This window comes from Perissodus microlepis, chromosome 15, assembly GCF_051167445.1.
Source record: "Perissodus microlepis isolate ML-2025 ecotype Zambia chromosome 15, ASM5116744v1, whole genome shotgun sequence".
NCBI lineage: Eukaryota > Metazoa > Chordata > Actinopteri > Cichliformes > Cichlidae > Perissodus > Perissodus microlepis.
Genome location: NC_140475.1, coordinates 36,840,824 through 36,985,002, shown reverse-complemented (window position 1 = coordinate 36,985,002; position 144,179 = coordinate 36,840,824). Strand labels below are relative to the sequence as shown.

At 38.7% G+C, this 144,179-nt stretch overlaps 2 protein-coding genes and 1 long non-coding RNA gene across 4 annotated transcripts; 2 read left to right on the top strand and 1 right to left on the bottom strand.

Moving 5' to 3' along the window:
• Nucleotides 1-36,117: 36,117 nt before the first annotated feature.
• On the bottom strand, nucleotides 36,118-97,088 carry LOC146372623 (uncharacterized). Of its 2 annotated transcripts, XR_014802763.1 has the most exons (6): nucleotides 96,893-97,088; nucleotides 62,984-63,048; nucleotides 41,446-41,564; nucleotides 41,032-41,141; nucleotides 39,735-39,803; nucleotides 36,118-36,222 (listed from the first exon to the last, which is right to left on the bottom strand). It is a non-coding gene; the product is annotated as an uncharacterized LOC146372623 (long non-coding RNA). The 2 variants fall into 2 exon arrangements; XR_014802762.1 differs by having other exon boundaries at nucleotides 36,118-39,803; nucleotides 96,893-97,084.
• A 16,428-nt stretch (nucleotides 97,089-113,516) lies between these two features.
• Nucleotides 113,517-125,661, top strand: adgrl4 (adhesion G protein-coupled receptor L4). Its single transcript, XM_084953857.1, has 16 exons — nucleotides 113,517-113,804; nucleotides 114,171-114,320; nucleotides 116,747-116,896; nucleotides 117,198-117,347; nucleotides 117,667-117,737; nucleotides 118,453-118,632; nucleotides 119,042-119,225; nucleotides 120,042-120,155; nucleotides 120,243-120,442; nucleotides 121,926-122,105; nucleotides 122,779-122,982; nucleotides 123,260-123,480; nucleotides 123,977-124,043; nucleotides 124,144-124,235; nucleotides 124,440-124,608; nucleotides 125,120-125,661. Exons 1-16 carry the CDS (start codon nucleotides 113,693-113,695, stop codon nucleotides 125,180-125,182), a joined length of 2,307 nt encoding a protein of 768 aa, XP_084809983.1. The 5' UTR covers nucleotides 113,517-113,692; the 3' UTR covers nucleotides 125,183-125,661.
• Nucleotides 125,662-128,913: 3,252 nt separating this feature from the next.
• Nucleotides 128,914-139,088, top strand: vtg3 (vitellogenin 3, phosvitinless). The gene is made up of 28 exons (XM_084953664.1): nucleotides 128,914-129,019; nucleotides 129,457-129,477; nucleotides 129,587-129,738; nucleotides 130,842-131,093; nucleotides 131,173-131,334; nucleotides 131,431-131,579; nucleotides 131,663-131,813; nucleotides 131,958-132,115; nucleotides 133,002-133,167; nucleotides 133,258-133,383; nucleotides 133,674-133,892; nucleotides 134,176-134,393; nucleotides 134,495-134,589; nucleotides 134,692-134,816; nucleotides 134,894-134,995; nucleotides 135,088-135,207; nucleotides 135,303-135,492; nucleotides 135,592-135,679; nucleotides 135,794-135,979; nucleotides 136,249-136,339; nucleotides 136,432-136,600; nucleotides 136,783-136,892; nucleotides 136,981-137,055; nucleotides 137,264-137,464; nucleotides 137,968-138,113; nucleotides 138,267-138,405; nucleotides 138,511-138,603; nucleotides 138,799-139,088. Exons 1-27 carry the CDS (start codon nucleotides 128,914-128,916, stop codon nucleotides 138,595-138,597), a joined length of 3,804 nt encoding a protein of 1,267 aa, XP_084809790.1. The 3' UTR covers nucleotides 138,598-138,603; nucleotides 138,799-139,088.
• Nucleotides 139,089-144,179: the final 5,091 nt, after the last annotated feature.

Sequence of the window (144,179 nt, the reverse complement as noted above, 5' to 3'; positions counted from 1 at the left end):
TTTTGTTAAGATTCTTAACACTGTTAATCAACAATGATAGAACTATCTACATATAAATGCTACTATATTGTATATAAGGACTGAATAGTTTCAGTTTTTATCTGTTACAATGTATCTCATGGTACATATGTATCACTATTGTATTTAGCATGATGGAACAAATGTAAGTAATCGGGATATTTTGATAAATTGTGGTTTATTACTTTTTGTTCACTGATATGATAAAAAAGAGGACGCACAGCTAGTACAACTGTGAGGTTTTCGCTTCAGTGAAAATGACGTCAGACACTTCAGGCAGACCTAGGTTATCCATGTTGAGAGCAAACATGTCATCCCGTTTCCCATGTGGTTCTTCGATCGCTTCGTAACCTTCAGTTTTCACTTAACAAAGCTTATTGGTTCTTTCCCAAAATATTTGCACATGATTGGCACCTCAGGCACACATGACCAGTCACAAGACCGCTGCTGATTCCAACAAATCCGTGTCCTTTAATGATGATGGACAAAGACTTGGCCAAGCTACATGCTCCCGAACACGTCTACCCTTGATCATTTATGTTTTCGGTGTTCTTTTTATCTCATTTTATTAGATTTACTTGGGATGGACCCTGATTTACAGTCCTGTGCAAAACACTTTTAAGCATTTTGGATGTTTACATTTTTATTCAATCATGTAGGATCATCAAAGACGTCTCTGATCTGTTCCAAATTCATTCTGTGGCACGACAATGACCCCAAGCATACAGCCGCAGTCGTTAAGTGACAAGAATAATTAGAGGTCTTGCGACAGAGTCCTGATGTCAACATCATGGAGTTAGTCTGGGATTACACGAAGAGACAAAAGATGCTGAGGCAGCCTTAATCCACAGAAGAACTGAAGCGAGTTCTCCAAGACGCTCAGAACAGCCTACCTGCCAAGTGTGTCAGTGTGTGCCTACAGGAAAGGGAGCATGTGTTAAAGGCAGTGGGTGGTCAAAGCAAAATTTGACTTGATTTGATTTCTCTTCTTTTTAACTGCACATCAAGCATGAATTGATAAACACTAACACTCACTAACTGTGAGTGCATTACATCAGAAGTCTCTATCACAGCTTTGTGTCAAGACACTGGGATGTTGAGCTGACAAAAACAAGTTCCAATTAACTTCCTTCTGTAATTACAGCATCATTTAGACTTGCTCGTTTGCTTTTACCCAAATCGTTAGAATGCGGATAAAAGAATCAGCTTTAGTAAACCAAAAGCGGTTTCTTTCCAATATCCTTTTTCTCACATCTCTTCCAACCACTACAGATGAGAAGTTCAAAGCGAAATTTTGGATACGTGAAATGTGAACTAGTGATGTTTCTTAACCCGATTCGTTTGCATGAATCTGTTCCAAATCAAGTGAAACTCCTCCTGACTCTGTATTCTGTCATCAATTTTGTAAAGCTGGCTTCAGTGGTCTCACTGGATATCAAACTCTTGGAGTAGACTCGTAATCAAAGAAGGCCTCCCTCCACAGTGGAGCCTTGGTTAATATTTATGTAGCCACGGGCAACCGTGTAGCTTGGAGTTTTGACCTCACTTCTGCAGCACCTTGAGGTGTCTCCCTACATCTGCTTGAACTGAGAGCAGAAGTGGGACTAAGAGGGATTCTCAAAAAACTGAAGTTAGATTGTTTAGCAGCTTTTAAAAAGTGTGCGTTAGAATGTTGCAATATTAGACCTTTTCAAAGGCAGATTTTTAAATTGTCACAGAATGGAAAAGACTCCTGGGAATGAAAACAGGAATAAAGTAAACCAGAACACACAAGCATCCTTTGAATATAATACAGCAGCCTTCATTAACAGACCTTCTACTAGTGTGACAAATGATAATATCTCTCTTTGAAATGGTTAATTTCCAAAGAGTTTAAAGCTCTCCACTGAAATTTGGTCCTTGCATGTATGGATTCAGCATGACTTTTTTTATGAGGGTCAAAGTCACCTTTTAAGATTGCTAATGTGACCTCAGCAGGTGCCATGAAGTTTTAAACAGGGCAATAATATTACTCACCGTGATGTTCCTCAAACTAGAAAGTGCCGTGTGACACTCGGGCTTTATTTTGTTTTTACTTTGTGGTTTGGGTTAATTAAAAATGAATGGATTACCATACGTTAATGAAAGCTTGTTTTATGCCTTTTTAATTTGCCTGCTGACAGCTTTTGAGTGTTTTTCTCAAGGCTCATATTTTGTGTTAAGTACATTATCAGTGGGGTATTTACACCACCGTGCAACCGCGCCCGAGTCAATAATTAATAAAAGAGTATGACTGTTGTTTTAAATCAATACAGTTTTGTTTGTCTTTTGCGACTATTTTTTTCTTTTCATTAAACAAACCCAAGAAAGGCAGCTTGAGAAATCTCTTAATAGAAGTCAACATGTTTGTGCTGAGAGCTGGCACACCTAGGAGAAACTTATCAAGTCCCCATGAATGATCTCACCATTTTGCTCAAATTTCAGTTATTTAATTACTTTGTCTGTTCAAAAAAAGAAAGAAATGCTGCTGAAGTTGCCTCCCTCCCCCAGCTCCCCTTAAAGAGCCTAGGACTTATAATTGACCCAGCAGACAGGAAGCAATTAAAAAGAAGTCTAAAAAGAAGTCAAACACATGAGGGGCTTTGAGATCAAATTTTGACAAAGGGAAAAAGAAAATTCCTGTGCAAGCATGTTGGGGTCTGGCTTGCACAACTGTCACATGAGTTGACTTTTAAAAGACCACGTTACATAAACAAGTCATTTTAAAGCAAACTGTGTCACGGAGTAAACATTAAGGAATCGTAGCACCCCTTAAACTCTGTCCTGCTATCAAACCGTCTAAAAAAAATACACTTTTTTGATACAAAATAACCCTTTTGCTCTTTTTGAGGTTTGATATATGAGAGACACGCTGGTTTAAACAAGCACATGGGAGCAACAGATATAGGTGAACGATCTCTATTCAAATGTTTTATATGGAATCCTAGCCACGTGGAAACAGATGTGCTTCACTTGTGACCTATAAAAAATGATATATGGTCACCAGTAATATAGTTCAGCAGAGGCCAGCAGTTCCAATTTGCTTCACTTTGCTGCATGGTACTCTGCATTCTGTAAATGTGGACATATTTTTTAAACAAAAGTTGCAGGGTTTGAGTTGCGAACCTTAAAAAAAAGAAAAGAAATGACTCGGCTGAATGAAAAATTCATTTAATTGTGATTGCAAAGCCTTCGAAGCTAACGTTTGTTTTTTGCAATGCCCAATTTCTGTTTTCACAATCACAATTCATCAACTTTCATTATTATCATTTAAAAACATTTCTTTTTTCACCTTCGAAATTTTCAGGAAGGCTACAGTACTTTTTGTATTGTAGCCCAGCTATTCTTCAATTGTTTCCTGTAAAGTTTTTGAATATATGCAAAATTCTCACACAGCGATAGAGACTCCAAATGTGTTTTGAACAATACAAAAAACAAACCAATCTGGAAGAAAGTTTAGCACTAAATAAATAAGAGTTGTTCATTTTCAGGAGCCAGGAGCTACTTCGCTTAGTCTGGGTTCTGTTACCACTGGCTAAACAGCTGCACCGTGATCCACATACAGACACAACGATGATCTTCCTGTGGCTGCTGAGAGGACAACAAAGTCTAAAAAGTCCCGATGAAGAGGGACAGGTCAGTGTGAGAGGAGACAATGCTTCAAAATCTCCATTTACCTGGACAGACAATAATAGAAATCAACTTTATTAGTGAACTGTGCAGAGGATAATCTGTTGGCGTTAATACCCTCTAGCATGAGCAGGAAACGCCCGCAATTGTTCTCTCTAATTAAGATGAATACTACCCTACAAAGACAGAGGAAAATAAGTGACCTCACCAGTCCCTTTAGAGGTCAATAATCTTTCAGAATAATTGCCTGAAATTTTAATTGAAGCAAAATCTTACTTAAGCATTCATCATTGTGGACAGACATTCCTCCCTTCAATTTTGCGTTCTTATTAATTCAGCTAATTTAAAAGTAACTACTTTGTGCCACTATAAAGGAACACAATTATAAGTTTTAAATACATATAGCTTATTTCCATAAAACATTACTGTTCTAAATACAGAGGCTGCTCACCAAGGCGTAAAAAGATGGCCAAATTTATGCTGCCTATTGCCTCAGATGCTTAAACTTATTACTAAGTCAACAACCAGTGTCGAAGGTTTTTCAATTTGTCAAAACTTGCACATATGACTAAACAAATTGCTCTTGAGGGCTGATTACTTTTTAAAGGTGGGCTCCCAGTCACACGCTTCAAGAAACACATGCTGTGTGCAAATGCGCAAGGTCGTATGTAAATGTAACAAAATTGTATCCTTTAATACACGTCCCTAATAGGTCTGGAACGGCACCAGTCGCAGCCATTCGAACTGTTTATTAAGCCAAATTAGTCCGAATGAAATCTTTCCAAGCCGATCAAATAGTTTGCTTGATTAGTGGTGTGTTCATCCTGGCACACTGAAGAACAGATGAATCCAGTGGGGGGAAAAGACGAGGAAAGGCAACTCTAATTTCTGAGGACAATGAACTAAATTGTTCTGTCCCAATTTCTCAAGAGATACTTTGTAATCATGGTAAATTATTGTTGCATGGTAAAGTGGGAAAAGAACAATAGCGGTTGTTCCAGACTTTCCGCGTGTTTGCACAAATAAAGAGATATTTCAAAGATTTTAAAAATAAAAGTTCCATTACAGCACACATGAGACTGTTGGGAAATGACAGTCTGCATGGAAATGTTGGGTTTTTTCCTTTTATGCACTGGCAAACAACAACACATCATCATTATCATCACAGATCCACTAATGGCTGATTACAGTTGTAGTTGGTCAAGACTGCTCTTGTTTGTTTGTGTGTGTCATCTATCAAATTATTATATGCCTATAAAATGTTAATATATCAATATCAATGTAACATGTCAGTGTGGAATGCTAATATAAAGGATAGTGAAAGTTAAGCTCTGTGGCACATGAGATAAAATTAACCCCATTTTTTCATTTCAAAATTCTGAGTTTCTGTCTATCTGATGCAAAAGGAGAAGCTAAAGGTCTCAGCATCTGTGCAGCGTCTTACCTATTGTGCTTTGACCTGCCTCATGCATTGAATTTTCTCTTGTGAGCCAGTGTTACAAACTCTGTGTGGGTGTGTTTTTTCCACAACTGTTCTCAATAGCAAACCTCACAGAAGTAACCTTCAGAAAAATGCTACTTCATACCGCTTCCTTTTAAGCCACCTCGAATTTGTCTGCATTAGGGTTCGCCAAAGAGGAGAAATTAGTCAGTGATGTCAGGACTAACATAAATACTTCTCACGAAAGAAGCAGAATAAATAGGGGTCAGCATAATAAATACAATAAATGTTCCACAGGCAAGAGGAAATGGAAAAATGGAAATGTGCAATGGATCCCATTCATATTTCAGACGATGGGATAGGCTTGCCATGTTTAACCTAACGCTGGGATATTTGATTAACTGTGTTAATCATTTCCCATCTGCACTGGGCCCCTGTCTCTGCCTTTTGATTAAATTCCGACTAGTCTTGCATTGTTCATTATGTGTACTTGTCAAATAATTGACTGCTTGCAGGCAAAAAAGGAATGTACGGCTTTCAATCTTGATGAGGAAGTGCTTTAATATCATGTCATTCACTTTGCATGTCCAGGAGATGAGTGGAAGGCACAGGAACGAGTGCATCCCCAGTGGAACCTCAGGGGTAGAAAGGTTATCAGGAATTTGGTCCAGCTGCTTTTTGACAAGTTTTTTTGCCCCTAAGGGTCACATCCAGGGTCAAACACACACAGACTTTTCTGTGAGTTATCTGTCTCAGTATGTATGGAGAACACATGACAGGAATTCAGTTCTCTCCGATGACGGGGGTGTGATACGCAATGGGTAATGTTAATTAAAACATCTTTAAAAGGTAATTATGTGTGCTGGTTGGCATGCTGTTTGTGTAATATATTTGCTATTTTTCAGCCAATGCAGGCTGATTATTGACGTGCTCCATATAGATTTGCTGAATGGAGACATGAATAATGCCATTTCAGGTGTCGACTTTTTATATTCAAGACTTTCTAATGCAACCCTCCTTTTTAATTACTTCACAGCACTAGTGAATCAAATCATAAAGCTGTCAGCCTCCACTAAGAACGCAGACCTGCTGCGATAATGATACCTGACTCAAATGACAGCTCCGTGCTGTGTTATTCCTGGGGTTAAGGGTGTGTAACTCCAGGCTCTTCAGCATTGTCTTTGCTCCCAGTCTTAATACAGCCTTGTTTCTGTCGCCCTTAAGAACGAGGCGTTCCACTCTCTATGCATATGCAGCGAGCTGACAGCCGCTCTTTTTCCTCCTCAAGAATAAACTCGACCATTCGACACCATTAGCCTTGTAACATAAGTAAAACTCTGCTGAAGTGAATGGGAGGAATAAAAGACAGTGGGAAGGGTTTATGGTCATGTAAGGCCATTTTGCAATCCTGTTATGAGCCACATCTGTGTGAATAATTTATTCCTAAAACGCTTGTTTCCAGCAGTCTCAGTCAAATCACTTCATTGTGGAAGTGAAATGAATTTACTTGCATGGCTCCACAAGAAGTGTCTAATGATAGACTTTTAATATTATGCCCCTATTGTTGTCACACTATTCACTGTCAAATCTACAAAAGGGACGGGATTTAATTAAACAACTACTTGTGGATTTCATCTCCATAGCTATGGCAACATCCTAACATCCCTTGCCAGACTGCAGGTTTGTTCTGCATCACGTTTCATTCAGCTCCACTCAAACTGCTGCCGCAGAGATCACAGAGAAGCCGGTTTCAGTTAGAAGCTAGCGCATTTCTGTGGCTAATGATATGCTGTTGACAGGAAAACAGCTAAGAAGTTCATCCTCATTACTGTGTCCACGTTAAAGAAGCACTGGGCTTCAGATGCTGCTGTCTCTCAAAATGAAGCTAACACTTTCACAGCATTTGCGAATCTTCTGAGGATAAAGAGAAGATGAAAGATTAGTAAATATGTCTGTGTGTGCGGGAGGTTCTCCACAAATTACTAGAGTGAACCTATAGGTCACCGCTTTGCCATGGTAAACATAAGCCGCTAGAATTGAGCTCAGGAGCTTTCCCACCATCTCTCCGAGGTGGCAACGGCTCAGCCACCGCTGCATTCTTGTGTGTCTTACCATTAAAACCCAGTGAATACCCCGGCGACAATGGTCATGTGGTCAATGTGGAGGCGGCGGTGCAAGCGGCTCAGACTTGGGCAAAGGGTGATCACTGGAATGGACTCATTAAGTCACAGCTGTTGTGTTTTGAACAATGAGGCCAGGGTGCTTCTCAAACCTCTCCAGCACCCAAACATTGAAACCTCAGCTGAGGATGTTCTGCGGAGTGGGGGGAGAGTCGACAATAGAGGGAGGCCTGAGTAAAAGCAATTGCATCTTTGTCTCTGAGAGCTTAGTAAATATTTATGTGTTTTCTGTCCATTCTGTGTCTGGAAACAAGTGTGAGGACATAGGAAGGTCTTATTTGAATAGGCTTCCACTTGTGTGTCCTTGTTCACAGACACCAAAATAACACGACGACCATCAATGGAGGAAAGCCTGCTCAAACAAAATGAAATATTTTATTTATTTGTCCCATTCTCCGTGCAGATATCTCATCTGGCTCAAAGTAAGAGTTGCCTTTGAATACACAGGGACAGTTCATCTGATGCTGCATGTTGCCACAGTAAGAGGAAGCCAGAAAAGCAAAGCCAGTGACCTCTCTAAGGTTTGGGGGTCTCAAAACTATAACACCCTTCCTCTCCTAACAAAGCAGTCCCCTGCTGCTGCAGCCCTAGTAGTGAGGTGCCAGCACCATTGCAGTAGATTGGATTAGAAAGATGGCTAACTGTGAGATGGAGCCTAAGCTCACCACCAGTCCCATTTCTCATGTAAATGCCACAACAGTTCACGGCGCTCGATATAATAGAATGGATACAACACGGTTAAAAGTTCCTTTGTCTGAAAAATTACTAGCTGTGACATCGGTTGGCCAAGATCTTTTTCTTTTTTAAGTTCTCCACTCTGAAGCACTGGGAGTGCCTGGGAAACAACCAGAGAAATGAGTCCTCGACTCATGTCATAGTGTATTAATCTGCTAGCGTTTTCTTGGAGTAGAGAACTCTTGATTTGTTCTGTTTCCTTTTCCCTTTCGTTGGAGTCGGCAGTGTTTGTTTTGGAGCTGACAGCTGATGTTTTAGGATTCCGGAAGCGAGCCCACCAGCAGTCATGAAATCTTAACCTGTAACAACAAAGTTACTTCAACACAGCGTTTATACTACTGGCAACAATGACAGTTAAAAACACGCTGGCAAGTTTAAGTGTAAACTTCTGTTTTATTCTAGCCTCTCACGTACGGTTGAAAGGATGTGGAAAGCAAAGCGTGAAAAAGAGGCTACATAAACAGAGAGAGTGGGTGCTGGAAGAGCCAGAGAGGCTCAGGTTCAGGTCACCAAATCAAAGAATTCACACCTTGTCACCTCAGAAGCATGAGTAAAGAAACCGAGTCTCCAGATGACAGAGGAGCTAACTCCCACTTAAATATTTATTTGTGTTTAGCGGATACCCTCAGCTTCTTCCCAGGTGAGATCTGGCGTGTGAGATCCCCACTGCATGTCTTCACATGACCTCTCTTCACTCAAGATCTGTGTCATATTTTCCCGAGTTCGACCTGGATCCAATCACCAGAAGCCAGCAGAGCGGTTAGTCCTGTGAAAAAATAATTAAACTCAGGGGTTTCACATGTAATTGTCAAAACAAATTAAGGGGCCTTGTGCGTCTGACTATGTTATTTAAAAAAAGAGACAGAGAGCGAGACCATTGTGTGTGCTCTTTCTTTTCTAACTTACTTTAAAACAAAACTGGATCGCTCTTTTTGTTTTTTTTAAGTAATCGCAAATGTTCTCCACCACATGCCTCCGTGCTTCCTCATATTCCCATGCTGAAGCCTTTCTAAATCCCCTCAAACTTGTAGTTTGTTTAAAGTGAGGAGCAATGTGATAAGACCTCTCCTGAGAGGCGAGAGCCATTTCAGTCAGCTGCCGTTTCAGTTAGGTGCACTGGTGTGTATTGGTTAAGCTGGTATTGGACCATCTCAAATTTGCCCCTTGGTGTCAGATAAGCGCACGCCCCCTTCTACCCACTCTCTAGACTGATCCCCCCCTCTCAACCCCCTGCCAATCCAACCCTCGTACATAGACACAAAGGCACACATGCACACTCACACACACGCACTCCCCACACAGCTGTTTCCCTCCTCTGGGGGACTGTCAGGGCCAACTGTGCAGCCACTGAAATGAGCTGCTAATCCCTGTACAGACTCCCGAGCATATTACAATGCGCCAAGCCATCGGTCCATCCGCCACTGTGCGAGCACGAGCGATTAGTCGCTATGCATGCATGTATATGTTTAGGCGTGTGTCAGTCTGTTTGAGTGCCAGCTGCATAAAGCAGCGTTTCTTCACAAGAGGCTGAAAATTATTGTTGTTCTTCTCCTATGTGACCTTGGTAATAGCTATATATCTGCTTGCCGTAGTCTCTAAGAGCACAACCAATTGCCATTTCAGGAAGAAGATTCCACTTCTTCCCAACAAGTGTTTCAGCCTCCGCTCTTTCCCTTTCATTGGAGCAAAGTCATTATTGGTGCTTATGAAAGTGAAATGAATGCGAGCGTAAGGGGATGGATGTGAGGTCATGGCCTCAGGGTCTGTGGGGAGTGAGGATGCATAAACTCATCACCTCGCGCTGATGGAAGCCCGCTCACCTCAAACAACACGTTTGTTCCTCTCCGCTCATCGCTTCTTTTGGTTTTTGCCCTCACCGCACACCCGAGAGCAAAAGTATGAGCAATCTAGCCTCAAATGGGGTTCACAAAAAGCCATAAATAGAACATTTGAAGAAAATTCAGTGTGATTACCCGAAATCAATATTATAAGGAAGTGGAAACGCAGTCTGAATATCAAAGACCAGAACAGCATGCCTTCCCTTTAACATTTCTCGGGTTTAATTGCAAAGGTGAACATTTCTTTGAATCTGTTAACATTGTTATCGTGGAACTTTTGTGAAATCATGCATTTTTAAAAAGGAGCTGATTTAAATCCCCAAATAAGAACTGAAATATTCATCAGTTTGATTATGCTTGCCCTTCGATGAGCTAATCAAACTGATAGACTGAGGAGTCTAAGGAGCCTCTGCATTAACTCCATAGGTGCAGCAGTTTTACATCAAGTTGGCCAAGCTTCGTGGATCTTTGATTTACCACCCTGTACCAAAAATGATACAAGACAAATCTAAAAAAATATTACATACACGATTCTGTTAATCAATATCACTTATCGATTGATTCCCTATTGATTCTCTTACAGATTCTGACTGGCTCCACTTTGGCTTTGTGCAAATGAATCCCATGCTGTATGGTCAAATGTTTGTGCTAAGGTACTTATTATACATGCTACACACTTAAAAGTAATCCAGTACATTACTTCATTACTCCCAGGAGAAAGTAATTAGTTGCACTACTCGTTACATTACTGTCGTGACACAAAGCAAATTGTCTTATAATTAGCAGTTAATAATGTAAACCTGTAGGCTACAGCCCCACGCACCAACACAAATCCCTATCCTGATGAGGACACATATATGGTATTTCTATCTTTAGTAGTTGGGCATGAACACAAAGCTGAAGGCACAAAACTAGCACTAAGAGACTTTAAACCGATCGCCATGGTGATTCTACCGTAGAAACATGAACAGGTAGAGATGGAGGCTGCAGCCGACAGCTCATCAGTTTGTGATCTGTTGAAGTTCAGGTTCTGGCTGCTGGGCTGAGGTCAGCGTTAACTCAGGTTTCATGTCACTCTGGGTTCTTGATGAGCTGAGCATTAGCATGCTGTACAGCTTGCAAATGAGTTGTATTAGCAGTATAAAGACTGCACCATTATATTGTATATGACTGACATCATATCCAAACATCAGTGTTTCTTCAGTCTAAATGGATTTTCAGAATAATGGACATTTTTTAAAAACTATCTCCCAAACATCAGGTGCTACTTTTCTCACTCAAAAAACAAAACAAAAAAAATTGGTCTGCTAGTGGAGAGTAACACTAGAGTGCACTAGACTGGAGACTAGTATTACTAGTAGTGGATTAAATAAAAATAAATTGCTGTACACACAACTTTACCTGACACATTACACATTACATAATTTTCCAGTACACTGTTAAAAAAAAACAAATCCTAAAAAAACTAATATTCCGGCAGCTGGGGCGCCAAAATACTACCGTAAAATAACAGAAAATAACTTTCTCATGAAAATACAGTTATTTTCAGTAATGAAAATAGAGTTTGTTGGCTTATTTTACATGGGATTCTGCCTTTTCCAAGTGCTTTTAGACATTAAATTAGGAACATGTTAATGTGATCAAACAATGAAATTACCTATAAACAAGGTCAATGAATGAGGCAATATGAATCATAATACGTAAATGTACAGAAATATACAGTTAACAGTTGGTTTAAATAATAATGGATTGCATGCCCTGGGACAGACTGACAGAGGCTAGGCTGCCATATCGCACCATCGGCCCCTCTGGCCATCACCAGTAGGCGAAGAGTCTTGACCACGGACACAATACCGAGGGCGTCCGAGCCGGGGCTCGAACCGGCAACCTTCTGATCACAAGGCGAACTGCCAACTCTTGAGCCACGATCGCTCTAAATAGCAATGATAATAATACTTATGTGATGTAACACAAGCTTATAGGACTCATGTTATATACTTTTCCATAGCATTACATTTGAATTCAACAGCATTTAATAATCATGAAAATCATGTTTTATTAAATTACAGTGATTTAACGTTAATTTACATTTGAAATGTGAAATCAGTCTATTTACGTAACTTTAATGATGTTCTAGAAGAACAGAACAAAACTGTGAAATGCAGAAAAATACTTTTATATTAGGATTCTTTCCTACAGTGCAGCCATACCCCGACCTTGTGGTTGTTAGTTCACATTCATTGGCCGATGCTTAGCATCATGTTATTATGTGTCCCAACATCCAATGGCATGTCACATTGTTTTCTTGGCCACACCCTCACCCCAGGTGCAGAGGCCTATTTCTTTGTTGTGAATACTTTGAGATTTATATTAATTGCAAGTCCTGCCTCTACATTTATTTTTTAAAATATATAATTAGCACAGCGTGGCCATGCAATGTTTTATATGTTTTTTTCAGTTTTTATTCCTATTAATTATATTTTCACTTGTTACCTCTGAATTATTGAATCAGACCTAGATGACATGAAATTTTCAGCAAAATTATAATTCAAATACTCAAATACTTTAATTATTGATTATTCTCATTAATTTTTGATCATTTTATATATTTTTCCACAGTATTACATTTGAATTTAACAGATCATTCTCTCACATAACAGACAAATATTTGTGAAATTATGATACATTTCTGAATATATTTTTACAATCTAAATATGCATATGTACAAAAAAATATATTTAAAAAACAAGTAAATTGTGTTTTACTATATTTACAGTGATGTTATGTTATTTTACCTTTGACATGTAACATCACAGTCTACTTATGTAAATTTAATGATATTCTAGAAAGACAGTACAAAACTGTAAAATATACAGTAAGATACTTTGACGTTACTATTTTTTGGAACGGTGTATATTAACAGGACGTTGACCCTTTTCTTTCAGTCGTCTCCAAAACTTTCATCCTCTCACTGCTCACTCCAAGATTCAGACTGAGGCTGCTGGCTTGTGGTTGGCTCTGACTTTAATCACTTAACCTTTGTTAGCTTATTTCGATTATCTATATTCAGCAGGGTGATGGTCATTTAAGTGTCTGATTATGTATGTTAGGAACGTGTTTGATGTTGTGAACTTTGTGTCTTTGTTCTACACAAACACACTAGCATGTGTTTGTGTGTATTCTTTATTTTCTGTATTTCATGACGACCCCTCTGCATCCTATGGTGGTGTTTTCCTACATCCTGCAATGAAGAAACAAAAAAAAGAAAAGTAACAGAAAATTTAATAAGAAGCAAAAAAATAATACGGAAAACAACATTTCATAACATTTCTTTGCACTCATGATGAACTTAGATTAATTTTGTATTATTCAAATGTTGCATGAAAACACTGGGTAGTTTTGTCCAGTATAAGCAGGTTAGTTTGCACTAATGTGGAGAATTCCCAGTAAAGCGCTGTGTTGGTCCGGTGCACAGTGACCGTGGTGCTCACGGTCAGATTTAGGTTAGATTCAAATTGAGCACATTCATTAGAATTAGAATTTAGATTTGAATAGTATTTCTGTTAATATCATTTTATTATTATATTAATAAAGCAAAAGGTTCAATTATCTTTGTAATTTTTCAGTTTTACTTGAGTAAAAACGTTGCTTCAGCACTTCAACTTTTACTGGAGCATTTTTCTACCCTGGTATTTGTACTTTGACTTGAGTAAAGAAAGTTTTTAGCCACCTGTGGATTTGGTTTGTGTTCATCAGCAACGTGCACAAAATACATCCTTTCTTATTTAACATAAGGGTCTCTGCAGAGTCCTGCAAATCAAAATGACTCCATTATTTTAATTTCATTGGGCAGGAAATCTTCAGTTCTGACTTTTTTCCCAATAAACAAACTGTAAAACTCAATGAAAGCTTGGCTGTACACGTTTTAAAAATGTTTCAGGTAGAAAGCATTCAACTTAACATAGAAATAAAACCGTAACCAGGTGTTATTGTGCTAATTCCCTGACAGTTAAAATATTAACGCTTCAAACAGGAAAAATAAAGAATGAACCCAATACATGCTTTTGTTACTTCCACTGAGGACCGACTGTCAAACTACTTTAAAGGAATTTCAGTACTTTGAATTCCACAGATAGCAGACTGTCTACAGGCATAACAAGTGCAATTTTTCACAGCTACCTGTCTGTAACACATTGTCCACTTATCCATCGTCAGGCCTCAAAACAAAAGCATTGAAGTTTCCACCCTGCGCCTGTGACGTCCGGCCAGCCATGACTCATGTAATCCTTTCCTCTATAAGACAAGGAAGGGTGCAAATATTATAAATATTATACATTCGACTGCTTTAATCACAACATCTTCAATCCAAAAAAAGAGAGAAGAAAATCCACATGTCTTGACAAAGACATACTCTGTTAGAGAAGCAGAAAGTCAAGATTCCTCACAATTGTTACAAATTTAAGAAAACCTATTTGTCGATTGACATGAGTCTGGCAGACATAGGTGAGAAAATTGTGTGTGTAATCGGCAATTACTCTAATAACAGTGCTGACATGCACTGGAGGGTAGGGTTTGGGGGCTGTGTGTCAAGCAGTTGGTGAGGGGAGAAGAGCCAGTAAGGTCTGCTGAAAGCCCTGTCAGGGTTTCCAAGTGATGGTTTGTCAACGAAGCACTCCTGTTTCAGACAGCGTCAAGGCTCAGGTGGCTCCAGTGGGCCTTTCTACCTCCACATGGTGTGTCTCAGGTCACGCCTGTCCAGAGTGCTGGCCTTTTTCCACCCTTCCTCCATCTGCAGGACATTCCTTCTTTTCCCTGTGTTTACTAAGCTTTTTAGTCTGCTTACTTTACCACCTGAACTCCCGAGCTATATTATTTTCCTTGAAACATTCCTGAATAAATTTCAAATATGACTACCCAAGGCTTCCATTTAGCTTGTTGGTTACACTTCCTCCATTACACAGCTATGCTGGGTTATATTTAGTCGTGGATAAAGGACTCCAGCCCTTTACTGGAGGAGCAATAACAAAGGAAAAGTAAAAGGAAATCATTAGCAAATGTTTGCAAAGGTTCAAAAGCAACACAGACACTGAAAAATGGCGTCTGTGTCTTTTTTCCCCCATATGGAAAAATTTGGTGATATTTCCATATGAGATATTTACAGATGCATCAATTTGTATGTACCTCACTGTAGTGAGGCTTCAGCAATCCAACTGTATAGTTGGGATCAGTGGTTTCTCACGTAGGGGTCGTTCCCTCCTCAAGAGGTCATGAGAGATGTCTGTCATCTGAGTCATGAAGGGATTGATGGGGCGGGAGGAAAGAAAAACCAAGTTCTTGTGTACAAATCTGTGCCTGAGTTTTTTAATGTTTGCTTTTTGTGAGAAATGTTTAGCAGTTTGACCTCTTTGATCCTGAGGAATATTAGTTATATTTGAAGTTCAGATTAATGTAGTGGAATAAAACCTCCAATATTTTCTCATGAAAATGGAATAATAGTAGTTACTTTGAACCAGCAGATGTATTTACTTTTGGGTTTTTTCACCAGAGGTAGTTTGGGAGAAGTTTGCCTTCAGGGTTTACTGAGACACACTTAATACGAGATCCACAGTGATAAAAAAAAGTTAGCAGAACTGGTCTATCTCGAATTTGCCAGATTTCTCTCAGGGCATCTTTTCATGCACTCAAAGGACAAAGCTACTGGGTCCCCTGTATATTATAGTTGATGGACCTTTGTTCATGTGGATATTTTTTATGTAGGAACAAGGATCTAACAGGAAGTGTACCACACACCACAACCTTTATAGCCTAAGCTACTGTACACTAGATGGATAAAAGCATTGAGACACACCTCTTACTTTTTGAATTCAAGTCTTTCACTGCTATTGCCTCAGAGGTATAAAGCACCTAGCCGTACAGTCTGCCTTTACAAGCATTTGTAAAAGAATGAGTCGCTGTCAGTGAATCGGATTTCAACAAATCCGTTTGTGAAGTTTTTTTTTTCTAGATATTCCACAATCAACTGTAAGTTGTATTATTGGAAAGCGGAAGCATTTAGGAACCACAGTGTCTCACCCAGGAAGTGGCAGAGCACGTAATGTTGCAGAGCAGGGTCCCCGAGTGCCGAGGCGAACAGTCGCCAACACTCTGCTGAATCAATAACCGCAGATCTACAAACCTCCTCTGGCGTTAGCATCAGCACAAAAACCGTGCACTGTAAACTTTATGGCATGGGTCTCCACGGTTGAGCAGCTCCTCTAGGTGCAATGTGTAGATGGCCCAGTACTTTTTTCATGTTGTGGAATTTGCAATGTCAGTTTCAGCTAGTGAAAGAAAGGGACTTCCAATGAACAATTTAAAAATAGCAGCCACGGACACCGAAAAACAACCTTGAAGGAAAAACTTCAAAACAGGAAATTGTCTTTTTGAGTTTCTGAACCTTTTTGATCACAGCTCAGATTTTAGTACAAATAATCATCTTACCTCAAACCTAACACGCTATGCCCTAAAATACACCAAGATTTGTAGAAATTCCCACCCTCATCAATAAACTGACCTTCTGAGTCTATACTCACCTGACTTTGTTAAGCTTAATGCCAAAAAGTCATTTGTGGAAGACAAACTATGAAATATGTCACATAGACAAGAAGAAAAGAGGAAGACTTTAATGCCGATGAGTCACATCCTGAAGGATTTGGTTGCTGTAAGGTGACAAATGCACTTTGATCTATGTCTGGATTATGTTGATGATGTTTTTCTTTTTTTAAAATGGTAATAAAGTGCACGTTTTGCACTGTACTTGAAGCTGCTATTATTATTTTTCATATTTAATCAGGGTCACAGATTTTTCCAATCCTTAACCAAGTGCTGAGTACTGAAACATAACCATGAAAACATTTAATCAATCTTTGGCTGGAGGAAAAAAAGTTTAACCGTTCTCATTTGTTGTCTTTTTCTTTCACATAGAATGTAAAAGCTTGTTAAAATACATGTTTTACTGTTTTGCTACATTGTAATTTTTTAAAGCATTTTCTCACTTGAACTTCATCTACTGCTTACTTAACACACACTGAATTCAATCCATGTGAAATGTTGTGAAAGAAACAAAAACTGGAAAAAAACTCATTTATTGCTGATACTTGGCACGTGCTAATGTGACTCAAACGCTCTCCGCTAATCATATCGTTAAGCACATACATATAAAAACACAACATGCGAGAGCTCTGTTGGCCATTATATGCACTTGACAGCTTAAGCATAACTATTATTATATGGGCATGTACGAAGCAGTCGTTCCAATTAGGACATGTAAATGAAAGGGCCTAATAACCGCCTATGAATAATTCAGATGTAACACTGGTGTCACATTGATTTGCTTATACGAAGAGTTGTGTTAAAAACAGCCTCTTCATTATAAATGACCACTGAATTACTCATTTGTGTCATGGCCTGAAGAGTGATGTGGGTTTCAGCATAGTAAGTGCTCATCAAATTATATTCGGCAGGCCATAGCCTTCAAATTATATTCAGTAGGGCAGAGGCTGAAGTTTATTTACTACCTCACAAGAGAAATATTTGAATATCAAACAAAAAAATCCCTGACTGTATGCTTTCAGGTAGATGCAATGTGCTTTGTTAAACATACAAGCAATCTTTTGAGCTGTGCATACTCATAAGCTCTTCCTACTGTGCATGCATTCATGTCACCTTTGGAAAAATAAGAATAGGTTTGTGGTTGTTTGCCTAGCTTTATGCTCATTGCATTTCATATTGAATTTAACCTGCTGAGTTGGAGCCCATTCAAAAATGCAGTGTGCTGTGCTGCAACTGGAAAGAGGCGATATTGAACCAAGCTAATGTGCATTTCTATTGGCAAACCAATGCACTGTAGAAGTCTCTGACTTGATAACATCATTCTTCTTTCAGTGTTACACAAAAGAATCTGCATGCTTCAAGGTACCCAATCCAAGAAGATCATTCTTTAGAGATGGTGTTAGCCAGGCAGAACGGTCTGAAAAAACGGATGAGTTGTTTAACACAAAATGATGTCATCACCAAATTCCCCCTGTCACTTAAAAAAAGAAAAGAAATATTCAGCCGCTGCTTATTCTGCTGCCTCACAAAGATGTCTCTCTGTGCTGATGTGTGTAAGCAGTGCCTATGGGAGGGAAGCTGTCAAGCTTTGATTGTGACAGAATTTAAATAACAGTTGTTGCTGACCTAATTATGGTACTTCTGCATTTGAGGTAATGTGCCTGAACCAGTTGAGTGATAAATTAGGAGTCTGTGCATTGAAAATCTATCACGTCTGAAAGCAAACCAAGAAAGTGACGCTGGTCCAAACAGCGCCGGCTTTGTTAACTAGTCTGTGCATTTCAGTTAAAAGCAAAAAACACTTGTGGAGCGCTGTAACACGACAGGGCAATGTGTTTGACTGTGCAACTTTCAAACCTGAAAAAAAGAGGAAAATTGGAAATTGGAATAAAAACCAGCAAACACAGTGACCGACATGCGGAAATAAACAAAAACAAACATCAACATCAATTCAGCAAAAAAAAGAAGAAAGAGGCAGACCAGAGGTGAGAGCTGAAGAGAGAGGAATACAATGAGAAGGGGAGCAAGGTTCAGCAAAACCTTCCAGCATGAAAGACCCTAACCGCTATATCTCCTCCCTGATAAGACTCAAGAAGCTTATCAGCCAGTAGGTAATTTCAATTAAAAGGGGTTTTGCAAGACAAGTGGTTAAATACCTCAGAGGGAACCTGTCACCACAGGAGAGGTGGCAGGCTGCCTTCACTAGACAGTGAAAGAGTAGGAGAGGAAGAGGAACAGAGTGCTGCATGAATGGCTGGACTTGGCCCCGGTAGCGGCACGTGATGAGCGTTATTGCATTAGCTCCTCGCCAATCACATAATGAACTCTCTGTCAGACGAGACAAAAGTCCAGCCACACCCCTGCAGCACAGCAAAAAGCTAGAAGAATGCGATCGGTAGGATTAACAATGAAGGAACCCTGAAGGGAGGCAGAGAGAGGCCTTTTGCCAGGGAGAGATAGGAAGATTCAGGAGCTTAGTGTTGTCAAATGTTTTATTCAGCCATGACCGTGAGTGCTGCCAAACAGATTAGCCTGTTTACCAAAGGTTCTCATTTAAGAGATAAATCTTTAAATGTTGGATTTGGTAGTGGTGGTTGTGTGGGAGATGGGGAGGGGCAGCATCTATGTCACACTAAGTGGGGGTAGGTGGGCGGGTGGCTTGGGGTGGGGGAAGGACATCTAACGCCAGCGAGTAACAAAGCAACTGAGAGGTAGAAATAAAACTTCTCATTAAGCTCCGAGTTGTCTGAATTAATGACAGCTGTAAGGAGACTATGATCAATATGCCTCAGAATTTCTCTCTCCCCGGGTAAGATGAGGATCGAGCTATCTTCACACCAAGCAGGTTAAATGGCTGATGTAGATGGTGTGCTGGGATGGGTGGGGTGGGGGTGGTGGTGGTAAAGATTTGACTGTTTTCTTTGTTGTAGCTCAGTGGAATTCTTGCCTCTCTCCTCTCCTTCCCTCTTCACTCCTTTTGTTCTTGTCTATTACAGCGGGGGTGATGAGGCTCCCCTGGGTGTGTTCAGCTACAGAAGCCCAATCTCAGAGGATAATCATCTTCAAGATACATCAACAGGGCAGTTGTAATTTTGAACGACTGGGAAAAAGAGAAGCAGAAAAACGGCTATGACAAAGGAAAAGATCAGAAAGGAAAAAAACAACACGAGTCAGCTACCGTAGGTAGAATTAAAACACCTTTCCTATATAAAATGTTCCCCATTTTTTTATCTACATGGCACACTCCCATCACATTTGCTTTCCTCCCTACTGGTTGTGTGCTGAACGCACCCACAGTTTGGCTGCGAAAGCTTCAATTCTCAGTCAACTTGTTAGAAAAGGACCATGCCAAGCATTCCACTCCATTTCCAATTAATGATGCTGCTCTTGGCAGGAAAGTAGTAAATGACTACCAAGAGGGTTGTTTTATTTCCCAAGATGAAGCATACACAGCTTCCGTTTCTCAGTCAAGAATTGATAACTACCTAGATCCTATATGACCCACTTTCTTACTAATGAGAGGTCATCACACACTGGGTATAAATGTCAGGGGAAAATGCTGTCATTTCTGTTGGGCAGTTCTTTAGTGCTTTATTGACCTTAAGGGACAGGCCAGGTATTCCTGGCAAGTGGCAGGTGTGTGAGTTAGGGACCGAAAAGGACAAACTACTGTAGGGCAACTTTTAATGGAACCAATGGGACCTATGTGTGTTTTTGTGAATGTGAGAATGCCATGGCCCCTCCATGTGCACACACACACACACACACACACACGCATTACAATATAAGTGAGCTGGCATTTGGCTAACGATAACACTGTAATAGATTGCAGTGCTGAGGAGCTGCTGACCATTATATTTCAGAATATTCAAGTATCGTCTGTCATTTCTCCACTGACACACGAGAAATGGAGCCAACTCTATCTGCGTGCAATGTGACAGCTTTCTCTGCAAATCTCATTGGCCACCTGGCTATCTCGTTCAAATCAATAACAACTCAGCCTACCACAGCTGTAGAGTGAGCCACTTCCAAAATGGCAGCCATATGTCCAGTAAAAGCAAATAAATAACTTGCTTAAATCTACACCAAACCTGGATGTTATTCAATAAGTCTTGCACAGAACAATATTTTCTGTTCTGAAAGGCTACAGTTGTCAAACTGGCTCTAAGAGTGCTCAAAATTCGAGGTAGCGTAGTTACAGAGTTTCAAGTAGGTTCAAATGTGCAAATCTGCGAATTAACATAGGTCTTGACATGGAATAGTGGGGAGTTGTCATAGAGGATCATGAATATTCAAGCTTGTGACCTAGTTTGAAATGCTAGAGCAGGACAGTGGGGTGCAGGGTAAAAATCCATCTGAACTCAAATGTACCACAGCAATGTGGTAATAGGAATCAATGTGGGAGGGATTTAATCGTAATTACTCAATCAACTGTTGAGCTACCTTCTGCTTTGCAAAAAGAGAGGTTTACTCTCCTCTCACGTCTTTGTGATGCGAGCGTGCCGTAAAAAGCAGGAAAGTAACACGCTTAAAATAAATATTTCAATTCGACAATTGAGCCACAAGATGCTGAGCCTCTCACGCTGGTACCCCATCACAGATCCCTCCAAGACAAAGTGTGAACACCCTTCCTCTGAATCATGAAGCAACATACTGAAGTACACAAATGAAAAGTGTTTCATTCTTCCCAGACCATAAGTTAATAAAAAATCCACTCTGTTGGCACCAGACTGTCTGACACAAACTCAAATTGATTCATAATTGAGTTTGTATAGATTTTTATCCAGCTTTTGCTGGTTACATTAGGGCTTGACTAGTCTCATTTTGCAGTGGAGTGTAGAGCAAATGCAACCCATGCTCTGTGCTCACTGTGCACCGTGCATTGCAATAACTTGCTCAAATAATAACGGCCTTTGAAGGGCAATTTTGCTTCTTTCTACTCACCAGCGTGCAGCCACTGAAAGATGTATTTAGGGTCATCTTTTTCCCCTGACACAAGGCTGTTTTATTCCTATTAAGGATTACATTTTGCATTTTGTTAAATGGAGCGTATAACAACGTAAGGATTTTTACATCAAATCCAATTCTTGAAAACACAATTTTTATTCCTTTTAAATTAGTGCAGCTGTCAAAAGCACGTTTGCATCATCAAAGGTAGATGAGCCATCTGAATCGCTGACAGCTGTGAGGTCACAAATCAAACACGAGAGCCTACGGTCCTATCTGAACACCATCACGTGACATCCCACATTCGTCCTAAGATGACGATGACGCTGATGATTATGCTGAGCAAAAGGAGTGACAGGCTCCGCCCACTGATTGCTTAGCAACTGGGAGAGGACCTCAAAAATGGGAGCACTTCTGATCAGAGCGAGTTCAAACTTGACACTGACACTCAGGTCCCCAGCAATATACCCACCAAGTCTGAAGTAGATCAGATGATGCTGATGAGACAGATGAAGGAAACGTAGACAGACATAAAGAGGCTGCTGGTTTTATTAGTGACATGTTTATTATTGTCTAACACAAAACGAGCTTACAGAAAAGGTTTGAAGAGCATCCTTTTAGTTCTTTCAGGTTTAGATTTTTAGGTTTTTGCTTTTACTGGTTTGTGGGGTCGGTTCAAACTACAGAGGATACTGGCACAGAGGCTGAGCAATTACTGCTTTGCAGGAAAACATATTTTAACCATTTCCACCTACGAGTTTGCAGTATTACTTGCATACAAGTACTTTACCTCACTTTCCAATAGGGAGCGTACACATCTATGCGCTCCTGAAAACTGCTGCTCCTTTGATGAAAACAGTCATTTTACTTCACAGAACAAGGGAGCTGCTGGTCTGCCGCTGCCTCAAATGGTTAGTTTGTTTGTGTTATTGTGTAACTTTGGTGTTTAAAGGGTTAGCTTAGAACGTGTTAAAACACCAAAGGCGTCTGGTGGCTTTGAAGAGGGCAATATAATGGCTTCAGTTCCCTTTAGAAAAGAGCCAGTCTGACAGCAAGATAAATATTTTAAGTGTACGCTTGACTGACACAGATAAAATAAATGTTGCTGCTAACAGTGTCCACAGCAATACATTGCTTAGATCTGCGATCTATAGACTGTGACTAAGTGGCTCATACAAACCCACAGTAGGGACCCTGCTATAATCTGTAGCGATAAAGAGATTAATAATAATAAAAATGTCTTTTTTGGTTCTTTTGTACCTCCATCTGCTAAATTTCCCTTTCTCCCATCTTCTCCTCGAAGACCTCCTCGAGTGTTGTTATAGATTGCGAGAGGCAAGGCTGTTCCTGGTGCCACTAGCTTCTTTGATAATTCAGGATCTCTAGTGCCTGGATTACAAGCCCATTGACTAAGCAACACCACTCATTAAAGAAGTCTTACACAGATAAACCAAACAAAAGTAACCAAAGACACACTGAGATCCCTGAAATTGCCCAGTACAACCACACTTGCCTTTGTTGAAGTCTTACTTGTAGTGAGTGCTTTGTGATTAAGAAAGAGGCAGGCCATTCATCAGACACTGCTGTCCATTCAGTCCTCAGTGGGGCCTGTCATATAGGTCTCTATCCAGCCCTGAGACATGGTCAATCTTCAGCCAGACAGCCACCTCCCACTGCGATAAAAAAAGACTAAGTTTGGGATTTATGGCCGATCTGCCACAGGCCTCAACATCTCCTTAGGGAGGACATAAAACACTGAGGAAAACAGAATGTAAGCAGTAACACACACATTTGTCTTTTATGGCTCGATGTACTGATAATGATGTTTGAGTTTCCATTATGTTCCAATGAAAGGTGAGAGAAATCAAGCCCGGTACCTTGATCTCCTGACCCACGGCGGTAAAAGTTCACGTCTGTAATGTAAACCTTTCCCGCCGGTTCCGATGGGATTAGGCACCAAGGTGCTCATTACGTGCGCCTGCTGAACAATATCATGATAATAAAAAGCATGCCCCGAATCTCGCTTATACAGTGAGGTTGTTTTTCTCATAAGGAGGGACCCAAGGTGGCTCAAAGCAGCTCTTCGGTTGTAAAAGGAAAGTCAGCTACCATCACTTACCCATCCTTTGTATAATATGTCTTTGAAGGATCATGTGCATATTTAAATAAGGGTATATGTGGTGTGCATTGACAGTGCTTCATTAAAAGACTGAAATATTCCCATTTCATTTGGCAGAATCCCCAGTGCCGTATTTATTGGTTGTCCCTGGCAATACCGTGGAACATTAATAAAGCACACCAATATTATTCAGCTTGGGGGATAATTAGGCACCCCATCCAAGAAGATGGTATATGGCACATAAATTCTATTAATAAGCCATATATTGGTTTAAGATCTAGAGGTCCTGGATCTAAACTTGTCATGAGAATAGCAGAACATTATAGCACCTTGGTTCTGCCGGGACAAGGACTAATGGATTTTGTCCTCAATTAAAGCTGAGATAGGTAAACATTCCCCTCCTCGCTGCTTCGTTAGACCACTACTATTTGTTTATGAAGGAAAATAGACGACTTCTTTAATATTAATTAAACTTTGCAACGTTTAGCTAGATTTTCTTTAACTGCAACTAAATGCAAATAAGTCACAGATAGAAAATTCTTGGTGTGATTTGGTTAAATTTAAGAAAAGAAGGGTGCTTTTACTGACACTTTTCCCTCCCAGATATTTGCCTGTTTTGCACTTTTTTCAGTTATTTGCTGCTCTGCCTGCATGTCCACCACAAACCTCACCACCCACTTCTCACATAAAAATGCATAAACTCTAAATATTAATGTATGGATATAAATCACGACAAAACGTACATTTCCATAATACCCTCGGGCTAAATGCACAAATCATAATTTGTGACATTTTCAAGTCAGTTAATTTAGCTATGATTTATCCAAAGAAATACATGAACAACTTTACATTCGTGTTTCCAGTTAATGAAAAGTATCTCTTAGAATAACTGCTCAATGATGCGCTTGTTTCTTTTTACTAATTGTTTTCGCACTAGGCAAGGAAAATCTTTGCCTGCAAAAATAAATAAAAAATAAACAAATCCATACATACATGAAAATACAGAAAAAACACACCTCAAGCTTTAAGCATCACAAGTTTCATGAAATTCTAAATGTTTATTCTCAACATGTGTGTTTAAACGTGAAATTTTAGGGTGACAGCAAAGCTCATTTTTGGGCTGGTTCCATTGTTTGATCACGTGAAGATGAATGAATGAATGAATGAATGAATGAATGAACGAATGAATGAATGAATGAATGAATGAATGAATGAATGAATGACGTTTACCCCTGCAGTACAGACTCTCTCCAAACCTCTGCTTATTGAGGATGGCAGTAGAGCTGGAGCAGAGACACATGCAAGATCACACAATCCGAGTCAATGTCCGTTCTTTATTTGACCATTCGTGTTATGTTGCTTATTTGCTATGCAGACATTTGCATGTATTGTGTGGCTGTGATTGACTTTCTAAACATCGCTCCCTGGACCAATAATCCTCCAATCTGCAGCCTACACAGAACCAAACTAATCATAGTGGCAAACAGTACTGCTTTACTCACACCGTTGCTTATAAACAGGGGCTGCCCACAAATTGTTAAGCAAACACTGTGCTGATTTTCTGAATGCCTCAACTGCATCCTCAGAGGAAACTGCTGCCACTTCCAGGAAAAATTCAAAAAAGTCTATTGATTAGTGGTCACTGGTTGAAAATAAGTGGGAATTAAAATGAGATGTACTTTGCTAGATTGAGGGTGTAAACCAAGCGAGTAGTTCAGGACATTATTGTCTTCAAAATGCATCCATGTGAAATGCAGCCTTCACCAGAACCTTAATGCTCACCTTAATCTATCTGACACATTTTGATCATTTCATTATTTTTATCGTGGGACATACACATGTATGTTTTACAGCTTTTGTATTTTTCTATTATCCGTGTCATTATTTTCTCCAGCTAATTCCTGGTAAATGGAAAAACAAGTCATTCATGCTGCTCCGTCTGTGGAGTTGATCTGTTTATAGCAGATCTGATTATGTCACAAATAACAGCCTCTCAACACTGAAGGCAAGATGAGTGCACAGTAGCACATGTGCAGACTGGATCACCTCTGGAGAGCGAGCGGAGTTTCAAAAGTAACAGATATCACTGAAGATGCAGCAAACACAGCAGCAGGTCTGCTTTCATGAGCACGATCATGCTCAGTTTTCCAGTTTCCCTGAAAACAAATGCAGGAATAAATAGATAAATATAAGAGAAAAGAGACCATTTATTTCAGTTCAGTTCAGTTCAGTTCATTTTTATTTCAAACATTTCCAACATGTGCCTTCACAATCATTACAAAATATCATTCCATTATTTGTTTGAAAAGGAGTAGGCAGAAGTATTTACTTATTTGTCCCTACCCCCTCAAGTTTTACCTCTCATTCATTTAATTTTTTTTTTGTCTTAAATTAAACAAACAACATATGAAACAAAAGTAAAGCAAAACAAAACAAAACATACATAAATCAAAAACAAGAAATTAGCAAGCCCCACACAGTATAGTTTCTTTCATATGAAAAATACAGAATGTGTATATTTGCAGATACACAAGTTATGGAAAAACAAACAAACCAAAACAAAAAAACCAAAAAAGAACCACAACACCATTACCAGCAACATCACCGTCCTGGGTTAACCCCATTTTCTTCATTCTTATACTTATTTAAAATTAGGTTCTTATATTTTACTTTAAACTGTTTTATGTTTTTACTTTCTTTTATTTCTTCTGTTAGACTGTTCCATAATTTAACTCCTGCAATTGAGATAGACATCCTTTTTAAAGTTGTTCTAGCACGTTGTATTTTTAAATTCCATTTCCCTCTTAAGTTGTACCCACCTTCTCTTTCTATGAACAATTTACAGATTTCTTTGGGAAGCAATTTATTTCTTACTTTATACATTATTTGCGCTGTTTTAAGCTTCACCAAGTCTTGGAATTTAATAGCTTGCATTTTGACAAAGAGTCTATTTGTATGGTCCCTGTACCCCACATTATTTATTAATCTAATGGCCCTTTTCTGTATTATAGTTATTGTTTGTGTGTTACTTTTGTATGTGTTTCCCCAGACCTCTACACAGTAGCTCATATATGGCAGTAGTAAAGCACAGTATAAAATGTGCAGTGCTTTCTGATCCAACATATGCTTTGCTTTTCCCCCGAACATAAGTAATGTGTGGCTTCCAACAGAGCTTGTGGTCAATGATCACCCCAAGAAATTTTATTTCATTTACTCTTTCTAAATATACATTGTCAACACATATTTCTACTTTGATGTTTTTCTTTTGGTTTCCAAACAACATAAATTTGGTTTTATCTAGATTTGGTGACAGGATAAAGAAAAGGTATATTTAAAGGAAAGTTGGGCCTGAGCCCGTCTGTTATTCTAAACTTTGACAAGAAGACTTTATTTATTTTGTATAATTAGCAACATTTACTGTGAAAGATCAAAAGGACAAAACTAAAAGCATACAACTAATTTCCACGCTGTCGGATGAATACACTTTCATTCACTGAGATCTATAAAAATAAAATATGAATGATCTGAGTCATTCGTTACCTTTACAGTATTTGCTGGATGGATCTTTGATGCATGCGATTTGCATGATACAACTGCAGACATCACATCCAATTATTAACATTACATCTGTTTCTACTACTGTTTCACACTTTATTAAGTAACGCTGACTTTATTATAATGGGTTCAAAGAGAAAGTCTATTTTATATACTTGTCAGGTCCACCTAATCCTAAATAGCTAGGAGAAATTACAAATGCATCCCAAACACGAGCTCGGGTCTCAGGAGGTTAAATTGATTAACAACAATCGAGTGATATGTTACGCATACTGATAATCCTGTCAGAGAGTGAATGATATGCTTTATCTATGACCAAGTTGTACTTTAGAAAGCTATTCACATCTTGTCGGCTTGTTAGCCACAAACTGGCACATATCTGGGCAGAAATTACAAGTATGGTAGCAAAACTCATCCTTTTTGTGTCAGATTGAGAGATGATATATGCTGACTTATGTGATATCAATATGATCTGATTAACTGCTCTTCATTGTATACGTGAAAACACTGCTGGTGTGTATTCAGGTTTGGTGTAATGCTCGGGTATCTGAGAGAGCAGTACTTCTATTTAAATGTTTACTCTGGTTGCATTTAATATGTAGGAATTTTATCCATCAAAATTCAAAACTCTGCGCCTCATTACAGAGCACAGATTCTTTTAGCTATATTTGGTACAGTATATGCATTGCATTTTGCTCTTGCTAGATAAATAAAATAAAAAGTCGACTTTTCTTTCTATATTCTGCACTTTATGTTGTAGTGCATCCATTTATTTACAACTTTTAGAAATCTACACGCAGGATTTGAGCAAATACACGAGGGGAATCTGGGGGGGATTAGGCTGACAGTTTTGTTTTATGAAAGACTGTCTACAGTGACAGCGACAGCTCCCTGCAACAGCAAGAGAGCCCTGTTGCACTGTCCTTCACTGAAGCCTTTTATATTATGAGTATGCAGCGTTCCCAATAATCATAGCTTTTGATCCCTGTTTGAAAAGAATGGATGTAAGTGAGAGATGGGTTTTATCTCTTTGAAACTATACGGTGAATGAGGCACTCACATAACATTCCTAAAATGACTGCAATGAAGTTCACAATGACTGGATTTGCTTACTCCATCCACCTAAGCCCACCACCAGACAGCTGAGTCATGCCTGGCTGCCAAATGGGTTACTATCAGCAACAGTGAAGTGGCAGGACCCACTCAAACACAGGCTGAGCCAAGAAACCGATCTCCTGTGAGAAGAATGCCTGGCTGTCTTCCCGTGTCATGTCGTGGTGCTGATGGGCTGATAAAGGTTTTGCCAACTTGATTCTTCGCTTCCTGTGACACTTATGATCTGTCAAAGGTCTCGGAGATGCCGTTTTTTTTCCCAGTGTGGACCCAAAGGATCTAAAGGGTAATTGTGACAAGCTGCTGACCCCTGAGCTCGGGTCAAATTTCTTCAGAAAACAAACTATCCAGTGAGGAATCAAAACTATTTCAGCTCCTTAACACTATCTAAGGACTTGTTCCCATAAGACTTATTTTCTTATCCGTTTCCTCAGTCAGATAAATGACACACATATGTAAACTGTGATGGGTCTTACTGACAGCCAGTGATATGGCAGGATGTGCTCCTTGGAGATTTGTTTGCTGATCTTCATGTTGTTAAGACGTTTTTCATACTATTGGAAGACAGTTACTGCTCTAAATGAGAATTTTAACTATGGCTTTATGGCAATGTCAAGCTCAAACGGGTCCTATCAAATCAGGAAATGAGGAGGTAAATGAGAGATCATTTACTGCAAAACTATTTCCGCAGTCGTGCAGTAGATGAAGAATACAGGCATATTTGGCAGAGAACAAACTGCTTTCCTTAAACAGTTAAGAATAATGATGGTCACCGATTGATTTAACAGCAGAGTGCCCTCTGACACTAACTGCACAAATACATTCTTACCAAACGCATTAAGTTAACAGATGATTTCCCATGGAACTGTTTGTTTACGGGTCTAATTTATCTGAGATATGTCAACAGCTAGTTTCTCATGTCTGCAGCGTTGTATATTTAAACTTTTTCACACCTTTGATTGATATGAGTGATGAGTGAAATGCAAAGCTTTAATATATGCAGTCTTTATTTCAGATGTTAAAACACACAGATTTCCACAGTGCATGTGGAACATAAGATGGACTGTAGAAAAATATAAATTTATATATATATATCTATAGGAAAAAAAACTTTTTCCAGCATGAGTTGTTTGTACCATAATTAGTATTCGTTTTAGTCAGTCGTTCTGCTCTTCACACAAACGTAACCTTCCCACTCTCATTTTAAAGTTGATTTCCACAAAATATTCTCATGATGGAACTGCAGCGATGACCTGGCCTGCTGGTTGGCACAGAAGGGGTGAAAGCAATTTTACACTTGTCCCACAGTCTTGTCTTTTATTTAAAAAATATTCTTCTTGTGTCATTTATTATTGCTCCATTCATTTGAAAAAAGCACACATTGTTGATTGTGCCACAGATCGTGCATCTTAAGGTAGTTCCATTTTCAGGGAGTTAGTGTAAAATGACGTGCTAATGGGAGGATAGCACCAGCACTGTCCACAGCTGAATGTATAGTCTGTATGATGATGGGCATAGCCAGTGTGATGTAATCCAAGTCATGTGAGTTTATTTCTATAGCAGATTTAAACAGACGCTGACCAAATTAATTTAATAATTAATAAAGTGTTTTTGGGGACTGCACCACACAGCAGGCTGAATTATTTGTCAACAACACGTGTAACCAGATGTCCTTCTTTATGCAGGACTGCACAACATTTTTATCCCTCGTCCCGCCGTCCTGCATGCTGAGACAGTGCTCTACATTTTGATTGGCTCTGCAAGACAAAGACTTTTCTGAAGTTTGCCTTTTATTTAATACACGTGAAGTGAATGCTTTTTTATCCCATAAGTCACAAGATTTTGTTGAACATGATGATAACTACCACAAAGGGTGGGCTTATTTTTCAATTTCACACGGGAGAAAATATGGTGACACAGATAAGTGATCGGATATAGCTCAAGGAAGAGCACACATGTATAAAGACTATCACATGAGACCATTAGCACAAACTTCAGCTTCTTTTTAATTCCTACAATATTCACTTAGCAGTGAATAATGCTTGCTAAGTGATTGCTAATTAATCCCACTTAGTCCCATGGAAATATTGCCCCACATTTAGTTTGTCTGGACTTGGTCACCCTACCCACAGCACAAAGAGGTCCAGTTCAGTGACTCCACTTAGCAAAGGTGAGGTCTAGCAGACACTAATCAGCTACACATCTATTAATCAATGCAGGGTAAACCCTAACGTCACTGTCCAGATGGACGAGTAAGTCCTCCAGAGTTTTTATGAAGCAAAAATGATTCAGATAGATAGAAACCGTTTTTGCACACAAGCTTAATGCAGTGACGTTGGGCACATTATATGCTAAAAAACATTCTGCCCACATGTAAATGTGCTTTTTCATGCATTTTCTACACATAAATGACATTTTAGGTCACTGAAAAAAGAGCTCCTGAAAACCTCATTGCAGAATTAAGACCTTCCTTTTCATTTGGAAAAGAAAAACAAAGATTTTGTGTACCTTTATTCTCCTTTATTCTTTTTTGACATGAGGCTGTTGATTATTGTGTGCATTCGGCATTTTTCTGCAATATCAGATATAAACAAAATATTATTGCTGTTAATCTTACTATTTGGAATTTTTACACAATTACATGTACACAAACAGCTACTGGGTCTTTTCTACAGCTACTGGGGGAACATTTCCCCCCTTTTCTGATTGGCTAATATTTCAGTAAGGTTAGGCTTATATCACCACCTGTTACTTTACTCTTGACAGTATGGGCAGATATTTTTCAAAAATGATGCTCATGTGGATGTGGCTCTGTAAAAAAAAAGCCTATCCATCCATCCATCCATCCATCCATCCAACCAATTCAGGGTTGCAGTTAAGCTGGAGCCTATTCCAGCTATCATAGTGCAGGAGGCATGGTACACCCTGGGCACATCGCCAGTCTCAGGGCTGGCAAAACCCCCTCTTTAAAAAATGCCTGTGTATGTGTGGACACACAGAGGTTGTTGCTAGGTTAAAGCCCACGATAACTGATTACACCATAACCATGTGTAACTAGTTACCTAGCCATGCAACCTGCAAGAAGGTGTAGTTTGTTATGTCCACCTTGAATTAAGTCTGTAGCATATTAGGCATAAATGCCAAACACACAAAGCTTCTTACCTCCTTTCACTGATGAATAGCACTACAGGGCTGCACGGTCTCTCTCAGTGTTCTGGTGTTATGATTGTGAGTGTGGTGTAATTTAAATATTAAATTTGTTTCAGTAATGTTTCCAATTACTTTTGTATACAACATGTCATAAAAGAATTCCTCATGCTGGACGCAGGCTATGAGTGTTATGTGCAGCTAAGGTAGCCCTTTTTTAGATTTTGTGTATTTGTGCGGGTGACTAATTGTGGCAGATGGTAAAAAACATCTTTCCACTGCTGCAGTGGTGTCACTACAGCTTTGAAGGTCTTGGTTTTTTTTACAATTTCTCTGTTTGCCTCTATGCATTTAGATATTTTTACAGTACCAATGCTACCTTCTTTTATTTTAATCTTTGGATTTGTAGTTGTTTTATTGTCAGCTGCGTATTTTTAACAACACCTAGCATTTGTCAGTTCCATGCCTCTCTTTTAAGTGTCTTGGTTTTCTTTGCGGTTGCACTGATTCAATAAATAGAATCATTAACAAATTAGTTTAATTTGTTTTATTTACATATTGCCAAATCACAACAATCGTTACCTCAAGTCGCTTTATATTTTAAGGTAGAGGCGTTAAGACCTCCTATGAGCAAATTCTTTGGCAACAGTGGGAAGCAAAAACTCCCTTTTAACAGGAAGGAGTCTAGCAGAACCAGGCTCAGGGAGGGGCGGGGCCATCTGCTGAGAGCGGTGAAGAAAGGACAAAGACGCGGTGTGGAGGAGAGCCAGAGATGGAAGAGAGACGTGTATAAACGCATAGTGAGTGAAGATAATAATAATAGTGACTATTGCTGCAGTTTTTTAAAATTGTTCTTATTATTCTGAAGGTATTTTAGATAAAGTGATGCAATAATGTTTGTTCGACCAGGTTACTGATTTGCCTGCGCTAATGAAAAACTACAGATACACTCTGGTCTTGTCATTAACATAAAACATTTTTAAGATCATGCAGGCTCATTTCCTAGTCCAGCTATATAATACAGCACAGTCACCATAGACCTAATTATGATATGTATTGTATGTATAGGAGTGTAGTTGGATGGACGTTCACACGCACAGGCAGAAAACTAACAGGAAAGTCCTGTCTGAATTGTAGCTTGCTCAGGTGCCCAGTTGCTCCAGTGCATCACACTCTTGGGTCTTATCGTCGCTATTTTGTAGATTATTTAGAATGCGGTTAATCTTTAAAGTCTTTGAAGGATTACTAAATAATTCACAGACAGGCCTGCATAAATGTAACAACACAACAAATTTTAAAGTCACAGTAAAATAATAACTAGTGGAACAGAATATGTGGGTGAGAAATACAGTTGTTATAAATACAATGTTATGAATGTACAAAACATTTTTAAAAAACTCGCCAAGTGACTTGTAAAGTCAAATCATTTGCAATCTTCCAACTCTGTAGTTCCTCTCAGAGGTTTTTGGAGGAAGCTCGAGCTCTTCTTTGCCTTTTTACGCAACCTAATCACCTTAATACTTTCCTAGCAGCAGCAGCCTGATGGAGCGAAGATGAGCTGATGAACGTAATAAAGTTGACTCCAATTTTCAATCAGAAGTAAGTGGACACAGAATCTGTGATGAACGATTCTTGCCATAAATTTATTTACAACCCTAAAAAATGAGGACATGTTATAGAGAATTATCTTCATTAACAAGAGCAGCAAAGTATCCAACATACAACAGATGATCGGAGCGTGCGGTGTAGTTCTCAGACAGACCATGTAAGTACACATCTGAAGCAGATCTTTCAAGATGTTAAAAAATGTACGAGCAAATTGCTTTACATAAATTAATACCAAGATGTATATAAAATGAACAACAAGGACCTTTGAATTCAGAATTATTCTGGAACAAAAATACAGTGAAAAACAACTACACTGAAAATGATCAAATATTTAATCCAAGAAGGCAGAGCAAAATGAAATGTGATGAAAAATGAACATGTAGTACACCACAGTGTTCTTGGATTTACTGCTTGTTAAAGCTTCCACTGAGGATTAGATCTTTTCTTTTTTTAAAGATGGTTGTTTGTACATTTTCTAAAACTTGAGTCGGTGCAAACACAAAGCAATTCTCCTAAACATTTGAAGCAGAACAGATGGGCCTCAATCCAAAGGTCATGTTGTCATATCACAAATGGACTTATGATGCAGACATATGTGGCAGCTCTTTAGAGCTTATGAGTCATGTTGTCTGGGGTGGCAGCTAAACGCTAGCCTTGCTTGTAATCCAGAGTGCTCAGCCTCCTTTGGGAGAAACTGCAAACAGTACCTTGTCAGAGCACATAAGCAGTAACCTCAGCCACACACAGAGCTTGTTAACTGTAATCTAAAGGAAACATATTCATACAATATGTGATTTAGAAAGAGAATTTCTGCTGAGTGAAATCTATTCTTATGCTGAGCCACATTTGTAAAGCTAACAGACTTACACATTCAATATTCTTAAAGGAAAATTCCTGAGTAGGTACAGAGATTAACGTTAATATTCTGTGCTTAGTTTTCATGTTTGATTAGTATTTAGTAACTTTAACCTCAATAAGGAATGTTTAACACCCAGTATCAAAATGATCAAATACTGATTCATGTGAACTAATATTTCTGGCGGGGCGGGGTGCTTTCCTGTATTTACCACAAGTAGTTGTCACTTTTCCATATGTTATATATATGTTTTGCATGTAAAATTCACAAAGTGCCACAGAAGCTCTCTCTATAAAATGCACTGACTCCCAACACGAGCCTCTTTGGGCCCAACCTCCTTCTGAGCATCTAAAATTCAGGGTTTAATCATAGTCTACAAATATCCTTAATCCCTTCCACAAGATCATTCTATAATCTGCAAAAGAAGGACAAAAAGTCTACTTCAAGATGAATTCAGTTGTAATCCTAGCATATTGTGATGTATTAGAACATAGCATCAGACAAAATATTCCTCCCTTATTATGTAAAGCCCCCCTCTTCCCTTCTTATCAATAACACAATGCACCGTTAGAGTAAATATAACCGAAAGACACTTTTGGGGTTTTTTGATTTTAATGAATGAGCTCCACCCTGAATGTTTCCTTACACGTGGCCTCCTACTCGTCCTTTTCCATCTAACGGTTGCACCTGTTTTTAGGCAGGCATTAACAAATCCCATAATTTGTGCATAAGCACAGAATCTCAGTGCGCTCTGCGCAGCTGCTGCTGTAAAATATCAGCATTAGCCTGGATTTCACTGGGGAAGCCACAGGGTTTAGTACCACTGTCACTTTATAGCAGAGAGGTTCACATATTTGTCCCCATGTCTGTGCATATTTCCTCCAGGTGCTCCAGTTTCTCCCCACAGTCCAAAGACATGCAGCTCAGGTTAACTGGAGACAATAAACTGCCTGTGGCACAAATGTGGATCTGTCTACTGCAGGGTAGCACAGTGATGGATTGGCAGGTGCTTTTCTCCTTTCATCCAGGGACAGGCTTCAGCCTTTCCACAAAATAGGAATTAGGTACATGGTGGATGACTTTCAATAGAAAGTATTGTTTGACACATGATGGTATAATAGTGTAAGTCACGTTTAGTAAGAATTGGGCTCAGGACAGAACCTTTGCATGTTGTACTTTGTGTTTTTAATGTGGACACAAAAAAACTATAAAGATAAATGTTTAATGAGTTGAATAAATTAAAGGTTTGGTTAGAATCCTTGCTCCTATATTCTGAAGTAAAAGATCTGCTCATGTTGTGCAGCTACAAATGATTTTTTAAACAACACAAACAACACAAAGAAGAAAATATCTTCCTGCTTGTAATTGGACTGACTGTTTTGGAAACTTTCTGCTCCCAAGAGTAATGTCGATTTTATTTCAAACAATTTTTTGAGCACCCTAGATTCATGTTTTTCATAATAATGGATAGCATGTGTATTCCTCGTGTACATGTTTCAAACTATTTGGTTTGTTAATTTATGCTGATTAACTGATTCCTCTGTAATTATGCTCAAGTAATTACAACATAAATCTTTTGTGTGTGAATTCCCTGCACAAAACTTCAAGCGCAGATTCAGTGACAAAGATGACACATTAAAAAAACAGATGAATAATGTTTAATTTTGAGCAGTACATGTAAATCAGAAATGTTTCTGGGCAACAGAAACATGAGGGGTTGAAAAAAGGCCTCAGCCTCGCTTGAACCGTCCATGATGAGGAGCTCAGATGGTCATTTTTAGAGCAAGGATAAAGGGTCCCGCTGGGGGTCTGAGTGCACAAGAACCCATCTGCAGGTCTATCGGAAAAAAAAATGGCAAAAAAGAGTCTGCTGAGGTGGGCTCATCTACATTCCCCTGACACTGTGCAGGAGCCCTGGAGGACTGGCCAGGACATAGGAAGTCATAAATGATTTTCTTACCACCGCAGGTCCTTACTGTTTCAAGAAAATGACCAGAACGTATGAGATAAAAAGGAAACGTGTTTTGAAGCCCCAAGAGTCAGGAGAACGTGCACGACAATGGAGAGCACAAAGAAGCAAGAAGTTATAAGTGCAATTATTGTAGTTCTTATTATTCTTTCTCAGTGTCTGAAAGCTTATGTTAACCATGAAGCTATGCAGTTCTCTATTGAAAAATTACCAAACTGCTTTTTGTAATTTTGGTGTTAATTATTAACCCAGGTCATCAACCTATTACTTTGCAAGGTATTGACAAAGCCTGCTGTGCGCCCCCTCCTCCTTCTATCCCAACAAACCCAAATTGAAGAATCATTGAACAAACTTTTTCATGTAATCATATGCATATTTTATTCATGTAATGATATGCAATAATAGCTAAATCTTTCCGTGTCAGCAGTTCCTGTATGCATGGCCCAAACAGAGTTTCCTGTAACAGAATAGACAAACAGCGTTTGCCAATAAATATCAGAATAAGTGGCTTAATTTAGGACGCTCAAAAATGCACATTTTCCCTTCGTTACAGCCACGGTGCATTTCCACCAACTTAATTACACAGAATCCTGTGCCCTACTTATATCTACACACTATGGTTTCTTCTCACAGGGGGGTCTCAAGCAGGCAGTTGTAATAAATATCAGACTCCCCGTGAAAAACAGCTTACCCAACTATGAAGGCAGTAGCTCCAAGATGGCTAAGCTGCTCCCCAAACAGTAAAAGCTGTCACGTATGACTTGTGTGTGGTGATGAATCAGCTGGAAACTAAATCAGAACTGCTAAAAAAGAGAAATTCACATCCACTGTATCATATTCTAATAAACCACATTCCCTACCAGTTGGGGGGGATTATGACTGTCCATTTGTCTAGGCCAGGCCACCACTGTTAGGAGGAATTCTCTCTTTGTGTCTGCACCATGCAAAGTTAAAAGCAATGGTGGTGACTGCTGTAAGTCATTTGTCTCTGGTAACACTGGTTTGTAGGAAGCTGGGACCTCAGCTCTAGTGGATGATACATTATTGCTATCACTTGGCCTTGTTTAATTACATCCATGTATGGGGTCTGGTATCATATTCTTCAAAGCATATCAATCATGGGAAACTTTAACCAAGGTCCAAGTTATTGTGTCATATAATCCGGTGTTTGACAGAATATGTGAAAGAATATTTCAGCAATAACTTAAGAAACAGTATGGTATCTCGACAGCTAATCCATTAATACGGTTTATCGCAGCCGCAGAATATAAAATGAATTCTCTGGCTTTTTCTTGAACTGCAAATGAATAATGAACAGCACATGAATGTAGATATTCCTTGAAGCTTTTGAAGAACATCTACTTTTTCTTCGAGTGTGCGGTTTAATTTTAGCCTCATGTTGTTTATTAATCACACTTCCTTTCACAGTTATCACCGTTAATTTCGCCGCACAGCATTTATGTAAAAAACAAAAATGCATTGAAGCACCTATAGATAATCCCAAAGACATCTTTGGGCTCACAGAAATTGTTACAGCCATATATGTTTATTTAGGACAGTAACTTCAAATAGATGTATGTGGATTCATGAGCTTGATAGATTTAAGTGCATTATTAACTTTAACACACACACACAGACATATTTACATACCTAAACCTTGTGATAGATGCAAAGAAAAAATTATCCTTGTACCTAACAATTAATACTTAATTAGTACTTTTACATTTTATTTATAGTGATTTTTATTGTGCAATGAACATAAATTCCCTGCTATGCTTTACGTGCACAGAGTGTGGCTTATTACATTGCTAGCTATGTAATTATTTTGCATTTACTCAACTTTGTGCCTTTATATTTATATATATAATATTTACAGGTTAAGTGCATTATAATTGCTGTGGTGTCATCCAAATATGACTTTACTGGGATCAGATGACAAGATCAAAGCAATTCTTCAAACTGAATTTGTCAAACTGTGTTGTACAGCCATTTGTGTTTGTGCTTATTTTGCCCCCTGTAGCCAATCCAGAAACACATAAACAAACTGAAATGAGCTCTGCATGGAGGCTGATACGTCTCGCTATAACCCAACGCTACACAACAACTTAATGGGTATTTGATAGACTTAATAGACTCATATCTGGTCTGAATTTATGACTAATGTGTTGTAGCTTCATTACTAAGTTTGCTGAAGAAAAGCTGAAACTCGGATCAAACCAAATATTTTTCTGATATGGCAGCACTCTGGGGAACAGCCGGTGTGTGATTGTTGGCTTCTCTGTAGTTTACATATTGTAAATCTAAGAAATTCAAGCATCTCCCTCTGTTAACACAGTGTGCAGTTATGTTGGGAGAGTTGTCCTGCAAATGTTTCCTTCTATTCGCGCGGGCCATTTTTCACACGCAACGAGATCCTTGTGTATTTGTGCAACAGTTCTCTTGTCTACATTCGGCAGCTGCAATCTTAAGTCAATGATTTTTTCTCTTCCTTTCCCCAGTTGATGAATTGAATAGGAAAATCCCTCTATGTTTATCCAGGGAGAATATCTCTCAGAGTGGCAAAAATGCAACAAATCCACAATGAAAAGTAAACCGAACCAATCTTTCCCTAATCTCTGCTTGAGAGTAAAATAAAAACTAGATTTTGAGTCTACCTCCTGAGTCAATCGCTCCCCGGATGACTAATGTGTTGCTGGGATAGAAGCTTTGCAATGTGCGATGAAATCTCGCAGGGCCTTTGTGGCTCTCACTTGCTGGACATCCCCATTGAGACAGTAAAGAATAGGTGGTCACAAGGTATGGGCACAATGAAACAGAACTCAGGGACTAGAACAATTGCTTAAGCTGTCAGAGGGTGACAGAAACTGTAATTAATGATATTTTCTATTTTCACGGAAGAGAATGAGCAGCTGACAGAAGCATTATTAATGAGAGCTGCCTTGTTGAAGGGAATAATGGCAGTTTATTAGAAGCAAGACAGATTTAACGGATCTCTCTCAAACAAAGGGTTTAGACACATTGAAAAATGGAGACAATCTGCCTTAAAGATCTAATGGGAGAAAATGTTCAATACAACAGAAATGTCTGTATTGTGATCATATTCTTTTTCCCCTCGAAACCATCTGTTAGGCACGTCAAGAATAAAAGAATTCATTTTTGTTTTTTTTCCTTGATTTTAAAAGAAGTCGCTTATAGCAAAGTCTAACAAAAGTATTTTATTTTTACTATCGCTGCAATTAATCTACAGAAACAATAGCTTGACAGGTACATAGATGGATATTCTTAGCGTTAAATGCAAAACTATAGCTCAATGTCTAGTGAAACTGTAACCTATTAAATCAGAATTATGCTGTTAGAGTGGTTTCCACTCTATATCGAGGATTTCCAACATGATTTAGTATCAACAACTTTGTAAAAGTATACTGCAGAATTTATACATGTGACACAAAGGTATCGCACTTTTGGAAGATTTATTGCGTTCTACTGAATAACATTAGCTTTCTGTTTTTTCTATTTAGACAGATGTTGTTTAATAGACTGACACAAGTAGGGCAATAGTTTCTATTCACCAATCCAACCAATCACTTTGAGAAAGCACGATGATCCCATTATTTCTCACAGTGTCTCGCGGATTTAGGCAAGATATAAGTATTTTTGAAGTAAAGCAGATAATGGCAATATTACCACGGGGTGAAAAAGATTTGTGTAACATATTCTGGCAGTGTTTCAACAGATACTCCACTGCTTCATTCATTTCACTGGACTGAAATATGGCTTCGATGTGATACTACAGGCATATTCCACTGAATAGACGTATTAGATGATTTCCAGAAATGAAATGATATCTCCCCCCCGAACCTATATTCAGTTCATGTAATTGATTCTCATCCAGCAAGTTTGACTGTATTATGTTTGTTTGAAAAGTTAAAAGAATTCGGCTAATTTCTCCCCAACCAGGCAATACTTAACCAGATTAGAGTGGCCACTTCAAGCTTTGTTGATGCATCCAAGTGAGGCAGGGCAGCCCAGCTGCAAAAGCTGATCAAAAGAGAGAGGGGGAATGTGATATTAGCATCAAGTGCTTCAGCGAGTGACTCAGACAAAAACATTGAAAAAAACATCATTATTAGACACTTCCTTTACCCATGTTTGGAAGTGAATATATCTGTTTGTCAAGCAGCTGTGTGCATCCATACATGGCATTGATTCGTACTTTAACCAGCATTATAAGGCAATTCCTCTTTTCCTTTTTGCAACCCCTTATTGGTAATATGCTAATGACATCCGCTGTGATTAGTGATTTTCTTCTAATCTTTATTCCACGGTGGCCTGAGCAATCACAGAGGTAGAGCTTCGAGATTTCGAGCAGTGAGCTTCTTCTGACTGCTCTTCCCGTCTGCCCCGACTTGATTTAATCTGAATAATAACTAAAAATTTGGATTCAAAGGCCACTGTGGTGCACCGATGCGCTTTTGCGGATTCAGGAAACACACTCAGAGGGAGACACTTTTTGGCTGTCTTAACCCAACCTGCTCTGATTAAAAGGTGTTTAAAAGAGGAAATCCTGATATATTGCTACAATAATGCTTAAAAGGCAATTTGTGGCATTTAAAAAAAAATCATTTGGGAAACATTTATTGGACCATCTTTTCATCCTACAGCCCATGTGTCAAAGTATCTTTGGGCAAAATACTGAATGCCGAGCTGCCCAAGGAGTCCGTCAGAGAGTGTGAATGTTAGATAAAAGGGCTTAGGTACAGATAAAAGCGTTGCACGAGTGATATGGTGAAGGGGACTTTTAGTAGAATGCACTAGTTAATTTTACACCAAGCACTAAATAGGAAACAAAAATAAACACTGCCTGGTAAGACATGTAACCACTGTAAACTTTGGTTATTTAAACTCAGAGACATCTGTACAGAGACATCGTGAACGCAAGAAAAAACGTCCTGTGGGGATTGTGGGGGTACTCTAAATATTTCTGTGGTCTCACACTGTTTCAGGCGTTTCAAGCCTTGTCCATCAAGAACACAGAAAAAAGGATTATATGAATTTTCCAGTTAACTCACCAAAGAGAAAGTCCGTTTAAACTCCAGCTTAGAACATTTAGGAAGACATCATTACAAAGTTCACCCCTTCCCCAAAGCCAAGTATTGAAATGAGGTCTGTCATTTATTCTAGTAATTGAAATACTTTCAGAAGTTTCTGTTGAAGTCTACCTGTAATAAAGTGTCTTTGAATGGAAAAGACTACAGGGTGCACTTACCAGTGCGCGTTTGCATTGAAATGCACTTGGAAGCCCTCCCTAATTGGCAGCCATCTCATTTGGCTTTGATATTGCACACCATCATCTGCATGAGCAGAACAGGCCATTGTCTGGGGGATGAAGTACAGGTGAGTAACAGGCTAATCGTCAAAGACAGCGCAGGCAATGCTGGGTTCAACATGAAGCCATAAAGTAACTCCAAAGTAGTGTCAATTACAGCTTATATTCATAATAAACTGTTCATCCCGGCGATGTTTCGACTCAGCTCGGAATGAACTGTGTTATATAAAGTGGTAATGTGGGCAGTAAAATGTGACTTTAGACAGCGAGATCCAAGGACCTTCTAATTAAGAGCGCCATCTTCGAGACATCATGTGGAGTGATCTAATGGTGAGTGGCCATGCATGCTTTTACCTGGAGTGTGCTTTATCTACCAGTGCCTCGCAACGGGACCTTAGACCAACCCGTCTCCTGCTTTAGTGTTGAGGTATGAACTGCACGGGTCCTAGCAGCCATTCAAGGATCATTACAACCTGAGTGAAACGAATGGGCAAAGTGTTTATGCCATGCAGTACAAACAGCATCGCCAGTGTGAGCTATCATAGGTGTATCTCAGCTGTGGATACAGCCATGCTGCTCCAGAAGGTGTGGCGATAGAATTCACACCACCTGCAGGAGTGAAAAAGACCTCCTGCATCGTTTCGTGATAGGGTGAAAAGAAGCATTCATGCTATTACAGTCATGCAGGTTTCATCCTCTCTTTAGCAGTCAACTATAACCCATCTCAGAGACGCTAGGTGCTAATTACAAAAGGATGAACTTGGAAAGAGAAAGCAAACAACAGAATCCAAGATAAAGGATTAAGACAGGTGCCTAATCTTCTGTTTTGGATGTTTTGGGCTTGACAGGGTCAGAGCTGCACATCTTCCTACTTGTAGGTTTATACATTTCACTCTGAACCTGTTGCTAAAAGCAGTGATTAATCATTTAACTTTCCCACAGTCATCCTCGGAGCTTCACAGTGTATGAAAAGCATTAAAAAAGAGTCGCTGCTGGTGGGACGTGACAAAGCAACGACCCACTGACTTAACTAAAATTAAATGGACAATTTAAAGCGAGCAGAAACAGAGGAGGAGACCGTGGATTGCTATTTTCATATTTTGATATAATTATTTTCAGTCCACTAGAGAATAAAAGCAGAGAAACCTAAATTAACTCCACGGTAAGCCCCTTTTCTATTCACCTTTAACCCCCTTCTATTCCATGCTCTAAAATATCTCTGTAAACAGCTTTAAATAAGCACTGCTTTATTATTTTCTTTGCAAAGGTTTGTCAGACATGTACACAACTATGTATTGGTGTGTCATAACTCTACTGAGGGTTGAAAAATGGATTTAGTTAAGTGCAGGAAGTATTATGTTTAGCTCAGGGCAAAGTGTTCTGTTGAGTTATAGCAGCCGATTACCCACAGCTCTGGTCCGAGGACTACATGGGGTATTTGTTTACACCAAAGGAAATGAAACTATTTCCATTTAACTGCCCTGATTATTGGCCTCCTTTGCTTCATTCCTCAATACATGTGAAATGTTTCCTACTGTTACAATGGGTATCTTTGCTCTGACCACAGCAAATAGAGGAAAAAAAAAAACCCTCTGAGCGAGGAAATAAAAAAGGTGTGTATTACGTGAAGCATTGCGGATGAATCCTGTTTTCCATTATGTCTTCATAACCGAATGAGTTTTTATGCAGAGGTGCTGATGCAATTAGCTGTTCCCCTCCTCACCGTGTGCCAGATCGTGCTTCGGTTTCAAAGAGTCAAAGAAACACTATCTTGCTCCAATTTCTGGAGACCTGTGCTTAATTTGGCCTCCTTTATCTAACTGAGTTTTTCTTTTTCAAACACCATGTGGTTTGCTTTTGGTTGAATCCAAATAATGGACCACAATGGCGAGCAACCGGGGGCTAAGAGACTGATGTTTTAACTGTGATACATCCACATTTTTATCTCCCACTTTAACAAGTATATCCTTAAGAAACCCCACTGCTGCAGAGACCATTATCTATGTTTCAGTTATGAATAGAAAAATATCAATGCTGGAAGCAGAGAGAAAAATAGAAATGTGGCCCTTGGTTTTTGAAAAGAGCCGAGCATTAGGTTGAGCTTCTGCGACGTGCATTGGAAACACATATTTTAGCCACGTTTATCTCCATTGCTTGACAAAAGTACTGACAAAAGCTCCATATCTTGATTTCCAAGTGCATATACAGTATTTCAGCATAATCCCTACCAGGAGTGAGTGCCGCGCAGAGAGATAGAGGGAAGGTTGTGGGCAGTGGAAAAAACGATGAGGTTGATCCCTCGTAAGCTGGCCCATGGCCTCAACCCTGCAGCATTTATCTGAGCAGCAATGGTAGTGAATCCATCACCAATCGCACAGATAAAAAGACACCCCTGCTGTCCCTGATTCTACTGCCCCCTTGAGGAAACAAAATGACAAAGGTAATAAATGCATCCAAATGCATCATTACACTCTGCGTTCAAGGTGGTTGTAGGTATCAGTCATTTTTATGAGGCTCTTGTAAAGCACACACTTCAGCTATAAGTGAAATGCTCTTCTCTGCTATTTTGCAACACAGATTATGTGACACAAGTAAAAAGGCAGGCACAGTTTATTCAAAGAAAACAGACCCTGTGCCTTTAATTTTACACACACAGTGAAGTAAAGGCAGAAAAAGTGTAAGAAATACACCCTCGAAATCGGTGTTTCGTTTTTTATTGCTGTGGCCATTGTCTTACAGCTTCGGAACAAATCTGCGGAGCAAATCTACAATCTACTGTCTCCTCAATATTAAATTGTTACCCACCAATTACGCGAAGCACAGATGCTTCATCCAATCGGCAGCTGGTGTGCTGTATATTTCCGTTAATATTTCACATTAGCCTGTAGCGCTACATAATACCAGATGATTGCTTGTCTGTTATGGTATACGATGAGAAGTGTTCGGGGCTGCTAATGTGAGACGTCTCTGTTTACCACTTTGATGGATGGCCTCCCTGATAGGACCTGAGTTACGTTCAGGGGTGTCACAGGAAAAAGATGACAGATGGGCCCAGCTGTTTAAGATATCGACACTTTGACCACACCATGAAGACATTAATCACAGCATGACTAAGCAGCACGGTGGGAGAACAGGTGACTTCTCTTATTAAGACACAAGTCGTGATGGTGGGAAAACCCTGCGTAACACACCGTTCAGTGATCAGAAGTTATAAATATTATGGTGAAGACAAAGCAGAAGCGACCCAAGGAACTTGTAACATGATTAACCGTCACCAGAGATTAGGGGCCAGTAATAAAGATAAACGGGGGGGCTGTTGATGCTGTAATATGATATCAGGGGATGGCAGCTATCCAAGAAGTCAGTGTCACAATGAAAAAGAGGGCACTAATGGCTCTTTGGGATCTGAAGACTCACTCGCATCACGTTGTCTCGTTGATAACACACAACTGGTACTAGTCTCGCCGGAAAAGATGCTGCCATGTTATTTCTATATTGTGCCTCTCGATTAAATATTTATCCACCTTGAGAGCATCACCTTGTAGTTTAGTTCAAAGACATTTATCCCTGCCACGGTGATTTCTATGATGATCCTCTTTGATACTGACAATTATTTGAGACGATAGTTTCTTTGTTGATATGTTTCTTATACATGTGATAATTACAAGACAGTGATTGGCTGTGTTTTAGCTTAATATTAAGATGCACAAGTCATATTTAAAGTTTATTTAAACTTAAAAATATTTTGGAATTATTTTACTGCAGATTGATTACAGTGCAAAACTGTTCTTCTCCTGTCATAATTGATGTTAATTTCAATGCCTCACAACCTGCACAAAAAAGTGACAGAAAAGACAACAGAAGTCTGGCTGACAAATTAGACTTGAAATCGTTCATTAACATAATGTCTAGAAGTTCATTAATAATGCTGTTTTAAATTATTCATGGTCTTGTTTCACTAGATACAGCATGTTTCCTCCTGCTGAGCTCCACATCTCAATTGGCTAAAAATGGTATAAAAAAAGAGATGTGAGAGAACGAGGGGATGAAAATAAAGGAAAAAATGAGAGAGAGAGAGAGAGAGAGAGAGAGATCACAATGCACACAAAGACGGGTCATTATTTCAGCACTGCGGGGAAGACAGTTAGACACTACTTTGTTCTGTTCAATTTGACTCTGTGCGACACAACATGCAACCACAAGCGTAAACCAGCTTATACCTTATTTCAAAAAAAAGAAAACAACTATGCATGTCATAAGTATGACTGTTTGACTACCCACGGAGCTGTGTATTTGCTGCACAGCTTGGTATACTATGGATATCCCACTGTTGTGATCAAATAGTTACTTGGCCAGCATTCGTGAAAATATGGTTTCACACCAGCTGTACCGCCGTTTCAGACATTACAAACTTTGAAGCAGCTCCTGGCTGTTTGTGCTAGCCTACTTTGCCTTTCACCTTTTTTCTCACAGTGATTTTTACATGAAATAAACATCCTCACTGGTGCACGTTTCACTTACCCAGAAAAGCACAACCCCCCCAGAGTGATCAGTTTGCTCGGATCTTACAAATGCTTCATTCTATAGAGAAGCACTTTGATGCTACAGAACCCAGTGTCATCAAGGACGGCACTAACATAGTAAACAGCAAGAAACACAATGTTTCTTTCCTCTTCCTGAACTGGAATAAAAGGGGATCTCATTTTTCTTACCATAAATATTATCTCTGGTAAGTAATTTTGTGACTACAATTTGATCAGACATGCTTAATATTCTATTGAAATGCCACAGGCTTTGGCAAGCGCCCACTCAACATACCTGTGCAAAGGAAAGCCATCTTATATTTGAAATGCTGAATAGTGATGAATGAATGGAAAACATATCTGCATGATTTTTCTCTCAAACATAGTTTCATACCGGGTGCTTAGCAACATTGCAGCTGAGCAGATAAAGGAGGAGGCGAGAGAAATCCTCGCTGACAGCTGCTTTCTCCAAGCTTCTCCATGTTGTAAAGATGTACCCTCAGAACTGTATTGAAACAACTGACCCCATTGTTCCCAGTGTAATTAAAGAGACCACAGCTGAAAACGCTGGGCCACATGGCCAAAAGGAGCTTTCCACACTTTTTCAGCATGCTGTCCACTGTAACGTTATGAAGAGCGACGAACAAAAGCTTCTTAAAATCAAAGACTCCATAACATTTCAATTTATGCATATATGACCTTTTGTGTTGATTTCAAATTCTGCTGCATAAAGAAAAAGAGGTCCATCTTTCACGTTGAAACAATGTCTCAATAAATTTGCACTTGGGACACTAGGCAATTGAAAATGGCCCATTTTTCTAATCATAAGCACTGCATAAGACTACTTGGTTTTTGTGTTTAGATTTGGTTTTAAAAATGCTAAAGCAGATTACTTGTATTTTTCTCTTTTGTCAAGCTTAGGGAAATTTGGAAATTTGAATAAACAGTGAGCAACTCTTGCAACATACAAATTTGTGCTGCCATAAAGGCTCATTTTCAATTAAACTTCCAATCTCATTTATCATCGTGAAGGCATTTCTCCCTGATTTAACTGATAAATCTCAACAACTGTAACACAGCTGTGTTATGGTGCTGCACAAAATTTCAGTGCCTGCAATCACGTTCCACTCACTCGTCCATGAGCCTCTGTCTGCAGCAGCTGTAAATCGAGTAATTTCACAGTAGCATGAAAAGTTGAAGACAGGCTTAGCAACAATGTCAAGCGAGACACGGAATCACATTCATCTTCCGCTGTGACTACTTGATACATATCTGCTTATGCTTTGAAAACAGACACTATATTCCTTCTACAACCTGAAATACAGAATGTCCTCATTCTGTTAGCCAGATAATGACCCGTCCGACTTCAAAACAGTCTGTTCTAATTAAAGTCCTGGTCCAAAGCGACGCTACATTCCAGGGCCAGCAATCTGATGGAGCGCATGGATTCACATGAACCAGGCACCGTCACAGCAGTCTTTGATCTCCAAGGGATTCATTGGATGTCAATCATTCAGCTAAGCTGGTTTTGATTTTTGGTGCACATTTGTTTTTGGAAATTGTGAATGTTTTGTTATTTCCACTAAAGACAAACAGTATGGCATAAATTAGAATGATACAAATTGTGCATGTGTTTATTTGGAAAATTAAAATGAAACACTGAATATTTTGGCTTCACCAGTGGGAAGAATGGTTTATTGCAAAAAGTCACTGATGAGATGATTCACATTGTTTCTGTTCCCATAAGCTTATAATAGTCTTTATTGGAGCTTTTATTGTTCTAAGGCCATGCATGAGGCACCTAATACAAATAACAAGTCTATAATCCAATAGACATGTAATACATATTGTGAACAATACAAAGACAAATACGAGTTGGAGTGACAGCACTTACAAAGGGCATGTACGTCCTTCCAGCTGTGGCCTAGCTGCAGCTACTGTTAGCATCTATTAGTAGTGTTTCTGGAGCAGGAATGTAGCATCAAAAAGAGGCACTGCACACTTGTCTCTCACATACTGCAGTGGATTTGTCCTCCTGCTACCTTCAGTTTGAACTGACTTTTTACACTATTTGCAGGTCACAGTGGTTTGTTCACACTGGGACAATGGGGAAAAAAGATCAATTTCCATATAACTGGAATAACACCAGTGCCTTCAGTTATCATTGGCTGTTTCTCTCAAAGTGTGATTGACAGACAAAATAACACATGGGGCATCTTCAAGAAAACAGCAATAGCTTGCGTTACTGTTTTGACTCCAAAGAAGTATGCTAGCATCGGACTGTTTGAAAGACGTATCACAATTTAGCGACTGTGTTTTTTAACACTGTCAAAAAGAAGTTGACAGGTTTTTAGGATTCAGTTAAGGTTCTGCAAAGAAAGACATCAAAGCACAGAAAGTACAAACAACAAATCTACATACCAAAAGCCCAAAGCACATTTGCCAAAATGTTTGGACTTGGTTTTTGTTTGGGAATGTTTCACATGCCATTTTGCACATTATAAGAAGATTTGATGGAGGATTTGGTCATGAGTGAAAAGGTAATTGCACCATTTTTGGTAAGGATCCGACTTCAAGACCACCGCAGACATGGCAGTTTAATTTCAGAATGTTCCAAATTACATTTTGCACATTAAAAGAAAATATGATGGAGAGTTTGGTCATGAGTGAAAACAGGTGCATAGTTTCTTGGATTTGGCTTCACCTCCGATGTGGGAGTTTAAGAAAACTTTACGCTTGGGATTTTAACCGCCATGGTAGTTTCAAGAGTATAATTGCAAAATCTGATAGCATTTTGCCAACATGATGCTTCTGCAATATAATAAAACGGTGATCAGTCTGACTTGAAATTTGGCACAACTCATCCATGTGCTTTCCCAGGAAGGATAAAAGCAGCAATCAGCTGAGCAGGTGTGCGCTGATAAATATCTGGACCAGATGCAGTTTTCTAAATTTGTCCTGTTTAAATAAAATAATGAATTTAGAGGGCTGTGCTGTTTTGGTAGATGTATGTATTTTGGTTATTAAACTTGAGTTCATCTGCTGCTTTCGAACAAGTAAGGTGGTGCTGCTTAAAACCCATTATTGTCGCCCTGTATCTGCAGACACAGTGGTAAAAATGTTCTTTGTAAAGGCTGTTGCATACTCGAGCCCGTCATCTTTCACTTCAAGGCAAGGCTATGAAAACAGCTTCATAAATGAGCAGTTAAGGTTCTTAACAGCTTTAGAGCACACGTTAAGATGTTTGCCACATAATTACATACTGCGGTGATTTGAAAATAGTACACAGCAAAATTATAATTTTTATTGCCTGTCCCCTCCATTCCTCAGAGGGTTTGTCATTCCGTTAAAAGAAATGATACCAAATCCCTCCAGAAGAAAAACAACCGACTGTGAACCATTATCAGACAAAAGTGATGCCAGAATGGCTTTGACCGGTGCATGAAAGGCCACAAGTTTAGTTCTCCTGTCTTCTGCACACACAGACGTGCTGCTATGCAAACACCAGTTTGAAAACTAAAATCTATATATTCCATAAATTAATGGAATATATAGAGATGAATGCTTCTGAAATTCTAATGACCATTAAGAGTCCAAGAGGTGCTACTATTTTCTTTTGGGAGGTTTGAATCCCTGAAGCATAAAAAATGAACATAACTGCTTAAATGTGTTTTGTTGATTTTCAATGAATCAACCAGCTGTGCCTCTGTGCCCAACTCACCCAGATGCCAGAAACTGTTACGAGGTGGACAATACTTCACTGTTCTGTGATTAGCCAATACATCAAAGTTTATAACCTACCACATCAATTTTACTTGGGTAGATAAAAAAAAAGGAAACTGACAAAAGCACATAGTTGCCACGCATTTATCACATCTATTATAAATCAGCTACATTTTCATGTTCACTTATCTTTAGTGGAACATTTTAGTTTTCCAAACCATATATTTCCCATTCTGTTATAATCAAACCATTCCTGTTTAATCATAACTTACTTTAAGTTGGTGTTTTTTCGTTGTTGTGTTTCTTGGATGTGGACAGAATGCATGGTGGGCCTATGATGTTTGTGTTCACCTCCAGCACCAGGTTAAGGACTCAAATCATACCCATCACATTATGGAAAAGTGCTTTGAGCTAGTTTTGATCTTTCGATATTTAGCCAAGGTTATCTTTGGCCAAATGAGACTAATTCGGAGAAAACCAAATGCAGCATATCAGCACATCTCACAGTGGAGGGCCAATGATTTGGGCTTGTTTTGCACCCACAGGAGCTGCGTACTTTGCAGTCATTGATTTAACAGTCAACAGTCACTGCAATTGATTTGAAATAATGTTATCCATAATGTTACAGCAAGGATTGATAATTTCAGTAGGTAAGAGACCACTGCTACAACAACCCACACATTTCATTATTTTTAATTAGACCCACCTTTTTAGTCCATTAGCACCAGCTGCTACACCAGTGTGTTCAACTTGTGAACCTCTTTGCTGCTGATTAACATTAGCATCCTCAGACTAAAGGCCATCCTGTTTTTCAGCATTTTCCAAATCAGGAATAATAGAGAGATTTCAGCCTTTCTCCCCTTCACAGCATACTAGATGGGCTGCCAGTACACCAAGGGACTAATAGAGACACAATTCTGGGCAATTTGCGGTACCCCCTTACCTGAATCTTCGCAACAGGAAACAAAACTATAACTCCCAAGCAACTCCTAAACAGAGAACATTCATTGTCAACACAGTTGGGCTATGAGTCAACCAGGGACTATTTGCTGTAGGCCAGCTCTTGCCATCCAATAAGTGAGCATCGATAGCAAAATCACCTCTGCATTAAACAGTGCAAGGGGATCTGGTGATGTTTTTTTATTTATTTATTTTTTTCCCACACGGTGAGAAAGTTGCTGAAAGGCTGTAAGAACAGAGTGTACTTTCAGTTAAAGAAAAAAGATGGGAAGTACAGACAATTATTGTGAAAATTATGATAGTTTGTGATATAATCACAAAAAAGGAATGGTTCCTTTCAAGCTTTGGACACAAAATCCCACATTTAGGAAATATTTTTGAGTCCAAAGCATGTGCTTTGAAGCGAAAGCAGGTAGGTGTCACCATTGCAACCAGAAAAGCATAATTTTTAACAGACTGGCAAGCTCTGTATTTTATTCCAAACCATATTTTTTCTAAACTAAACCAAGTAGCTGTTGATGGTGAAACCAAGCCAAGCAATATCATAGAAATACGAAAATCATGTAAACGATGAGTATAAAATATTTGATGTGCATGAATAGGGCTTGGGTCTGATGACTTGCTCCTCCGCCATCGCTCCAACCTCAAAAAACTTTTTCCTCTCTCTTGTCAATACATATTAAAGCAAACTGATGGAAAGTTGTGTTCAGGTACATGAAATTCTATTGGGAATTTTATGCCCAGCAACACAAATCAATAGATTAAAGGTTGAGACTATTTCACAAACTACCCCGAGGTGGGGTTACATACACAATGGTAGCCTGGCCATCAACAGTTACTGATTCCCAAAACATTACAATGATTAGGCAGAAAAGCAAAATTCAACTACACAAAAAACTCTGTAACATGCCAAGACACCTGTGCTATGAAGCAGGGTTTAGGCTTAGTGGGGTAACTTTAGGGTTAACAGCCTATCCTGCTGTGGTGCAGGTTATGTTCGTGAATAGTGATCGACTGAAACAGGTATGACTCAACAGTTCTTTGGAAAACAGCTTCACTGATCCTGGAAGACTTCTTGGGCCGCAGTGTGCAGATAGGTGACGATTTTAAATAGTGATTAAATCTTTATCTTTCCCTGATTACATTCATTGATTTTTTTAATCATTTTTGTCCTTGGCTGACAACATGTTTATTGTTCTATAACCATTAATATGTGACTGTAAGAACAGGGCACCATCAGGCCTTAATATCAATAGACTCTCTTACCCACATCTAAACATCAATTTAACCTCCTAAGACCCGAACTCTTCCACGGCGTTTTTAATTTCTCTTTCATATTTGGGCTGATTGGGACCTGATGAATGTAAAAACAAAGAATTACCAGATTTTTTTTTTTTTACCTAATTTTTGTTTCTAAGAAAAATAAGAGCCACATATGACAATATTCGTTTAAAATTTCGATAGAACAGTAGCAGCAAAATGTCCTCGTAAGTGGATATCAGGCCCTTGTAGAGCAAAACTGAGTATTTTGGTCTAAATAACCCAAAATGTGATGTCCACATATGTGGACGCCAGGTCCTAGGAGGTTAATGGAATAACAGTATAATCCATCATATTCTTCTGTCTTAATGATAAACCTCTAATACTAATACTATCCTAGTTTTAAAAGGTTAACACTTTATTAATATACTAGGCCTTTTCTGGTCTCATTGACCAAAACACTTAAATTGCACACACATGCAGTACACAAACTCACACCGCTCCTTTGGCTTCAGCAGCAAATTAGCTTTCAGCCTTTACTATGTGTTTAACGTCTTCATATTTCTATAATTTTATAGTTTTGTCTTAATAAAATCAGTTGGTCAGCTGCCACTGTACTAATCAGCATTTCCAGTTAGGCACATGAATGCACATTTAGGTAGCTTTTATATATGTTTTATTTATTAAAAAATAAAACAGCCCTCCAAAAAAAAAAAAAAAATTAAAAACCCTGAATTTTACAGATTATATGTCATCTACTGGACAGCATCTTTAGTTCGTTATTTGTTTTGTTTTGTTTAGGTTTTGTTTTGTTTTTGTTTTTTTACAACATTTCATAAGCTGACAAATTATCCTGGTTATGGCATCGCATTTCCCCCTCACATCCATACTTCTTGTGTTCCAAAGAAAACAGACATACATTTCTGGTTTTAGTCTAAACAAACTGATTCAAGAAGAATGTAAGCATTCATTGTCAAAAGTGGCATCTGTTTGCTGTACGTAGGCTGTAAAAACCAATAGTGTGACTGCTGCTCTATGTCCGGGTGAGGTCAGTGGAACAATCAGCTTCACCTCAGGGAATGGCCTGCCATCACCTGTGTAGTTTCTGCAGCACTAAGAAGCAATGATGTTTTAACAGCAACTGCAGTGGGACGTATGGATCTGGCAGACAGCAGGTCACTGTGACTCTAAGGGAGGTGACGGACCGATTTCTGCCGTGGTGGATGGAGTATTTCCCCAAAACAAAAGCCACCACCGGAATGAGTCTTGTGGTAGCAACGTGTAATATCCTCAAGTTGTCTCTTTTTTAAGGCTTCCTCTGTTATATTGTTTATTGCATTATTTCCCAGACAGTGATGACATTAATTTGCTTTTCTACTTGGCCCTGTGAAGTTAAGCAGTTTAATTTCTTTCCATTTTTAGGTCTGACCCTTCTTTCATCTTTGGAAAGCCCCCCAGGGAGATGTCTCTCTGCTACTGACCTCTCTCCTGTCTTGAACATGAAAAATCTTTCTGCATACAGGCCTGATTATGCAAACACTGAGTCCGTTCCTCAAATGGGAGATGACTTGAACCTGCATAATTTCCTGAATATGTTTTTTTTTTTTTTTTTTTTTGGTTGGATGATGAATAGGGAAACATGTTGTTGCTCATACCTGCCCAACTGTAGCTCATCCTTCTTCCTGTTACCTTGGGCCTAATTTAATAACCAAAAACTCACTCAGCCAACTGTGATCCTACTGTGCACCCTGATGGCAGAAATATGTGTAAACACCTGCACTAATTACCTTCTCAGGCAGATTATTTATGAAATGCATTAAAGCATGTGTAAAACGATTCATTGGTCAGAATTCGGAGCAATTTTTCACTCGACCATCCAAATATCTTCCAGCCCAAGGGAGGCAGAGCACGTTTCCAATGAAACTAAACGGCATTATCGCTTCGTGACTGTTTATTTTCAGGATTGTTTGCGCTGTGGAGACTAAACACGATTATCAAATAGACAAAGATGAGGATTGCTGTGTGCTTTAAATCAGACCACACTGATTGTTTATGTTAGATGCAATCTCCTTAATGTGTTTATCATCCTGTGGACATTGGAGGTTTTTTCTTTTATGAATTTGACTAAATTCAGTTCAGACAATACCTATTTCTTAGGATCTGTATCTCACCTTAATAACCTTCACCTAGATATGCTTCTTAAATATTTTCTTTCATGAAGTTTGTCAGACTGTATTGACTGCACTGCAGGTGCTGGGTAGAGGACAAAATTAGCACGGCACTCAGCCTTGAGTGCTCAGGAGGACTAATTGAGCCAAAACTTCTCCGAGATAGACATCTCTGATTACATTACATCAGTGAAATATTCTTGTCTCACAAGTGTGCTGATACTGCAACGACAATGAACGAGACAAACCTCCATAATGATTAACAGTGGGTAATGATTTTACATATCTACTAATTTTCCATGTTTGGTTATCTTGTACCAGAAGTTACTGGGAGGCAGCCAAATTGATCGTGAAAATTTGTATTAATTTTCAACCGTAATGATGAATGAATCAAATTTGAAGAGTCTAGTCAAATCCATTACTATCTCATCAGTGAAAATGACAACAGATAATAGATTTCCAGACCCCGCCGTTCAATTGGTGAATCATTTAATATAGTTTATACAGTTTAATTAGATCCACTGATAGCCTTTCAACAGACACAGAACGGTAGCAAAATCTCGCATCATGCCCAGTTAAAAATGTAAAATCTCAAACGAGCGCTTCACTTAAGTTACTGAAGGTTTTGCTTTACTAGAAAAGGTTTAAAGACATTTAATGAAAAACAGACAAACCTCAGCACAGCTTCCTAAAAGGAAGGAGATTTAGCCACAATCTAAGCCTCTGACTGCGAAGATGGTGGCGAGACTCAAGTTTAATGCCACTGTGCGAGAAACACTTTTTATTTCTTCAATGAGATGAAAAGAGCTGGTTATCTCAAGCCGATCTACGGGAATGAGATCAGATCGATTCACATACTTTTTCTGGTGCATGATATCAGCACACTTCCAATCAGTTTATGATAGGCTACTTTGTTTGCCATGTGCACCAACCCACTGCCGTGCATCCCTAAATGCTGGAGCCACACTGCTAAGAACTGCTGAGCATTCAAAACAAATAAACAGCAGCCGGCAGTTTCGGTTAATGACAGCACGCTTTAGCAAACCTTGTGAGCAGAGTCGCGTTGAGTTGTTTTTTTTTAAAATTGTGCTTTATTTTTTTTCACATTTGAATATCGGGGCTGATTGAACAATAAACTGATGTTTCGCTCAACTGGTAAAATCAGAAAACTGCAAAATCAAAAAGTCCTGTGACAACTAAGCCGCTCTGATGTGTGCCAAATATATTTAAATTGCTCTACTTCTTTTAATGTTGGTCTACTTTATGCTAAGACCTCGGTGCTGTGTGTAGGGGGAAAAAAAGGAGGGATTTTAAAGTATTGGGTCAGCCTTGGTTGTGGTAGATACTCTGGTAGAGTGCTAATGGACTGTGATCGGGATTGCGGGCAAAAGTTGGGCTGGGAAATCCCTAAAATCAATTTTATACTCAAGGGCAATCCAAAAATGTATGCAGCACCCAATTATTTAATATCTGAATGTTGTAGAATCTTAAAGTCCCATTTCCTGCTAAGGGCAGCAGTTACTGTACTGCAAATCATGAAAATGTGTTTGCCTTGACTTTGCATTTATTAGCTGGGTTTATTCGTGCTCTAGCAGGTGACAGCTAGTCGGATGTGACAGAGTGCAATATTATCCCTCAGACACAATCTCCGCAATTTCAGACAGCTACATCATGAGAGGATGATGTGTTTGAATTATTGATGCATTGTCAAGGTTGAGTGCATCATGCTTTTTAAGGGACTGCGAATACAAGGAAAGGGTTTTTTTTTTAAGAAAAGGAATACTTCAAAGTCTAATATCACACAATTAGAGAGATATTAGTACACTAGAACTATATAATGATTACCCCCATCTGAGCACAGCAAGGCTAAGAGATGTAGCTTTTGATGACCACAGAGAGCCGAAGAAAGGGACGGATCCTTCTATCTTCGCCTTGCAGTTGTAGCATTTGATTCATGAACGCTGTGGCTCATGCACAGGAGAAGTGTTATAATTAACTATGAGGTATAAATGCATCACACGGCGATTATCCTAATTACTTGAGATATTCTGGAAGTTCACTATAGCATCAGAGCTCTTCTCAGTGTATTTGTTTCATATGGGTCCCTTGGAGACACTAAAACACAACCGCTGTTTTATTTAAATGCAGAGCACCTGAAGTTGAAGTAATTTATTGCATCCACAACTTCATTTACAAGAGGAAAACATCAGTTTCTGCTTGCACAGTTTAAAGAGTTGTGTCACTTAGTGGAGACTCTATTTATTTAAAAATCTATCTAATTGCTCTCACACAATTCGCCCTGTATTTTTAGCACTTGTAACCCAATCGTCACTCCCTGTTCACCTGGCCCATAGACGAGCCTGCAGGCAAGAAGTCATTTGAAATGTGATTTAAAAATCTGTGAACTTATCCTTCAAAGTGACTCTTTATATTGAACTCACAACAACTCAAAGTTGCGAGCATAATGTGTCTGTGTTGTCAGCCATATTAACAAAGTGAACACACCATTAAACAATGTCATTAACCACCGACTCATGCTAATGTCTTCGTTTAACTATCAATGACGCTTAGCTTACTGGTCTGAAAGGGAAATCTGTTTTCTGGATTATTAGTCCAAAATAGAAATTCAGTGAGCACTTCGAATGTTGTTGTGGTGCTTGAGAGGGTGGGACACTGCAGTTAAATTGAATTGAAATAATTCAAATGGCAAGGATGGGCAGTGTAGGACTACTTGTGATTGTGTTTATTGATGTATTTGTGAGTGGTTAGCACGGAGTCAATGAATTGGGTGTTGCTTTTATACTATGTCCTTTGCAATATCCCATTTAGCATGCCCATCTAAATGCTAATAAGAAAAAGGCTGTTGTGGAATTGCTCAGTATAACTGATGTGGTAATTCACTGATTGCTAACTAACTGTAACTTTGTGGCAATTTAAACTTAACACGACACCTGTAACGCTTTGTTTTTATGAAGATACTTTTGCAGCAACTATCATCACTGTATTTTGAGGCACATATCACGGCAACAAGCTCAGACCAAAACTTTGTCATTCATCTCTTTTGAAGCTTCTCCACACTTCTTTCTCACCACATCGCTCAGATACCTCCCCACAGAGGCGACAGGATGCTCAACAAATATGACCCTGAAAACACCCAAAGAATATTTTTAACACGTTTTTGTTGGCACTGTAGTGACACATGTCATTATGACCTCAGGTCACGCTGTTCTTGCGCGTTCTTGACTCTACCCAGGTGAAGGATCAAAATCATAATGCTTAGTCGGAGGCCTTAAATCCTTCAGCTAGTTTAAAAAACATTGTTGTCGGCTCCTGTGACTTTAGTTTCTTTGTGACATTCTCATTCAGTGGCTATATTAATCAGCCTCAGCCCGTAGGCCCAAACAGATGGCTTTGATAACTCGCTTAAAGCGGTCCAAAACTCTGCAGATAGCGCTACAGTAAACTAAACATCCATCTTTGGCTCTACGCGTTCCATTCCCCATGCAAACAGAGTCATTATACTCACGGCTTGGGGGAAAGATTCCCTGTCACACAGCCTAACCCTCTTCTCTCAAGGATTTGGATCCTTGTCAGCTGTATTTCTTAAACTAGTCAAGTGACACTAATGTTAAGTGAGCGTTACTGGCTCCAGCCACCTTGAATATACAGACATTTAACCCGACGTTTTTTGTCATCTGTTCAAAGTGACATTAAAGCAAACTTTCAAAATCTGTTTCATTTATTCATTTATATTTGAAATTGTTTATTTCCTTTAAAGCGTCGCCTATCGGACTTGAATAACGACACAGTGCTTTTTTACACCTCTGTCAGCCTATATTTATTTTAGACACGTTTGCTCAAGGTAAGAGGAAATACAATCACTGCATGGCACAAACTTTTTTTTCTTTTCCTTTAGTCACAGCCTGTTTTATCTTGAAGAATTAGAGTAAAAATAGATACACAAAGTGAGCTCCTAATTAATTTAGGGGCTTTTTGGCTGTGTACTCCTCGTTCGTTGGGTTTCCACTGATGACTTTAAAGTACAGTCAGTTTAATTTAATGCTTTGCTCATCCATTTATAAGAACAATTACACATCTATAGCACTTTTGATAGATAGCCATCTCATTTCAAGGTGACTCGAGTATTTGAGAAGTAATACTGTATTTAATGTAGCTTCACAAATGACACTTCCAAATTGCTAAAATGTATGCAGTGGCTTAAGACAGCCGGCAGTCCTTAGTCACCGTGAAGTATGTCTTAAATTTAGCTGGTCCTGTATTCAAGGATAAAATTATTTTGGCATTTAGAAGCGAGTGGTTCTGCTCAGAGTTTTGAAGCATGTTTATTGTTATTTTTGTGTATTTTGAGAATGTGGGTAATGACTCAGCAGCCTGGAGCCCAGCTACAGTCAGTGCTGATTAAGCTTAGATTACTTCGTCATACGGACACACTTGAATGTTTCCATCTGTAGGTCTAAGATTCACCGGAACATCTGCCTAAACTCTTTATATGTCATTGCCTTCTCTTGGCTAACATTCATTTTCTTTATTTAATAAACTGCTGTTGTTTATCACACAGTGATTCATTGTCATTCAAGTGCTATCCTGTGCAGCAGTCTTCGCTCAAAACCCCCCAAATAAAGTCTGTGATTCATTTATTCATCTCATCTTTAATAACTCTTTATTTTTAGACTGTTTCCTCTGTTTCCTGTAAAACACTCTTTATAAATAATTCTGGATGAACTTGAGTTGACCCTCTCGAAACACAGGTTTACAGTGTACTGTACAAAGAACACATTTCATCGTTACTCATTTCTCTTTGAAGAATCTGAATGTGAAACAAACACAAACAAATCACAATCAAAATGTAAAATCAGTATAACGCTGCCACCACTGAGCACCGGGGTCTTCAACAGACCCTAACTGTCACAGTGTGTTAAGCATATGCACACCAGACACTTATGTGTCCCGTTACAGCAAATAGTCTAAAACACAGGAGAGTAAAATATAATTAGTGATTTTACTTGTTTCTGAGGTTATGTTGCCAATATTTTGCAAAGTACTGCATTTTGTGAGTCTTGACTGTGTTTGTTCATGACAAATGATGCCATGTAATATTAAGTATAAAGAAATATAGTTGAGAAAGTGAGCATAACAAGAGAGGATGAGATGAACGCATTGCTCTGATGCTTCAGCCATCCCCAAGTCCTCATTTGACTTCATCAGTCTGTCTGCTTTTCTTACTTTTTGGTAAAAAGCAGCTTACACAACACAGTCTTTATGCACCATCTTTGTTTGGTCAGACTCACATACACTCCTTTGAAAAGGAAAATGCACCTTTTTCAGTTTCAGGGTTTTTCAGGGTTTTATAATCTTCAAACAACCTCAGTAGAACAACATATAACATATTACGCTGTGTCATTATTCTTTTAACAAAAACCAAACCAAACTGAAGAAGCAGTGTGTGAAAAACTAAGCATACCCCATGCTTCACTGGCACCTTTAGGACCAATAATAAATTTGCTGTATTACTTTATCAGTCTCTCACATCACTGTGGAGGAATTTTGGTCCGCTCTTCTTTACAGCCTTGCTCGAGCTCTCAGAAAGGACTGCTGCAGCATTTCAATTGGGTTGAGGTCTGCACTTTGAGCCACTGGAACACCTTGACTCTTTTCTTTTTCAGCCATTCTGTTGTAGATTTGCTGCTGTGCATGGGATTTATTGTCCCGTTGCATGACCCAATTTAGGCCAAGCTTTAGCTGTTGGACACATTTCACTCTAGAACACTTTGTTATACAGAGGAGTTCATGGTCGACTCTGACTGAAAGGGGCCCACGTTTTGCGGCTGCAAAACAAGCCTGAATCATCATCCCCCCACCACCATGACTGACAGTTGGTTTGAAGTGTTTGCACTGATATGCTGGGTTTGGTTTTTGCCTAATACAGAGCTGTGCATTATATGGTCTCCACATTGGTCTGTTATGTCCAAAGGACATTGTTCCAGAGGTCTTGTAGTTTGTTCAGATGCAACTTTGCAAGCCATAGCTATGCTGCCAGGTTCTTTTTGGAGAGAAGAGGCTTTCTCCTGGCACCTCTTCCAAACAAGCCATACTTTTTCAGTCTTTGTTATCTGTACTGCCATGAACTTAAACATTTAGGATGCTAACTGAGGCCTGCAGAGCCACAGTTGTAGCTCTTGGGGTTTTTTTGCAATTTGTCTGAGTATTGCATGAGCTGACCTTGGGATGAATTTGCTGTAATGCCTACTCCTGGGAAGACTGGCAACTGTCTTTAACATTTCTCACTTGTAAATAACCTTTTTTCACTTTCAGAACAGTGTAGTGAATTCCACATTTTACTAACAAACAAAAAATCCCAAGTTCGATCCCAGGAGGAGATGCAAATCCCTTTGTGGCTGCGTCAGGAAGGGAATCTGGAATAAAAAAACCTGCCAAACCAAACATGCATAGCAACCCACTGTGACGACCCGTAGTGAATAAGGGACCAGCCAAAGGTAGCAGTGGGACTGTAGAATAAGAGACTTAAGTTTGTTTAAAAATGGCCTCATAACCCTTCATGGGTTGATGGGCAGCAACAATTGCTCCTCTAAGATCAATGCTGATGTCTTTCCTCCTTGGCTTTACATTAACACACAACTGAATGATCTGGACCCGAAAACTCAAACCTTCTCCTCTTACAGAGGTGCTCACACTTGCTGATGATCAGTTCATCAAGTGCATTTAGCAGCACCTGGCTGCCTGTTTATCCTCTGAATTCCTTACGGGTGTAATGCTTTGTACATTGCGGCTTCGTTTTTGTTGAATAAATAACATCACGGTGTAAAATCTAAATATCTCATGTTCTAGACCAGGTTATATCTTATTATATCCTGATATGTTAAAATGATCGAAATGAAAGAGTGTGTACTTTCTCGTTCACGTGACTCTATTGGTACACTATCAAATTCTCACAAAGACAGTAAAACATTTGCACCTCAAAAAAGTTCACAACCACAACCAACTTCAGAAAAAAACAGCGTTACAGAATTACGAAAAGCACCAAAAAGATGTCTGACGTAAAAGATTTGGCTGTGCACCTTTAAAAGCAATTCCTTTTTCTCTGTTGATTGTGAGGAGCTATGTCCAAATATACACCCACATAATAAAACTGCACTTACAACCATATTTTAAAAGATTTTTATGTGCGCAATTTGTTTTTCATGGCAAAAGCTGCAGCTATTAGGCCAGTATTCAAATGAGGCATTTGGCAAAAAAACATATTTCTCTCACAAGACACTAGCGTTGTTTTTCCCCGACCTAGCTGTATACAACTATTACAAGTACAAATTGGACACAGCTTCATGGAATCCTGAAAACTGGGCAGAGAGTGACTGGTGGGCAGATGGGCAGTGGATAAAGTCTTTTATTTCCACCATTGAGCAGCTCCACACCTTGGATAATAGGAGCCAATTCAGTTCAGCCCATAAAAAGGTTTATCAGTTCCTGTCAGCATGCCCTGCAGGGGTGAGGCGACAAATAACAAGGTAGTGAAAAAGAAAAGTGGTAGGAGTCCAGCTCCCTAACCTGTTCCCCTGTGCCAATGGCCATCTGCATTTTCAAAAAACTCTCATTTCCGCTCATGACTCGAGATAGGAGATTAGAGAGTTAAAAGTCATGTTTGAGCAGCATTAGAAGGAGATACTGAGGTCACGTGATGTGAAGATGCTGCACTCCGTGCATCTTAGCAACGTCACAAAATGTCAAGCACTTTAAAAGCTGCCTGGTAAAAGAGGACTCGCTGTGAGCGTTACGTTTCACCGGATGGTCGATTTTAGAAAATGATTCGATTAAAATTAACATCGTATTTACTGATGTATACAAAAAATAAAGATACAAAGTTACAAGTTGTGTATTTTAATCATTTGACTGAAAAACTGCTTTGGCAACAAGGTTAATGTTCTTTTGATATTTATATTGCTAAGATAAAATGAGCGTATTTAAAATGTTTAATGATTCGGTCAAAGAGGTACACACAGTCTTCTGCACTTCAGAATATTTATTTCTGGGAAATGATTCTATTCAAGTGCAGGACGATGAACAAACCGTGTCAAATTATAGCCCTCATCCTGATTTGACAAGCTTGTCAGATCCAAACTAAATTTCTGTCTCTACCTGTATATATATTTTTAAAGTGACCTCAAACCCAAATAAACCTGGAGGTTCTCTCCAAAAGCCAAAAATAAGGTTTCACTATAACAAACTAGATTTAAGGAATTACTCAGTTTGAAAATAGACTTTTTTTTCTGTCAAAATGTAGGCGACTTTCACATGATGCAAAACTTTGATGAAGAAGAAGAAGAAATGAGACAAGGTTTGTTTTGTTTTTTTAAATTCTACATTGCATTTTATGTACAGCAAATAGTAATTATATAGTACTATATATATTACTATATTACTAAATAAATAAATAAATAAATAAATATATATATATATATATATATATATATATATATATATATATATATATATATATATATATATAAAAATTTTTTATCTATCTATATATATCTATATATATAGATATATATATACACACATATATATGTGTGTGTGTGTGAGAGAGAGTATTATTTTTTTCCCCCCTTTTTGAGAAGTGTTGGGAGCACAGTCGTGAGAGCTCCTCCACTGCGTTTGCCTTATGCTTGCTGGAATAAATTGGTACCATATGGCACGATGACAGGATCACTCAATCTTCTGTGTACCTGAACACCACATTAATCATTTTTTGGGGGATATTCTTTCTCTTTCATCACACAGGAATTTCCAAATAGCCCCTGCCTTTATTTCTCTCACACATGTAGTGAATTTACATAAACAGAGTACACTCTGCCCTTGTTATAAGCCAGACTATTTGCCCAAGTTGGAGCAGGAGCAAAACAAAATGTTAAGGTTGGGTGTCAGGTGAGACTTTCTTCCTCCTAAACATCTTGACTTACTTTGATTGTGAAACGTTTAGAACTAGGCGCATTTTTAAAATAAATCTTTTCAGATAAACCATAAAATTATCCACATGTGTGTATGCAAATAAATAACTGTGGAAATACACACAAATCTGACACATCGCTTTTTTATACAAGTAAATAAATAATAAGTGAATTTTTAAAACATTTCCACAGATGATCAAATGTTTGCACAGATTTTTTTTTTATCAAAGTAATAATCATAACTGTTACTTTAAATGTAATTATTTGCACCTACCTTTATTGAATTGCTATGATGAAATTCCACATGTATGAACATAAAGCTCCTTCCACTAATTCAGCCTAAGAGTTTATAGACAGAGAAAGGTGAAGTAAGTAAAAAAAGGGTGGAGTGGCCCAGAGGTGAGAGAGACGAGAGAGAGAGAAATGGAGAGAATGAAAGAGGGAGAAGTGGGACAAAAGAGAAAGAGTGGTCTTTATAGCAATGTCCGCTTGATGAATCAGACATGTCTTATTTGTTGGCTGCACTGCCAGGGAATTTGCATTGATTATTTTCCCCTCAACAGATACATTTAAATCAATGTGGCACAGCACAGCCAGAATAGTGTGAGAAAATGTGCTAGGCACACAGTGAAGCCCGGAGCTTTAACCTTGGTCAGACAGGAGGAGCCACAGCTCCCCCTTCATGCCAAACAGATGAGATCAGGACTGAAAGCAACTCTGAGGACAGCACCATCTCTGATCTCCCAGTGAAAAAACAATCCCCCTCCTTCCACCCGTAATAACATTTCTACGGGCCAATATGTCTTCATTACACTGCAATTTTTCATATGCAGATGTGCCAACTAGTGTTTTCCCGTAGTTTTACAAAAGGATATATTTCGTTTTACACGTCACAGTTCTGCTTTTTTTCCTCTCTACACTTCTTAGAGGTTGCTTATAAAATCATGTTTTTATTATTTGTCTGTCTTTACGCATGCTTTGTATTTATAGTTTTTTTTTTTCAAGAATTAAAAGAGGTCAGCAAAATTTGTTTGTTGTCATTTAACATTTACAGGAGGAACCACTTTATTTGGCTCCGTATATCCATGTAACTGTATCTGCTTTGCAGTGGTAGGTATCAAGGTGGTTTGACAAATTCAAAAAAACATTTTCCAGGCTTTCCTTATTTACAAGGTCCAGAATAGACTGTTGCATATTTTCTAAATGTTATATTAAATGTGAAATCCCATCTTTAAAACACAGCTCAGGTATGATTTGTACTGCAAGCATTTTTCTTTCCTGAGAAAAAAAGCAGGGCGTCAAGACTTCTTGAAATACGCTGTCAAAGATGTACTTTTATTTGTAAAAATGAGCTTCTCAAAGACAACAAATGCTGTATTTTTCTGAATAAATCAACACGATTTGCATCATCCTTTCACCACTCTATGGTGACAAATACACTGTTGCTCAGTAAATGTATTTGATCATCTGGTATTTGCAAGCGAAAAGTAGGTTAGGTTATTATTTACTATCACAGATGCGCTGGCTTTAATGCAGACCCAGTGTGGATCACTGCTAATGCTCCATCACAGGGTTAGGCTTAAATAATACTTTTTTGTCTCCTGTAATAAAATCCTGTGCTGCCCTCTTGCAGTATGTTAAACTATGTGATTGCAGGGTGCCAGCAGCGTGACATGTGAAATTAACATGTTGCAAAAGGCAACTTCTATTGTATGTTTCTAGTTTAAGAGAAAATCAGTTTTTCATTAATGTTGTGCTTTTTTCTTCTTCTTTTCCCCCCCATTTTCCAGATTTGTAAGCTGTGGGCTGTAAATTATGAATTTCACATTCTAATTGGATTGGCTATTTTTAACACACATGCCCAAGATGCACACATACACCGCAGACCACTCCTGTTGCCTCTCTTTTCCTGTCTCTCTCATTCCCCATCTCATTGATAATTTCTCCTGGAGCTTCAGCCTCTCACAGTGAGATCAAAGTGCCTGTCACACACTGCCAGTGGAGGATGGTTCAGGAGCATCACCCTACAATATATTATTCCTCTGTGGATGATGAAAGAGTGTGTACTGGGGTGGAGATGACGCTGTTACGAGGCAAATGCAGCAGGGGGCATGATATTAGGCAAACCAATCCACTCCTGGGCTGACCGTTACATTAGGGCTCTAAAGTTAAATTAACCCCTGAACGTGTTACTGGCAAATACGCCAGCATCTCAGAGAGCTTTACTGCAAGTGTAAATTTGCTGCTGCGTGCGCTGCTACAACAAGGACCTTCATTTTAGAAAAAGAACAGGAAGTGTAATGATTCCTATTTTGAGCCCGTTTTGATAACAACTGGTGGCAACAAATTATGCAAAGTTTGCTCACTATTTTTTTTCTTGCGTCAAGTTGTTTGTTTGATTTTTTTTCCTCTTCGAAGAAAAAAAAAAAGAAAAGAGAGGTTTTCCAATATCTCCTGACTGTCTCTCTTTTCTCTGAAAGGCACATCTTAAGTCTGACTAAAGCATACACTCGTCTCGCCCCTAGGGTGCAGTGGCAGCGGTGCAGAAAAAGTGAACTGCCGAGGACCCCACTGTTTAGCAAACACTCCTACTGAGGGGAGGAATTAATTATTCAGAGCCAAGGACCAAGGCAGCCCCATTTGATTGCACCACAAAAGAAAGGTCAGAGCTTTTCATATGAGGAACCTCCTGGTTGTGCATCCTGTCAGCTGAGGGGACGTGTGTAGGATATAGGGCTGAATGGCAGCTTGGCTAATGGCTCAATTAAAGGGACACAAATTTCTAGGTGAGTGTGTTCACCAGATATGTGGCAAACAACAGGTACAATGCAATTTCACTAAAAAAAAGAAAATATGATTAGCAGCAGAAGAGAAATGGGTGATTGTGCCAACTCTGCAGGAGCTGGAGCTAGAGAGAAAGAAATACGCCTATTTTATTTAGGAAAAAAAGAAGAATGCTGCTGGTGAGAATGATTAAAAAGTTATGACCACTGAAATCAGTTTTTGTATAAATTTGAAAAAAAAAATCATTTCATTTTCCTTCTTCGCAAGTTAGCAAATGATCCATTACCGTTTGAATTGTTAATAGGCAATAATGGACTTCACATTTAATTAATAACATATTATTTAATTTTGTGCAAAATGACCTTTTAAAGACTGAATTATTAGCTTTCAAATACTGCAAATACAGTGTGGACACTTGTGGCAATTAATTGAGTTGGTGAAAGTTTAGTGCCAGGCTCCCCATAGTGTGATCGTCTGCATAATCCAATCGAATTTCACTAAGAAAGGCACGCGTTTTTTTCCCCCAGTCATGGTAAAATGCCTGATTTTCATCGAGTCCCTTCACTCCACTCTAAATTCACAATGCTTAGCTCACAGAACAGACCATGAACATAGCAGTGCCGCAAAATCCAGCTACAGCATCCTTGGGGTTTATGGAGTAAATCTGCTGTCAAAGTAGAATACTGTTGAGGCCTCTTGGTCCGTTACTGTAGGTTATAATCTCTAAAAACTATGGACTAGTGAGCCCCAGCAGGGTGGAGGATGGAGCCGGGAGAGCAAATTCTACAACCATGCAACAGGGGGTGCCTCTTCACTCACTATTGGTGAGTGTGCGCTTCACACCAGAAACCGAACAATTCTATTGGCTCTCTTCAACACCCTGTGAGCCAATCGTGTATGGCCCAGCTCAACCATTCCATAGAAACCAGGCCTGCACCAGTAATGACATCAACTACTCCATTGAGCTCCAGTCTTCACCCAGTAACTCACACTATAGTGCTCAGTGTGTCTGCAAAAGGTCAAAAAGTAAAATGACAACAATGTGAGGAATGCAACCTCACAAAATCAGCAAACATTTGAATGTTTTTAGAACATAAATATAAAAATGTTGTGTAAGTTATTTAGACATAACACAGAAAAAAATATCAGTGGTCTAATTGCAGGTAATCAATCAGGAGGTTGTGTGTGCTAACTGTGGTGTCTTCACCTTAACAGTATGAATTAGCTCATTGATTTATGCTGCTGGAGCATTATGGCTGAATAGACAGATACAGATAGTAAAGGGGATAGGTCCTTTCTGGGATGATTTCTTGCAGATGGTTCAGCCATTACATCTTAGTCTCTCAGACCATTAATTTCCCAGGTAATAAACCCCTGTGTTGTTAGCAGGTCCCCTTCCCCCCTGCACCCTGTGCCGCGGGATGCAGCCGGGTGTAGCTTGTGAGTAGTTGCCAAATGGAGATGACAGTTTGCTCCATTGTTCATCAGTGAAACCATGGAGCCATGCTGAGTCTATAGCACATGGATGAAAAATTAAACTCAACACCAAAAAATTAACGTGTTGTAATACAGTGTGTTATTTCCCCCCACAGAGATTTCTATCACTGCTTCAGGTCTGCCTCGAACGCGTCCAATAGGGCTTGACAGATATAAGATTTTGCAGACATATTTAATATTGAAATTACAGACAGATGAAATTTTGCATCAATATTCTAAATGTATCAGAACAGAGAGGCACATGAAAAAGTAATTAGACATAGACACCAAAGTCCTGGGTGAAGCCCTCATGTTCTAATTTAAAGTTTTTATTTCCACTTTCTAGATTTAGTTTCTCACTTACAGTAATCATGCAGTGTCAACGGAGATCTCTGTATCTGCTTAATTATTAACATACAGATTTTTCTTTTTCTTTTGCTTGTTTTTCTGCTCTGCTTCAATTTCTTCACAGAAGTGAGAGGAAATATTAAATTACTTTTTCCCCTTTAATATGGGCTCACTAACTTCTGGATGCATTGCATGTTTTTATGAGGGATCGCAAACAGCACAGGGTCTAAACTTACCGTAAGCACCTACAAATTCAGCTGTATTGAAAAGTATTATATCCTTTCACTAAAGCTGAGCAGGTTCGGTTCATGTTCTTTTCAGACAGATGTAGTGCAGCAAAGAAAGGCCAAAGTGAGAATTTATTCAGGATGGCCCAGGCATTATCTGCAATAGTGAGTGAGTGTAACCCTTATCAACTTTGAAGTCAGGGAAAATGCACGAGTCGGTGGGAATGTGAAAGCTTTTCTTCCTGATAGCACAAGAATTTCATCACATTTTACACCAGAATATACTGTACTGTTGGCTACTTTCAGTGCTCCAGCAATCCAAAGGCTAGCAATCGACTGTGCCAAAAAAAGAAAGAGAGGGGGAAAAAACAATCTAACCTTGATTGTCAAACACTCCTTTGGTGTGCCAGCCTCATGAACTGAGGCAAAACAGCAACACAATCTACCCACTCATAACACAAGCGAGGATCTCTGGAGCAATAAACTGATTCTGAGAGCTCTCATCAATCTTTAATCCTTCCTCAGGCTCCGTGGGGCCGCAGTGAGTAAAAACCTCCCTGCAAAACCAGAACGAGGCCGGAATCTGGCACATTCAAGGTTCAAGCAAAGGCCTGGAAGACTTGTTCATGGGGCCAAATCAACTGAGGAGACCTTTTAACGCTTCATATCCAAGGGCTGAGACATGTGCCAATACTCATCACTTGTCTACAGCAAAGGTTTTAAGGGAAGGGTCATCAGAGCTTTGTGGTGGGTCATGAAAAAAAATATGTTACGGGATTTTTAGAGGACGTATTTAACCTTGGTTATCTTCTCTGATACAAAGAAGATTACGTATATTCAGGCATTCAAGGCTTTTCACGTAACAATCCGAAAATACAACCACAGGCTGTATTGAAATTAGTAAATACATTCACTTTGCAGTGCACGAAAACGAAATGGACCCAGGTATTGACAGCAAATAGTTAATCATTAGTTGGAAGGAGCATTAAAGTAAAGTTGCCTGGTGTTGTGTGGGCTTTGGCACTACATCCCAGCATCCAAAAGTCAAGGACACATTCTAAGCTGATACGAGAGAGGACAATCTAAACAACTATCTGTGTCATCGTACCAAAGCCACAAACATAGCAGCTGCGTGTAGCCTGTGAGTTGTTGCCAAAAGGATATGACAGTTCGCTCCACTGTAGATCAGTGAAACCAAGGAGCCTTGCTGAGTCTAGAGCACAACGATGAAAAATTAATTCAGACACCGAAAAAAATTAAGTGCCTCAGGAAGAGTGTGTAGTCTGTCCCCAGAGGTTGTTCTCGTCCCTATTCTGAGTGGTACGGGGCAGCTTGTAATGCGACCTAAGTAAGTGTCTGCTGACTGAAAGTCTGAGCTTTAGTCCCACCATATGTTTTCCCACCAGTATTTTACAACTCGGTATATCCGAGCAAGTGACTACAATGCAAACGCAGCGTATCGAGGTGGCCTTAAAGGTCTGCTGAAATTAGCGCGTGTATGTCTGTTTAAGAGGAAGGCTCAAAGAAAAATGTCCTGCTTCCAGGAGTCACAAAAACATTGGTTGGACACCATTTGAAAAGTAAGGCCACGCAGTGAGTGGGCTTTGGCACTAGCATCCAGAATCTCAACGTCAAGGACACAAACGAACAGGATGTGGCAGGGGCCAGTCTAACCATCTGTATCGTCACACTAAAGCTGCAAACAAACCTGTTTACTTTTCATATTAGACAAAATACCGAACTCTCTAGAGTAAAGCCAGACAACCTCCACTGGCCTTTCTAGCTAATTTGTATCTAAACTTGACCCGACATAGTTTGGTTTTCTGTTGAGGCTCGTCTCATAAAGATATAACAAGTTAGACTGGGGAGGCAGCGGGAGGGAGTCCACGGTAGTTCACCCACTGCAGAAGCAAAGCAGGTGGCCAAGTTGGTGACAATGAACAGACAGCATTGGTGGCCTAATTTCTTCATGTCAAACAACACCATATGGCTCCTCTGCTACCCTGTACCTATTTAGAAACTGCGTCCGCATAAGTATGCAAGTATCATAGTCTTCACAATTAATTAAAAAAGGGAGGTAAGAGGATGCACTGCATTCTATATACTGTAAAAGATGTACAATTAAGGAGGGGGGAAAAAAGAAAACATATCCCCTCAGGTATTTAGGCTTTATGCATGCCACGTCCTTGAAAGCAGCAAAGTTTCAACAGACAGTGTTCTTTTTTTTTTTACCCCCTCGACACATCCTCAAATTTTGCATAAAATTGAGACAAGGCCTCTTACAGTTGTAGAGCACTCGTTTGGAAAAAAGTGGAATATATTCAATTAATCCCTCTGACCTCTGGTAAATGTTTCAGAAGATGACAAGAAATCCTTGCTTTCCAATCGTCCGCACTTGATCGCAACTTGAAATCGGTTTACAAAAAAAAAGTTGTACATTTGTTTTTTATCACTACATTATGTAAAAACACACCGCTTTAGACGCTGGAATAACAGTTATTAATGTTCAAGGATGAGTCAACCTTCTCAGCATTTTCATAGACAATAGTTTGAAATACAATGTCTTTGCTGCTGATGTCAACAGTCAGCCAGCTAAACTAAAATGATATTTAAAACATATCACCAGAAAAGCTTTAATGATGTTGGCCAGTGATTCTGTGACAGCTCTGCTAACAGAAGTGAAAGGCTGCTGTTTATACCTAACCATGTGACTAATGGCAGTGATTGCTGACACAAACTTTCTCAAAGCAGAGGTGGTGACAGGTAACAAGGTAAACTATGTGCATGGAGACAGGCCGACTCCTTAAGTGGCAGCAAAAGAATATAGCACCATATGGTTCCATATGCTGCATGCAGCACTGGAAGCAGATCCATTACAGTTTATATTCAATGCAAATTATTTAAATCCCATAGAGTCTGCTGTTTTTGTTTTGGATCATATCTATTTCATTAGGTGTCTAAAATTCATAAAAAAATGGGTTTATACACGAGTGGTCCCACTCTCATTTAATGTGTGTGCTGCACCATTTGTGGCACCACATAAGAACTGTTTCCATTTAATGTTTTATTCCACAAAAAATGCTCACTTGTTCAGATGTGAGCATAAAAACAGGAAAATATGAAATGAGAGACCTAATCAAAACATATCCAAAGTTGTAACAGTTATTATGCCTGTTATGATTATAGCATTTAATCCAGTTAATTTGAATTCCATTTATGTCGACCCCCTCGGGATTATTCCCAGGTGTCATCAGAAATAAGACCGCAGACAATAGCAGAAAGTTTTCAGTGAGAAAGAGTTGAAGGGCTCTTGTCACCCCCCATGGGTTCCCAGCAAAATCTTTCAGCAGGGGACGAATAAAGCAGAAAATGGGTTTGTGCAGCATACAATAGCACACAGATAACTAGAAGGACAAGTATTGAAAATGTCCAATGGGGACGAGTTTGCAGAAATGCCTTGGTTCTGCACGACTGTGGAATGCCTAGTTCTTAATGGCGCACTAGTGGGGGTCACCATTAAGTGACAAAACAATATCAGTGGGGAAACATTTGCATCACGGTGTACAAATATGCAAGTTGTCAGGCATAGAAAGCCTGGCCTTTTCACTGTGACAGCAATCCCTTTAGGTGTGAGGCGAGTGCAGTTCAGTGGCGCAGGGGACGGCAAGAGATTTGGTGGTGGGGAACCGGTGGGACTGCAGAAGTTGCATGCAGTGAGGTGTGTGTCAGGGCGCCAGAGACAAAGACATGATTACACACAATGAGTGGAGCAGAGTACATGCTGACACTAATGCAGTCCGAGGGGAGACACGAGACAGAGCACTTGTGACAACTGTGAGAGGGTGACGCTCCTCTGACAGACAGCATCGGGGGTAACAAATAAAACAAATTTGGGCTTTTTTTGGTTTTTTCATTTGATTTTTGTTTGTTTGTTTTTATATTTGGCAAAAACTACAAATAAACCTGAAACAGGCCGCATGATCGAAATGTTGCCTCAACAATGTGACATAAATGAATAAATCTTTTTAATGGTTTCAGCTTAAAAGGTTACACATCTGTACAGTTGCAGTACAAACAATGTGATTTCATACAAAGAGCTGCACAATCACGTGTGTGGTGAACATAACAGCACGTCCGAGGCCGCCATGTTGCTGGAAAATGTTAAACATTTGAATCCTTCTAATATTTAAATGCTTGACTGTTTAAGGTGTTCTTGGCTTCTAATGTTACAGCACTGGTTAACGTTACTTAAATAAAGAAATGTACCAAATGTTAATGTCAATAAATGTTACCATTAAGGGAAAAGGAGCTCAGACGGTCTGACGTAGTCAGAAATATACTTGCTATCTACACAGATGGGCTCCTCTTATATACAAGAACATAAATGGTTCTTATATTGCATTTTTCTGCTCCACTTGAGCACTCAAGATGCTTTATACAACATGCCTCATTCAGCCATTCATACATTCAAATAAACACTTTTTTATGTGTCTAAGTGCTTTCTGCCTGACATTCACACTCGGGCTAACGCACTGCCAGCAACCCTGGGTTCAGTATCTTGCCCAAGGATACTTGTATACCAGAGCAGCTGGGGATTGAACCACCAACCTTTCAATTAGTAGATGACCTGTGCTACCTCCTGAGACACAGCCAACCACACATATCATATATATATTGTAGGTGACTGTGCCAATAGGTTATGGAGTACACAGGACAATAGTTTAATTCACAAGTCATTAGTATGCTTAATACTAAGCATACTTGCATTCATGCTGTAGCAGAGAAAATTTCCATTATTCCAAAAAGATTTTTTAAAATCGTTGTCAGGTCTGCAATTATGGAAAGTACAGAAATGCACAGTCGCTACTGTACAGATCAGATGGCAGCTTTCAAGTTGTCTGCTTCACTGAACACAGCGAACGAACCTTCACCACCTCTTCCAAAAAGATATAATTGTAATAAAAAACATGCAGCACAGCTGTAAAGTACTTTGTTTGAGATCGGTAAAGGCAGTTCTAACTTTACTGCAGCTCTGAACACTTTGCTCAAAGGATGTGTGTCATAAAGACTTTACAACTTCTAATTAAATTTGATTCGGAACAAATGAGAATGTTGCACCATCATGAAGTCTGACAGCACATTACATATGCAGCCCTATTATTGATTTTACTGAGTGTACTTGTGTGAGTTCCTCTGGGCCAGCCTCCATCTCTTTATGACAGATGGGGATCCTGATGTGCTCCTGACTGCATCTCACTTAAGGGGTGTGCTTAGGTGCATGCTGTTTGTTAAAACAACACCTGTCTGTGACTATGCGTGTGAGCAGTATTCAACAACTTCTGTACAAGTACCTATCACCAAGTGTGACACCACCACAGCTGAAATTATGGCATTTCTGTTCCAAGTCACCTCATCAAGCATAATTTAACTGAAAATCAAACAGCAAACAGCTCAGCTTTGAATACTTCATGCTTTAATAAATATGCGAGGAAGGATTTCGAAAACAGTTGAAGAATAGCAGATTGCAGTGACCTAAATAAATAGTTCACATCAAATTCACTGCATTCCCAGGAACTAGAAAAGTGTAATTTTCACATCAAACCTGCGTCCTCCTTCTTCAGAAACACGAGGACAGAATGAACAGAAAAGATTATCGCATTGCACAAAGATGCTTTAAAGTACCCACATAACATGCACAGCAGAGTGGCGTAACCTCTGCAGATTCTTTGATACCACACGCATATTTCTGAAAAAAAAAGCCTATTCCTCTTTCCACTTTTCTTCCTTGCTGAACACGTAAAAATGCAACCATGCATCAGCTCAGTAAACACCTTACTCATTGCAATAAAACAAAAATGCAGCAGCCAAAATACATTTGGACTTTAGACAAAGCCTCAAACTGTCTGTGAGTCGCATCGTGATGCAACCAGAGAAAATATTATTCCAGAAACTGAAATGAAAAAGTTGAGCGGTCAAAAGAGAATTTTAAAACGCATGCTGAAATGATTTCTCTTGCTCTGTGCACATATCTCAGAAAGCATCTTTGGACAGTGAGAAGAGAAGTGATGCTTGCAACTTTCTACAACACAACTTTAGTCTACAGATTTTATGATAATGACTCTTTATATAATGATCATTAGAATATTTGAAACCTCTGGGTTAAAGTTCCAGACATTAATCACTCTACATGGTTTAAACAACAAGCTGCATGAACACCTTTATCCTCTACACCAAATTAGGGAACTATTGTCTACGTTACTGAATGCCTAGTGCATTCCTTAAGGAAAGTTTAATCTATTTACAAAAACTGTCATACAGTAAGCCCAAAGGCAACAATGTCACGCTGAGAAGAAGAATTACCTCTGCAAGTGACAGAGAATTTCTATCAAAACATAATGATATTCTTTATTTTAAATGCACACACAAGGCTTCAAGAAAGGACTAGCCCTCCCTAAATGCCAGTCAAAGTGTCACTGTAAGCTCTGCTCTCTTATGACTCCTGACTGGGAGACACTTTTGGGAAAATCAACAAAGGAGAACTCTTCATCATCTTGGCAGGTAGGTCTCTTCACAAATTACCTTTTCCCCTCCATCTGTCACACAAGGGAGTTCACCTGCATCTGTAGCACAATGCTCTGCTGCTCGCTTCTTTAACATCCCACCTCTCTACAGCTCATCTCATAAAATATTGCTTCATTATGTCTTGAAATAATGTCACAAATGCTCCACATGTGAAAGACACCAGGGAGAACACACACACACACACACACACACACACACGTGTATATATATATATACACATATATTTATATATATATATATGTATATATAAATATATATACATATATATATATATATATATAAATATATACATATATATTTATATATATGTATATATTTATATATATATATATGTATATATATAAATATTTATATATATATGTATATATGTATATATATATATGCAAAAGTCCTATTGCACTTATTGAGGTTTCTCCAAACCAGTGACCTACTAAGCACTTGTTTTTTGTATTGATGGACACTAAACACAGCTGGTGAACCAAAGGTTGCAATCATGTGGTTTAATTTTCCCTTGAAAACAGGCCTGTGTCAGCCTTTATCCAGGTTGCTCTACACCTCTTTCACATTCTACATCCAATGAATGAGAAAGACTTATAAGCAGCAAGCATCACCCGGTGGACTTGTCTAATTGGGTCAATCAAAATCATCAGCAGAGACCTATAGCAGGGAAAGAGCGAGCGCATTCAGTATGTCAGAGGTGCTGCTCAGACCACTGCAAATGAACAGGCAGACGCGTGTGGATATTATGATATGGGTCTGTGATTAAAAGAAAAAGTTTCTGATAGTCTGGCGGTGACATTGCATATCTTCTTGGCCTTCTTTAGATCTGACATCTCTTTACGCAACTCCCTTTTCCCCCCCCGTGCTTTGAGAAAAGGAATGTTTTAGTTAAAATGTGAGAAAGATACTTGCATGTCCACAACCCCCCTGTGGTGGACTCCCATAAGACTTGTGATTCTAGAGCTTCTTGTCCAGTGCTTTTCATGCCGATGGACCAAATGTGGAGGAGTGCAGCTGCCATTCAGGCAGCGTAATATGCAGTGATGCATGTGTTTTTCATAAGGCTTTTACTGCTCGCTTCAAATTGAAATATTGCATCAGAATTGCACTCGTACTTAAAATACAATCAAAGCACCCGAGGCTAGGTGTCAGCACAAGATAAAGATGACAGAAATTACTGCTTGGTAATTCAAACATCTTATCTGTTATAACTCTGCTTGGCAAGAGTTAATCTGACATTGCAGAAAGCTGTCATGAGTGAGACTTATGCTGTACTGTATGAAGGATACATGTACATGATGGTAAACAAGTTTTTATGCACATGTTCTCACTATATTTTTTTAATGATCTGACCTAAATCACATAAGATATATGTTTGTTAGACTAAAGAACAGAAAAAAAATCTTTAAACCCATTCCAAATATTTAAAAAATGCTTGTTTACAGATTTACAGAACTGTTACAGATTAAACCAGCAATGTTTGAACAGCCAACCACAAAAACACCAACTGTGAGAACGAGCAGAAAACGTTAAAATGGAAACTAGACAATAGGCAAGCTAGGCAACCGCATCCAGTTTGGGCCAGGTTTAGAAACATTGTGCAACTGAAGCACTGGTGTCATCAGTAAAAAAATGACAACACAGATGGCCCTGCTGTCCGCAAGGGAAACACCATACAGACTGTACTAGGTTTAAATATAGCATAAGCAATCATATCGGAAAAGTCGGAAACAATTAATTACTCCAGTAAGGTATTTTTAAAAAAGTTTTCACTTCATACATTGCAGCAAATTAAAATGTGTTTATGGAGCATTTTATGGAAGGTGAACTCCAAAAGAGGCAATTTCAGTAAGACATTGGCCATAAAACCTGAAGTCACCAGTGTGTGTGTCTCTCTTTGTGTGTGTGTTTTGAGCTTTTATATCTATCTGTCTATCTATATAGAAAGACAGATAGACAGAATCCAAACTGTAGCCAAACAGACAAAAAAAAGCAACATATTTTTTGTTTTGTTTCGTATTGAATGTCTTAAAATGTCATCTTTCAGTGCTTTGCACTGTGTTACAAATGTGAGTAATAAATATTGTGTTAAGTCCATGTGAAGAGCAGAAAAGCTAGACAGTCAGTGTAAAAGTGACTGAACCGTCCTGACATCTGATTGCCACTGTCAGCCACAAGGCCCTTAAATTTTTAACCAAACCTTTTGTACTCTAGAGCAGTAAAAAATTAATCACTACTCAACATGAGAAAATTACTCTGCCTTCTTTTTATTTTTTCCCTTTCACTTTGGCTGTGGCCATTAATAGCACAGTCACTGTTGCCCGGACAGCGTGTAATTCCTTTTGACTTTCCTTTCCATTTGCCTGGAGGATAAAGTAGTTTAAAACATTTCTGCACACAGAAGCATGGCTAACAGGTAATCTATCTAATTATGGCAAGGGAGGGGTTCCCCTGTAAAATATTGAAGAGCTTCCATAACCTTTGTTTCACCCTTTCTGTACACAACCCCCTAAAACAGACATAGTCTTAATGGTAGGTTGGGCCTAAAGGTTGGAAGTGCAGACAATTCAAGCTAGCCAAGTGGAAGAATAGGAGCTGTTCAGCTGTTTGTTACCATGGTGTCATTTCAGAGACCGTCCAATATCACCATAATTGCATGAGATAATTGAACTGCATGATAAGAAAAGTAAAACCAATACAATAGCCCTGCAGTATAAAGTATTGCTATGGGCATGTTGGGGAGATTTTGATTTGATGTTGGACTGCATCACACTCTGATGAGCTTCTGTCTGAGTTTCCTTCAGCAGGAGGAAAGAAACAGTCAGACACTTGTGTTTTAACTGTGACATACAGAAAGATAGTACTTTTGTTTTTATAATATGTAAGAGAGAGTGCTGTGTACAGTTTTATTAATTTATTTAAAAATCGTATTAATATTGTTCTGTCTGTGCATGAAACTGTCTAACTGATGAAAATGGAGGTTTTAAAAAAACACACAATCTTCCTTTTTATTATCTGCACCTGAGATAATTTACTGTATTACATGTACGTGTTGTAGGCAAATATTGAGCCTATTGGAGTGGTTAGCTCTTGTCTCACAGCAAAAAGATCCAGGGTTTGAATCTGGATGGGGCCTTTCTCCCATCTTATTAAATGCATGTTCTTCCTGTGCATGCGTGGTGTTCCTCCCGGTACTCTGGCTTCCTGCCACAGTCCAAAGACATACATGTGTTGGGTTAATTGGTGGTTCTAAATTGGCTGTAGGTGTGAATGTGAGTATGAGTGGCGGTCTGTCTCTAAGTGTTCGCCCTGCAAAAGACAGCCTGTCAAGGGTGTTCCCAGCCTCTTGCTCTACAGCAGCTTGGATAGGCTCCAAGCCCCCAAGCAACCAATTGACAAGCGGTTAAGAAAATGGATAGATGGATGGATGTCCATTATACATCCATCACTGTTTCACTGGAACACTGGAGAGTGCTGAGATAATGTTAATAAACACGTCATTGATGCGAGGTTGATCTGCAGCCTTATTGTAGTGGAGGCAGGAACAGAACACACCTTTTCTCTAAGCAGTCCATCATAGCATCATTGCCATAAGCTGAGAGAACCAGAAAAATGTCAACTTGTATCTACAGATTGTCCGGTTTATTGGAATAAAGAAAGGTTTTCTAATTCATTAGAACATTACTGTGATAACAGTTGCTCCATGTGTTAGTGAAACATGTTATGGTTTATTAAATAGTCCACAAAAATACAAATTCACGGTCTCACTTCCTTTCTTATTCTTAGCAAGTTACTATACTATGCCCTTTGACATGTCCACAGTCAGGCATTAATGAACTCTGCACAGTTACGGCCTCCAAGAGGTCCATTAATTTCTGATAATGGAAACCTCATCAGGGACTATCTTTCACATAATACATATAAACCATCTTCACATCAGGTAGCTACTGATAATTTCATACTTTGCCCTTGTTCAAGATACAATAGTCTAAAGCAAATTTGCAAAAGTAATGTTGTGATTTATTTATAAGTGAACTACGTACAAAAGTTTAAATAATACTAAAATAATAAACGATGCCCAATTCTCCTGGATACACTATGAAAAACACTTATTGTCTATAGCATAAATAACAATTTCAAGTGTTCTTCCAAAGGCATTGAACTGAAATAAGCTGCATTCAAAGTCAAAACTGAAATTGTGCAAACCAGATTATGCTTCATGGGTAAAAAAAACCCTGAAAAAAAGCAAAAAACTTGCATTAACTTGAGTTCTTTGGAAACTGGAGTAAAAACAGTTTACTATCCTTTGTAGTCTGCAGACTCATACATTTGTTATTATATAAATGTATTATATAATACATTTTTTGAAAGTATGTTTATTATTTAAGCATTTTTTTTTTATCTTAAATCATTTAATTAGTTTATGAATCAAATTGGGTTATTTATAAATACTTATTTATAAACAGTGCTAAAAAAATATCCAGAGAAAGTAGCTCAATCGTGCTTCTGTCCTTTTACACGCTGCGTTTCAGGTTCAGAGTCACATTCTCTTCTTCCAGATCAACACTAAAACAATGCAACCGTGGCGCAGACAGCTCGTGCACTTCAAACACCTTCTGAGCCTTTTTGATGTGAAGCACTGCTCACAGGAGTCATCCTAAGGAACACTTCACCTCAGCTGCTGTGACCCTGTTATCCATAAAATAAAACATAAACGAGGAGCATCTGAGCTCATTAGTAAACTATGATTAATTTTAATTTTTTGGGTAAAAATAGCATATAGATGTGAGTTATTTGAATTTCACTGATTTATATTGTATGCAATGTTAATTTGCAACATATTTTAAACTCAAAGCGAAAAATATTGCCAAATTAAAGAAGTGATGTTTTTAAAAGCCTGTCACCTTGAAATGTCAAATTTTCTGTTGTTTCCTTCTTTGCACTATGTATTCAAGAACAGCTTTTTACTACATCAAAGCACTTTGCAAAACTTGCCACCGTTATGTGGATTTGAGCTGTGAATGATCTTAGAACTGATTACCTGCCTAATGGGACTGACTTTGATTAAGAACATGAATTATTTACATTATTAACCTTCACAGAATCCATGGGATTATTTAGGTGGAACTGATGTGACTCGCATAACAATCTAAATGGTTTCTGAACTGATTCTAAACCTGATTTTACATGAAATACAACTACACCCAGAGAAACACTCGATATTTACCAGCATTAATAGTGACAATAATTCCCCGAAGAAAATCATCTGGTAGAATAATATTTCCTTTCAGATGGTGGTAACAGTAATTTACCTAAACAAAATCACTAAAAATAAACTAACATTTGTGTTATTGTGACTTTTTGATATTATCCTGCAATACAAATGACTTGTTTGCTTGTTACTATATTCAGGGATCTTGTCAGATGTAATAACTTTCAAAATAAAGACATAAAAATCAGTTTTATTGTTCTGTTTTGTTTAACCCTTTCATGCATAGCGGTCACTACAGTTACAGCTATTCAAAGGCTGTTTTCTTGTATTTGTGCAGTGTTGATTGTACACTTGCACATAAACCACTACATTGGACACTGATGTGTCACTCCATACCAAATTCATAAGTCAAAACGTATGTTGTCCACCTAAGTGGACATGTAAGTCAAAAACCTTTTTTTCATGCCTAAAGATGAATGAAAAGCTAGATTGAGGTTGTCATAATTCATGCATGAAAGGGTTAAGCTCAGCACTAACGCTAGAGCAGCATCATAAACTAGTCTTAAAATATCATACAGTTCTTTCCACACTTTTACGGGGGAGTAAGACCAGGTTTTGTAAGTGTTGCTGGGGTTCAAAGAGATCAGGCGTAAGTATTTGACCACACACGAGGGGGGTGGGGGGATCTTTCTTGCTAAGATAAATGAAGGAACCTGGTATCAGCAGGTCATGTGTAATAAGCATTTATGATTAATGTCTTTAAAGAAGAATCACCTAAGGGACTCTTTAAGCTGATTAGGATACCAAGCTGTGATATGATGAATGCTCACTTTTGAGTAAAAATACACACTCTGAGTCCTTTGCATATGGGAGACCTGCTTGCTTGCCTAATTGCCTCAGCCTGCAAAGATGATTCATTTGATGTTTCCGATTGGTTTTTGTAAGTGGAACAAACGGAGATCCACAAATTTGAAATAAAATTTCAAGCTTTATTATTAATGATGTTTGGCTGCTATTGGTTACTACGAAAACAAGTCTTTATCCTGGTACTGTACAGTACTGCATTTACAGTATATATGCTCTTAACTGATTTATATTTTAATCTGGGATATTTTTTACTCTGTGGTATGTATTGGAATTAAATCAAATAAATGTATCAGTCTGACTATACAGTGTGTGTGCTTATTTTTTTTATTTGCTTGTGTGTGTGAAGTATATGCATAAATCCCACAGGCCTGGAGACGAGTCACTGGTACCCTGACAAGCACTGCTTGCAAGTGAAAAATGTGAATGTCTCAGACACCTTTTGAAATGTGTTGGTGTTTGCAGGTGGAAGGCACAACTTTTACTTTGAAGGCAAAGGGTTTGCATGTTGCTTTTTTCTGAAGCTTCACTATCCAATGGTGAGTAGTTGATGAGTGTTTGCAGACATGTCAGTGTCATGCCATGCAAACTATCTCCTGCTGACAAAGCAATTACAGAAATGTTTGTCCTTGCAAGAGATTTCACTGAGCCACTTCCAGCAATGATTTATCAACCAGTTGGCTTTTCTGAGCTCTTTGACTTTGGCCTAACATAAACAAATAAGTCATCTGGGCCATGCTTATAGCAGCTTTTATAATAAGAATATATAACTTCTCCAATGCAATATTTGATTAAAATATGAAAGGACAATCAAGTAAAGTGTTACAGTGAAGCCATTTTTTTTGTACCAGCAAAAACAGGAGTTAGTGAAATGTGTGACATGTTTCAGTGCCTCGAAAAAATGCTGCAAAAATTCCTGATGAGTAAACCCAAGTTAAAATTATCCTCTAACATCTTTACTAAGACAAAAAAAGAAAGAAAAATTATACCGGAGCCCAGAAATCTGCCAAGTTGCCAAGAATCACAGATGATGAGGAGCTTAACAACAAAGATCGGAAAATAACTCCCCAGAAAATGATTCTGACCACTTCCAAGAGACAGAAAGGAGAGTGTGAGTAGATGACTGACAAATATAGCGTTTATATTAAGCTCTAGTATTAATATTTTCCATGGATAAGGAAAAGGCTTTTTAAGACGATGATTATCTTCTCCTGAAATTAATTGTGTCTGTAGCTTTCCCAACAAGATTAGCAGAAAACACTTTGACAAATATAGGTGTTTTAAATCGAGAGATGTCTCACAGTCAGGTTAGTCTCGTTTTGTGACAACCCATTTTGAGAGAAATTAATACCCTCTGGTGTGAATTTGCATCACAGGGAAGAACAACAATGTTGCAAAATGTCCATATTAAATATTCGGATTACAACAGATTTTCTTTGTTTTTAAATCTCTGCTTTTACAAATATACCCGTTAATAAGGAAATCGTATATTTAACCAAAAGAAATTATTGTTCTACCTCAGAGATTTATAATATGGACCCACCTACACACACACACACACACACACACACACACACACACACACACTGACCTTAAACATGAACATTATGCAGAGTTCACACATACAAACTTTTGTTACTGCCTCTACTGTGAACACAAATGTAGCAAATTTATACCTTTGATCCACATTACTGTAATATCACTTTCACACACCCTCTCTCTCCTCCCGCTTCCATTTCAAATAAGTAAAAGAAAAAACCCAGGATGTATTGTTTGTTCATCTATTCCCATTTCTCAAAACGCCCGGCCTCCTGTTGGTTGTGAGGACTGGGGTTCTTTGACCACCGCCATGACTGCAATTCCTCCCACACAGGGGCGAATGGCATGACATTTACCAGAGCTGCAAGGCGGTAAAACATTTTTTTTTAAATGGCAGGGCTGGAATATGCAGGGCTGAAAGGACCCACGCTGGGCCTCACCTGGACTTCTTCACACTAGCTTGCTAAGCTCATTCAGATGGGGCAGTAATTACAGGCACGGAGGCAAAGCTGAACTAATTCAGACAGGGCAGACCAAATGTTGGTTTTACATCACTGTGCAGAACAATCAATCTCTTTATGACTTTATCAAATTATTTCCCAAACATTTCCACATCACACATGTTGGGTTTTAAGATGGAAGTTGAGGAAATTATGCTTCAGTTTTCAAGTTTTTTGTTTTTTATTTAACTGTGAACATGCCAAACTATACACAAGCCCATAACAGTGGGAAATACTGAGTCGCAATCAGGCCTGCCATTATTTGGGGTCTTACACGCACGGCGAAGTATATTTATTTCCATCGACAGACATTTATCCATGAAAATATTGTTGGTGGAACACCACTGGGAGCAGTAACCTCCAGCTCAGAGGCCATATTTTCTGATTTTAATTGGATGTCTTCACAGTGGCGTTGAGAGAAGTCTCCGCTGCAATACAAAGGGAAAACCTGAGAACACCACTGTCCTTTCATTATTCCTGTAAACACGACAATTGCTCTACAGCAACATGAGAACTTTTGTAAACTCTGACTACTACCCAAACTGCAATTTGAAGGTAAGTAATGAAGGAATCGGTTTTCCTACTTTGTCTGCTCTCTGAGAAGTCTGCTTGTCTGTCAGTTCACTTTGTTGCTTAAGCAATTTCAAATATCTGAGACAGCAACCAAAAACATCATCTCAGCAGGGTGGCACTGAAGCAGTCATAATCAAAATCACATCACAGCATCGTTGATATGAAAGTTGACCCCCCTGTGAACATGGAAATCAATCTCTTTGACTGGCACTGAGATTTTTTTTTCCATTACACGAGAACAAAAACAGTGCATTATTTTTCTTTCAATCTCATTTTTTTCTTCTTTTTTCATTAAATGTACTTTCTGAATTGTTTAAATGTATTTGTTTCACTAAAACCAGCAGTTTTCTGTTCTGTTCTTCTTCATCCTTATACATTATATGAGTAGTAGACGCCAGTGAGATGGAAGGCAGCTATGAGAGTGAAGATATAAACTGGAAGGCGAGGTGGCGATGGCAAGCAATCAATTGAAAAAGGAATATTTCGATTGGTTACATTCGTCTTCTTTCAGCAGGTCCGTTTAGGGATGGGCATAGCAGATCATCTGTCTCCATCTCACCTATCCCTACCATCCTCTTCTGTAACACCAAACTCATCCATGAATCTTTTCTGTGGTCTTCTTCTTTTCATCCTGCCTGCTAGCTCCATATTCAACATCCTCACTATTCCTCCTCTTGCGCTCAGCTTTCTTTCTTTTTGTTTGTACCTCCATGTTCCGACTATACATCACAGCAGGCCTCACTACCATCTGGTAAGCCTTTCTTTTCATTCTTGCAGGTTTGTTACATCAGCATTAAAAATATATTCTTAATCTGTTCCTAAGACATAAATGTAGATTTATTATATTCTCCAGCTAGCCTGAACTTCACTTTTCTTCATCGTGCAGTGGTGGAGTAAGTATAAAATGGCCTGTATTTGTATAGCGCTTTACACATCCAGTCATCCACCCATTTACACACTGGTGATGGCAAGTGACATTGTAGCCACAGCCACCCTGGGGCGCACTGACAGAGGCGAGGCTGCCGGACACTGGCGCCACCACCACCAGTAGGTAACGGGTGAAGTGTCTTGCCCAAGGACACAACGACTGAGACTGTCCAAGCTGGGGCTCGAACCGGCGACCTTCCGATTACAAGGCGAACTTGCAACTCTTGAGCCACGATTGCCCCGTTGTGAAAGTATGTGAAATAAATGTTGTTAAAGAACATTAATATATAAACTATAAAATTGATTACTGATTTGCTGCAAGCAACATTTAAGATAATATTGTTTTTCACATTTTTAAAGTTTTGTGAAATTCTTGTTAAACCCACAAAGCCATAAAACTGAGCTTTTTTTAAACACCCATCTTTTGAAATAACATCTTGAACTTCTATTCTCCACAATAAATTAGACCCAAGTCTAATCCTGACACTGACCCTCTGCTGACAAATACAGTCCTATCAAGTTCATTTTGCTAACTTATGCACTTAATGGATATGCTATAGAGTTTCAGGTTCCTGCCGTTGCGGAAGTTGGAGGCCTTTAAAAGCCACCATGAGCTAGTTATTTAGCACTGATCTCCCTCCTGGCTGTAATGAATCTTACCATGGGGTCTCTCTGAAAAGGAATTCAAATTGTGACAGTTTTAGTAAAAATAAGGATAAAAAAATCTTGGAATGGATTTGCATCAGTGTGAATTAAAAACACAGAGCGAATAGAAATTAAATAAAACCAAATAATCGGCAAGTATTGAATAATACTGATGAATAGTGAATGGTGCTCAAAAGCAAATAGTCATCAACAAAGGGACTTTTCTGGCTCTTATTGTCATGACTAAATATATTTACTGAGCTTAGTTGTCACTGAACAGGCAATCACTTTGATACTGCATCAGATCAGTAATGAGTAATCTGTAGTAATACTTGTGTTACTTATGAGCCAAGTGTGCAAGGCAAATACACTCTGTGATACTACAAGTATCATAAGGAAATCCACGCTTCAAATCATTTCTAACTTTGTCCAACTTGGCTGAAAAGAAAAAAAAACACCTTGTATTTTAATTAAAGCTATGTATCATAAAACACTCCATATGGCTATAACCACTATTAAGAGGAAGTGTATACGAGTCCATTTGGATGTTGCATGATATAGTGACACACAGACTCAATTATACTGAGCTGTAAAATTTTTATTCTGCCAGAAAAATCTTTCGGCACGAAGACTGGAACTGCAGCCTAAGATAATCCATAAAAAAACACATGAAATGTTAATAGATTTTAATGATTGATGTAAAGATAATTGGAATGTCAGAAATGAAGAAGTGTAGGGGAACAGAGGTGTTTTGGAGCATAATAGTTGAGCTGGTGGCAGAGGTTCAATCAAGTTTGCCGTTGCAAACTTGATGCAAAAATGACTCTTCTTGAAATTCTGTAATGATGAAAACGTGAAAAATCAAACAGCAGTTGAAGTATTTTCTCTCTTTTTCTTGACCCTGAAGCAGTTACATAAAAATGAATAATATCATCCATAATGTAGTTGCAGATAATACTATAGCTCAGTAGTATATGTTGTAAACGCTGTAAGAAATAATGTTATTCTCAAGAATTTGCAGTCAGGTTAAAAAAAATCTGAATTCAAAGAGAAATTATTTTATTTATAATAATAAAATAGTTTAAAAATAATTTATGGGAGAGTAAAAATCTTCTACCTTCCTAACCCCACAGAGGCAGGGCTATTATCACAATTTGTAAAAAATACTGTTTCTGTGCAGAAAAATGTGTAATAATGAAATAATAGGTCTAAAAAGTTGAATTTATTCAGTCGAACACAGATGCTGTAAAAAAGAACCATCAGATGCTACGATGACCCTTTAGGGATTAAAAAAAAACTATACTGGTAACTCAGAAAACCATCCTTCAAAAAAAGCAAAAAAAAAAAAAAAGCAAAAAAACATAGATGTTTGAGTTAACATATGATAACCGCAGGCCATATCATGTGATCACATTATTTTGATACTAGGAAACAACTCCTATCGGGACAGATATGTTACATTGTGGGGAAAAAAGTGATATATTTTTTATTGATTTGCACAGACCCTCTGCTCCAAGGGGACAAATAAACCATGCTAGCAAACTGACCAAAATGCACAACACAGACAGACCCACTGAAAGTGTAACCGGTTCGGGATTCTGGTTTGATTTTTTTAACTTCATTACACACATATCTTAACAAGCATGCATAAACTGACACCCACTCGATAGCCAGGGGTGAAAGGAAAAACATGAACTCGTCTGCATTGAAATTAGTTTCACTCTCTAGCCATTTGAATGCAATAAAAAGTTCAAGTATAACTAAATTGATAACAATCCTGTGGGATGAAAAAAGAGCCCTATGTGGCCAGTACATGTTTGGAAACTGGACAATCGGGGCTATAAATACACGTTTTAACTTTGTTTTGTTTTTTATAATGTTATTTTCTATAGACTCTTATAGCCAATAAATGTTCAAATTCAAAATGATATATGAGAATGCAGAAAATATTTATACTGTTTAAGCTGCATAGCTAGCTACCATCCATTGAAATGAACAGAGATGTTCATTGGCTACCTTTATTATCTGGGCAGGACTCCACAGTGGGTGCTGCTGGTGAGCATGCAGTTTATTTTTTGTAGTGGTTATGTGATATATTATATAGTGTATATATTAAATCATGATTTTTTTCAGTCTCACTTTTGTCACAGAACATCAAAGCCCTGGAAATGAACACATTAAGTGAACATTATTATTATTATTTTTTTAATTTAGAGACAAGTACACACAAGTTGACCTGACTGCTATAGCCACATTTCTCTCAGAAGGCACAATATAATAATTTTATGCCGTTAATAACAAGCAGGATTGTTCTCTCTCTTCCTGCCTCTGGTCAGCTGTGTCAGGGTGCAAAAGAAAACCAGGTCGACTATTTCAATTTACTTTCCAAATGAAAAACAAAATCGTTGTTAACAGCAACACTGACAAAAAATAATCTGAATTGAATTCCTAATTAATTTCCAAATCCAGATTCAGAACTTAATCATTTGATCCACAACTAAGAAAACACACATCCTAACGTCATACTCATCCCAATCTTTAAACATTCCCATTCTGTTTTGTTGTTGTTGTTTTTTAAATAAGTGATTTCTGTGTTTTCCTTTTTGGTGGACGATGTTCAAGGGCAACACGTGACGTCACAGACAATGTAAATCGGCGTCTTGTGAAAAACTATAATTCGAATCTAATTAAATATGTAGCATTACTTCAGTAGTTACTTCAGGAGCTGGTCATATTTGGTGAAACCACACTGTTCCTGAAAAAACTGAATGAGTGATTTCACTTTAAAAGAGCGAACAGGATTTTTGGTGGTGCGCTGACGAAAACACACCTAACTTTGACCAGGAGACGAGAGTACAAGTCTCGCTTGCACTTGCACTCTCGCTTTCACAAATGACCTATGTATGTTGTCTGGAGGAGGACAGTCTCCATTCACGAGGTGAATACTGAGACCGCCCTAAAGAAGTTCCCCTAAAAACTATGAGGATGAACCATAAACGAAGTAGAGGGAATACACAAACATCAGCGGCTTACAACTAAAAAGAAATTACTGTCAGTCACAGAGAAAAACTCCTCCTTAAACATTTTGATATTCTTGCCATGTTACTCTTCTTGTACTGTACAATAGCACTGCAGAGCACAGTGGCAGGCTGCACAGGGGTGTCCTACTTTAATAAATGAGCTCCAACTCTTGCTCCAGAGCATCAGAACTGCAAATTTCCTTATGTAACTGCTCAGTGTTGTGACAAAGTAAATTTGAGGCAGGTTCAAAGTCGCACAAAGTTTGCACTTACGAGGTATAAATGACCTCGCTTTAATAGTGGGCGGCACCGATGCTGGTGACTTGACTACATCTACCTGTAAGTGGACTTTTTGTGTGAACCTTTGATGTGTAAAGAGCAGCAAACAGATGGTTTGATGTGATGTTGAAGATGTGCTGCCTCCAAGCCTTTTGGAAACAGCGTGAAGACCTAAAGTGAAATTCAAACATTCAAAACCGTAACTTTCTGCACTGCCTTTGCAAAAGCTTTGATGGTATGATCAGTGCTGGTTGTTGAGCAGTATTTTCACAACACCAATACTATTAGAGTCATTAGGGGCCCTGCTGCGGTACAATCTTTAGTTTATCCTGAGGGTGACCATTTGGGAATTGCAGGAACACAACTAAGCTGTAAAATTACATTCCATAGATTTGCTTAGATCTCGTCTTGATACAAAGTTGAATTGCTTCGTGAAAGTGTTTTCCACCGACAATAACAATTAGTTTTTACAGTTGAGCTGCTCAGAGATTTGTTGTTATGTTTCCATGACTGTTTAAAAGACTTCACTTGATGTTATGGCTCCATTCTAGAGACATTTTGTTGAGGGACTTTATGGCCCGCTGAGCAAACAATCATTTAAATTCAATTAAGACTACGAAATGGCACAGCTGAAAACAGTCCTTTAAAAGGTTTGTTTTCGTGTAGTCTTGACCTATGTTCAGTGACTATATCCAGCACAGTATATACAGTATATTGCACATGACAGTGGATAAACTCTTCAGTGCATGTGCAGTGAATAAAATGGAATCATTAGCACAAAGCTCAGCATAATGAGAAATAAACAATAATGGGATGAACCCACTGTGTCTCTGCCCATCAGAGAATTTCATAATTAGCAATTAGCGGCCATTGTATTATAGTAGGTGCAACTCAAAGCTGGCTTAAGTGTCTACACTCACTTTGCTATCCTGAGGCATTGGAAATAAAATATCCCACTGGATTCAAACTTGATTAATGTCTTTCACGAGAAGGACTGCGATGGCAGATTAGCTATGATTATGAGTGGCTCATTTATTTTCAACATGTCATTATCTTTTACAACACTGACGAAGCAAATGGCCAGAGTGTGTTTACGAGTTTCGCGATCATTAATAATGCGCTCTTAAAAAAAAGCAGATGAAATGAATCAGAGGAAGTCCAATAAACCTAAAGCTTGATGTCTTTCCAATCAGAAATATTCAGAGTAAAGAAAGTTTGAAAGAAACATGATATATTTCACAGAAGATGCATTGTTTTTGGAAACCTATCCAGTCTTCACCATGAACACGCCGCTCTTTGTCTGCAGTTTCTTCCACTCTCATCGTGCTCCTGATCCGACAACATTATTAAACATCTCGTATCTTGTACTCCTTAATTCTTATGTTTTCACATTATCTTCAAAAACTTAATTAAGAAAACAAAAATGTTTAACAGCGTTTTTTCCTGTATTACTAGGTGTCTCGTCAGTCCACCGTTCTGGTAAATGTTGATGAGCCTGTTGAGCAAATGTGAATAATTGATAACTGTTTTCCAGTGGCCTGATTGTCACAAAAAACCAAGACAAATAGAGCGAAATAGAATCATAAAATATTCACCAAAGTGTTGGCTTGAAAATGATTAATTCCACAGTCATTTTTACAAGGATGCAGGTGTCCTCGCCCAGACAGGGAGACTTGACCAGGGACAGCAAATACTAAAACCACTGAAGAAGCGTGTGATGTTCTAGCTTTGCCCTCTTCAAACTTTTCTACAGACGAAGAATGTCGACCAGATACCATCAAGTGCATTCGGGCCTCTTAAAGTGCAACAGGTAATAGCAGTCAAGAAGCCTTCAGGTTAAGGTTCAAAGAGAGTTATCTCCAGCAAACGTGAACCCTCACTCTCGCTCTGACATTTCGTCTAGTCTCTGCTGCAACACATTTTTACGCTGAGTGTACTTTGGTGTAGTCACAAACACTCCAGCAGCTCTTCTAGTGAACATCTTCACACCCACAATTGTTGCATCACAAACAATGAGCGTTCAGTTCCAATGCGTGCTCCAAACTGAGCATCTTCTTTCAAATATGATAAACTGCATTATTATTATTACTAAAAGATGTTCAATAATGTTACAGTTCTAAATAAATAAATCAAGAAAATCTTCCCATTCAGTGGATTTGGGCAGATCTGGTACCCCACCCCCATCCCCGCTCCTCCTCCCATTTGTAATAGAGATGGTTTGGAAATAAAAGATGAATTAAAGCTTTCTCTTTATATCACGATGACATGGTGCCATCTACTGTTAATAAAGAGATGATATTGCTCGAGGTTCATATGCCTTTGAAAAATATCAGGAAAGTGGAACCGTGATTCCAAATTACATATTTACCCAGTTTTCCTTACTAGAGCCCTTTTTATTTGATTTGTGTGTCTCTGTGTGTGTGTGTGTGTGTTGTTGATGTATGGGAGTTTTTCTTTTCAAACTGTGGACTCACACAAATCTCAGTGTCTGTAAACAGATGTAAAAATGACACAAAGCCATTTTCAGTACAACATGCTTTTACAAATAGAAATATGGTTTCACATTGTAATTGTGTGATCATGAACTTGACTGATCTCTTTCTATGTTACAATTCTGTGAGAACGGTGGACAGTACTTCCGGCAATGCTCGGCATCGCCACAGTCGAGCCCACCACAGGGCTTCTATATGAGCACAATTTGTACAGACGATCTTTCTGTAGAATTTTAACATTGTACCTCCTTCAAGTAGCGTGCGTTGCCGCCACAGACAAGTTGGATTGTGGGAGTAAGGTATTCATTAGCATATCAGTGACACAGATTAACATATATTAACATACATTATGGCTGAATTAATCATGGCATGTAGTAGAACTTGGAGCGGCATCTGAAAACAGTGTGCTCTGAAGTCGATTCAAGGAAGAAAGCTCGCTGTTCTTGCATAGTAATCTCAGGCAGCTCAAATAAGCCCATAGAACATGTGATACCCTGTGATATCTTGGCTCTTTCATAAAGCTTGTTCATTGTTTTTTTTTCATATGCAGTCTCTTGTTTTGGTTGATCTACTGATTAATGAGGGATTTTGGTTGTAATATAGTTTTACTTTTTTAAAATGCATTCATATAGATATATTTTGGCTTTTAAGGTAAAATTGCTTTGTGGTCACAAACGATAGTGTGCCTTGGTTAGTATAAAGCTTTTGAACAATGAGATTTTTCACATATTATTACAATTGTAAATTGGGATATTCCACAGAATTTGATACTGGGACTCTATATAAACGGGCTGACTGTTATATTTTTGTGCTTTAAGATACTAAGTCTTTGCTTTCAGTTTCAAAAAGTTGAAGTCCCAATCAAAAGAACCAAAAAATGGGATTATGGGTCAAAAATTGCAGAACTAAAAGATTTAAAATGAAATTCTTCATGAACATAAAAGGTAAAAAAAAACCTTAAATGTCACATCCTGTCCCTTGAGGGCAGAAAAGTTATAAACACTTTAATCAAGACATGCTTGATAAGAATAACACATCAATCTTCCACAAGTCTTCCTGCAGCCACAAATCCAAACTCCTCGTAGCTACGGAGGAGCAAAGCCACAAAATGAATTGATAAATAAATCGAGCCTTAAAAGTGGGGTGGGGTGGGGGGATTAAACTAACACATCAAATGTCACCGATTCATTTATCAGCATTTTGGTCATGGCTACTTTTGTGGTGCGCTATCTCAGTGAAACACACAGCTGGGGTCCTATCTAGGTATGAACACAGATTCTGCCTTGGGCCCAGGTAGCACATTTAGTTTCTGCTCGTGGAGATGAACACTAAGCAGATAATGCTATTCCTTCCAATACTTATCATTAACTTTTGACTGCCAGGCATATTGTTATAGGCCTGATTGAAGCGAGGCCATATCACTGGTAGTATGACTCCGGTCCGGACCGCCTGTTCCACTCAGTTAGGAATAATGCAAATAGTTTCCTTTTAAACACTACTTAAACAGCTCTCAGAGTGCTCTTAAAATCGTAATGAAAGCGTCATGCACGAATCTGGAATGCAAGCGCCCGAGTGGCCAGTATCACTTGAAAAGGGCCATTTAAAAGGCAAGCTGGAGCACATGATGGACAGCTCCTTCTCTGTGTTGCCAGGTGAAAAGGGGCTGACAACTTGAATTATATGGTTATTACACCAGTCCAGTCTGCCTCTATGGACCTGCTGACACCACCACAATAAACATGACCCATCACCCACCAAGCTTTTTGCCGGGCAAAGAGTAGATATAATGAAAAGCAATTCTTTTTTATATATATTTTACTGTGAATATCTACTGCAGGTAAAGCATGAACTTGGGCCTTTTCTTTCCCTGACATCCCCCAGCAGCAATTCAGCCTAACAAGGCACAGCAGCACAGTAGGAGCGGCACAGTGTTTTAGCTTAAGTAATGTCAAGTTAAATTCTGTAAAAAATCAGCCAAAAGAGATGTGTCTATTTTCATTCCTCCGTTTGCAATCAAGACATAGTGATACGCATGCTTATTGCCAGCATGATTTACAGTCGTTTGCACTGATATGACACTGTTGGGGAAACTGAACGATTCAGCCAAATAAACTTACTTACAGGCAAAACAAACAGACAACCTCTCCTTGTACCTTTACCTAATTATTCCTTCTTCTAAAGTCCTAATGAACTCCATGTGATAGATGTTTATGGCTGCTCCAGATAGTTTATTTGGATTTTTTGTGTGCTTGAATGCTCGTCAATGAAATTCAATGTGAGAAAAGGAAAAACTTCTAAGTAAACCACTGAAGATATCGGCATGAGAGGACAATGTCCCTCTAATCCTTCTAGTACTTCCTGAATAATTCATGAACTGTCCAAGTGTAACTGCAGTTTTAGAAATCATTACTTTATAGTAATTGATGACCTAAAGGGCCTTGTCTCACACTATTAGCCAGGTGAATTAAAACACCCTTGCTACCTTACGTACTCCAGCATTTAGGACCACATTTTTTTCCTCATTACCTTTGTGTCCCACAAAGAAAAAATTGTGTGCATAAAGGCAGATATGCATGTAACCACAGCCAATTTCACTCCTACATTAACACAACACAGTGTGCTAAGTTGACAATTACTTGTAGGAAATGTGGTTCCTTTCTTTTCTTTTTTCCTTTTTTGATGCGAAAGTTAGCGCTCGTTTACAAAGCAGGAGTTGCAGCTACAGTAACTGCACGAGTGGACCCAAGATATCTTCTCCCCTGCCAATGCAAATACAGACATTTTGGCACAGAACTCCTTGCATTATTCAGCTCTACCTATAGAAGAGATTAAATGCATAAAGAAGTGCATGGAAGTGCACTGCTGTTTCAAATGTGGAAACCTCGAAACATACTGAGGGTGTGGGTGGGGGGATTTCCTGTTTCTTCCTTCCTTCTTAAGGACTCGTCATTCAGTAAGCTGCGCATGCTCCTCCTCAGATAGGTTTATTACTCGAGGCAACACATGGGATTAATAATGCATGTTTTTTGACACGATAAAACAAGAAGGTGCAGAATCAGAGAGCCGTCTATAAATTTAAGATGTACTTTTTACATTGATTCTCTCATACTAGACTAAATCACTACAATGGGGACATCTGGAGGAATGGTAATTAGACATTATGTGAACTGTTGTACATGTTTTATCGCGGTGATCTCAGAAAGTATAGGTTTTACTTTCACTGCTGATATTCTGAATGGATTGCTTGCTTTTCTCAGATAATGCACGCACCTCAACACTCAGCAGATCGTTTCTTAAGATATTGTAAAGTATGCTTTTAGGTGTAGCTCTGCGTTTTGAGTAACTCCTCTTCCTTAGGGGAAGGATTTATACACAGTACAATGCCAGAACCAGGCAAAGGACTGACAGCCTTAGAAATGGGAATGTCAGATAACTGACTGAGGTTTTTATGCCAGTTTTCTGGTTGCATTGAGTTCTGTTGTTTTGGCCAGGGAATACTGAGGCCGTAGAGAGATTCAATACAGACATTTTGTTGATCATAGATGGTCGGGTTGACATTTTGACACTACTTGTACAAGTTTTGTCTATTTCTATCACTGTCTTGTCAGCTGAAATGAGAAATATACTGGAATATGAGGTGATCCGTTAACGGTTGGGTAACCACGAGTGAAGGTCTGTCAATTAGTCGTCAGACTACGGAGTGTCATTAAATAGTCAATGTACTAAAAACTGCAAGATCTATATGATTGATTTCTGCATGCCATGCAATTAGAACTGGCATTAAGTGTGTTTTAGGGTAAAGTGTTTCTGATAAGTAGGTGACATTAAAGACATGAGATAAAGTCAGATTTTTAAGAATTTTTTGACATGAAATCAAACTAAAAATAAACACAAATACCCAAAATGACTGGTGTCAGAATAATGTTCCCACATTACTCTGTGGTCTCCTGGAGAATGAGACTAAGCATTCCCACATAATTTGACTTCATGTCTGCAATTTATGAAGCAAAGGATGGGAGGAAGGCGCACTGACTGAAATTACATGCCATGCTACAAAAACGGGGCCGTGCGGCAGCATAGGTTGCCAATGAAATCACTGTATTCACCTTGCATCATTTGACAGCAACAAAATGGCGACAAAGTATCTCTTTAGCTCCTGGAGGTCACAGAGGATGGATGCACCACTAATCTCTGACACTCGCGCTGGGACGGTGGGGGAAATCGACACAAACTGGGGCTTTAGATAACTTCGCTATCCACCAGTGACCTCAAATGCGAAGGCATCTCTGAGCCCGCTGTGCTCTGTCAACCAAATCCTTCTTACTGCTTGGTGACTTCAGACAGGGAGACGTTGCCTGCCCCACAAGGATAAATCCCAACCAAGAACGGGCTATATATTAATCTGATATTGTCTTTTTATTGTTTGGGGAATAATGCTGTGGAAAGCGATGACTGATCGGAGGGCTTGAGAGACTTTTTTATTGTCAAACTTGTATTTAGAGATGTGTGAATGTTTCTCCAGGGGGTTCGATCACACAAAGCCAAAGAACAAAAGTATCATCTTGTTCAAGTCTTTCCGACTTTAAGAATAAGACCTAAAGACGTGCTAAACCTGTTCGCTGTTTGCATACATTGTAAACGCAGTTGATAGAAGCGACTGATGAGCTGACTTTCATGCCTTAAACTTCTTCACTTTCTTTTTAGAGCAACATATGACACCACTTGAACAGCTTTGTGGTAAACATGCAGATTTGTCACCAGCTCATTGAGTATAGTTCACGTCAAATTGAGCCCACAAATGCCTCCAGTAAAGACTCTGGCAGAGGGATAAATAGTGCGCTGAATGTATCTGCCACTGCACCCCAAGAGGGAATATTATCGGGAAGGTTTGTGGTTTCATTGATTTCAAGACTGCAATCATCCCCATCTCATGTAGTGGGCTGAGAGAGGATAAGTGAGGCTGCAGTCAGTGGAACAGCTCCGTTTGACAGTAGGACAAGTTTGAGATAACTTCAGTGATAGCAGTCCACTAAGGAAGTTTCAAGAGTTATTTCCTGTAACCAAAGAGTGCCAAAAAAATCCCGCTTTTGTTGTAGCAACTGATCACATGAAATAAAATCTGTCCCCTCTTTAGTTTATTGAATTTCCTTCCTTGTGTATTTTTATGAATTGATGCTTTTATTCAGGTTTCAAAAATCCAAGTTTTTGATAATTAGAAAACAGAGTGCATTCAGAGGACGGCCCCGGTACAATACTATAATATGCAAAACAATCAAAGCACTTCTAATGGCTCCGACTAGATGTTATCTCGCCCAACTTTGTAATGCTGCTTTCAGAAATAAAGTTCAAACCATTAAGCAATTTGCAGCGAGGGGCAGAGCACAGAGAAATAAATTGAATTCACACTTGCTGTGCTTTAAAGTTCTCCTGACAGATGGAGAAGAATTATGCTTGCACCGTTTTACTGAAAGAATAGGTTCAGCGAAAACGAAAGCTCTGCCATATTTGGTTTTCATAAAGGCTTAATGGATGATGATGTTAACTTCAACGCCCTTTCCTCCTTTTAACCTGCCACGATAGCACGGAGATTTCAACTAGATATGCGAAAACTAAAATAAAAGAAGGGGGAAAAAATCGATTGTCCTTCTTCATCTTTCATTCATCATGCGTGTATTTAGGTTTTAGGTCAAATCTAATATTGAAAGTAAGCCACAGAAGCCCTCAATTTCTTGTTGCCTTGATATCTTTATGATTATAGCGAGTTTATAAATAGGCTGCATGTCATCCACCGTGAAAATAAACATGATGAATTAATCAGTTGTGCTTTAATGGATATGTATGGAATTGATTCAGACGCTTGCTATGTCTGTGAGCTACGCTGGGCCAGGACTCAATCTAAAACCCTCTGCTGGTAGGATCTTTAGATGTCTCCTCTGGCATTGTTCACATCCATTCTTACCGTTTCTCACTGGCACAAAGAGAAAAGGCTCGAGAGTTTTGTTTTATACAGAAGCTACATTTTTAAATCCAAGTGAAAAAAAAAAGAAAGTTACAAAACCTTGGATTGGTGAGCAGTGGAACGTTTAATTTACTGATCTAAAATTTTAAAGATATATGTTTCCTTTGGGACTCCAACTAAGGTGCTCTACATCTTTCTTTTTCTTTTCATCAATATTAAACCTCATCCTCTGATGCCAAACTAAATGGTGATAAATAATGCATTTGAATTGAAATACAATGTAACACAATGTTTCATGTAACACAAAATTAGGATTGTTTTAATCAGAACACAGACATTCTTTTAAGTGTTTAAATGTAATCTGTTAAAAAAAAACAAGCTATACAGTTTACCTCTGGAAATTGGATTTCTCAAATGTATTCTTTTAAATGTTTGATTGTCTTGACTATCCTCATGCAACAACATAAAAACAGGAGGATACATGCTAGCTTTTCCAAAATGGCCTTTCCTTAACCAAAATCACATGCATGTGCAAATCCACTTTTAACCACTATAACACACACAAAAGCTTTCTACATCCCAGACAAAAGACCCTGCAAGCAACTTTTCACAACTAATGAAGTTGCGTAACTAACAGTACTGCAGTGACAATATCGCCAGTCGACACAAACAATCAATCGGCTCTGCAGCAATAACACCGAAAGGAAGTGCCTCCAATTTATCTTTATTAAATCAATAGGGATTTGATAGCCTTACCTGCAGTGGTGCGCTTTGCCAAGTGTTGGAGCTGTAAGTGTCTAGAGCATTGGGACAGGGGGAGATCTCTGATTCACTTGTTGTTTGTCGGGTATGGGGTAGTTTGCTGTGTGGCTGGAAGCGACACTCCTAAGGGCCCATTGTGAATAGAGGTCAGGATAATAGACACAGTCACACAACAAAGACTGATAATCCTGTCTCGCCCCACAGCTCCCATGTTGCAATCAGACATTTTAAGGGCAGTTAAGTTGCAGCGAGGGGCGGCTGAATGAACTGCGGTTAGGAAAGACTCCCAAGCTCCCATTATGGACTGTAACCGGTGTCAATTCGCAGCAATTAGACCACTCAGATGTGTCAGTAGACAGGCCTCAAATTAATAAATAAATAACGTCAACCACAAGTGCTCGCTGATATAGCCTTTTGAGTCATTTGAGTCTCCCAATGGTCTGTTTCAAAGCAGAACACTTAGTCCTTCAAAAAGTGACGAGGTGTACCTCCTCTTTCCTGAATGACCTTTGAGTGAAAATAGTCCTGACTGAGCAGGCTGCTTAAATCTGCTTCCTCTGCTCATTAGAAACATCTGTTTAAAAAGGACCAAACTCTTTGTGGCGGTTCACTGATGGCCCAAACTGCTGACATCAACAAAAAAATAAATAAATATAAATAATTAAGAGCTTACTACATGTTATATTTGTGCAGCACATCAGTTAAATCTGATAAAAGCAGTAGCCATAACCCGAAGAACCTGATCCATTGGGGGAGATAATCAATGAAGACACAGAATATATAGTTTTATATCCTCCCTAATAATAAAAGTGGGTTATGACACGGACCAAGGTTGTTGCCTTAGGCCTTAGGAACAAACAGCAGCTAAAGACTAGCCTCGGGCTCACCGCTGTATATCCTCTATAAAACAATTTTTTGAGGATCATCACGGTCTGGGGGCACAACCTTTTAGTTAGCCCTGTGTATTTGTGTCACTACTCATTTTTTCTGAAATTAACACACTGTGGGAAAGTGTGGCCACACAATAAATAGCAGTCGACTTACCCTAGCACAAATCAATGCAAAGTAATTCTGAAGATAATAATAATAATAATCAGGTCTCACAGTTAACTTTGCGGGTGTTCCAGCACAACATTATTTGACAAAACCCCACAAAATACTGTTTTATTTTTAAATCTCATATTATGCCCCACACAGAACAAAGAACACAGATCTCTCAGCATTTGTCTGGGTGCACTCAATCAAGAGGAAATCATTACTTCAGAATAAAGGGTAGCTATGCTTTGCTAGCTGACTTCAACTGAATACCTCACCTTTCAGCAATGCATAAATAATGTGCCAACTGTCTTTGATCTGCTGAAGGTGATAACTTCACAAGCATGGGCATGCTCCACTGATATAACAGCCTCTGCCCTGTCCAAATATGTGTCAACAAGCATCACTCTTACAGAAATGAACTGATGAGGAAAAAATGAATGAAGCGAGAGCCCAGAAATGATGAAAGCAGACTTTACAAAACCAAAGGAATTAAAATCATGATCACTGTGATCGTGAGGGGGAAAGAATTATTTTAGATTGAAAAACAAAGTTATTTTTTTGATTGATTAAAGCACAGATTGTTGCTTAATTACTTCTATTTATCGTTTGTTGTTTACAATGTCCCAAAACAGTAAAATAACCTCTGTGTTATATAATCACTGCATACTGATAAACCTATAAATACTTGGACATGAAAAGCTACATATGAAGGATTGTTACCATATGTCTGTTGACACTGATTTATTGAGAACAAATCTATTAATTTCTGAAGTTTTTATTCTTATTTCAGCTTTGTAAAGTTACATCTTAAACTATCAAATTACCAGTGAAGTACCAGTGAAGTCTAGTCCTTGGAAACCAATACCACAAAGCTAATATTTGAACTGAAACTGTGGTTAGGCATCATTTTTTTTCCCCATTCAGCCTAAAGGAAATCTCATTAATACTGTTGTCAGCATCTTTTAAGTGGTCATAGTGGACACTTTGGATTGCGGTTCTCCAAGAAATCCCAGAAGCCTGTAAAAGCCCTTTTCTGTGTCAGCGGGGCAGATTGGGTGACTTTTCCTGGACAGTCAGACACCCTGATACAGCTGAAGAAGGGAGAAAAAAACACATAGTAAAGTGAGCACACAAAGCACTCTCCTGAGAGGTCAAAGCGAAGACAAGTCCCCCTTTCAGACAGAAAGAAAAATAAAAGCCCGTGTGACTTCCAACAAGCCTGCTTTATCCAAAGTGCCCAAACTGTGTGAAATGAAGGGTCACCATGTAATAATGGTGATATTAGAAATTGTTATAATTGCCTCTCATTTCCATTTCAGATTTAAGCTGTGAAAATATGTCCAGTAATGGCCTAGCCCTCCAATTTATTTAATCCTTATTCACATGAAATGGCGAGGAACACAGAAACTATTCAACTATGTTTAGCACCATACATTCTATTTTTATATCTCATGACGCGAATACTTAACATTTTAAGTCCACAATGAATGAAGTGCTGAATACTTTGTCCAACGTTTGAGAGCTCTAGTAAAATATCTACAAGAACAAATGCATCTTTAGTTCTCTTTATATTGTAGGGAATGAGGTTGAAAACAGGTTGGGGTTAGCCCAGGGAACTTATTAGCAGAGCCTCCCTGGTGGGTGAACTTCCAGGGAAAAAGGAAGAGAGGCTCTTCCTCAGAGTTGGCTCCAATGCCATGAGCATCCTCTGCTGGTAAAGAAACACTTCAAACAACCGGCCTGAAAAGAAACGCACCAGAGAGGCTCCTTGCTAATTAATACACAACATGCATGAATAACCCATATGAGTGTACTCGCTGTTCAAGCTTATATTATAATCACATCTTACACTGCAGATTACACTAATGAAGACATACATAAAAGAATAGTGTTGCACTCAATATCACGATCTATGCAGATGACAGTGTATAAAAACCTTTTTTTTTCTCTACATCAGCAGAGGCTGGGGAAATCACGGTGAGTATTATGCATGAGCCCGTTACTAATAAGAGTCAGTAAATAAATGGCTGACAGCACATCACAGAGTCGGGTAAAAACATTAACAATTATCATTACTCTCATTTTAGCAATAATACTACAGGCAGTAGTCACATTACTAACTGATAGTTATTTATGATATTTAATTCAAAATACTATCAATAAAATGTAAATGTTATTTTAATACCTCTCTTAATTAGCCGTTATTACTGTTTACTTAACCCTGTAACACAAGTGTGTCATATTTGGTGCATGTGTTTTTGTGTTTTTTGGACCTCCACATCATCAAACTAAATATTAAATATGTAAATATTAATTTCCCCAATTATTCGTTAAGACAATACATCACAAAAAAATCCTGGACGCAGGAAAAATGATACAAATTTAATGATTGAATGATATTTAATTTCTTTTTATTTGTCAGACAGTTCAATAAAAAGCCCGGTTAAAAAGAAAGAAATTTCTGGAAATTATTTCATTGTTCAAGCTTTACTTAAATACAGCTTAATTTTAAAAATGACATTAAACAGGAAAAAGACGCACATTTTAGTTTTGTACTATACAGTAATTCAATAAATAAAACACGACACATGAACCTGTTATTTTATTTCTTTTTTTTTTATTTTATGATAAAAAAGTAAAGCAATAAATTGTCACATTTTATCAACCTATGCAGGCAAAAGTTTTTGATGATATTAGTTGCAGTGATATTAGTTGCACTGCAACTAATATCAGTTGCAGTGCAACTGATATTAGCTCACCCAGCACACATCTGTTATATGTGTGGGACCCAATAACAAATATGAGGTCTATAAAGCACAGAAAGGTTCATTTAAATGTCACACTTAATGCAGGTCTTTAATATCCAGTGGCTCCTTGCACTGCTTTTTGATAATTGTCTGAAAATGATTTCGTTTTTATTTTAATTTTCAATTGTTTGTTTACCCACATCATTAAGATTTTATCACACTATATTTGAGTTGTCCGATAAACCATATTCTTATAATCTAAACATTTTGCAGGTTCAAAAAATTTAAAAAATGAATTTCTGAACTCTTAGTTCAACAAACAAACATAAAGTTTTCCATTTAAAATGATAAGTGTACAGGTTAAAGAACAGGTTAAACAATGGACACAGAAAACAACCAAAAAGGGAAAACTTCACACGTCTCGCAGAGGTTATAACACATCCTGTACTGTATTCCCAAGATCCATGACAGAATTGCTGCCTGAACCATAAAATAGATTGCTGGGCCAAATAAAAAAACACCATGTGGGTACAATAATCACTCATTGTCCACAGATACACAGACTGTGGCAGTAATCTTCAGAACTCCTAAGTGGGGAAATACAGATATTTGTAAAAGCACTGAAGGGATTAGGCAGGGTTTTCTACCTCCTGCTGTACATGGACTGAGTCATGCTGAGAACACCAGGAGCTCTGTTGAAGTCTGTTCAGGACGGAAAGGATTTGACCTGCTTGCCGCATTATTCTGATATGACCCAAACAAAAGCCATCAGCATGAGTCCAGTGTAGGGAGTGCACTCTATTTTTGTCTCTTACTCATTCCTTTTTTTAAAATTTTTAACATTTTTTGTTCCGATAATTCAACATTTAATAAGGCAACTTACACAGAGATAACTGGCTGACCTAGTGTTTTTGTTTATTTATTTTATGAATAAATGAAAATTACATGATAAACAGAGCTGAGGTGTTTTTTATTAGCTGTCTAGTTCTAATAGACCTAATTTGAAGTAAATATTGATATTGAAGTCCTTCTTAAAATAAGTTACTAAACCAGGACAGCTTTATTTTGTAATTTTTTATTATCATATTTCTTCTGTTTCAGGCACACAAACATTCTCAGTTTCTTTAGAATAGAATAGAATAGAATAGAATAATCCTTTAATTGTCCCACAAGGGGAAATTTGGTTGTAACAGCAGCCAAAAAGACAGATATACAAACAAAGAGTACACAGGACACAGAACAGAAACATACACAATTTTTCTTACATATTTACATTAAGGACAATGGTTACTATATACAGAGTACTGTACAGTTATTAAATTAAATAAAAATAACTACAGATAAGAAGCAAACCAGGTTGTAGTGCAAATCGGTTAATTAACTTATTGCAGTTACAGCACTGATGTAAACATCTATATTTGTTGGGAGCAGTTCTGATTGTACAGTCTGACAGCTGCAGGGAGGAAGGACCTGCAGAGACGCTCCTTCGTACATCGAGGATGCAGCAGTCTGTCACTGAAGGAGCTCTGCAGTTCAGCAACATTTACATGCATGGGGTTGGAGACTCTGTCCATCAGAGATGTTATTTTGGCCAGAGTCCTTCCTTTAAGTTTCTGTCTTTAAATTATAAAAACTGGCAGAGGTTTTAAGTCAGGAAATTAAATCTCTTTCAGTAACATAAATAATTACATTTGAACATATTCTGGGATTTATGCCATTTTTGTGGTGTGGGTATGGGCAAGGGGACTTTTTTCTAACCTGCCAAATGAGTAACGAGGAAACACGTGCCTCGCTTAAAATTACAAAGATAAAAGTAGGAGTGTAAACATTAGTCATGTGTGACAAATTAGGGGAAACATGACAAACTCAGCTCTTCATTTATGCCTCGACTGTGTTTAAAGTGTGGGGACCGTAGTGACTGTCCGCAGCACGCTGGGTTGACGATGTCACCACCTCCAGAAGAAGAAAATACTTTTTTGTGTTTTTCTAGTTCCTCACCACTTTGTGTCTGCTTATAATAAGCCTGTGCATGAGGTCGTGCAGGCTAATTGCGACAAAATATCACACAAATGTCTAATATAGCGTAATGCATGTTTGTGTATGTTCTGGAGTTGGATGTGCAGATATGCAAATCTTTAAAGTTCTTTTTATTTGTTTGACATGAACCAGACTAAGCATTTTAACTTATAGTGTGTAACTGCAGTTAATGACAGATTCTAAGGACTATTTTTTTGCCAGTGCATAGATGTGAAAAATACGTGGCTTAGAAATATTGTGCACAGTGGCCGTCACAAAAATACCCTGTAGGAGATTTAGGTGTCAGAATGAACCAGTTTGTCTCTCAAATTGGAACATCTCACTGGGGGAGGCAGAGAGCGGACATCATTTAGATATGGGTTACATTTGAAGATGCTTCAACATTTAAGGGTAATAATTTTGACAGTGCCTGCTTGAAGGTGGTGTGTGTGAGGATGTCGTGATAGCTCTACTTTCTTGACTAGCAGGGATTCCTTTTCTGAAAGAAGCAAGCAAAGGTTATAGTGCTCTATAGTGAGAGAGGCACTTAGTGATACAATGTATACATTTCAGTAAATCAGGAAGCTTCTATTGTCTCTCTATATGACCACAGTAGCATCAATGCAACTTTCTCGAAAAGCAATCTGGGACAAAAATGTATTTTTGTTTCAGATCAGTTTTATCTGGACAGCATGCAAGAAGTTCAGTGTTTGTAGTAAATGGACCGAGACAATCTTTGTGCAGAATTCTTCTTCCGAGGGAAAATACTGAACATTATAAAATAACTCTGACAATCAGAATACAAACAAATGCCTTTTGTGCATCCTAAACATTTGTGGTTTAACATTTTAATGCCTGTGTGGAACTTTTGTGGAGGTAATATAACAAGAGCTGAACTAGTGGTCGTTCACTAATTTTGATCATGGTCTCAGTCATACACACCTAAAGGCCAGAAACATCTGGGGGTCAGCTGAAATCAGCTGCAGCTTGCAGTTGCTTTGGCACGGTCACCCAAAGTTTGCATGGAAAACTTGTCTTGTCCTCAAACATTGACTAACCACTAGCCAAGTGGTTTTGAAACTTTGGCCTTGAGAGGTCAAAAGTAATGCATCATAAGGATACACCAGCAAATAGAAAAGCACTGCAAAATCGCACAAAACACAACAGAAAACATTTAGAGGCGACAGTAATAAAAGGATGAAAGAAAGGATGAAACCTTTAAACTTTTTTTTGGAAATCATGCTTCATGTTTGTCTTTTCATACAGTCTATGTTTTTTACATGAGGTCCCAGCAAGGTTTACCTTTGACCTGTGAAATGTCAGCTTCAGTTTGTGATTTATTTTTCAGCTGAATCATGTTTAAATTTCAAGGAATTCCATTGTAAAAGGAAGTCCATTTTCTTATCCGCTTCAGGGTCACTGGAGCTGACCCAGAGTCCAGCTGACTCTGGGTGGAGGCGGGTGGCGAAGTCTTGTGTGTTTGAATTTTTCCTCAAAAAAACAAAAACAATGTCTGTGGCTGAGAGGTGACTTAGTCTTGTAAACATTATACTTTACTTCATAATAATGAAAGATACATAAAGGACGACAGTAAAGGCGTTGTAGCAAAGCACTCGCCATCTGTAGCTCCTTTCTTAATTTTTTAAAATAACACAATGACTAAATCTTCTCAACAGCAAATAAGTCACATTACCAAAGACCTCAACTTCTGTTTTACTTGTGAAAGTAAAACTGCAACATGTTAATAATTAAGGCATTATAAATTTATTATTATTATTATTATTTATTAATATGCACTCACTAAGCGTCATTAAATCTACATGTATTTACACAAACCCACTAAAAATGCACACTGCATGAGAGCAATACTTTAAAACTGTGCAACAGACTTTCGAAGAGGCTGTCCTCAAACCTATTAGTTCATACTGGTTATGTACACATACAGCTATTAACCCTCTCAGTGATTCTCCTGAGTTAATTCCTAATGAAAAATAAATTGAGTTGCTCCCTACACTTTCATAACATTCCCTCCTCAAAATAAATGGGCTCCTTTATGAGAAAAGACATACTGTTGTTAATGATTTTATAAGCAGGGAGCCCACCTGACATCCTGTTTTCTATTACTGTTCTTTATTCAATTTGCAAGGCACGCTGCAGGTGACCTAACCTATAAAAGGGCACTCCAAATTAAATTATCAGAGCTTCTTGAAATTTTATAAATTCAGAATCGGCCTCACAGAGGGATCTCATACCAGAAACTAATGGCTTCACCTTTAGCTTTGCATAAATCAATTGCACCAAAGGTTAGAACACATCATGCCAGGATGTATCAATGCAGTTTTTAACATCATAACATGCAGTAATTTTGGAAGTGCGAATGGCAGGTGCGTGAGGTCGTGTGTGTGTGTGCTCTTTCTTTTCTTATTTATTAAAGTTCCAAAAATGTGAAATTTAATGCAGATTTCCCCAGATAGTTTAAATCTAGCACAAAGAATTACCAGTAGGCAGTTTCTCTTGCTGATTTTTTCAGCAATTACGTGTATTTGAATCCAGTTCGGAAACATAAAACAAAAACCACGCTGATCGTATATTTTGTATAACACAGCTTTGTCACCTCAATAGGACCCCCTTTATCCTCGAACGAGCACAAGCTCTTCCAGTGTCATTTTGTTCCAGTCGCTAACCTAACAAGAGGTTGGTGGCAGGAGAAAAAAAAGGGCCAATCAGTAACACTTGTTGCACCTGAGAACATGGAAATTTTAGACTTCTCTGTTTGAGAAAATGAAAAACATTGTCTTGTAAAGAAGTCGGGAATATGGATAGAATCATTCAACTGTGTTCAATCTGAGTCAGGACAAATGCTTTTATGAAGCAGTCGAGCATGAAGGAAATTCATTTGTAAATTGCACCCGATCTTTGGAAAAATTCCTTCTCTTTCCAATTCAGGTCCAGATGCAGGATCGACACAGAACAAAGTCTTTTTCATTTATCCAGCTGTACACAGACTTCAAAAATGGACTTGAGCAGTAATATATTAAAATACACTACACAAACCGCGTTGTGCATTTTAATATACTTTGCATATGTTACATTAGAACTGCACATAACTAAATATTTCTGTATTACAGCATATTAGAAGCTATTAAATACTTCGAGAAATTTGGCAGGTGTTTTTTTTTTTAATTTAAAAAAATGAATGAATTGAATTACATCAATTTGTATATTTGAACAAATATGTTTTACCTTTGAGCTCTGCAGAAAGAGATGCAGTCAGAGTACCGAGGTCTTCAAACACTTTTTTAAGTGAATGAAGAATAATGAATTATATTTGTGCAAAAATCAGTGGTTTATGGAGGAGCAAGTAAAAAGAAAATACACAAAAGGATATATTCTTTCCAACTATGAAAATATTTTGTCCTTGAAACAATTTGCTAAACATGTTCCTTACATTGACACTAGGGGGCTCTTTAAGTTTCACAAAGAGTGTCTATTAGCGGGCTCAGAAGGACATTACATTGGGTACTACATTTTGTTAGAACCCCAGGTAATAAATGAAAGACAAAGAGGGATATTTAACTATTAAGCCTCGTGAACTTCCGGTTAAGAGGTTGTGTACACTGATGATGAGTGGGTTATTTTTTTCTTGGTTAAAAGAGGTGAGAATTTAGTCTATTTCAGGGATCTCCACTCCCATGAGAATTACGAACTGACTCCAGAACGGTGCCCTGTTTCCCCTTGTGCAGGTATATTTAACGCCTACTGACTGCCCGGCATTAAAGGTAATACACATATTAAAAGGAGCGAAATATTCACTGTAAAGGAACATAGACTACGTCCACACGTACATGGGTATTTTTGAAAACGGAGATTTTCCGTTTTCGTTTTAAAAAATAATCCCGTCCACACGTAAACGCAGAAATGAAGGAAAACGCTGCTAGGAACATGCCAAAGCAACAGGTGGCGATATATTCCTAACCGTGTAGAAATGTTGGCCAATCAGAAGTCTAGAAGCCTCGGCGGGAAATAGTAAACAAAGATGGGGCATAGAAGCACAACCGAGTCGTATGTGTGGAGGGACAGTAACTGTGTGTGTATATGTAAGCATTTAAACACTGCAGAGAGTACAATTAACAGTAACAGTATTGTAGAAATTCATTTCACCGAAACAATAACGTGGCGCACAGTGTGACGTCACAAAAGGCGCACACCTGTGACGCTGAGTTTTCTGCGTTTTTCTCGTCTACACGTAAATGCAAAAACTGAGTTTTCGAAAATATCCACCCTGGCAGGCGTTTTTAGAAATCTCAGTTTTCAGTGACCGAAAACACAGTTTACGTGTGGACGAAAGGTGCAAACGCATAGAAAAATCTGCGTTTTCAAAAATACCCGGGTACGTGTGGACGTAGCCATAGAATAGATCAGGGCAGTCCTTGTCTTAACTAAGGGACTTTACTGACCTCAGTGCACTCATCTCATACGTCTGTTGTACACACAAACTTGAATCTGATTACAATTATGCAAAGTGGTGTCAAGTATGCCATTAAATCACACACTTCCACTTTGATGTTAGATAGACGATCTTTTCAGACAGTTGCCTCAGTGAACCCGAGTGCTCCTGTAAACAAACGAAAGCGCGTGGCCTAGAAAAACCCTGTAGCTCTTAAGCTTGAGGTTCAGTGCTTTTATGCTGAGAGTTTTGCCCTATTCGTTTGTAAACAGTGCACGGCTTTTTTGTTTGTGGTTGGAAATTCAGTGACTCTTTTTGAAGGCAGCGTTTTAATGTCATCCATGCAGCACTGCAGCAAGATTCAACTTTCAGATATTTGCACAATTAGTCTGTAAGTGTCCTTGGGAACTTTTCAAGTTATAGACAAAAGCTAAACATTAGACCTGTGTTTATTTAGGTTTATGTGTATAGTTTAAGTCCTTTTTTCCTGGATTACCTTTCTGTAGTATTTTAAATTTTAGCAAGGCCGTGTTTAAATTTAAAATTGTTCTAAAGTTGTACAAATATATCTCTTAGTGTTTAAAATTAGCTTGATAACGTTCAAGCCTTTGACTCCGTGACACCAACAGATAGAGGAGGGAAATGCTGCCTGCTGCTCGCTTTCTGTAGTCCACACGTGACAGGAAGCCAATGTCAACCTGACTCCTGTTGACCAGGCAGCTGCTTTAACCCATAGCACTGTTATTCAACTCTATCTAGCTCCAGAAGAACAATACGGTGCGTGGGCGGTAAGGGCACACGTAAACACCGTGAGCTGTGCTGGAGTTTCCGTGTGCCTTCAAATATGCAGGAGCAACAGTAATAAGGCGAAACGGCAGTACAACGAAGGTCAGAGTTTTCCTGCCTCACAAGAGAGAATCTTGTTTCTTGTTTGTTATTGGTTCAACTATGACCTCTGTAAGCTGTTTATTAGCAGCAATTTAACTTTATTTAAATACTACGCATTTACTCATGAAGCAAGTTTCAGCCTGCCGAATCATAAAATCATTCACTCTATAATAATAATAATTAAAAAGAGCTTGGATAGATTGTGCGAGAGCTTTAATGCTGTATGTAAAGTGTATGGACATAACAGATAAAACCATGACAGAAGGTGAGGATGAACGGCAACAAGGATAAATGCAGAAACCATGTGCAAGCACAAAAACCATACATACACTTTGTCCCACTTCTGGAATTTTCCTTTAAAAAAGGGAAGAACATGCAGTAAAAATGTGCAGACCTCACACATTCTTCACGCCACACCTGCACATGCTTTTACAGAGCAAGTCGAGCTGCGGTGAAAAACAATGTGAGACCCCAATTCCACATTTTTTATTATTATCGTCATCAATTTTTACACATACAAGCATACCTGTAAGAATAATAAAAACCAAATATGAACATAAACCATCCACAATTTATGAACGTCATTGATATTATTTGCAGCCTCTTCATAATTATACTAATTATTACTATCATGGTAGCTAATTATTGGGGCTAAAAATAGCTTAGCCATGCTTAATGGTCTGTTTTTTCTTGTGTGCACTGATGTAGTCTGACTATGCATTATTCATTTATCTTGCCAGGGCAAGATTGTTCTGAATTTCACAATATATCCTCTGTAACATTTTTCCCAGAACTGAGACCACAAAATCAAAACTTCCATTTAGGCCAGTACACTTCACAGGCAGGAGAGAATTCAACTCCTTTTATGTGTTATTTTTATTGTTATGTCTAAGAAGCTGAAGTGAAAACAGTCATTTTGAATGGAAATGATGTCATAAGGAAATGTCAACATCATGGCTAAAGATGGGACTGTCAATAAGGCTTGCTCTAGTAGCAATTTACTCTAGATTGCAAACAGGTGTGTCAGAAGTGCTAGAGTCAGTCTTTTACATTATAAAGATGTAGGATGAAGCTACGAACGACGGTTTACACTGTCTGAAACTCCACTCTCCTTAGCTTTGCATTGAAAGAAATTTGAACAGTAGACTTAAGATTCAACAAACAACAGCACAACTTGAAATATCATAATAATAATAATTAAATATTTAACCTAATTTTTCTATATAGCACTGATTCACTGATTCAGCATGCTTTATATTGTAAGCGAGGGACGCTACAATATTAGAAATAAATCCCAGCAATCACACGATCACGTGGCGACAGTGAGAAGGAAAAAAAATCCTTTTTAATAGGAAGAAATATCCAGGAGAACCAGGCTAAGGAACGTGGTAGCCACCAACCGTGGCCGGTTGGGTGCGATGTAAGTGTTTAGATAACTGCTAGCAGGCGAGTTACCAGTATCATTTCTCTTCATAAAACTACTTTCCTCTTTTCGAGTTGTTAATACACTTTTGCACTGATGCTTTTCAAATATTGTTTCTTCTCTTTGCAAAAAGCTGCATAAAAAAGAGGGCTGAAGGCTGGAACAGATAGATGCTTAATCGGGAAATCAAAGCTAGCAAGAATACAGCCTTACAAGTGTTCATAGTTCAGCAGAGTCACGCTTTAGAGGTTTGCTCTCATTTAAGATCAAATCAAATACTCCTTCAGTGAAATAAATATGGTCATATAGCACTACTCAGACATGGTTGCTACTGTGTTTGAAGGACTAACAGCTAGCTAACTATCATGCTAGCAAACTGTTGACGTTATCCTTTTTTTCGTCTTCTCTACGAAACTCCTTTCATGAAGCTTGCTAGTTTCGGACTGAACAATATAAGCTTTAAAGACTTCACACACCATGCAAATAAAACTCTTTTTGGACTCACCTATTCTTGATGCACTCATTCACAGATCAAGTAATTTCAATGGATGAATTCGCAGCGTTTGTTCTTCCAAACCAAGCTTGAATTCTTCAGATTTTTCTAATCTGAAACAGATGTGACCAATCAGACCACAGCACTTGGTAACAAGTGCACTCGTAGGCACCAGTAGTGACTATACAGTGATGTGGAAATACTAAAATAATACTGTTTTCAATCTGAGGAGGAAATGATTTCCCTCCTCAGATGTGTTCCCAACTCTGCCAACAAGAGCTCAAACTGCCCCACTGGCACCTGAAAAATATATGAAAGCGGCCATGATACAGCTTCAACTCCTGGATCAAACTATGAAGCTCTCCCTGCTGCTGCCTTCTCTTGAGAGTTGGATGAACCCAGAATGTGTTCCTTCCTTTTGCTGCTTAGAAACATCATGACCATCATTGCTTGATACCATTTTTTATTTTTTTCACGGTCTGTTTTTTGAGGAAGAATTTTCCACAAAACCACAACAAGTTCGGATCCAAAAAAATTTTCGGGTTTGCTTTTTTTGCAATGCGCTTGATGTGTAACGGCCTTAAGACTCACATTTAAACTAACACTTACCATTGGCTGTTCATCATCTCCCGTATTGTGCTAACCATTCCCTCCTTAAATTAGTTTTACCACCTCAAAACATTTTTTTAGATTTACAGTTCACTGACTATCAAAAGAATATGATTCAGTTAAAGCCTCGTCTCACCAAAACCATTTCCTGATGCATCTAACTCCAACACCAGACAGCACCTTGTGCATAATCGACATGCTAGTGACATAGTGACAAAACTGCATTGTTTACATGGAAATGACACCAGTCTGGACACATCCACTCCCACACTGGTCTCAGCAACGCTTGTGCCCAATGAAAAGAAACCTCAGCGTCAGCCCTGAATGTAAGCATTGCTGTACAGGTTCATCAAATACAGCAAAATATATCCTGACTAAACAATCATGATGAATAGACATAGTTTGTTCCATGGTAGGGATGGGTATTGATAAGATTTTCACGATTCCGATTCCATTTTCGATTCTGTTTAACGATTCGATTCTTTATCGATTCTCTTATCGATTCTTTTTAAAAAAGGAGAACACTAAGGTCGATTAGCTTAGAACGTTGTTTTATATCTTCTCTTTGAACAAGATAGAAATTTAGGAGTAACATGGCCTTACAAACCCAACAGTGAGATCTTAAGAGATCCACAGCCTACGGCTCTTCAATGGGGTGTCACAGGGTCCCCAGGAAAATAAATTGTAACTGTAAAATAATAAAATAAATATTCTTCTGTAGCAATAACAAAGTATAACATAAATTATTCTGTAGCAATTCAACAAGAACCGGTTTTCGATACCCATCCCTATTCCATGGTGTGTATAATCCTGCTACATGAATTAAGATTTAATGAGTTTGTAAGAGAGAGTTTCTAGTCTGCACAAGGATTGATTGAAACATCTAAGCAGACTAAAATAAATGCTTTTAAGGTTTCTTTTTTTCTGGTCAACCAAATAGTTTCTGAAATTGTGGCGATTGGTCCACTTAAGAGGATATTCTTGATCCTCTTATCTACCCCTGACCAAAAGCTGCCCAAAATAAATAGAAAATTTGAACCAGAAGAAAACTTACTTTAGTGCTTGATGAGCCCAAACTCAATCTCAGTGCATCAAATAATTGTGCTGCAGCTGGTAACTCGAGGCATTGGTGACAGTCGTCAAAATAGCAACAGGTTATTTTTTAAATTCTTATCATGGTCATATTTTTCTAGGCTCTTTTTATTAAGTAGTGCCACCCATATGTGCCTTCAGTGTACGTTCTGGAGGGTTCTCCACACACAGCAGCTGGTAGCTCTGAAACCAAACAGAGGGCGTACTTTGTCTCTCCAACGCCGTGTCCTGAAATATTCAAGAGCTCCAAGTTTATGAGACAGTTGCTGCCATCTGTGCCCCAGCATTCAGTCCTCCCATCATGGCTGAACATACGGCCAGCATCAGAACAGATATCTATGAGAAGTATCAAAATAGATTCTTCACCCTTCTTCGTATTGCAAATCTCAGTATCCCCAATGGCACAAACAACACTCTTCATTTGCTCACACTTGCACACACACAGAAAGCCGTGCAAAATACCGCAACCGTAGAGTCAAAATTTCCATATCCATGAGAGAGGAAAGGAAAGGAGGAAACATTTACACAAGACTGCCTTGACACATTTGAAGAGCTCTTTTCTCTTAGATGTCTTTTTTACAATGTCATTGTGGAGCAACCAAGCTCCTGTGGGCTTACTGAGTTTCTTACTAAATGAGAGATTTCCTGAGACAAAAAAGCGGAGGAGGAAGGGTGCAATCAGTCCAGGTTTGTTCGAGGCAACATCACTTCCTTCCTTACCGTTAGGAGAGTGTCAGAGTGAGACATTCAGATGTGGTTTTCACCAAGCCCTTTCCCAGGACAGTAATGCAGAGCGATTCTAATGGTGTCATTCAAAGCAGCTGCTAAACGCCTTGCCTAAGCAATTCAAACCGCCTCCACAGACTGCAATACAGTCAACAAAGAACTTATCTTCCAAGTGAAACTATTCATCACTGAATGAGTTTGTGTGCTGAAAAAGTAGAGGGTATTTTGAAAAGACCTCAGACACCTGAATGGCCACTTTTCTTTTTGGAACCATTGTCACTGCATCACATTTTAATTCACCTGTTCTGGAGCAGCACTGCTAGTTCAATTCCACCTTAAAACAGCAATTCTGAGGGCTGATGTTCATGGGTGAGGTGAAAAGGCGCCACTGAAAATATCTGCATTTGAAATGAGCAACTCCAAGTGAAGACATTTTGTGTAGGTCAGTGGCCCACACGCACCAAATAACCTTCAGCCCCGCTCATTTCCCTCACGCAAGAAAGGGGTCACTGGTCCATGACAGTCAAAGAACCTGCGATACAATGTGTTGCTTAATCACTTCTCTCCAAAGACAAACTCGAAATGTAGCTTCATTCAATGACCTGTTTATGTTACCATTTTACACAATATGACAATTAGTCTGGCAGTGCTCATAGAAATCCAACGTGAACAATAGCCAACTTTATAAATGGAAAATGGTATCTGCGCTGTTTTAGAGGAAACGTGGAAAATCGGGCCTTTTTAAGTGAAAGTCCAAAAAGAAAGACTGTTAATAGAAATTGCAGTGGGACCACTGATAAGAACCAGTCAACACTGGCCAATCAACATTTCCTTTCACTGTGTTTTCTCAAGAGCAGGAACCCTGATGCATTAAACACACCACCAAAGAGTCTGCATCTCAAGTTCAGTAACGTGTGTCTTGGAAAGGATAGCATGTGTAAGATGATACGTGGAAGACACAGCTCTGGAATGTCCGTGTGTGAATTTGTGTGCTAGCGCCTGCGGAAGGGAGGGGGTCGTCCTTCAATGAAGTTAGCTGGTGTTGTTTAGGCCTGTGTTTACATAACCTACTGTATGTGGTCAAGTGAGAACAATGGCACGCAGGCCTCCAAAATGACAACCTAAGACAAAGTGTCAGCAACGCTACGAAAAAGCGACTCAATGCAACTAAAAGTCCTTTTATATTTAGTGAAAAATGGAGGCAAACGTGTCTGTGTGGCTGATGACTCGACCAAGCTGCGTGTTTTTCAAAGCAGATTAAAGAGCAGGACAGGAAGGGCCAGGTTTAAGGAAACAGGAAAACTGATGCAAGGAAATGAACGACGTCACCAGACAGCCCACTGCAGTCTACGATCAAGTAAAATCCAGACACAGCGCAAGTATGGATTCTTTGCTCAAGTCACCAATGAAACTTGTACTTTTGACAGGTACGTGAGCTAATTTATACTCGACGGGTACCAGATGTCTTACTGGGAGACTGTTTTAAATGTATGTCCCTCAGAGGGGTCCGCATTATCAAGTATTATTAGTTTGGAAAGGTGGTTTTGTTTAACATAAATTTTCTCTTCAACTTTATTTCTTTTGGGGGGGTTTAACCGGTTTTTGACAGGTACGTGTTGCTTTTCGGTATAAGTTGAAGTTTGACGGATTACATGACTGACTCTGCAACTTTTAGGAATTTGGAGGTTAACATGTTTTGTTTTTTATATAATCACACGTCTTCAGGAAGGTTTGGAATAATAATGTTGTGGTGTAATTAAAACATACACAGTGTGTCTCTTGTGTCTACGCAGCGTGGCTCTCGAGTCTGATGGGCCCATGCGTCCCCTCTGACATTTGTGTTTCTTGTCACACACTTGCAACATGTAAGACCTTGAATGGATCAAACAAGGCCTGCTACTGTAATCACGGATACACCGGAGACGGAACGACATTTTGCAATGGTGACTACACGCACGCATACACAAATCAACCTTTATATTAAAGAGCACACGCAGCGAGACTGTGGAAGCCTCGACTATTTTAGGAAGCCTTTGTTGCTGTGACTGCGCGTCGTAAACAACAGTATTAGGCCTACGTTTTGAAACAAGCGGGCTAATTGAACATTTTTAGAACATTACACTTGACGGAGCAGAGCATAGATGTGAGGCGTTAAAAATATAACTCTGGGTGGGTTAAAGCTTCTTATGATGGCTCTCGATGGCAAAAACGTTTTTGTCAAAACTTAATGAGGAACAAGGCACTGCTATGGTCATATTATCAGTATAAATCACTGTGACTTGTGCAGCTTTTCTCTTCTGGAACCATTTATCTCTGATTATCTCAAAATAGTCCACAGACATGAAGCAAATTAGCGACCTAAGGATGCTCGTGTGCAAGCAAACAAGATTTATTATTGTAATTCAGCTTAACTCTGGCCAGTTTAGAAAACACAGGCAAAAGGAATGGCTGAAAAAAACTTAAGGTCTGTGTAAGTCATTTGAAGTTAGTTTTCTCGTGTTTCCTGTTTGTGTATGATCGACTCGCTGTGCTGGCTTAAAACAGCTAAAGTTAGGGGGGGAGGTTTTTTAGAGTTTACTTGCCTAAAAAGTTGCCACAGAGTTATTCACCAAGGGAACAGTGTGAAGTGGAACATGTGTCCAGATACAGCTTTATTAGAAGGATTTTAATGGCCTGCATCGCCTACAGTCGGCATTGTTAGTCCTGTTATGTTTCTGGGCTGTTTAGAATTCCTGGAACCCCTTTGGTTTCCTGGCCAAATCTGACCACAATCACCGCTTACATAGTCCAAGGGCCAAAAGTAAATGAAAATGTTAGAGGGGTTTTTTTTTGTTTTGTTAAGGTTACACTGAAGCCAGAGCATTTCAGACGGTGTCAGCTCATGCTTTATTAAATCTGCATTTTTACCAAAACTGTTTGGAAAATTCACATGAAACAAACAACAGTTGTAGATTTCACACAAACAGGAAGAAAAGGGTCATCTTTAATTTTTAAGCAAGTAAGTGATGATAGGAGGGTAAAATGGATCCATAAAAACAGGACATTAAAGTGAATCATGAAGTATGTGGGTGAAAAGTCTGTGTGAGGATGACAGATAAAGGATCACATGTGCTATGGGAGTATTTCCTCTCTGACTATGGTCACCTTTCTCGCTGAAGCAGAGGATTTCCCTTACCGGACAGATTGTGTGCCAAAGGTACAGAGGAGAGGAAGAGCAGAGTGTCCATCATACCTCGACAAGTAAAAACAACAGTGGAAAGTCTTAGCAGGTCCTTGTCAACAAGGGGCGGAAGGTGTGTTTGGAAGTAAAAAAAAAAGCTGGAACAGCATTTTCTATAATGAAGCAGCATCTTCAGCAGTGCTCGGTTAGCCTGGAAAGCAAAATATTTTAGGTAATTTGACTTCCATGAAATCAAACACAGGCAAACAACTGCAAATCAATCACAAATGTGAACTATTTAAACTGCGTGCAAGTTACACCCAGCCAAGGCTTTAATCAAAAGAAGACTAACATCTCTGAGCTTCATCAGCTCCACATCCACACCACAGCCTTCAGGATCACGATCACATTTGGGCATTCCTGAAACAGCAATCATGGATCAAACTTCAGAGTGTACTTGTGTTAAAATGCGCTCAAAGTAACTCAACAACAATGATACTAAAAAGGATCTGGGAAGATGTTATGTTGAGTTTTATGGTTTAATATATAAATTGATATGAAAAAATAGGTTGCTTTTTTTTCCATCCAGTACAATTTCAACAAATTTAGGGGCAAATGCATAAGTTCAAGTTGGTTCTTGAAATTTCCAAAAATGCTGTCTTTGTAGTAATTTTTGTATTATTTTTGTGACATTTTGAGTCAAAAACTTTGCATAGCATATGGTTAATCATGGAGGATTAAATTAAGATTTCATTTTCAAAAAAGTAACTGAGTCTGAGTATTTCAGTGATTTTTAAATTAATGCTGCACATTCAAAGAAGAACTGATTTATTGTTGAAGAGACGGCGCTTTCATTTCTCATTAGAGTAAAATGCATTTCAGCCTCAACACAAACCTGGACTTATGGGAAATGCAGGAAATGAATCTGCTGAGACAAGATGGAAATATAAAGGAATAAAAAGTAGCCTTTTTCAAAATGCTGTAACTTTTAATTTGTAAAAAAACAAACAAAAAAAAACATGAATTTTAATGCAAAGCAAAAATGCAGACTACATCAAACTCCTTTCATCTTTGTTCTGGGTCATCTGTTAACCAGCTGGTTTACCCACTCCATGAGTAACAGAGTAACAAGCTGAATCTACTTTGCTTATTGAGAATGAAAGATTTTGAGCTCATTTTAGCTTTTGTATTTCCATTTCCTCACCACAGATGATGACGAGTGCCAGAACGTGACTAATATCTGTGGGGACAGGGGCCAGTGTACCAACACAATGGGCAGCTACTACTGTAACTGTGTCTCTGGATACAAATCGACAGGACGGGACGAGTTCCTGCCCAACGATGGCACTGACTGCATCGGTAATGTCTGGTTGACCTGTTCAGGATTTAAATATACCAAACTTTGTTTTGATCAGTATCATAAAGAGTTATAAAGTTTAACGAGGTCGTGAGAATGAATTATCAATGAGTAACATGCGTGCAAGAACTGCAGGTCACATATTTGTATTTAAAAAAAACAACCAATTCTTATTTTGAGGTAGGAATGCTGCCTAGACAAACATCTGTAACTGCATTAACTCTGTCAGCGAGCAGCCAACTTAAGGGAACATCAAACTGCTTTGCTTTAATTGAAGCTGAACTCTTCATTTGCATCTTTCAGATATTGATGAGTGCGAGTCAGAACAGGTCTGTGGACCAAACTCAGACTGCCATAATACAAATGGATCTTTCTATTGCACCTGTCAGCGTGATTACATCCTGACTTCAGGCCCTAAGCACTTTCATCCAGAGAGCAAAGTTAGATGTAAAGGTCGGTATGAGGATGGAAGAACACACACACACACACACACACACACTGATCCTTACATTCAAGGACATACATCTCTTTTTTTTAACTTGCTTTCACACATCTACACACAACCCAGACACAGCCATTATTGTGTGTGTGTGTGTGTGTGCACTGTTCACTCGATGCAATACATCGAGTGAACAGTGCAATCCTGAATTGTTTGATGTTTTAAGTAAAGTTGATGATAAAGAGAGCTGCTGTTTTTTCTAAATGAAAGGCAGACTGGCGAAGTCATGGTAGTGAATTAAAGATGCGCTTTTGCAAACTGTTTGTTTTCCAGAGCATCCCCAGAAATACTGCCATGACAACACCGGCTGCATGATGCAGGTTGTCAACAGAACATTGGAATCTGTGAGTACTCCTTTCTCACAATTTTAACCAAACGGGGTAAAAAAGAAAGGATAAGATGATGCTGCCCTCTGTTGGCGAGAAGGAAGACAAACAGAGGGTGGAATAGGAAAACGGCTGAAAGGACTCGAGATTGTTTGATAACAAGGATATGCAACACCAGCCGCTATGATCCAAACGCAACCTGCAGTTTCAATCAGCAGTTTCAGTTTGGACCTGCAGTCCTGCCCCCTACAGGAGAGTAAAGTTATAGCAGGACCAGTTAATGGATGTCATGTAGCACATTTTGTGTTCCTTGTTACAGGAGAATGGGAGAGATTTAATTAGCGTGTGGTTAGGTGATGATTTATGTAAAACTGGCTCACTAGCGTGATAATTAAGCTGAGTGTAATCCGTCGTTCATGAACTGATGTTTATAAAGAAAAGCAACAAAAAAAAAAGAAAAATTCTGAAGGTCATATTTGGGGATTTACTGCATGCAGCTGTGATTAGTTTGAAGTTAAGAGGAGTACGTGAAAAAATCTTTTCAAGTAGTAAAAGCGCTTGACACAATTGCCCCCTTTTGTAGAGAGTCTTCACGTGATTATATATGTGCACACGTGTGAATAGGATGAATAGGATACGTCACGTTTTCATGTAAAGTTTGGTCGTTTCACAGCTGTGATCCAAAAAAACATAACAAGGACATCTATCAATCTAAACATTTCTCTGCCACCAGATGAGCAACCTCACGGAGCCCCAAAGTCTACTGAAAGAAATTGCCAAGCAGACGTCTGGTGAACTTACTTCAGTGGAAGTGATTGCATATGTTGAGGCCTTGAGTAGATCCGCATCAACACTGGGTGCCGCGGAGAAGGATTACGCTGTCAAACCATCTGCCATCAACTCAACTCTCTCAGTAATCTTTGTTTACCATTCTTGTTTCTCAGTCAGCAGTTGGAAGTCTGCCTGAAGTGCAGCTATGCTTTGAACTGGTTTAAGAAAAAGTGGCACTGGTTGCAGCCCATTGCCTTCTTAACAGTTACGCCTTGGAGATACTATTACTTTCTGCTGTCATTTTTATTATTAGCACTTATTATTTTGTTGTTGTCCCAAAGCTGACAGCAAAATTACCCATTAACCAATAATTTTTTAAACACAGTGTAGCTGCTGCTTGTATTTAATGAAAGGCCAAAAACAACCAAACTGATGTAAACATCCCATTCTAATCATACCTAATTGGAAGCATATTGCAGTGCAGACATAACATACATTACATGCTATATTATTGTGCACATGTTATACTCGAAGCAAATCTTTTCAAACAGAAATTAGTAAATGCAGTAAACAACCTGGTGGAGAAGGATGAACTGGTGGCTTGGACCAGAATGAAAGAAGAACGTCGTGAGCATACCATCACCAAGCTGCTGCATGTCGTTGAAGAAAGCGCTCTGTCTTTGGCCAGCAATTACAAAACTCCAACAGAGCTTGAAATCAAAGCTACAGAAATGGGTGAGGCTTTCAGTTAATTGTCACTGTGATGCATTTAATTCCTTTATTTGCTTTAAAACCAGACAGGGCACTCCTACGTTTGCTCGTTTTCACTGTTTAAAAAAAATCATCTGTAAACATAAATGAATGCCATGAATTAATTCACCCGAAAATTCAATGAGCGGTTCAAAAATACAGAAAAAAATTACTGAAGGTATCAAAATACACAAAAGGCAGTTATGAAAAAAATAGTATGAATTTTAATACAATATTAATTAGATATGGTAGTATAATAGTAGGTGTTGCACGTTATTATTGTTTTATTTGAATTTTCAGTCGGTCATTAAATTATTTAAATACTATTCATTTATAATTTTGAACCTCATGGCTTCATTTCACTGTTTTATTTTTGAGAAAGTGAAACACAACTTCACCTTCGTGCAATGTTGAATATTTTTGGGGGGGTATGGGTTCTTTTTTATTTATTTATTTAATATCTGTCCTCCTTTTGTGTGCTTGTTGTTGCTTTGGATCTGTCTCCTTTTTTCTGTTTCAGCAGAGAGATCTTCTTCCAAGTCGTAATCTCTTTTTAGAGCCAAATAACATTTTAATCCACTTTAGCTTTTAGTTTCTTCTTTTCTGTGTCCCAAATAGCTTTCCTTACAGTGTGTTATGATTTGGTTTATTTTGATTGGTGTTTGAACAGCAGTGATAGTTACAGTGTGCCTTATAAGACTCAGTAACTATCACTGGGCTCAGCTCTCCAGTTTGGCGAGGCTTTGAAATGGAGAGGGTTATCCCTGACCTCTTTTTTTTTTTTTTTATCCTCAACCGCAGAAGTGAAACTCTTCACCTTCGAGGCTCATCACACAAAAGCCAAACTGTCTGCTTCCATGGGAGGAGATCATATAAATCTAACACTGAAAGTGAGACCAGAAGAAGACCGAAATGGTAAAGTAGCTTAAAGCCTAAAAGGAAAATCAGATGCAATCTGTGCCAAAAAGAAAAGTTTGTATTAATATATTTTTTTTTCCTCAGGAAGCGTGTCAGTGGTGTTTGTGCGATATGACAGCATCAGTGACATCCTGAAGCCGAGCAGCGACCCAGGTGTCACTGACTACTCGCGGTATGCAGGGACGGGGGAAATCACTGTCAACTCCCAAGTCATTGCAGCAGCCGTCAAACCTGCTGACGTTTACCAACTTGACCATGTCACCTTCACTCTGAGACACAGTGAGGTACAGACTGCACAGAGTGCTGAGGCAGGCTACATTGTTTGCTTTTTTACTTCTGCATTTGTAGAATGTAATGTCAAAACATATACTGTTTCAGAAAGTCGCTGCTCCTGTACACATGACTGCAGCTTTTCTTAAGGGATGCGATTACTAGAGATTTTCATTCATTTTTATTCTCTATATAAATTCAGTCTAATCCTTTTGCTCAATTTGATCAGGGTAAATTAAGAGCAGCGATTCAAAATAGTTTATGTTACTCAAGGTTTTTCATTTCGAAGCGTTGTGTGACAAAAAAGCTAAATACGGCGTTAAAAATAAACATTGCTGCTCACTTTTGTGCCACTTTAAACTTACAGCTAAACTTTCTATTCTGCAAACGAGTCATTTATCAACATTAGCTAATAGGATCTTGTTCAGTTCTCTCGTCAGTATCTCATCATATATATCCTTGTCAGACTGGGGCATTGTGCTTTTGTTGTGAGAAATAGCTTCCTCAGTCCCAGATTGGGTCTGGCAGTAACCTGATAACTGCCAGAGTTTCCATTAAAGTCAAATTTGAACAAACTCACATGGGAGGAACAGTTAGCGCTTTGTGTAAAGTTTTTATGAAATTTTAAGATTTCGCACCGTGTATTTCGGCAATGACCTTTCATTTAAAGGGAATAGCTGAGGAAACGTGACAAGATTATGGAAAAACGTGGGTAATGAGATAAACAGCCCTAAAAATTAATGTACTGGTGTTTTCTTTTAGGATAATTAAAATGTATGAAAAAGTAAAATCATTATTTTTGTTGCTCCCTTGAGTATTAAGGCTAACAAAGGATGAGTTGATTTATTTTTGAGCTGTGAAAATTCTCTGTGAACTGCCTTCTTTGAAGAGCAACAATCAATAATTTGGGCCCCTTTTTTGTGCAGATACTTTTTACTACTGAAGCAGATTTTTTTTCTCCTGTGATGCACGGGATGCTTTTTTCTTGCCTGCACCTTTTAAGTTTTTAAGTAAGGACTTTGAGAGTATAAAATACAAAATTTAAAACGTTGATATACAAACATATTGTACTGGTATTTTCTTTTAGGATCATTAAAACATATAAAAAAGTAAAATCATTATATCAATATATTATATCATTGTAAAATATATATATTTGATACATAATCATTTAGAATAGGCCCAGTGAGCCCAGCAAAAAAGCTCATGTGCCAGTGATTAATGATCTTCCCATTACATTTATTTTACGTGCACTTGCATGTCAATGGCAATATTAACGTGAAAACTTGGAAAAAGCAAAGCTCATAAATAGTGTTAGAATCAATAACAGAACAACAGACCTTCGATGGGCTGTGATGATTTCTCATAGCGGTTTTGATGAGACCAGCTCTGGGATCAGTTTAAGCCCCTATTGATTTGTTATCCCAAAGCAGCGAGCTGCAAAAACTAATAATAACTCCACAGTTAACAGTCTTTGTTCCTCTCCATCCCTTGAAGCCCATAGACACTAAAGCTGATGTGACGAAGTGCGCCTTCTGGGAGTACGAGGCGGATAGCCTGCAGGGCCGGTGGGCCACTCACGGCTGCAAGACAGTCCACGTCAACAGCAATGCGACCACTTGCTCCTGCAATCACCTCACACACTTTGCTATCCTCATGTCCTCTGGGCGAGCCAACGTGAGTGAGCATACACTAAATTACAACAGTGAAATATGGAGCAAGATCAAGGAGTTTTTTAACAGCTTTTTTTCACCAATGTTTCCACGGTTACTGAGGGAGAAATTTCATTTCATGCAAAATAAACACTATGTTGTCTTGTTTTTAAGTCATATATTATTTGCTTGGTGGACAATTAGTCGCCTGTTAACTGAGAAATTTAAATATGTGGATTTATCTGTGAAGATGATGGATATTTCTACTAAATATTTTGAAAGCGCTGCTTTGTTTACAGTAGAAAGATAAAAAATCAACTAAAGCCAAATGCAGAGGAAGTCTGAACAGGTCCTAGAGGCAAGGTGACTCAGTGCACATGTTTGGCATCTATAAGAGATATCCACCCACTACTTTTTGAAACCTTCTCTCACTTTATTGTTGGTTTCAATTCCAATTTAAATTGTTTGGTGAATTTCACACCAACAACGAGGAAATTACTTTTTTTTAAACTGACAACAAACCACTTGCCTATAATATTTGGACCAGTATCGCCCCAGAACGTCTCCAAGCACAACATGCTGCTGTAACTCCAGCCTGTGCCTATATGTTATGCCAAATGATTCCAAGCAGAAAAGACAACAACTCGGCGCTCCATGAAACTGTGAATGAAACGCCTCCCTTTCCATTCGCTTCTCAGCTGGTGGCCCACTATACCATCCTGACCCGGATCACCCAGCTGGGAATGATCATCTCGCTCATCTGTTTGTTCATGTGCATCTTCACCTTCTGGTTCTTCAGTGAAATTCAGAGCACCAGAACCACCATCCACAAGAACCTGTGCTGTAGCCTCTTCATGGCCGAATTCATCTTCCTGGTGGGAATCAACATGTACACGCATAAGGTGAGGATGCCCTTGACTTAGTGAAACGCGAAACATCGTCCGTTTGCCTAACCTGTGACATTCAGCTTTAAATCTGGTGTAAATCTGTTCTTATTTGACTTGCAGATAATTTACTTTATGAAAATGAAAATAGAAAGTAACAGTACATCTCAACATACACATTGAATAAAGATACACTTAGAGTATATGAATACTGTAACACTTTTTAACACAGTTTTATTTAAAATAAAATTGTAAAATCTCTCTGTCTTTCTCTCTCCCGTCTGTTTCTTGGCAGCTTTTCTGCTCTGTGATTGCAGGGCTGCTGCACTACTTCTTCCTTGCGGCCTTTGCCTGGATGTGCATCGAGGGCATCCATCTGTACTTAATAGTGGTTGGCGTCATCTACAACAAAGGCTTTCTGCACCGTAACTTTTATATTTTCGGCTATGGAAGCCCTGCGGTAGTGGTGGCCATTTCTGCAACACTAGGCTCCAAGTATTATGGCACAGATAAAGTGTAAGCTGACGATATTTGCAGCTTTTTTATATATATGTATGTGTGGATAGACAAAGGGTTGTAAAATGACTTCTTCATTTTTCAAACTCATTCAGGAAGCAAGATAAACAAGTTACATTAATTATAAGTACAAGGGGACATAGATTAAATTTCGCCTGGAGGGACATGAAGGAAGTTGAAGATGGTTGTGCCGTGGGGCAGAAAATAAATTCTGAAATGTTTTGGGTACCACAGAGAGCTTGATAAAAAAACCTAAAATAGTAGCCCTGTTGTTTATTAGTGTAAAATACTATTACAAAAGACAAGATAAGTTATGCAAAAGACGTGTTGATTGCTTTTTTTAGGGGGTTTTAGGGGTTTTATCCTAAGATAAGAAAGCTTATGTACAGTATTATTATAATTAACATCAGGGAATTTTACACTAAGGTGGAAATCATAATTTGCTAAAATGTGATTCAAACGTATTAAAATGTTATTAAATATTATTCCATCATAGGTGTTGGCTCAGCACAGAAAACCACTTCATATGGAGCTTCATTGGACCTGCATGTTTGATCATCCTGGTAAAATCATACATCATGACTCACGAATGTGTTCAAATAAGCAAGTAAAGTAATTTTTTTAATAATAGATATTCATTTGATTGTTGTTTTTCCACTAAAGGTTAATCTCTTGGCTTTTGGAGTAATCATCTATAAGGTATACCGGCATACTGCTGTGAAAAAGCCTGAAATCAGCCACTATGAAAACATCAGGTAGGATTATCTTTACTCCCGTTGAGTAAGTTGGAAAAAAGAAGGGAAAAAAAAGAAAGTCAAGTTGTAGGTTCCTTATCTGGTGGATTATTAGGGTATCATGTGGTGCCTTTGCAGAATTAAATTACAGCTGAGTTCTTTGTTGATTGAGAAAGGAGCTTAGCCATGTGCAGGGTGTTTAAATCGGTGCTATCTCCATCTCAGGTCCTGTGCCCGTGGTGCCTTGGCTCTGCTGTTTGTGCTCGGTGCCACCTGGACGTTTGGAGTCTTGCACATTCTCAATGAGACAACCCTCACTGCCTATTTGTTCACCATCACCAACGCCTTCCAAGGGATGTTCATTTTCATCTTCCTCTGTGTGCTGTCCAGAAAGGTAACATCAGCTTTTTGGGTTTTTTTGTTTTTGCTTTTTCCTTTTTTGAATCAAATAGAACAAATAGACCCCAACAAAACACCTTTTATATAGTCAATTGAGAATATTAAGGTGAAGATATTAAGGCTATATGAAAAAAGAAACCTGTGTGTGAGCAAATGTGCATTTTTTTGTTAGGATTTAAGCAACCGAACATGCTCAGTTTGTTTGGGTTTGCCATGTTTTCTCTCTCCCTAGGTGGTCAAATTGAGGCATAAATCTTTCCCTATCAAATATTTAATGAACTGACTGAAACTTTTCCTGTTAGTGTTTTGACAGGTCACAAACTAGTATACTTGTGAAATATATAAATTAGAGTTAAAAGTACAAAATATCCAAGTGAAGGTTTATAAATGTATGAAAACCCTGTAAATATGTTAACAACACTGGCACAGCTCACCACTGTATGGATTAAACATACATTGTATTATATCTAAAGCATATTTCTCTCTCTGTGTGTGTGTCTTTTCAGATTCAAGACGAATACTACAGGCTTTTCAAAAATGTCCCCTGTTGTTTTGAATGCCTAAGATGAATTAATGCAGCCAAAGCCAGACCATCTGCACTTGTATAATAATAGTCTATAGTACAGCTTTTTAATATCCTGTGACTCGTGCTTCCACTTTTGGGAAAAATGGTGTGGGAGGATTTTAGTACAGATGTCTAATAAATTAGAACATGTAGCAGTGGTAGTTTCAAATGTCTTGTTTGCTTTTTAACAGACTGGAATCATAATTATGCAGCACACTTTTTGTTTGATTGTTTGTTTTGTTCCATAAAGTACATAAAAAGCCAAACAACTGCACTGCCTTTTACACAAAAGCAATTCTTGTGAGAGTAACAATAGAATAAAAATAGTTTGCATATGTTCAGTTTAATTGAGTACCTTTACCTTTAGTGCCTTTATAAGCATTACACTCCAAATAATCAATGCCGTGTCCGTCTTTGTTCTCATCTTTTGTTTGAAATTGATTGTAAATTATTAAAATAAATGTGTCAAAGCAAAACTTCTCTGTTTCCCATTTCTTTTAAACCGAAATGCAAAATAATCATTGGGCTTGGTTAATGCATTCATCAGCCTTCTTTGCTAAATAAACACACTGGTAAGTGGACAGGAAGTCCAACATCAATGGCTGTGTGTCCGTCCATGCGCCACAGTAACAATTGGATAGGCCAATGGCCCCATCTAGTGGAGATTATCAGGCACACTCGTTCTTCCATAAACTCAGAGTATTTTTGCATTATTTATCTGCATGTTAAGAAAAAAAAAAGGTTGTAATGAATTAATATGTGTTATCTCCTCAGCACACAGCATTCCTTAACTATCTGTCTCCTAGGCTGTGGGATCTTTTAATGAGGTTAAGAAACGTCAGCCTGGGGTCTAGCAATTAAACACATTTACCAAAAATTTCATTATTGTCTTCATGCTAGTACATTTGCATATATCATGACTCTACTAATAAACTGAACCTCAAACTTTTGAGTGAAACAAACGAAAGTGCTCTATTTTATAGAGCCAGGAAACGCTCTCATGCTGCTCGTTCTTTTCAGAAGTGGGGAAGGAACACTGTATATTGCGTTAATTATTAATGTATAGGACACATTTATTGATTGGAGGGTGCTAGCAAGCTATATCCTACAATACCTATATTACTGAACTAAGAAGAAAGCAGTGTGTGTCTACTACAGCCACCCAACAGTCCTCAGACTATCCAAGAAACTGTATGTCATTATTAAAAGGAGCATGTGGTAAACTCTGGGGCTGCATAATAAAGCACAGGTGAAAGTGGAAAAAAAACAGCAGTTCCTTAATTAAAGGAAGTATAGTAGGGCGAGTTTTTTCATCTTTATTTATTTATTTAATTAAATAATAAATAACCATCTAAATGGTAAAGGTGCTCTCACTGGTGACACAGTAGGCACTGCCCTGGGAAACGTATAAGTACACATCAGGTTTGTGTTTATTTGTTTCACACATGGTTCAACAGAATTTCGTTTCCGACACGCAAACATCATTCCCATTAATATAGCACTGCACCCATGAATGAAAAGGAGCAGGAGGAAGAATAAATTCTTATTGACACCTGCCCCCTATCTGAATACCAAATAGTGGGCACCTACAACCCAAAGAGCACTCTAACATTTATCTACACTTAACAATGCAAAACAAAACAACAAAAGAGTAAAATCAACAGTACACAAAACCACAAGATGGCAAAGAAGAATTGTTCCTTCCACAATTAGCCCAAATTACTTTCGTGTTCTTCATATTGAATTATTGTTTTAAGCATAAAACACATTTTAAAAAGGTGCATATTTGTACAACTCTTGAGATTATCATGGAGAGAGCTCCATATTCTTATGCCTATAACTGTTGGACACATTTGCCAAACTGATGCTTACAATAATAATAATCCTTCTACTGTTCCTGAACACAATACAAATAAACTTTGTAACTTAAGAGGTACTTTATTATTATTTTTTGCCTTGAACATGATTAATAATGTCTGTAAGGTCACTAAATCTTCTAACTTCAACAATTTCGATTTTATAAACAGATTATTTGTATGTTTTCTATATTTAACATTATGAATCATTTGTAATATGCTGTAGAAAATGGGAGCAAGCAAATCTTATATCTGTTAGTGTTCCTCACGTTAGCTCTGCAGATCTGTTAAAGCTTATGGGAATAAGGAAACACAGCAAAGAGACCTGAGAAGTCCCTCAAACGCTGCACTGTAGCAAGTGTTGTTGCCTGTGTCGAAACCCCTGAAGGTTTAAAGCTAATAAAGTTTGGAGCCAGACGTCTGTGACTGACAGGTAGATCTAATATATCAGTCTGCTAGGCGTGTCTGTGTTAGTGCTCTTTTGATCATTTTAATAGAGAAAATAATATAAAAATTACAGCTTTTTATTTGTTTAATTGTACCATATACAAAAAGTCTTTGGTCCAGTATCTATTTCTGTTTTATTTGCAGGTATATGTGCATCTGTCCAACTTGCTAGACTCTTGACAAGCCTGCCAGTTGTAGCTGATAACTGAGCACGTAGCTCTCTTTCTAAGTATATTTACTCGTCTGGCTCAAAAAAAACAAAAAATCCCCAGGGTGATGTCACGGTGGCCATATCCCGTTTATGAAGTTTGTGACCTTAACTAGAACTTTCATCATTTTTCTTATTTTTAAATGCACCTATTTAGTCTTAAACGCTGAAACAGTAGGATATTTTAAATCTGTCAGAAGACATATGGAATATAATTTTTTTCTGTGATTTTGGTACAATGTTGCCATTTTTTATTTCATTTGAATCTATGATTGTAATTGCAATTGAATTTAAAACCATAACTGGCTACCACTCAAGTGTGTTAACAAAAATTATTTAAAACAAGTTTGCAAGCTTCAAGACAAAAATATGATATTCCATATCACCCTAGAGGTGAAATAAAGACTGGGTGTGATTGCACAAGACAGACGTGCATTGTGAAATGTGAGCACGACCCTCACATTTCAGACAAACGTATCAGTTGATTGCTGCTCTATGTCATCAGCCTCAAACTTCACATACGAACGGGGATGTTTGTTAACCCGTTTAGGCCAAGGCAGAATCTTTAAATCTGTAATGAAGAGCAGCGTGTGTGTGTGTTTGGTGTATTATGAACATATTTGAAAACCAAGCGTTTCACTGATGTCTAAGAAGTAAAAGCACAAACCCGGGCAGCAAACAGCTTTCTCCCTTTACTTGAGACACGAATCTCACTGCATATTTCTTTTTTGGCTGAGCAGCGGAGCTTTGAAAAATGTGTTTATTTCTTCTTCTGAATGATGAAACATTTACATTTTCACAATGTTTATCTGTGATATAAAACATATAAATAGGCTTTAAATATATAAATTATTTTTAAGCCAACTCAACTATTTTTTTAATGTAGGTAACCCACATTCACAACTGTTGTAAAATATTCAAAAGGATAACATTTATTTATATATAATGCTTTTCTAAAGACACACCAACAGACTGATTTTGGGCACTGGGGTATCTCGTAAAAAGACACTTTGACATGCAGACCAGAGAAGCCGGGGATCAAACCAGTGACCTTCCCATTAACGGACGACCTGCTCTGCCCCTTAAATTATCTTTGACATATCATTTGTGTCGCTCTGACAGCGCCACGGGTCAGCAGGGCCTCACTTCAGAGAGTGTGTGTTTATTTTATTATGTTCTTTGGCCTTATCACACGTCTGATGTGCTCTGAAGGATCAATGAGTAATGACAGCTCATGCATATAAAAGGACAGCTCTGAAACCTGATCTCCACTCCTCTCTCACCATGCGGGGTCTTGTCTTCTTCCTCTGTTGCCTTGTGGCTCTGGCCAGTAAGTATCATTCACTCAGTTCTACTTGTAGGAGGATAGCACCCCAAAACTTAATAATCTTCTAACTTCTCTTGAGAAGTTTGGGTAAGAACATCCAAAAAGTCCCTGTGAGTGTCCTTTATAGAATTGTTGTACTGTCATTGTCAGGATTCAGGTTTATTCAAGCAAATACTTAATACCTGGATAAGATTAGAACAGAATAGAATACCAATTGATTTAGTTGTCTCTGCTAACGATACTGGACTATTCTTCTGGAGTGTTCAGATTAAGTGTTTATTAGATGCCATGTGTGTCTTTTAACATCTTAGAAAAACACTGTTGTTACTCTAACAAGATGCCTGATTGTAGCATTGTGTTTTGTAGCATTGATGTAGACTCATAGTGTACCTTACAGTGTGTTATAATGCTAACACTATGTTTGACTTTCTTGCTTTTAGCTTGCCAAGCTGCTCGTTATGGTGAGTCTTTTTCCTTAATCTTAATCATAAATCCATCATATAATAATAATATTCTCTTCCAAATGCTTTAAGTTAGATGGTATTTAACTTTAATAAAAACACCTTTCAGATCTCAGCCTGAATCACAGGAAAACCTACGAGTACAAATATGAAGGAGAAGTGAAATTTGGATTCGGCAAACCCAACCGAGCCGAGTCTGGCGCGAGGATACAGTGCAACATCAAGATCTCTGGTGAATCTCCACAAGCATTCATTCTTCAGGTGAGAGTCCCAGCAGACAGTAATATAAATCCACACACTGGTTACTTAAAGTTATAAATGATGCGCATTTCATCTTTAGTAGGCTTGATTACTGTAACAGCATCTTTACAGGTCTACCTAAAAAATCAGTCAGACATCTACAGCTCATTCAGAACTCTGCTGCTCGAGTCCTCACTAAGACCAAAACAGTGGACCACATCAGTCCAGCTCTGAGGTCTTTACACTGGCTGCCTGTCCGTCAGAGGATAGACTTTAAAGTTCTGATGCTGGTCTATAAAGCTCTGAAGGGTTTAGGACCAAAATACATCAGTGACCTCCTGACCCAGTATGAACCTTCCAGATCAATCAGGTCATCTGGATCCGTTTTTTTATCAGTTCCCAGAGTCAGAACCAGACACGGAGAAGCTGCATTCAGCTTTTATGCTCCATATATCTGGAACAAACTCCCAGAAAGCTTCAGATCAGCTGAAACACTCAGTTTATTTAAATCCAGGTTGAAGACTCACCTGTTCTCAGCTGCATTTGAATAAAACACAAAATCCAAAAATTTCAAAACTTACATTTTAACTACTGATTTTATCTACTGTTCCTTTTTTTCATTTTAAATCATGCTTTTTATTTCTTTTTGTCTTTTAATGTCTCTGTAAAGCACTTTGAATCACCTTGCCATTGAATTGTGCTATATAAATAAACTTGCCTTGCATACACAGCAACACAATGTTGGACAGTTAATTTGAAACTTTATTTATAAATCCACCGAATAAACATTATGTAATCATCACTATAGATTCTTCAGAGGTCAAATGAGTAGACACTACTGAGGCTTCAACACCCTGACAAAATGATTTCTTTAAGACATTAAAGCGGTTTCTACTCTAATTTCAGTGATGTTTGCACACCTACAGCTGTGCGACGCTGGCTATGTTCCAGCATCTTTCTGTCTTCTGCTTTACAATGTTATAACTACAAAACTGTGAACTTGTAAGCTAATAATACTACATACACATGACAATGTCTGCACACTTTTGTAGGGTCACACGTTATTCGATGTGTTTTGTTGCTCAAATCTGAAAAATATTAATTTTTTCTGTTCGGGCTTCAAGGTTTCAGACGTGACCTTCGCAGAGCTCAATGGCATGTCAGGGAAAAGTGATTTCAGTCAATGCCCCAAGCTCAGTCAGCGTATTGCTGCCCAGCTTGCCAAACCTTTCAAGTTTGAGCACATCAACGGCCATGTTCGGCAAATCCAAGCAGCTCCTGACGTCACTGAGACCACTGTCAACATTGTGAGAGGGATGCTGAGTTTCTTCCATGCAACTGTCAAGACCTCACCAACTGTCTATGAGCTGGAGGAGGTAAGTCATTAGTTACTGATTTTTTTAGTCTACATCATTAGTAAGAATGTCAATAACACAAGTTTTATTTTGCGTGTAGGTTGGAATCCATGGAGTGTGTCAGAGCAACTACGCTACTGAAATTAACAAGCAAACAAACAACATGAACATCACTCAGGTTGTGGATATCGACAACTGCAGAATTAAAGCAGCAATGCAAAACGGAATGGCCTCTGCTGTCCTCGACAAAGAGTCCAAACAGGTTTGTTTGTCTCGTCGTAAATGCAGCTGATTGTGCGATTTTAAATTAAATCCAGCAAAATCATCTCTGTTTCTGTTTGCATATGCTCCAATCTAGAGAGGAGAATCTGTGATTTCCACTATGCAATACCTTTACACCATCCAACCAACAGATGAGGGCGGCATGGTCAAAAGTGCTTATGGCCTCGAGCGACAGCACTTTAGTCCCTTCAATGTGAAGCGCGGTAGTTTCAGAATGGAAGCAAAGTAAGACAAGAAGGCATCTGCATGTTATACCTGCTAATTAACTTTAGCTGCTGCATAACAAATAAAAAAACCTTCTCCTGCAGGAAGGAAATGGTACTGATTCGTGTGAGTGTGGGAGGTAAACCTGCCAACGTCGGGCAATTGCAAAACAGGGGCGACATTGTGCACAAATTAGTGAACTCCAACGCTAATATCCCTCTTGTGATGCAGGACCTCGCAGAACCAAAAGCAAAGGTAGGGATCAACTGGTGTAGCAAAATTTCCACCAGAATACAACAAAAAGAGTGAAATCCTTCATAGTTAAACAGCTAAAATCAAGAATGACTGATGAAAATCTCTTTTTTAACCTATAAATCTGTACACTGCTCCTGATTGCAGGCTGTTAGAATGATCAAACAGTTGGCTGAGGATCATAAAAACCAGATTAAGAAGGAAACAACTGAGGACACCTTAAAGGTGTATCAGCTTTTGCGAATGCTTCAGGACAGGGATTTGGATGAGATGTGGGTGGAACTGGCAAGAAACAATGAACACAGGTGAGTGTTTGTGAGGTGATTACAAAAAGTAATAATGTAGCAATTTTTTTTGCTTTTTTTGTCCAAAATTCATGGATAACAATAATGTCTGATAAAGAGCTTGCACATACTCGTTACAGAAACATTAAAATATATATTCTTGGAAATACCAAAAGTGGACAGCTGAGACATAAACCCTCTGTCGGGTGGTGGTCAGATACATTTGTTATGCACTGAATGCACTGTGTAATACAATTGTGATTCAACAAAATACTACTTAGTTATACTACTGCTACTACTTTAGTTATTAGTTTTTCAATACCTATTTAATTGGAGTTTGGAATTTAATGGAAATTCATCTGCACTGACAGACATATGTGTAAAACTTGCTACATTTTCATGCTTAAAGGCACTAATACTCGTTGAGTATGCTCATTTGAATGAATGCGGTTGATGGTGTTGTAAATACAGCCTCTAACACGGGATTTACGACAAACTTTATGAGTAAAGCAGCAATAAAAGTATCACTATTAAGTTATTAGTTAACTTTTTGTGAATATCTTTGTACCCAGTGAGATCACGTTTTGTTAAAGCTCAAAGTGAGACTCTTTTACAGATAACCTTTAAAAAAGCTTTTCATTATGAAGAAGAACATTTTTCGAGGCTACCTCTGAAGTCTGATGCTGATCCACTTCAGCTGATTATCCTTCGACTCAGTTCAGGAGGGATTTAGTGCAGCGCATTAACAATGAGGAATAGTTTAATATTATGCAAGGCAGAAATGTAACAACTTAAAACCTGCTTTTAATTAAAACCTTATAAATATTTTTTGTAACATTTGAAGGATAATCTTTATCTGAAGTATTTGTATAATTAGCTCTCTTCTCTCTTCTTTTTCACTTATTAGACGCTTTTTCTTGGACATGGTTGCCGAGATCAACGACGACAGAGTCCTCAAATTCCTGAAAAAGAGATTTCAGGCAAAAGACGTGTCTGCAAATGAAGCTGTGCAAACCCTTCTGATAGCTATGAATCATCTCCAGCCCAGAGCCGAGCTGGTTGAGAAGGCTAAAGTGAGTTAGCAAACCTGGATGGTGATACCATGTAACAAACAAAAAACAACAACAAAACGATCACCTAAATGACATGTCGATCTTTCGCAGGAAATAATGAACATGGAATTCATCAAATCCAATCCTCTTATGTGGCCTGCTGCCGTGTTTTCTTTTGGCTCTCTGGTGTACAAACACTGCGCATATCATTCACCATGTCCACAAGCTGCTGTTCAGGTATTCATACAGCAACAGGTGTATGCTATGTAATGAGAAATTATCTGTGCAATGGAGTGTTAAGGTTTTGAGATAACTATTTAAGTAATATTTCAAATTTAACTAGAAAAAATCATTATGAGCTTAATATTGAAATAATACTACTTCAAGTACTATTTTCCCCCAAATTAACCATTATAATTAGAAAAGATCTGAGATTACAGTCGAGATCATCCATGTGTAAAATGATAAAGCAAGTCAACAAGCATTTTTGAAAAAAAGGTTAAACATGTATTTGTTGTTTTAACTAGCCACTGCTCGACCTTGCCAATGAGGGCCTGAGAAACCACAATGAAACTAAGATGTTCATCGCTCTGAAAGCTCTGGGCAATGCAGGTCATCCAGGCAGCATTAAAACCATCACCAGCTTCCTCCCTGGAGTTGCTGCCAACCCCGTAGATGTGTCGTGCCGTGTGCAGAGCGCTGCTATGCAGGCTTTGAGACTGACAGCTCGCAGAGATCCCCACAACGTAAGAACATTACATGACATGCAGTTGTTGTTGTTTTTAATATATGCAGATAACTTGCGTTTAAAATGTCACATTTTTGAGGTCAAGTGAAGTATTTCGTTCTCTTAACTTAGACCGGTAAAATCAAGTGGAAAGTGTCTTCAGTTGTCTTTCAGGGTTCACTGAAACTGAAAAGAAACTGTGCCAGAACGTAATAGTTTTTGTCCTAACAGTAGCTGGCAAATGTGTGAGCTTTGACCATGGATTCCCCAACAGCTGATTATTATATTGCTTATGTTTTCAGGTCCAAGAGATTGCCCTGAAAGTGTTCCTGCAAAAGAACTGTGCCCCTGAGACAAGCATGATGGCAATCATGGTCATGTTTAACACAAAGCCATCAGCGGCTCTTGTCTCCACACTGACTGCACATCTAGAGAGAGAAAAAGACATCCATCTCGCTAGCTTTGCATACTCTTACTTGGAAAATATAGCTAGATCCAAGACTCCAGACAATCACAATCTGTGAGTATAACAATGAAAAAAGGGGGCTGTAGCTTTATCGGTGTTGCTTTTGCTGGTATATTTTACATGATATCTAATTGTTTTTGTGTTTTCTGCTAAAGTTCAATTTACTGCAGTCTGGCTGTGAAAAGCCTCGCTGCCAAATTTGGACGTCTTAGCTACAACAGCAGATCATTCCGAATGGACATGTTTGATGGTGGGTTCAAGTTCACCAATAATTAGACCACTTTTGAGGACTTTAAATAAATACATTTACACTCACATATAAAAATGACCATTTTTGCTTTTCCAAATGCAGATGATTTACTGATGGGGGCATCTGCTTCATTTAATATGTTGGGAGGTCCAACAAGCGTCTTGCCCACTGAGATCATATCACAACAAAAGTATTTTGCCATCGGTAGAATTATGAGGCTAATGGAGGTACAGAGTCATATAATATCCTTCAAATAACGTTTCCCAAACACAAACTGTAATCCTGTTATTTCTTTTGATTCCAGTTTGGTATCCGTGCCGAAACACTCAAGCAGCTGTTTGGCCCCAGCATTCCTGGATTTAAAGGCGATTTTAGCTTCAGCGACTTTCAGGCCATTTACAATGTCGTGAGTATTACATCAAAGACGTCAAGGGAAAAATATCAGCTGTACTATGACGCCAATTGATGTGGGTGTCCACTGTGTCGTGTCATTTTCAGCTTAAAAACTGGGAATCGCTGCCAAATGATGAGCCGATCATTTCTGCCTATTCACGCTGGTCTGGACAAGAGTTTTTCTTTGTAAACATCAAGAAGGATCTCCTTGAGTACATCAAAGCGGTGAGAATAAATTGGCAGAGACATTGCTGATCTATTAAAGACACATGATGCCTTGATACCTCTTACAAGATGCTGTCCTGTGATTTTGCATGTAGGCTGTTAGTCCTTCTGCACCTAAAGGAACCCCTGTGTGGGCTGCCATTGAGCAATTGCAAAAAGGACTTTCATGGCATTGGACGAAGCCTTTCTTGAGTATTGAGGCTCGTTTGTTGCAAGCTACCACCCTGGGTTTGCCAGTGGAGATTGCCAAATATTATCAAACAATCACCGGGATCACCATTAACGGTGAGGAATAAAACCTTATAACAAATGGCAATCACATTTGTTTATTATTGAAAAATGTACTTGGGCTAAACATTTGTGCTTCTTTATGTGTGTCTATAGCTAAAGCTGCAATAAGTCCACCACAAGCTCAGCATCTCGGAGACCTGCTGAATGCAGATATTTCACTGGAATCTGAGGGTGTCATGGGGTAATTTAAATAGATAGATACCCAGTGTATTTGGCAACTATCATCAGTATATGCGACAAACAATTTGTTTTGGAGGTGCAAACACTAACTCTATCATTACACTTTTTATTGTAGATTCACAAAAGATTTCTGGATTTTCCACGGGATCAACACAGAGCTTTTCCAGTGCGGTTCAGAGATGAAGAGCAAAGCTCCCGTTGAGCTGCCATTGAAGCTTTCTGCCAAGCTCAATGTTGGAAAAGGAGTTTTGGAACTTGACATCCCCGCTTGTAAAAATGAGTTTGAACTCATTTCATTCAGGTATGTCAAGATCATGATGTCCCTCTACAGCTCTAAATACATTTACTAGATCAATTACCAACCACTCTCATTTTTTCTTTACTTTAGTCACTGCAGTGTGATTCCTTTTACTTTATATAAAATGGTCACTCCACTCCAGCTCACACTGGAACTCACAGGAGCTAAAACACAAGAATGAGTGCTTTTCATTCAGTGTACTCCTTTAAAATCCGAACAGATTCATCAAGAAGCTAAATGTACTAAATAAATCCGACATTTCCATTTTACAGCTCCAATCTGTATGCAGTCTCGAGGAACATTGGAAATCCAGAATCTCCTAAAAGGACACCAATGATACCTGATGAATTTAACTCCCAACAGGTACAGCCAACACCTTTGGAAGATTTCTTTCATTTATTGAAAACTGGCAACAACTTCTTCTTCTTCTTGATTTTTGTTTTTCCTTCAAACAGCAGCCAACACCAAACAACTGGTGGCGAAAGGCAAATATGTGTGCCAAGAGCAGCATGTATGGAGTGGGTGTCTGTGTGGACTATGACATCAGGAGACAGTATTTTAACAACGAATACCCCCTCTACTCTATAATGGGATTCACCCATGCGGCCATCAGAGTAGTCCCAGGTATACACAGCAAGTTCAGTGCAGCATAGGCACAGATGACCTTTATGTCGTGCTTCTTCACTCACATGAGACACATGAGACTACTACTTTTAAATGTCTTTTTCACACATATAACCAACAAGAAGGCCTGTGTTAGGTTATAAAGGTATCCTGTGCTCATGTAACCTGATGCACTTTTTTAGCTGAGGCGACCAAACCTGTGGAGAAAATCCGCTTGGAGGTTCAATGCAAACCCGCCAGTCATCCATTGACCATCCGCCATCTGTATGAGACTATGAGGAGGATTGCACAGGTATTTGAAGACTTCTGTAACGTTACATGTGCATCACCTCTTCCTGTCTTTTATCATTTAAAATTTTGCTGTTCCCATGTGTTTACAGGAAAGATCCCAGGAGCAATCAAATTCCGCATCAAATGAACGAGAAACCCGTAACAGCCAAGAAATCATGATGGATGTACGTTAAATAGGCCAAATACAGAGTACTCTGCATTTTAATCTGACATGCACTAAAAATAATATAATATATGTGACAGATATGTATATATTGACACTCCCCTCAGCTTTATTTCATCCATCTACAATAATTCACACTCACTTTGGTATTACTATAAATTTAAGACATAAGATGATTAATATAAAGTAAGTACTGTCTCATATCTTAGGCCACAGCACCTCAGCCTGTGGTCAGCATCAAAGCCATTGCCATGAGTGGTAACCAGAACCTTGAGGGTTTCGATGTGACCCTGTACAACCCATCTGAAGGAGACACTCTGAAGGCCCAAATGATCGTGTCCTATATAGGAGACGCCGCCAACTGGAAGATGTGTGTCGACGCTTCTGCACAGTCTCCTGCAAATGTTAAGGTAGAAAACCTATGAAAGCAAGACTTTCTTAGTGATTTATGTTTAATTTGATGTGTAAACTGCAAGGACTTCATTTAATGGCATGGCGTCAGCAGTTAATGTGTCCTGGTCACAATCATTGTCTCAGTAACTAAGGTTTGGCATGTTTTTTATTCATGTCCACGGCCTCCTTAAATCACTGGGGAAAATATTCCTTAGCAACATTTTAAAAAAAGGCTGGTGTAATTATGTTCCCATATTTCTGCTCTCTAGACAATAAAAAAGAGTAGTTAATAAGCAATGGCTTGCTACTTGGAAAAGTTTTAAAGAGTAATATTACAACAGTAGCAGACCTTTAAGCTGCTGAACATGTAAAAAGCTTGGAGTAGATAATGATGTCCTTATTTTTAATAACATACTTTTCCTTCTTTTTAAATGTGTCATATTTTTAAAAGAAAGCGCTAAAGCCATGTGTTTGTTTGTGGAGTGGTGCTTCAACGTTGATCCGACTGTGTTTGTTCTAGGCAATGATTAGTTGGGGAGCTCAATGTAAGCCCTACAAAATATCGGTGATGGCTGCTGCTGCACAGTCCTCTGCTTCCAGGCCGACACTTGAAGCCAAAGTACAGTGGGCCAATGTGCCAGAAGAGTTGGTGAATTACTGCTCCAGGTGAGTTTCTATAAAATGTCCAACTTCTACCAAGAAATAAAAGCTGTGACAAGTTAAATGATTATCATGAGGAGAGAAGATTTAACATTCTTATCACCTTCTCAACCAACTTCCTTGAAATGTTTTTGTGTTAATGGATTTTATCCATTCCAGAATGGAAAGATACATCCCAGGCATGGCTTTGCTTTACAGCTTCAACCAGACATGTGAGAGCAATGCCAACCAGGAGGTTTCTGCATCAATTGTATGTGCCTCATCCGACAGCATTGATGTGACCATCAAACTTCCAAAGGTTTGACAGGAAATATTGACTACATACGATTATATATATATATAAACCTTCATACACTGTAGCTAATCATTCACTGATGTGTCCTTTCTTCTGTTTCATTAAAAGTATACAGTCGCTCGTCAGGCTGTTCCACTTCCATTTTCATCTACCAGTTTCCGTCTGGAAAACACAGAAAGAAACGAACAAGCCTAAAAATGTGTAAGCAAACGAAACATGTCTGATTAGGAAAACTGAGGGTTCACTGTAATCGGCTGAGTCTTTTTATGTTAATCCTTATGTGTTAGCATTGGTCTCTGTGTTTGTGTGTGTGGCAGTTGATTCATTTTTGTGAAAAGAACAAATGAGGAGCTGTGCCATTTTTGCTTACTGTCTAAAATCTGTTTTCTGTTGCAGAAGGACATCAGAGCACAGATGGGAGCCAGATGCCTCGTCTCACAGTGATAACAGCGCGACCAAAAGCTCACCACAGTGATGAAACTGAAGAGCATGAAAAATGTATCAGCAATCTGTTAGATGTCACCAGTTTGGAAATAACCTGTAAAGGTCCTGATTTATTAATTTGAATGCATGTTATTATTTGAACACCATCAACTGAACTGTGTGAATTCGTACCTACGAGTACGCCCACTGTGCTTGAGTTACACTTTGTTTTTTCTGATTCTGCTACAATAAATGTTTGTGCATCCAGCAATGTGTCGAATCTTTTTTCTATTTCTATTCTATTTGTACATTTAAGTGGCTAAACTGTAATTACACAGTAGCTGGAGCTCCTCTGTCTCTTGATTAAATGTAATTAGCAATATAACCGAATAGCTCACATATGCCATCGCAGTAACGGAGGCATAATCCACACTTATTGAGACGGCTTTCGGCTAAGTAAGAGTGCAATGAGCAGTACTGATGAAATCCCTGGAAATCTTCTCTTTTAAATTAACTTATAGTTAGAGTCTTAACCATATTTGATAACAGCTGTGTAGCCTCTCTGGCTTTGTTTGAAAGAGCAACTTGAAACGCATTATATAAGAAATTATGCTCATCATTATTCCTTGCATCAGTAAGGCCTCCTCAGTATTGGGGCCCGATCCTTCAGACTGTGATATAGCTTTTTCCCGCAAGCCATCAGCCCCCCCCCCAGGTCACTTTACATGTCAATTGTACATTTTTGATTGTTATTAACCCTTATTTACCTCACCTGTATATTTACTCCCCTTACCTCAGTCTTAAAGTGTATGTTCATTCTTACTCTTCCTATATTTTACACTTAATGGAACTGGAACCTCGTTGTCTCGTCTCTCTATATACTGTGCTGTATAGCAGACAGTAAAGTTTACTTTGACTTTGAATAATAGAAGATGATGTGAACAAAGCAGAAACCCTAACAAAATTAGCTGGTATGTAAGGTCCACATCATGTTGGACTCGGTCTTTTGACTTCTTTCTGTCATAGAGTTCACAGGATGTTCAGCACACAAACTGTCTGCTGCACATCCATGATGAGCTGCACATCCATGATGAACACCACATCCTAAAGGTGTTCTATTGGATTGATATCTGGTAACTGTAGAGGCCATTTAAAGAAGCCAGACTGAGTTGATATGAGCTTTGGGACGTGAAGCCGCTTCCTTTTCTTAGCCTACAGGAGTGGCACCCAGTGTGGTCTTCTGCTGCTGAACCCCAGCTGCTTCATGTGTTGTGAATTCAGAGATGCTCTTCTGCATACCTTGATTGACAAATAACAAGTTGTTATTTGAGTTACTGTTGCCGTCCCATCAGTTCACAGCTGTCTGGCCGTCCTAAACTGCTGGTCACTGAACATTTTTTCATTTTCAAACTGTTCTCTGTAAACCTTAGAGATGGTTGTTGTAATGTTCTTATTCCTCTATGAATAAAACATCAAGAATTTCTCCTTGTGCTAGCTTCAGCTGGCTGTGTATTGTTTTTCTACCAGCGATCACTTTCTTCTTCTATTCTGTATATCTTATTGATTCCAGAGCGCCCCCTGTGGGTAGCTTCAACAATAGCAGCTATCATTACATCCCCTTTGCAAACAGGTTGGTGTTATAATAACCACAATTCCGAAGAGAACTGTTACTTTGTAACATCTGAACATTCTTGTCTACCATTCAACATGTTATAAATTGTGCAACAAACTACATTCAGTAGTGTTTTTTTTATATAACCAAAAGTTGTAGCACAAGTCAAACAAAATAAATCCAAATGTATACCTTACATTTTCCAGAATGAACCAAATGAGTCCCATACAGCCCTCAAGCACATTATAATTCAGCAGGTCTCAAGTAAGTGTGAACAATTACTATTCTAAATGAATTATTATCCTTTATTTACTTGTGATTTATTTTTTTTAACAATTCTTTACCACAACAGTTCACACTTGTTCTATGAGCCTCTCTGTAGGTTTCTTAGGTCTGGTAGACCTTCTCAGTATCTCAGACATTGGGGAAGGTGAAGGAGGAGTTTCATCCTTTTGTCAGTCAGCTTGTTGTCATGTGCATTGTCATTTTCCTTGGAAATGTGTGGAAGTGTGGTGCGTAGCTTGCGATGCATGAGTAGCTCAGCAGGTGATCCCCGCACTCCAGAGATGAAGCTCTGTAGCTTAGCAGAGCCAGGTAAGGGTCAGTCTTACTGTCTCTTGCTTTTTTGAACAGTCTCTTTACTATTTGGATCCCTTTTTCTGCCTGTCCATTCACTTGGGGATACAAGGGACTAGAGGTGATATGCTGAAATCCATATTGCTTTGCAAAGTCACTAAATTCTCTACAGTCATATTGTGGACCATTGTCACTGATGACACACTGTGGAATTCCATGTCTGGCAAAAAAGCCCTTCATGTGTGTGATGAGTGACTGTGCTGATGTACTGGAAAGCTGTGCCACTTCTGGATAATTAGAATAGTAGTCAATCACCAAAACATAGTCCTTGCCATCCAGATGAAATAAATCCGTGCCTACCTTTTGCCATGGTGCAGTGGGTAGATCTGCTGTACTTTCTGCAGCACTGGATCTTTTGTCGACTCCTGTACAATTTGCTGCAACATGACATCTGATGCTGTGAGTGAAGCACTTACCATGTTTACATGTCTTTCAGCCTCCTCGGCTGTAGTGCTGACTAACCTGTCACCACTTGGTGCTGGCGCTCGGGATAATGCATCCGCGAGTACGATATATTTCCCAGGCGTGTAGCTCAGCTCAAAATCATAGCGCTGCAACATCATCATCACGCGCTGAATTCTGGGTGACATGTCGTTGAGGTTCTTATTTCTGATCGATATGAGAGGTTTGTGATCAGTCTCTGCTGTAAAGGTTGGTAATCCATATACATAGCTGTGAAATTTTCCACACCCAAACACTAAGCCCAAAGTCTCTTTTTCAATTTGAGCATAGCGTTGTTCAGTTTCTGTCATTGATCTGGACGCATATGCTACAGTTTGCCACTTGTCTTTGTTCCTTTGGAGCAGAACTGCTCCCAAGCCATCTTTTGAGGCATCTGTTGAAATTTTTGTTGGCTTTGAAGGATCAAAGAATGTCAGGACCAGCTCTGTAGTTACAGTTTCCTTCAATTTTTTCCACTCTTTCTCATGCCGTGCCGTCCACTCGAACACTGTGTTGTGCTGTAGCAGCTCCCTTAGGCATGCTGTCTTGGAGGTAAGATTAGGAATGAACTTACCCAGAAAGTTGATCATCCTCATTGCTCGCAAGACACCTTTTTTGTCAGTGGGTGCTGGCATATCCAATATTGCTTGCACCTTTGACTGATAAGGTTCCACCCCTTCAATTGTGACCTTATCTCCCAAGAAGGTCATCTCTGAAACACCAAGGCAGACTCTTAAGGCACCTGTATTCTTTTTCTTGACACAAGTGATAGAGTTCACCCAGTCTGCAGGCTCTTCCACTCGTTCAATGACACCCATTTGAGTCATTCTTTCAAGCTCTTTTTTCAAACTTGTCCGTAACGGAGCAGGCACTCTCCTTGGGGCATGCACCACAGGCACGGCATCATCCTTGAGCTGGATTTTGTAGGTGTAAGGCGATGTTCCATGTCCTTTGAAGACTGAAGGAAATTTACTGATAATGTCTGAACTTCCTTCATGCCCTTGGTGTTCCAGTCTTTTGCCTTGTTTGGCTTCTTTCATGGCGTCAGTATTAATCTGATAGATCCTCTTTACTAGTCCCAAGTCCTCAGATGTTTTATCTCCTAAAAGTGACTCGTGTCCATCAGGCACAATGGTGAACAAAATGTTATGCTGTTTGCCTTTTGCTGTCACTTTAAGTCTACATCCACCTTTTGTTTGTATTGGCTGGTTATTGTAGGCCTTCAGCGGCGTGACTTTCTCTGTAAATCTTCTAGGCTTCTCAGTCAGTGCCTTGAAATCCTTCTCGTTGATCAAGTTAGCTTTGGCCCCTGTATCAATTTTAAATGTCCCATTGACTAACAGTGGAGCAGTCCATTTATCATCTGTGACTGAACTAACACTTTGGCCAGTGTTAATTCTTGAAGACTGTGCATTGACGTCTTATTCATGTGACACCATCTTAATGAAAAATGTTTCACTTAGATCATCACTGTCATCTGTGTCTTCCTGCACAGTGTGTACTTTTTGTCTCTTCTTTTTGGAGAGACACGTTTTTGCATAATGGTTTTGTCCTTTACATTTTGCAGTTTTTTCCATATGCGGGACATTGTTTTGGTCTGTGTTTCTCTCCACATCTCTTGCAAGTGAACATTTCATTGTCACACGTTTTGTTTTTGTTGTCATTGTTTTTGAATTTACTCCCTGGCTTTCTTTTAATCGACACTGCGTTCACTGCCTCATTTTCTTGCTGCACTGCTCCTTGAACAGGCTCTCTAAAAGCCAGTACATGTTGTCGTGCTAGTTCACTGGCTTGACTTATCTTTATAGCACTTTCCAGCGTTAGTTCTGTTTCTCTCAACAGTTTCTCTCTGAGCTTCTCATTAGTTCCAAACACTATTTGATCTTGTATCATAGAGTCTCTGAGATCGACAAAATTACAGGACTGAGCTTTGATCTTGAGGTCTGTGAGAAAAGTATCAAATGACTCACCCTGATGCTGTAAGCGTGGGCGAAAGACGTATCTCTCATATGTTTCATTTTTCTTTGACAGACAGTGCTCGTCAAATTTCTTCATGACTTCATCAAAGTTATCTTTGTCCTCGGGCTGAGCAAACACAAAAGTGTTGAAGACCTCTATTGCTTCTGTGCCGGCGATGGTGAGCACCATGGCTATTTTTCTTTCATCTGCCCGTCGATCCACTCCGACAGCTGCAATAGACCCTGTGCACGAGAAAATGCTAACTTCCTGGTTTCAGACCGGATGTGGGGTTGTACATTTCCGGTAGCTTTACTTTGCGGTCAATCGCTACTGCGAAGATATACTCCAAAATCATGTCCAACACTCGAAAACGGAAAGATCGTGTTAAGTTACAAAGAGGAGAAGGTGGGACTATTGATTTTTTTATGACACTGTTGTGTCATAAAAAAATCTAATGATCAATTTTGACGTTTAAAGAGTTTCGATCGATCAGTTGTTTACATCCCTCAACACAAGCAGAACTGCATCACTGCAGCAGAAGACACATCGTCCACATTCAGAAGCACATCTCTGTATAGTGACTGGTCTTATGATTTAAACAGGCAAATGTTCAGCATTCAAACTACAGGTGAAGAATAGTCAAACCAGATGTTTCCCCCATTATGTCGAGATCAGCTAGTCAAGTACACACCTACACAGCATGTTA

Excerpts from the sequence above, each read along its gene's own strand:
- adgrl4 (XM_084953857.1), top strand. The coding sequence starts at position 113,693 with ATGAACGACGTCACCAGACAGCCCACTGCAGTCTACGATCAAGTAAAA. Across the intron at positions 118,633-119,041 it reads CCATCAACTCAACTCTCTCA|AAATTAGTAAATGCAGTAAA; the intron begins GTAATCTTTGTT and ends CTTTTCAAACAG. Across the intron at positions 124,044-124,143 it reads CTGCATGTTTGATCATCCTG|GTTAATCTCTTGGCTTTTGG; the intron begins GTAAAATCATAC and ends TTTCCACTAAAG.
- vtg3 (XM_084953664.1), top strand. The coding sequence starts at position 128,914 with ATGACAGCTCATGCATATAAAAGGACAGCTCTGAAACCTGATCTCCAC. Across the intron at positions 134,996-135,087 it reads TTCAGGCCATTTACAATGTC|CTTAAAAACTGGGAATCGCT; the intron begins GTGAGTATTACA and ends TGTCATTTTCAG. Across the intron at positions 135,980-136,248 it reads TTTGAACTCATTTCATTCAG|CTCCAATCTGTATGCAGTCT; the intron begins GTATGTCAAGAT and ends TCCATTTTACAG.